General features: G+C 46.5%; 2 protein-coding genes across 2 annotated transcripts; one reads left to right on the top strand and one right to left on the bottom strand.

Annotated features, from left to right (window-relative positions):
• Nucleotides 1-87757: 87757 nt before the first annotated feature.
• THAP12 (THAP domain containing 12) lies at nucleotides 87758-89518 on the bottom strand (the record flags this gene model as incomplete). The annotated part of the gene is made up of 1 exon (XM_080689299.1): nucleotides 87758-89518. One exon carries the CDS (start codon nucleotides 89516-89518, stop codon nucleotides 87758-87760), a length of 1761 nt encoding a protein of 586 aa, XP_080545425.1.
• Nucleotides 89519-107095: 17577 nt separating this feature from the next.
• Nucleotides 107096-143407, top strand: GVQW3 (GVQW motif containing 3; the record flags this gene model as incomplete). Its single annotated transcript, XM_080689289.1, has 4 exons — nucleotides 107096-107560; nucleotides 130647-130895; nucleotides 132415-132743; nucleotides 143074-143407. 4 exons carry the CDS (start codon nucleotides 107096-107098, stop codon nucleotides 143405-143407), a joined length of 1377 nt encoding a protein of 458 aa, XP_080545415.1.
• Between the last annotated feature and the right edge of the window lie 772 nt (nucleotides 143408-144179).

Below are 144179 nucleotides of genomic sequence, written 5' to 3'. Positions count from 1 at the left end.
CTGTACTGGCCTTCCAGCAGCCTCTGAGCAGACACTGAGGAAGGCAGCAGCTTAATGCTCCTGTTCTGGCCGCCTCGCTCAAGGGTCCCACCCTTCCAGACACCTGCTGCCCCTGGTGACCTCATCTGTCCTGTGAGGCTCCTCCCACCCAGCCTGACTACCTACTGGGCATGTGGAAATGGAGGCTGTGTTAGACCTGGGCTTGAGACCCTCCATACTCAGCTACCCAATGTGCTTCAGTTAGATGGCATGGAATCAACCCTGGGCCCTCTGGCATCTTCTACTTAGAGGAAAAGGTAGTTTCCCCAGGCCTCAGTCCCTTACCAAGTGCCACGGTGCTGGAGGAAGTTCCGCCTTTCCCTGGAATTAACAGCACACAGCAATGGAAGTTCACAGAGCAAGCAAATCGCGCTGCTTCTCACCGCAGTGATGGAGCGTCCTGGGATGCTGCCGCACTCCTCCCCTTAGCCAGCATGTCCCTGGTAAAGGCCAGGACCCAAGAAACACTACACTCAGCCAAACTCCAGACCGTCATCTTAGCACTGGATGTCCTGGCCAACAGATGTTCCCATCTTCAAATTTAAAATAAATGACTGGGCCATTACCTAAAAATTATCTCCTTTAAGATAAAAAAAAAAAGCCCTTGCCTCACAGGCACTCAAAATATAAATAAAAATCAACACATCTCTACATCTTCTAAGGTAACAATACAAATGCTAAAGTGTCCCTTATTGGCTTTGCAGTTATAGACATTATTGATAGCAAACAACACACACATTTGCATGTCTCCAAATATGTAATGCTGGGCTTTGGGAAAGGTATTCAATAGAGCTTTCATGTCCCTAATAGGTCCCAGATAACCAGCTTAATTGAGAACCATGATGGTCCCCTCAAAGAATTCCTTCTACCATTCTGATCCAGCAAATAAACCCCTAAGAGGAATTCCTCTATCTTGCCCCAGGCCTTAACCTTTCTTTACAATTTGTCTATCTTCTCCCAATTCCATAAAGGCTGGAGGCTGGTAGCTGGCACACACGCTCCTTGGACCCACAGACTGTCCTACAGGTCAGGCAGCTGCTCATCTGCTAGGGGGCTCATTTGAATCTAAACTCCCACCCAAACCCTGTCAAATGCAGCTGCACACCCCTCTGGGGACTGTGGTCTTACTACCATGGGTCTGGGTACTTCCACTAAGTTCCAGTCCAGAGTTCCCAAAACCCTCCAAGCAAGCCGTTGTTCATGGAAACATGACAACTGCTGAAGCCCGCATGAACCTGAGTGGGCATGCGCTTGGAAAGGATATCTGGTCTCATATCCCAGACAGCACTGCCCTGGCCCAGGGGCTCACCCCTGGAGATGACATCACTGCAGGTCACATCACCCTAACCCAACCTCTCACCCTTTGAAATTACCCCTCCTCCGTGTACCGGAGACAACTTCACCACAGAGACTCAGTCACTTCTATAAATTAAAATCCCTGGGGTCATAGGTGAGACATCCTGACACCCATATCCTGCTTCCAGCTCCACTCTGCTTGTCCATTCTGGGTTGACCAGCATTGGTTTCTGAGCTCAGCACTGGCCACACCCACTCGGCACAGCTCTAAGCCCCGCCGCCCGGGGACTCTCTGGCTTCTGCGAATGCCTCCTGCCTGTGTATCCACACAGCTGGTCTCCCAGGGCCCACTGCTCTGACTCCCAGACAGAGTCCACCAGACCTGATGGGTTCCAAAGCAGTTGTGGCTGCAGGGTCTTTTGCCCTGCCTTCCCGCTGTGCCTCATGAGAAGATGAGACTGAGCTTAGCAGATAGGACTTCCCCAGAAGGGGATGCTCCTGTCCCAAACCATCTGCCTTCCTGAAAATGACCGACCTTGACCTAGCATATGACCACGTTGGAAAGGCGCTAGGATCTGAGGGCATGGATAATCCTGCCCTAATCAGGTCACTCCTCTAGAGGGTTTTTACTGGGGACGAAGCTCTAACAGTGGAATGTGCGGCACAGGGCGGGTCAGAGGAGCTGAAACTTTTAGGATAATGAGTCAGAATCATCAGTAGCCCCTGAAATTCCTTAATAGCAAAATGTCAGCCAAACTTCAAAACACGTCTTGGTCCATGAGCTCACTGAAATCTTCCAATACTTTTTAATAAAGGCAGGAATGAATTTCCTCATTTCGCAGAGCCCAAGGTCCAGGGCAGCAGTGATGCATGTGTTACCCCGTGGCAGGTATGGACTGGTGCTGGGGACAGTGTAAAACCCTGGGCTGTGTGCAGAGATCCGGGCCAAAATACTGATCCTGGGTCTTTTGAACTGGCCACGTGTCTCTTGATCTCAGTCTCCTGACCTGTATAACAAGGCTAACAGTCCCCACTTCATGGGCCTGTGTGGAGAACCAAATCTACAACCCTCTGGGAAGCACCTGGCTCCTTTCTTGCCATTCTGTGAACCCAGATCTCACATGCACCCACTCGGCTCCTCAAGAAGCTGGTCAGAGTGGGAAAACCCTGAGACTTCCAGCTCCACAGTGCGACTTCTGGCAACCTGATGGCCTGTGACACCATGGCAGAGGTGGCCAAGCACCCTTCTCTCAGACTCAGAGTGGCCGGGCCCCAAAACTTTGCTCTGTACTCAGGACACAGCATCCTCCAGGGGTGCCCTGATCTCTCCAAGGACTTAATATTGCTGCTCCAGCAGATGCCCCCCTCCTGCCGAACACCTTCAGCATGTGACTCATCCTGGATCTGTTGTGGGGTCCTGGCCAAGAGGTTAAAACTTTCAGAGCCTCAGCTGCCTTCTCACTAAAATATGAACTATAAAACCTAGCTTCAAGGTGGTTGTGAGGTTTAAAGGAGAGAATGCATGAAGAGTGACTTAGCTCAGTACCTGGAACATGGTGAGCCCAGAAGTAGTAACATTGATGACTGGGCCCTCAGCACATTTTTGCTGAATGTCTGAGCATCCCTCTACCCATTTTATTTTATTTTATTTTGGTGGTACTGGGGTTCCTGGAAGCCCCTCTACCTCGGGGCTACACTCCCAGACCTATTTTTGCATTTTTTATTTATTTGGAAACAGGGTCTCTTAAGCCAGCACGGCTGGCTTCGAACCTACGCAATCCTCCTGTCTCCGCCTCCCAAGCACGGGGATTACAAGCGTGCGCCACCACTCCCGGCTCTCTACCCATTTTATAGAAGAGAAAAACCAAGGTCCAAGCAAGAGAAATGAGTGGCTCATACTAGCGGCTAAGATCTTGAGTGCTCAGAAGTCAAAGCTCTGTCATATCTTCCCCAGTCCTTATTCCTTCCAAAGAGGCCCTCTCTGGTTGGGTTTTGGAGGAATCTTTGGGGTCTCTGCCCATTTGGCAAATCCCAGATATTGTCTGGATCCACCCACACAGCTGCGAATGGACAGCCTGGGGAAGAGGAGGAGACAAAAGTCCTGGTCTCTCTCCAGTCTGTCCCCAATTCTGGACATTCCAGAACCCACACCCTGTCCCCAAGCCTCTCTGGAAACCTTGGCAGCCCTATCCACAAAGGGGAGGGGAAGGGGACTGGGACATCAGAGGGGGGAGGAGGGCAGGTCAGAGAGGGATGGAGAACACCCGTGGGACCCCCGCCGTGGTCTGCAAGCACTTGCTGTCCTCATAAGCTGCAGCCGGCCAGTAAGAACTGGCTTCCAGCCTGGGAACTCTGTGGAGAACATACTGGGTGACCTCGGGTAAACCATCTCTCCTTCTGGGCCTCAGTTTCCCTGTCCCTGAAAGAGGAAGCTGAATGAGAGCCAGAGTCCTCAGTCCATAGGTAGGAATCAGGGTTCCCAACACAAGGCCGTGACCTCCCTACCCGACAAGCTCCACACCCACCTGCAGGTATCCAAGAACCTGACTATGGTATTTCATTTATCATCCTTGTGGGCCACAGGTACCAAGGCCGGCAGGCTGATTACTCAACAGGCTTATTACACTCCTTAGTGACTAATAGATTCTTTTTCTGTTTGTGTTTTAAAGCCATAGCAATAACATTGGCTCTCAGCTGCTCTGAAATCACCATTATTCAGCTTGACCCTACCTACACGGTGCACAGGCTGGCAGAAACATCCTCCTTAGAAAAAGAGGGCCCTCTGCTTCTCCTGTGCTGGGACCAGTTGTGCTGATATTGAAGCTGGTGTGTATTGGGGGCGTGGGGTGAATTTATGAACTGTTGAGAATACTAGGATTAGGTCATTTCTCCAGTTCTTTCCAGCTCTGACCTACATGTTGGACCTTCTCAATGGGAGGAGCTGAACAGATACCATCTTCCCTTTGAAAGTTCCAGTGTGGGGTGAGGAGCCGCTGGGAGTCAGACAGCCTGGCTCTGGGACGTGGCTCCACCACTAACTGGCTAGGCGACCATGGGCAAGTCACATCCTCTCTTGGAACTTGTCTTCTTATGGGGATAATAAGATGAGCTCCCAGGGGAGATGGGGAGGGGACAGAAGGAAGTGATACATGAGACTTGCCCGGCACGGTGGGCACTCAGAAGCTGGGAGTTCATAACAGATCCATGTTGAGCCCTGGAGCAATGGGCTCTGGAGCTGGGCGGGATGGGAAGCGTTACAACTGACATCTGGGGGGCTTGATGGAGGGACTGGCGCTCAGGGGAACCAGACAAGGGCTGGTCACCATCAAAGCTGCATGGCTTCTCGGTTTCTGTCAAGTTTTATCTGTCAAAACTGCAAGGAACAAGATAACCCAGAACCACAAGGCATCCCCATGGGACCCAAGCATAGTGCAAAACTGCTAACTCTTCAGAGGAAGGGACAGGGGCTGCCCCCTGGGTCGCGGAGAGGGCAGAGTAGGCCCTTCCATGGTTGTATGACCCCCCCCCTCTCACCGGTCTCAAGGGTTCAAAGCTTCTTGGTGTCTACAGGAGCCAGCTTCTCACCTTCACAGGCAGAAGGTTCCTCTCCCGGCCACCCACAGGCTGTTTCTGTCCACCTACCACTTCCAGCCCCTTTGCCATGCAGAAGGCCTCCAAAGAGGACAGAGCCCACTCCATACCAGGGAAATGCCAGGTAGTCAGTGGTGAGCTGGAAAGGTTAAGCACTTCTCTCTCTGAAAAAAGAAGAACCCTTGCTTTATGTCTCTTGCCAATTTCCATGGTGTAAAGACTTTCTTCTTGGAGCCCGGTGTGGTGGCACACATCTGTAATCCCAGGACTTGGGAGGCTGAGACAGGAGGATCGCAGGTGTGCAGCCAGCCCCAGCTCCTTAGTGAGGCCCTCTGCAACTTAGCAAGACCCTGTTTCAAAATAAAAAAAAAATAAAAAATAGGGCTGGGGGTGTAGCTTGGAGGTAGAATGCCCCTAGAGTGCTGGAAAAAAAAAAAAAAAGACTTCCTTCTTGGTTGATTTCAAACTACCACCATGACAACACTGAATGCAGAACTGGGAAGAGAAGTGTTCTACTCTCATGCAAATCAGCCCCAGCACACCACTGAATAAAGCCAAAATGAAACAAATGGAAAGCAATGTAATAAAAACACATTTCGCTCTTTTCATGCCCAGAGCTCACTACTCTAGGAGACATAATAGCGAGCACACAAGCAGCTGACAGTGGATGCAACTGCTGTGCGTCCAGATGCAGCCAGGTGTGTCGGGCTGGTCCTCAAACATCCAGTGGCATCATTTTTGTAAAATGGTGCATCCATCTCAATCATGTTCTGAACAAAGGACAATCTTTGCACAATTTACAAAATAGTTGTGTGCCTAGAAAGCTCAGTGTTATTAAAATCATGTAAAAATGATTTGTGTCGAACTGTAAAACACAAGCCACAGGCAATTATAAAATGGCTTTTCATTCACCCACAAGTCTCTCAAATATCCCCACTCACAAATACCAGTAGAGACCCTCAATCACTGTGACATCCAAAACCAATCCCATCAAGTTCTAGTATAAAAATTCTACTAAAGCCTCTCAGTTTGGTACTTGGCACCTGTTGGGATCCACTCCTCCACACACACACTGCTTCACCCCAGGAAGCCACTCTCCAAGCCCTCTAACCGTATTGGACCCACCCTTGTTAATTTACTCATGAAGTTCCTTCCAATTTCTGATCTAGAGTTTAGCCATCCATCCATCCATCCATCCATCCATCCATCCATCCATCCATCCGTCCATCTCCTCTATGCCAGGCCCAGTACTGGGACCTAAGGACCCAGGATGAAGCCAACCTGAGCCCCATCCTCAGTGAGCTCCAGGTAAACGAGAGTCAGGGAGTCAGACATACCGGTAGACATCACAGACCATGGCCATGCAGTGAGCCAGGCGAGATGACAGGCGTGTCCTCAGCCAGCGCAGCTTACAGTGCAAGTGCCAGCTGAGATCTAGGTCTTGAGTCTGATTCCTCCCTGGGCAGGTGGTTCTTACTGTGTGGCCTATCTAATCTCTGGCCTTCAGTTCTCTGATTATAAAATCAGGGAGGGAAAAACACGACCTGCCAGGGCCATGTGCTCAGACATTGGGACAGAGATCCTGGCAGCCTGCATGCCCCAGAAAGGGTCTCAGAGAGTCTAGATAGTCAGCCCCTGGCACCCTCCTAGTGGACCTATGGAGCCAACTGCTGGACTTGAAGTGAGGAGGCTGTATGCGACGGCCAAGTGGGACAGATTTTTAACAATGGAAAGATTTGTAGATTGTCCTGAGCTTCCTGGACCAAAATTCACAGTTAACTGCCAGGGCTGGCCCCATGCCCTCACTGTGCCCCGCTGGCCAGAGTGAGCTCACCTGGGGAACCTGGGGAAGGCAGGTAAGCAGATGTCCAGGGGCCCTTCCAGGGCCACTTGCCAAGCTGGGCCCTGCTCTGGCCAGTGCTGAGTGACCACTGAGGCAAGGGACATATAGATGAGCAGACAGCCCCTGACCCCAGGGAGCTCCTGTCTGGTGGAGGAGGACAACCCATTACTGACCCCTCCACATCCCCTTGGCTTGCCTGCATCCTCACCAGGGACTTCCACGTTACTTCATGGCTAATGGCCTCACTCCAGTCCCCATCATCCCTGCCTCTGTCCCTGCTCACTGCCCTCATCCTGGGCTCCTGTGGCAGACCCCTCGCCCCCTCGGAGGGAGACTCCGGACACTGGGCTGCATGACGCCCCCTTGGGGAGGAGGAAATTATCCCACTTCCCCATCTTCCCCCAGCCCAGGTTCAGTCTCAGCCCCACAGCCTCCAAAATAGCAAACAGCTGCTGTGACCATGGGCTGCCCAGACCCCAGGGGTCTGGGGGAAGCGGGCCAAGGGAACTTGGAGAAAGAGCTCTTAATAACATACCTTCCCCAAGCTGCTTCCAAAGAAACTTCTCCTCACAAATCATTCCATAAACACTTAGAGGCTCTCAGGAAAGCGTGCACAGCTCTCACCCGGCTATTAGGAGGCTCCTCACGAGTAAATTGAGACCAGGCAGCTGAGGCCTGTGCCAAACCCCCCTTCCTGCCCTCTTCCCGTGAGGCCTCCTCCTCCCCTACCCTGGGCCCTTCAGCTCTGAGGGCCGGGGTCTCCTCTGGTGCTTCAGGCCTCTCCCCAAGCTCCAGCCCCTCTCTCTGCTGGGCAGAGGGCGAGCCCCATTTCCCTGAAAACCAGCCTCCCTCCAGCTCAGCGGCTGGGTTCCCAGGGGCCCTCCTGCCTGCTGCCTAGGCCTCAATCCTACTGAGACTTGTGAGGGCCACACCACCAGGCCAGGCGTGGACAGACCAGGCCGGCCCACACCCCTGCTTTGTCCCAGCCACCCCTCCGTCGAGGCTGCTGGTGCCTCTCAGGCTGGGGCTGCTCAGTAGGGAAATAACTTTAGGTTCATCCAAGTCACGAGCTGGAAAATCCCTCCCATCCAACGATCCCCCTCTAGGGAGACCGTTGTGCAACTCACTCAGCTGGCTGATATCCAGCGTTTGGCTAATATCCAACGAGGATCAGGGAATGACTGGATTGTCCAGAAGTTGACACGTTTGCTTACAGGTCAGTGGCTTGCTCCTGTAATGACTTCCCTTAGGGTCTTTGAGAACGATGGCATGGGCTGGCACCCCGAAATAGTTCTCCATTGTAATTGGCTTTGGAAAACACTTCAAGAATGACTGCCCCCTTTTCTAGTTTTATCCAACATCGTTTTGAGGAACAAAAAAGCTCTATTGCAAACAGAAATCATTGGCAAAAGAAATAAAGCGTCCAGATGAAAGTAAACGCAAATGTGTGGGCACTGAAATCAGCAGTAGATGGGCTTTGAGAGAAGAGCAGGCCCCTGGACACAGACCTGGCATCAATTCCAGCCCGCTGCCTGGAAGGCTGATGTGAGCCAGCCTCTGTGAACTTCAGTTCTTCCACTGTAGCATGGGGACGCGTCCTACTTGTCTCAGGGAGCTGCCGAGATAAGCCCCCCACACACCTGCAGCCAATGAGAGCCTTGCCTGGCACCAGGTGCTACTGTCTGTCCACTCCAGGAGGTCAATCACTGGTCACTCATTCAGTCTCTCTTTCAGCAAATATTTAGAGAGCCTCTTCTATGCACCAGGTGCTAAGCAAGATGCCGACCAAGACAGACCCCGGCCTCCCCATGAGGAGTGAACAGAGAAAAGGGACACACATGAAGTACTAGCAATGAATTGCAGTTGTGGCCGAAGTTGCAAAGTCTTGGAGTCAAAGGACTGAATATTTCCTTTCACAGGACAGAGGTGTGACTCGAGGCCCTAAGCTTCACCAAAACAGAAATGCAGGCCAAAGGCACCAGTGGGAGGAATCAAGGAATAGACGGCGGGGTGGGTCCAGGGTGGCCCGCCATGGGGAGGAGGCGGTGGAGGAGGACGACAGCTGCCAGTCACAGACTCCTACTCAGCACCCAACACTGAGTGTTTTGCTTTCATTACTGCGAATCCCCAACAGGACTCTGTAACATATGAGACACCAAGGTTCAGAAAGGTAAAGTGAGTCGCCCACGTCACACATTGTGGGGGCAAGAAGGGCCAATGTGGAAGCCCAGGGTATCAGCTCATGGACACATGTCCGACTTCAAGATAAGATGAGAGCAGAGGGGCCATCCCCCAAAACCAAGCACGGTGGGCCTCATTTTATAGCAGAGCACATGTTCTGGGGATCTCAGGAGAGACCCAGTGGCCTCATCCAAAGCCTGTTTTCTCAAAGGTTGGGGACCTGAATGTCTGTCATTGATACCCTGCCCTCTGTGCTGAATGTGGTCCTCACCAGATACCTCAGCCCCTGCATCTACATCCTTGGGGGGCAGGGGACTTTTAAATAGAATTTTCTTAACTTGGCAAGTAAGGCGTGTGCACTGACGAGTCTGTCCCACATCGCAGCATTCAGCAGGCCTCAGCCCACCCCGCCCTGGGCACCACAGCCCTCGGCGCCTGCGCACACTGCTCCCTTCCCCCAGTGCCCTTCTCGCCGTCCTTCACTGGAATCCTGCCCGTTCTCCAAGGCCTAGCTCAGATGCCACTTCTTCCCAGGACGTGTCCTGATTCCTCGCCCTCCAGGAAGGTGACACGAGGGGGGGAGCACAAGTTCCTATCTCAGAGAGCCTGGCCCTCGCACTTAACTCGTGTGCAACCAACCAGGAACCAGTTACATTTCCTCTCCCAAGCTTAGTCTTCTTATCTATAAAATAAGGCTAATAATCCCTACTCCATGAATTTAGTGTGATGATTAAATGAGGTATAGATATAAAAGTTCTTTGTAAATAACAGAATGTTGTTAGGATATTATTTATGATCAGTGATACTATTTCCACATAGTGACAGAAATCGGCTTAAGCAAAAATATAAATAAATAAATGTAAGAAAGAAAAGTATTGACTCATGTAACTGAAAAGTGTCAGGGCATGAGAATTCAGACAAAGCTTTATCCAAGAGCTCAGGTCCTGTCCTCAGGACCTAAATTTCTCTTCTCTAGGTCCACCTGCTTTCCATGTTGGTTTCATTCTTAGGCTCCATGGGGTAGAAAGATTAACTGTGAAGTTAACATAGGTTCAGGTTCATCTGAAAAAAAAAAAAAAGGAAAGGAAAAAGGAGAGACAGAGAGAGAAAAAGGGAGAATCTAGGTGTGGTGCTGAGACAGGAGGATTACAGGTTTGAGACCAGTCACAACAACTTAGCGTGACTCTTAGCAACCTAGTGAGGCCCTGTCTCAAAATTTTAAAAAGTTTTTAAGAAAAGGCAGGGGGAGAGCCAGGCATGGTGGCATAAGCTTGTAATCCCCGTGCTTGGGAGGCTCAGACAGGAGGATTGTACAGGTTCAAAGCCAGCCTCAGCTACTTGGTGAGGCTCTCAGCAACTTAGTGAGACCCTGTTTCCAAATAAATTATAAAATAGGTCTGAGAGTATAGCCCAGAGGTAGAAAAGCCCCCGGGTTCCACACGAGTACCACAAAGAGAGAGAGAGAGAGAGAGAGAGAGAGAGAGAGAGAGAGAGAAGAGAAGAGAAGAGAAGAGGAGGAGAGGAGAGGAGAGGAGAGGAGAGGAGAGGAGAGGAGAGGAGAGGAGAGGAGAGGAGAGGCAGGGGGGGGTGTATCTCACAGGTAAATTTTCCCTGGGTTCAATTCCCCGTGAAAGAAAGAAAGAAAGAGGAAAGGAAAGAAAGGAAGGGAGGGAAGAAGAAGGGAGAGAGAGAGGGAAAAAAGGAGAGAAGGGAGAAAAAAGAATTACCATCTTCTCAGTAGTGCCAGTACATATTCAAAGATTGAATCATATTGCTTCTGATGGGTCACGTGTCCCTTCCTAAATAAGTCCCTGTGGCCTCGATGATGTGATGATACTGATTGGTCAGGCCTGGGTCTCACTGCTAGCTCTGAAGGGGAGTAGGGATCACATTATCTAAAATACACAAACCAATGTGTGGAGAAGAGCAAGTGAGAGAAATGATCACCCTGGGGCAAAATCAGTGCTGTTACCAGAATAAAAGAGGAAAGGATGTTGGCAAAAATAGCCGCCCCATACAGTCCAGCCCTTTGATGGATTAACATCCACATGTGCCTTTATCTACATATGAAATATTATCTTCCCATCTCCTTTCCTCCCCCAAATAGAAGACAGACCAAAGACTCATAATGCCTGAGTTCAGATTTTCAGGGTGACTTATATTCTTTTCCTTGAGAATTAGATGTGTTCTTAGTTCCTGCTATCTGCAGCTGAATAGCCACGCTTACTCCACAAAGGCAAAGAGAGAATCGGGTAAGAGTGACAACAATTTCTTTCAACAAATTGAAAGAGGGAGGAAAGGAAAACCACAAGTGTGGCTCCTGGTCCATAGCATTAGCCAGTTCTTGAGGAGCAGGGACAGCAGAGCCCCGGTACTGGTAGAGGAATAAGTTACTTGGATGGAGTGGGACCCCTCCACCCACGCCAAAGATGTTTACATCCTAATGCTGGAACCTGTGACTGTGTTATATGAAATGGCAAAGGGGAATTAAGATTACAGGTGGAATTAGGGTTGTGTAGAAGTCCTTTTTTCTTTTCTTTCTTTCTTTCTTTTTTCCTTTTCTTTTCTTTCTTTCTTTCTTTCTTTCTTTCTTTTTTTTTTTTTTCTTCAGTACTGGAGATTCAGCCCAAGGACATTCTACTTTCAAGCTACCCTCCCAGCCTTATTTTTTAAATTCTACTTTGGAATAGTGTCTCACTAAGTTGTGGGGGGCCTCACTAAGTAGCTGAGATTGACCATGAACCTGTGATCCCCCCTCTCAGCCTCCAAGTACTGGAGTTACAAGTATATGCCACCATGCCCTGCTAGTAGTCCACTTTTGGACTAGTAGTCTATAGCTGAATCGCCTGAGGAAAGGAGGTTTATTTAGCACACAGCTTTGAAGGGTGAAGTCCAAACTGCATGTTTGAGACTCAGTGAGGGTCCTCTGGCCGCACCAGCTCATGGTAGATGGCATCCTGTGGGAAGCACTTGTAAGAGAACACTTGCCCAATGGGAAGACAGAGAGAGGGAGGGGCCAGTAGTGACCTCCTCCTAAGCCCCACCTCTTAAAGGTCCCACCACCTCTCAACATGACCACACTAGAAACTAAGTTCCCAATACAGGAAGCCATGGGGGAAACACTCAAACCATATCCAGGGCCCAGTGCTGGGCCAGGGCAGTGTTGTCTGGGTTGTGGGACTGGGCATCCTTTCCGAACGTGTGCCCGCTCAGGTTGATGTGGGCCTCAGGAGCTACAGTGTTTTCATGAACAATGGCTTGCTTGGAGAGTTTTGGAGTCTCTGGATTAGAAATCAGTGAAAGTGCCCAGACCCATGGTAATAAAACCAGTCACCAGAGAGGTGTGCAGCTGTGATGGACAGGTTTGGGGTGAGACTTTAGGTTTAAACGAGCCGCCTAGCAGATGAGCAGCCCCTTGGCCCATGGAACAACCTGTGGGTGACAGATCCAAGAAGCACGTGTGCCTGCCATCTAGCCTCCAGCCCTTATGAGCTAGGGAGAAAATGGACAAGTTATCAAGAGAAGTTAAGGCCTGGATCAAGACAGAGACTCATTTTAGGGGTTTATTTGCTGGATTAGAATGCGAAAAGAAATTCTTTGAGGGGATCATTATGCCTCTCAAGCTGGTTGTCTGGGACCTATCAGGGACATGACAGCTCTATTGAAAGCCTATCCCAGAGCCCAGCATTGTGTATTTTTAGAAATGGAAATGTGTGTGTGTGTGTGTGTGTGTGTGTGTGTGTGTGTGTGTGTGTTACAGAGGAAGAAACCAAGATTCATGTAACTGCCAACGTGTAACTGCCAAAGTCCATAGGAAAAAATAAAAAAGTCAAAGTCAACAGGCTAGCAGAAGATGGGGAGCTGGGCGTGCAGCATTCGGGAGGTTGAGACCAGAGGATCACAGTTCACGGACAGCCTCAGCTACTTAGTGAGGCCCTCTGCGACTTAGTGAGACCCTGTTTCAAAATAAAGAATAAAAAACAGGGCAGGGGTTGTAGCTTGGAGGTCAAATGCCCCTGGGTTCCATCCCCAGACCCACAAGAAGAAGAAGAAGAAGAAGAAGAAGAAGAAGAAGAAGAAGAAGAAGAAGGAGGAGGAGGAGGAGGAGGAGGAGGAGGAGGAGGAGGAGGGAGGGGAGGGGGTGGGGGAAGGGGGGGAGGAGAAGGAGGAGAAGGAGAAGAAGGAGAAGAGGAGAGGGCCCAAATGCAAACCTTCACCCATCTGACCTGGAGCCAGGCTGGGGTCTTCACAAAACATCATTGCCCAACAGGCTCTGCCGCTGCCCAAACCCTCTGGCAACAGAGGACTCCAGCCCTGAAGGTTCCAGGTCTTCCTGCAGGGTTCCCATACACAGGATGGCCCACAGGATGATAGCGCCTAGAATGTCAGCCTGGCTAGCCAGAGGGCAATGAATCTAGGATGCACGGCCTTGAGGGGGCTGAGGCAGGGCTTTCCCATTCTCAGCCTAGATTTCTGCTCTCCTTCCTGCTCCAGTGAAACTGAGGCGGCATCGGAATGCATCACTTTGTATTAAGTGGAGGAAATGTGGGGCTTTGTTTTTCAGGATCTATTCTTCGTCCTGTTGTCACCTCCACTCTCTCGTGATCCAGGAATGTCCCGGGGTGGCCCAGGGAGCAAGGGCAGCTTGGGCTCCTCTGATTTCTTCCTGACAAATGTGAAATGGTCGTGGGCCACAGGGGAGGTAAACAGAGCCCTAAAAATGGCTTGTGTGCAAGCTGGGGTTGAGAGTGAGTTCACAGAGAGATAGGGCTCTGCGGGTGCACCTCGGGGGCTGGCCCCTCCAGCCGACAGCCAAAAACAGCTGCCTCCCTCATCCCCAGTGCATATAACCACACAGAGGCCTAAGCCCACACCCCTGACATACGGGAACTGTCAAGTGCCCCAGCATCCAGACCACAGAACATAAACACAACTTGGAGATCAGCTGACCTGGGGAACATCTAATCTGACTTCTGCATTGGCCCAGAGAAGAGAAGTAACTTTCCTAAGGTCACATAGCAAAGCCAGAACTGCCGCTTCATCAAGCCTCAGTTTCTCAGGGGTAAAATACAGGCTTGCTTGAGCTGCTCAGATGAAGCAGAAATTGCTAAGTGAATGGGGGAGGAAAATAATAACAGCCCGCCAGGGACTGGGCACACGCTGTTGTGCCAGGCACTGAGCTAAACGCTTGACAAGCCTCCTCTTGCTCTGTGAAGCTCATTGCCCCCATTTTACAGATAAGGAAATTGAGGCTCAACAATGGGGTTGAAGATCTGCATGTTAAGTGAGTGGTGGCCACATTGGTGCATATGGATGGAAAAAGGAATTTAGCTGCTCATGTAGGGCTGGTGTACTTTCCGCTCTATCAATTGTCTCTTGGTTTGTTTAAATACTGTGAAACTGAGGCTCAGAAAGGCTAGGCAACCTTTTCAAGCAGTGTGCAGGCTAGTGCAGAAGATGCTGAGAGTGGCAAATTCAGGGAGCTGGCACAATCCTTACGGACAGTCACAAGCAGGGCGCCTCTAGTGTGACGCAGGGCTGCACCGCTGCGTGGGCCTCCTGTGCCCAGGTCTCCAGGGCACCACCTAAGCTCAGGTCTCTCTGACTCCAAAGCCGTGCCTTCCTGCAGCTCTGCACAAGCCCGGGTTCCTCTCTTGAGCTTGCTGTGCCCCTACCTGGGCGGGCTCCTTGCCTGGGGGGCACAGGCAAAGGCAGAAGCTGTCCCCAAGCCCCCCCACCCCCACCCAGGACAGCCTGAGTTCTCTGTGTGTGGGGTCCAAACCCCGCCCGTGAGCCAGGGCAATGGTCCTTGAAGGCTAGAGAGCATTCCTTGTCAATGCGACGTGACTGCAGGGGTCACTTGGAAAGGGCGGCAGAAATGGGTCTTGGTGGGGGGAGAGGACGAAGCCGGATCCCTCCCATCTATACAGCGTCTGTTCCACACCTTGGTTCCATGAAAGCAGGGAGAAGCAAGGAGGCTCAAAGAACCCCAATAACTTGCCCAGGGTCACAGAGCCGCACGGCAGCCCCCAAGCCCGAGCACCAGCTGCTTCCACGCCGGGGCCCCTTTGCTGCCACTGGCGCCCTCTGTGCTCACGGGTGGCGGGGTGGGGGCTGGGTCCCAAGTGCACTCAGACTGGGCGTCCGTGATGACTGAGCTGCCATGCCCCGGGAGGGGTCACGGTCTGCAGCCACCATGGTCTGCTGGCATTACCATAGGGTGAGTGGGGAGCCCACCTGCCCCTGGTATGTTCGGGAAACCCTCAGCAGAGCTTGGAAGACACTACCCGGGCCCTCCTGCATTCCCTCCTGCTGGAGTGTGGAGCCTCCTTTGAGGGGTGGGTAGTGGGCTGGAGGGGACTGGGGGGACGTCAGGCCAAGGGCAGCACCTCCATCCCCCTTGGAAGGTTAGCAATTAGCAAAGCAGAGTAGCTACTCACGGTCACTCTGGAGCCGCATCCTTTGGTTCCCATCGCAGCCACCTGTGTGTGACTTGGGCCAGCCATCACCTCTCTGTGTATCAGCTGTGCCATTAGCAGGAAGGGGTGATGCGAACATTTTCCTCATGGGGTCCTACAGTGACCCAACGCCAGCCCTCAGCAGCGGCAACCTTCCAGGGACAGCTGGGGAGCAGGCCTTCCAATCCAGGCCTTGCAGTTGCATGAGAAGGCCACCTTGGAGGTGCTGCCCACACCCCTTCCTCTCTCAGCCTCAGTCTTTCCATCTGCAGTGAATGGGTTGGCTTACAAAGTCGCCAAGTGTTTGGGGGGGTCAACCACATCAGGCCATGGCACCCCCTCAAGCAGAGGAGGAAGGGCGTGCAGGGTTACACGGCGGCGCAACTCTTCCCCAGATGGAAGCAAGGAAAATGGTCTCCCAAAGGACGTTGGGTGGAGGCAGGGGTGGGTAGATGGATGGGGACTATCTTCCCTTGTCACCCACCCAGCTGACTGTGGCCAGGCCCCTCCAGTAGTGGGAAAAGGACAAGGCCGGGAGCACCTAGATGAGCCCCAAGCAAAAAATAAAAATGACGGAAGTGTTTCTCTTCGGTGTAGACTGACGGATTGCAGTATGATTGTGTGATTTGGAACCAAACAGATAAAGGTTCCCGACCCACCTTTCCACCTAGCACTGTGTGGCCGTAGGTAACACACTCAGTCTCTCTGGGCTTCTATTTCTTCCTGTGTAAACTGAGGCTCATACACCCTCCCTCCCAGGGGAGAGCTGCCTACCCAGAGCTGGTGCAGAAGACGCTGCTCCCTTTCTTCCTTTGGGGACTCAGTCCTACTACCTTGAGGCTGCATCAAGTGGCGTAGACTCTGGTGTGGGCCGGGGAGCCACGTGGAGCAGCCTCGGGGTCCCTTTCAGTGAGTTGCCGAGAAGCTGATGCTGTGGCTGAAAATACTGGGCTCCATGAAGGCTTTGTGTTGGAGGTGAAAGGGCCCATGTGTTTTCATAATTGTTGACGCTGGGTGATCCGTATGTGAGGCTTATTATACCATGATGCATACTTTTGCCTATGTTTTAAATTTTCCACAGTTAACTCTGTGTGTGTGTGTGTGTGTGTGTGTGTGTGTGTGTGTGTGGTACTTGGGCTTGAACCCAGGAGCATTCTACCTCTGAGCTACACTTCCAGCTGCATTTTGTTTTTCATCTTGAAACAGGGTCTCACTAAGGTGCAGAGGGCCTTGCTATGTTGCTGAGGTTGGTCTTGAACCTGAGTTCTTCTGTCTCAGGCTCCCAAGCACTGGGATTACAAACGTGCGCCACCATGCCCAGCACAATTAACTTGTGTGTGTGTGTGTGTATGTGGTACTGAGGGTGGAACCCAGGGGCTTTTCTACCTCCAGGCTATACTCCCAAACCTATTTAATATTTTTGTTTGGAAACAGGGTCTCACTAAGTTGCTGAGAGACTCACTAAGTAGCCGAGGCTGGCTTCGAACCTGTGCGATCCTCCTGTTTCAGCCTCCCAAGCGCTGGGATTACAAGTGTGCACCACAACACCCGCTCACAATTAATGTTTTTTAAAACTTTCACGAGTCGTCTATAATCACTTGGAACATTCCCATATATACGCAGTTGTCCACTGGACTTCACAGGATGCATTTGAGCCTCTAACTTTCTCTCTTGTGGACAAGCTCGTCACTTCACGGAGTCTGGGGCTGGCAGTTCTCCCTAGCACATACACTCCAGGGTTCTGGCCCCTGAGCCATTAGCAATACAACCAGAGGCGATACTGGCCTGTCTGCAGCCTCCCTCTGCTGAGGTCCCACCACTCTCCCCTCTGCCCTTTCCTGGGTGGCCTGCAAGCTAAGGGGCTGACAAATATTTGCTGACCTGGGGAGTGCAGTGTCACTGAAGGCCACTCAGCAGGTGAGCCAGAAGGAATTGCCTCAGGCTCCGGCTGTGGGTGCAGCCCAAACCGAATCAAGGTCAAAGGCTCAGGGAGCCGACTAGGGCCAGATCAGACACCAGACACGGGACAGCAGGCACTGGTGCAAATGTCATCAAAGGCTGGGAAGACAGCTCCTGGGCTGCATCTGAGCTGACCTGACAGCACAGAACAGGTGTCCACAGCAGGGGTGAGGGACAGGCACCTCAGTTGGGAGAGATCCTGAGGTGTGTGTGGAGTGGGCAGGGCTGGTCGGAGGCAGAATTGCACAGCAGGGCCAGGCCACTTGGGAAGGGGTTTGGCTACGAATGTGCCTGACAGAGCACACAGGTGCCACCCCGGAATCTGTGCAGCCTCAGCCAGGACACTTTCTCTCCCTAGATCCTCCCCATACTCCTTCAAGGAGAGGCAACAATACCAACCTCACCCCCTCCCAAGGGTGTAAGGGCAGGGTGGGGTTGGCCACCACTGTGGGCGCCCAGGAGAGAGGCGCTGGGCCCAGCCTGCAGCCCTGGGCTGCTGCGCCTATGTGAAGCCGGCCCGGCCACCACGCATCCACCACTTGTCATAACACCCTGCATGTCATCAGGCATTTGCTGAGAGCCATGCCCTGCTAGGTGCTTCACAAACCCCAGTGTGGACCCTCCAGGCAACTTCATGAAGTGGGTGCTACCACGTGTCCCTTGTGAGATGAGGATTTGAGGCTGGGAGCTGGGAGACCTCCCAGTTGCAGGCCCACAAGTGACAGAGGACACGGGCTTGCCAGCCAGGTTGGAGGGCACCACCAGGCCTGGGGCCATCTCCTCCTACAGCTTGCCACCTGGCTACACATCTGGATAGAACAGCCTCCTGCCTCCTGATGACCTTACCTGCTGGCTAGTCCTGGGCTTCTACACAGAGCAGGGAGAGCCTGGGCACCCTGGCACCCTGAATGGAGATGTCATCCCGGGTGAGGGGAGAGAGAATTTTGCCATTGCTGGGGCGGGAGCCCTGCTTCCAAGTGACCTTGGCAGCCCCTGTCCCTCTCTGGGTGTGAAGAACTGTCAAGAGTGCAAATCCAGAAGGGAATCCACATGGCTTGCCCCAGGCTCAGGACCAGTGAAGGCCCAGACCCTGCCCCCAGCTGGGAGGAGGTGGAGGCAGGAGAAGAATAGCCGGCTATGCAGGGTGGGCCCAGGCTTTGCAACCTGCCCTGCTCACCATCCAGGGTGAGGGCAGAGGAAAGGGTGCTAGGGCCTGCACCCTAGAATCTGCAGGTGCTCTGGAGCAAGCTCTTACCCTGGAGATGCTGTGTCTGCCCAGTGGGCCTCTGGTTAGCAGAAGTGTCCAGTGAGATGCTGTGTGTAAAGTCCCCCTGTGTGTACAAGCTCTGGGCATCTGGTGGTGGTCCTGGCAGTGCTCCTGGTGCAGGCAGAGGTGTGTGCTCTGCTCAGATAAGAAGCCTGTCACTCCCAAACAGGGTGGAAACATCCCTGCTGTGTGATTGTAGAAGTCACCCCATAGGAGAACCGATGCTGCCTGCACCTTCCTGCTGCCACAGGTCACGGGCGGGGATGGCTGATGACCCCTGGGCCTGCTGCTCTGGGGCTCCACAGCATTGGCTGGGAAGGCCCAGGCCAGGGGCTGGTCTCAGGAAGGTGTGCCCACTCCCCTCCTCGGTGAGCCCCGGGTTGGGGTAGACATCTGTGCACAGAGGGGCTTTGTTGGGCTGGACTGAGAAGGCCCCTGTCCCTGCCTCCAAGTGACCAAAGCAGTCCTGGCCCTCTCTGGATGCTAGGACTCCCATCATTTGATTCTATACATCATTTGATTCTGGGTTAGGAGCTGGAGTTTAATGTCTGCTGGGCCCTGTGGCTGAGGCGGCCCAGGGGAGGGGGCCTCTCGTTTTGGCAGCTCATCCTGCTCCTCCTCCTCCTGACTGCTCCTCCATGGCCCTCACTGGACGATGCCTGTCCTCCACAGGCTCCCTACCTCCCTGCATCTGTTCACTCCTTCCAGAGGGGTGCAGCCATCACCCCTACACCAATGAACAGGGCTTCTCTAGGTTCCTGGTGGGGGCTGGCACAGAAGAGACCCCAGGAACAGTCACTTCAGGGAAGGACTCCAGTCAGAGAGGATAGCACGACGTGCAGAGGCCGAGGAGACCGAGCCTGTCTGGACACGGGGATATCCTGGTGTGGCTCAAGAACCAAGGTGCAGTGGGGACACGGCGGGAGATGGGCTGAGAGGGCACTGCAGCGCTGAGGGGGACACATGCACTGGGGAGGAGCTCCTCCTCCTCAGCATGGAGGGCTCAGCACAGGACAGAGAAAGGAGGAGAGAGAACTGGGGCAGCAGCCCAGCAGGGCGGGTGACAGGGAGATTCTAGAGCCTCCACCTAAGTGTCAGGTGGCCCAGGGAGCCGGTACCCACCCTCTGAGGAGCCCTGCTGGCTGGAGTTTCCTACCACAGGGCTGAGGCGGGGAGTGTACCATACTGGGTACTGCTTGAGGTGTGGACAGGGCTTTCCTGAGAGGATCTGGGTCCACAGGCTAACAGCCCACCCAGACAGGACCTCAGGCACGAGCAGTCACGGCCACCTAGAGACAAGCACACTAGGCAAAGGTGGGGAGCCCTCCCTCTCCCCCAGTCAGCCATCCCCCTGCCCACCCTGGGCCCATCGCCTCTGCCTCAGGCCAAGGCTGTTGCACAGTCCTGCCCAGTCTCCTTCAGATGCCCAGCAAATGATGCCCCCTCCCCAAAGGCCACTGTGTCCCTGGGATTCCTGCTCAAGTTTCAGGAATCAGACCAAGGGCATCTCTTCTGGGTGTCCTGGGACTCCTGAGGGTGATTCCTCTTTATATCCAGGGAAAGCTCTGATTATTAATATATTTCAAAAGAAGATGATTGATATTTCAAAAATAGTTGTATCAAAATGGCGGCAGACATGGGTGAGGCACAGGTCTGTGCAAGGACTTGACCTCTGCCTAAGACTGGCAGTTATTCCAATGTAAATTAACCTAGCTTAAAATAATTACCAAGTCAATAGAGGAGAGCTAGGACTTCTGCTTTCTAAAGAGATCTACATGATCTAGGGAGGATAGGGCAGGGTTTGACCTTGTCCTTCAGGTAAGGAGACTCCTTGCCACACCTGGTTGGGGGAGGTACCTTTCAGGGTTAAGGGGAGGTACCTTACAGGGGCGTTTACTACGTCAGAGTCACGCAAACAAGTTGGAGGTCATGGGTATAAAAGGCCTAGTCCACGTGTATGCCCTTTGGTGTACTCATTCGAGTCATCCCCTCATGCCATCTTGGCATGGGGCTGTATTTCTATTTTCTGTATTTCTTTCTAATAAACTTCTTTAAATCTTCAGCAATGATCCAAGCGATGAATACTTATTCTTAGCTTAGGACAAGAATCCATGGTTTTTCTGTTTGTCTGTTTGTGTGGTGGTGGTGGTGGGGGGGATTACTTCTACACACACACACACACACACACACACACACACACACACACACCAAACCCATTTCAACCGCAACAGTCACCACCAAGCCCACCCCAGGCTGCTGGGCCTGTGGAGCATTTCTGGGCGAGCTAGGCTCCTGCATGGGAGCCTGTCACCACCGGCCTCCACCTGGGAGCAGGGAGGCCTCTCCCTGTCTGCTGTGGTTTCCCGGAGACTCCCGCACCCCAGGGCTGTGCCCAGCCCTGCGTGTTTCAGCCCTGCCCTGTCTGTCCCAGAAGCTGGGCCCCCAGCCCCTATTGTTCTTGGAGCCTTTCTCCTTGTTCTCCCAGGCCCAGCCCTGGAGACAATGCACATTCCATTCCCAGGACTCTGCAGCCCCCACCCCTGCCTCAGCCTCCCTGGAGAAGGCCCCTGAGGCTTGGGGTCTATCCCAGCAGAGGTGCCAGGCCCCTGGCCCCTCCCGGCTCTCCCACCTTAATGCCTCTGAAGTTCTTCCAGTGGTGACAAGGAGGGACCCTGTGGTGGAGGGAACTGCCAGGCGGGGCCCACCCGGGGCGGCTGAGCTCAGCTCGCCTGGGCTGAGGGCCAGGTTTTTCTTTGACAGGCTGAGCAGCTCCAGTTAACCCACTGCCCTCTTGGGACCTCAGTTTCCCCCTCTGTAGAGAGGCAGAGACAGCAGGGTGTGGCCACACACTTGGGCTGTGCAGCTCCTGGCCCTGACCCATGCAGGTCGTAGGTCCCCTTTGCGCCTCTATTTTCCGTCAGTGGGGTGAGGCCAGCACCTGTCCCACAGGTGGTCGTGGGTTGGGTGAGCTTTGTTACAGAACTCATGTTCACGTCCCCCCAAAATCGCTTGCTCAGCCTCTGGCCCCTGATGTGATTAGGAGATGGGCCTTTGGGAGGTAATTAGGTCATGACGGTGGAACCCTCAGGATGGGATGGCTGCCCCTGTGAGAGGAGACAGGAGAGAGCTTGCTTCCTCTCTGTTCTCTGCCAGGTGAGGACCCTTAGTCCAGGAAGCAGACCCTCAGCAGATGCTGGGGCAGCCAGGGCCTCCACCTGGGACTCCAGCCTCCAGGTCTATGAGCAAAAATCATCCACTCATTAAGCCTCTTGGCCCGTGGTATTGGTTATGGGGGTCTAAACTGACAAAGATATGCACCACAGGCAGGGCCTGGTCAGGGAAAGATTCAAAGAGGCCTTTGACTCACCCTCCACTCTCTGGGCCATCCTGCCTACCCCTTGCCCTTCTTGTCCCTGTGCAGCGTGTGTGTGTGTGTGTGGGGGGGGGGAGTACTGGGGATGAAACCGATTGGCATTCTGCCTCCAAGCTATACCCCCAGACCTATTTTTTATTCTTTATTTTGAAACGGGTCTCACTAAGTTGTGGAGGGCCTCACTAAGTAGCCGAGGCTGTCCATGAACCGCGATCCTCTCGTCTCAGCCTCCCAAATACTGGGATTACAAGTGTGCGCATACCACTCCTGGCACACGCAGCTTCTTTTCTCAGCCAGTCCTCACCAGTGTTTAAACTCCAAGGGAAAGGGTGCCTGTCTTCCCCAGGAACTTGCTGCTCTCTCCCACCACCACCTCTCCGTCTCCTCATCCTCTGTGCTGAGCACCCATGTGAGCCTGACAGTGCCCACACCCCCCAGGAAGGGGCCCTCCAGCATGTCTGACCAGATGCCTGGGTCCAAAGGGGCTTTGTGCCTCGCAGTTTGGCTCCTATTCTGATCTCCTGTCCTGCAGGCCGCCCTCAGCTCAGCCCCAGTCTGTTGGGGACGTTGGGCATGTGGCACTCTCTGAAAGAGTGATCAGAAATGGAGGAGGTCAGGGACTGCCCAGAGGAGAGGACTTACCCCACTCATAAAAGGGGCTGACCCAGAAAGGCTCCTCAGAGAAGGTGGTGTGAAGCTGAATTTGGAATGGGTACCTGGGGCACACAGAGGAGTCAGCAGGCAGCTCACTGGGATCACAGGAGGAGGTGGAGGGCACTGGGGCTCTTGGTCACAGAAGGCGGTGGGCCCCGGGCAGCACTGGAGTGGCTGGATACTGGTGGGCTTGTGGAAGGGCCCTCCCGCTGCTGGCAGGTGGGGAGGGCTTGGAAGGAGTGCCTCCTGGGAGCCCAGGGTGGGGCAGGGATCTGGCCAAACTGGACAACAGAGGTAATAAGGGTGCAAATATGCAGGTGTTTCTTGGGCTCTGACTGAGCCGCTTCCAAACTCTCCCAGCATCCCCTCCCTGACCCCCGCAAATCCATCCCCACCTCCACGCTGACCTCGCCCATCTCAAGCGCGTGCACGGCCCTCTGTCCAGCACCACAGGGCCCACCTGCCATTTCACACTTGGCACATCTCACAGGTTTGGTGCCCTCCCCACCCAGCTCATCGCCTGTGGCACCCTCCCCACAATCTCCTTGGCAATATTCTTCACAGACTGGCCACCTGTCTGGACACTTGGGAATCTCCTTCAGCACCAAGCCACTCCTTGCCCTCACAGGGACTCGCCAGTTTCCTCGTTGGTCTCTGGCACCCAGAAGCCATGGGAAATTGCTTCAAGATTCTTTCCCCTAGCTAGCCAGGCACAGTGGCACACACACACCTATAACCCCAGTGCTTGGAGGCAGAGATAGGAGGATTACAGGTTGGAAGCCAGCCTCTACAATTTAGGAGACTCTGTTGCCAAAGAAATAGGGCTGTGGGTATAACTTGGAGGTAGAATGCCCCTGGGTTCTATCCCCAAAATCAAAACCAAAACCAAACTAAAACAAAACAAAATATTTCCCCTGAACCTCAGTGAGCCATCCGGCCTTAGCACAGACCAATGCCCTTCTCACCCAGCCTCTATGGGCTCTCCTGCCTGGGACCCTCCTCTGGCCAGCTCAGCTCCCCCTGCAGGCCCCTGCTGGAGAGACCATCCCTGCCCCAGAACAGCCCTTTCTGACCCTCAGCTGAGTCAGCTGCCTTCTATCTCTGTGGAAGAGCCATCTCCACAGTGGCCATTCCTGAGCTTTCTCACTGTTCCCCATGAAGCAGGGAACTGACCCTACACTCCTCAGCCCCGCCCAGGGCTGTTTGTGGGGATCTCCTGGGGCTGGACTGGCCAGAGCCCACCCGTGGGATCACACCAAAGCAGAACTAGGTGTTAGCTGCTCCTGCCCCTCATTTTCTCAAGGTGACCCCAGACCCAGGAGGGAGCCATCCCTACCTTCTCTCCGGTCGTCTTGCTCCCATCAAGAGGCTCTCGGTCACCCACCTCAGGGCACCTGTGTCTCAGCCACCTAAGTGCCAGCCCTTCCCACCACACACACACTGCAGGTAGAACCCTTGGAGCCAGGGCCTGGGGCTGCTCATGTGCCCACCGTGCACCCCCCATTCCCTGCTTGTGGACTCTGGTTGGTTTTGAGGAGGGTGGGAGGAAGGACAAGTGAATGGCAGAAATGAAGGACCTCTCCCATCTAACAGCGCAGTGCGGCCTGTTCTCTTGGCCCCTGGCACCCCCTGCTCCAGCCCCCCAGGTGGGACCACAGCAGGCCTTTCCCTACCCTGGCCAGCTCAGCTCCGTGGGGCCCTCGAGGTGGTGAAAGAAGTGTGGGCCCCTTTCCCCTTTCTGCTTGGCCCACATGCACCTCTTGGAGACTTTTACACCAGAGATGCCCCCTGGGAAGTGGCATCTGTCCACAGCATCAGGGGAGGGACATGGTCAGTTCACTTGTCAGCCCTGCTGGTCAACACCTGCTGCCTTGCAGGAGAGGCTGGCTCTGCCTTCCCTCTGTGGCCTGTCTCCCTTGGAGCCCGTTCCCAGAGCTGTCTGCTCCCCACCAGCAAAACCCGCTCATTTCCTTCTGAAAATACAAACCGCTTCCTGGCTTCGTAGAAAACCACGCAGGTGAAATGGGCCATGGTCTGAGAGAAGTCTGTGTGCCCCAGCACCCAGCTGGCCAGGGATGGGCCCCTCCCCAACACACACACACACACACACACACACACACACACACACACACACACACCTGGCCTGTGCACGGCCTCTGCAGAGGAGAGGGCAGGCACAGAGTTCAACAGACTTCCATGATGCCTCCTCTGTGCCAGGGCCTGGGCTGGCCACAGGCATGGGGGGAGAGCATGCCCCACCGGTGCCCCAAGATCTGGAGAAAAGAAGCCAGATGCTGCTGTCACCCAAAGTTGGGTTTGTGTCCTGACTGCCACTGTCAGGGCTGAGTGGTCCTGGGCAGATTCTGGGCCTCGGGAGTGGGTTCAAGTCACACCGGGCTGAGGGGAGCCGAGGTGGGAAGCTTCTCACTGTAGAGCCCCTGCAAGCCTCGCCTAAGGAGCAGGTGGCCGGCCACTGTGCCCAGGGTAAGAACAGAGCCCCTGAGGCAGAGCCCGGGGGTGTGCCCTCACTGCCTCCCTGAGGATGCTGGGCCTCTGTACACAGGGGAGCCAGAGAGGGGCAGCCCTTGTCTGGAGCCCCCTCCTGAGTGATGGCAGTGGCTGGCGTGAGAGGGGCCATGGGACCCAGGGTCTCCTCAGGTGTCCTCACAACCCTAGACAGATCCATGGAGGTCAAGGCAGGAGGGAGAAGACGTGGAAGACTGAGGTGCGGAGGAGGCACGGGGAAGTCTGGGTGGGGATGACGGAGGAGCAGGTGAATAGCTTTGTCTACCCTGGGCAGCCCAGGCCCTGCTGACAACCCCGGACGTCCCACAGGCTCTGCAGTCTCAACACGCCCACCCACCAGACTCATTCTTCTCACCATCTTTTATTTTTTTGTACTGGGGGTGGAACCCAGGGGCTTTTCTACCTCCAGGCTATATTCCCCAACCTATTTTATACTTTATTTGGAAACAGGGTCTCACCAAGTTGCTGAGGGCCTCACTAAGTAGCTGAGGCTGGCTTTGAACCTGTGCGATCCTCCTGGCTCAGCCTCCCAAGCGCAGGGATTACAAGAGTGCTACGCCACACCTGGCTCTTCTCTCCTTCTGAGATGGCACCCTGCCCTCCAGAAGTACAGGGAGTAGGCATGCCTGACCCTCCTGCTCCCTGCTCCCCGTTCCCCACAGGGAACCTGCCCACACTGCCCTGCAGATGTGGAGCACACGCCAGGGGAGCACTAGTAGATACAGATGCTTCCAGAAACCGTGTTACGGTTAAGGCTGAATAGAAACTGTGAGCCCACCGGTGTGCTGGTTTATGTTTAACAACTGGCTCAAAAAATATTTTTAAAGCCCCGATTTGTAGCATTTGCCAATTTCTGTGGTGTAAATCACCCCACCCTGGTCCATTTCAGCAATGTCTCTGAGGCAGAGTTGGGAAGTGGGTTTGGATATAAAATATTCACATGTCCATATAAAATAATATCCGTAAGGTCTGGATATAAAAGATTCCCCAGAGAAGCCCAAATGTTAGACAGTGCACTGAGGTTAAGAGATGGGACATCACTGTATCTGTCCCTGGTTCCCTGTGTCTGTCTGCCTGCCTGCCTGCCTGTCTGTCTGTCTGTCTTTCCTTCCTGACTGCAGTGAGTGGATCCTGCCAACCATGGAAGCTTTGACACCTCTAAGCCTGTGAGCCAATAAACCTTTCTTCCTCTAACTAATGCTTGTCAGGTATTGTGGTCACAGTGACGAAAACACTAACACACACAGGGAGAGCTGCACCTAACGGGCCCCTGCAAGTGAGCCCAGCGTGCTGCTGAGCATGCCCTAAACACACATGTTCACCAGGAGACATGTTCTAGAGTGTTCACAACAGCAATGCTCCAACGGGACACAATACCAAATGCCCACCAGTAGTGGAAAGGGAATAAACTGTGGGCTCTTCACATAAGGGACCACCATACAGCGATAAGAGGGAGACCACCATCGGATGGTCTGACCCGCTGACGTAGCTCACAGACACAGTGGGGGAGAGAAGCCCGCAGAACTAACAACTGAACCGAAAGGCCAGAAACACAACGGTAGGGTGGATGGGCGCATCTCTGTCTCTAGGACTCCTTATGATTAGTAGAGGCATTCACTTGATAATTTACTAAAAGGGAGAGATTTATAACTTGTGCACTTTCCGGTATGTATTCTATACTCAAAATACAAGTTTTAATTACAAAAAGAAAAAACTCAATCAATCCTGTCCTCTTGTCTCCTCCCAAGGCTCTTTCCTACCCAGGCCACGATAACCTCCCCTGGACCATGGCCCTGGCCGCGTCCTTACAGGTCTGCTCCAAATCAGAGTTGCCAGGGTTAGCCATAAATGCTCATCGATACCAAAAAAAGCATTCACTATTTATCTGAATGTGAATTTGCCTGGGTGTCCTGTATTTGACCTGACAACTCTATCTCCAGCTTTCTGAGAGTCTTAAAGACAAATTTTCCATGTATCTCCCTGCTTAAACCCCTGCCCTAGATGCCCCCCAGCCATGGAACCCACCCAAACTCCTTATCATGGTCTTCAGGACTTAATTTCTACCCCCAACCTCTTCCAATCCCCAAACATCTCACAGCCCAGTCACAGCCAACTTCTCTTTGTTGTTACTAGGGACTGAACCCAGGGGTGTTCTACCTCTAAGCCACACCCCCAGACCTTTCTTTCTACCTTCCTTCCTTCCTTCCTTCCTTCCTTCCTTCCTTCCTTCCTTCCTTCCTTCCTTTCTCTCTTTCTTTCTTTTTATTTATTTATTTGCAGTATTGAGGATGAAACCCAGGGGCATTCTACCTTCGAGCTACACCGCCAGATCTATTTTTTATTCTTTATTTTGAAACAGGGTCTCACTGAGTTGCAAAGGGCTTAAGTATCTGAGGCTCTCTGTGAACCATGATCCTTCTGTCTCAGCCTCCTAAATGTTAGGATTGCAAGTGTGCACCACCATGCCCAGCTATTTTTTTATTTTGAAACAGGGGCTCACTAAGTTGCTGAGGCTGGCCTTAAACGTGTGATTTTCCTATCTCAGCTTCCCAAGTACTAGGATTACAGGTGTGGACCACCATGCCTGGCTACAGCCAACTTCTTTTTTTTTTCTTTCTTTCTTTTTTCATTTCTGGATATTTAACCCAGGGCATGCTACCTTCAAGCTACATCCTAGCCCTATTTTATTTTTATTCTTTATTTTGTTTTTGTTTTTTTTTTATATTTTATCTGGAAACAGGGTCTCACTAAGTTTCTGAGAGCCTCACTAAGTAGCTGAGGCTGGCTTTGAACCTGTGCGATCCTCCTGTCTCAGCCTCCCAAGTGCTGGGATTAACAAGCATGCGCCACCACGCCTTGCTCTATTCTTTATTTGGAAACAGAGTGTCACTAAATTGTGGAGGGTCTCGCTAAGTAGCTGAGTCTGGCTGCAAACCTGTGATCTTCCTATCTCAGCCTCTCCCAAGTGCTGGGATTACAAGTGTGCGCCACCATGCCTGGCCCACAGCCAACTCAACATCATTCATCCTTTCAATCCAAGGGTAACAGCTGAGCGCTGACTGTCAGGGTCCCTCCAAAGGACTATTTTGCAGGTGATGTTCCCTGTGCCTAGGTGGCTCCCCACGGTTTAGCTGACCTCAACCTGCAGGCCAGCCCCAGCTCCACCCTCCCAGGAGACACCGCACCCCTGGCCCGGGGCTGTGCTAGGGGCCATCCTCGGGGCTTCCCTTTGTCCCAGTGCCCAGCCTGTGTCCACACCTGTCTCCCCAGCAGTCTGTGATCTCATTCTGGACAAAGGCCAGGTCTGACTCATCTTGGGGTCCCCAACCCCAGCTCAGGTCCTGAGGCCTCAGTGGCACCAGGAAAGGTGTGTGGGGCAGGTGGAAAAAGGGGTGATAAATGAGCACGGGAGAGCAGCCTGGAGTCCCCGTGGCTCGGGTTTCAGCTTCTTTGTAGTTCTCCCATAAGAACCAGCTGTTGTCAGACCCACAGCTGCCTTAGAGAGCATGGTCCATCCATAGGAGAGGCTGGCTTGGGGTGGTGCGTGCACTGTGGGCCGGTGGCCAGGTCAGGGGTTCCAGCCCTGACTTTGCCTCAGTGAGTCCATGCTCCCTCCCCTCCCCAGGCCTCAGTCCCAAATCCATGAGCAAGGCTGGGAGACTGGATGGTGTATGAGTCCTTGCCAAGCAGCCCTTTCAGCCCTCATCTGTCTATTCCCCGCTGCCCCTGGGCCTCACGCTCCAGCGCCTGTGGCTCTGGGAGGTGAGACTGGCTGCAGAGAGGTAAAGCCCCGGTGCATTAATGGGGCCCGTGTTTACCCAGGCTGGGCCCATAAAATGCCTCAAGCGGAACTGAGCTCAGCTTAGAGCTCTGGGGCATTGTCCGTTCCGCTGCTGAACCCTGGAATGGACCACCCGGCTGGACATTGCACTCCATGGACACCTTGGAAAACTCCAGAGGGAAGCCTGGGAATACCTTGGAGCTGGAGAGTGGACAGGATGGGTCCTGGGGCTAGGGGACCTGAGAGGTCAATTTAGAGATGGAGGGGTCATCAGAGTGAACAGAAACAGTGGTACCAACCCTCTGTAGCTAACACAGGTTATGCTTTATGAAATTTCACAAATTTTACAATTTGTCCAGCATGCAAGGATCTTCTGCAAACTGCATTGCAGCCCAAGAGAAGTACTTGGACTTTTCCTACATGCTGTTCCTAAGCAGAACCCTGAGCTGGTGCTCGGTGAATGTGGTGCTGTGGCTGTCACCTCTGTCTGGCCTATGTCTTCTTTTCCCACACTTATAGAGTTTTGAGAGGAGAGCCCTGGGTCTCTTCATCCCTCTCTTTTCCAGCCATATCTTTCTCTGAGTTCCTCTTCTGTGCCATGCCTTTCCCTGTGCTGAGCTTTTGGGACCACGGAAATAGCACTCAGTTTTGCCCTTGGGAGTTTATATCTAGATGGGAAAACGCCAGGTCCCCAGTGAATTAGAAGATATGGCAATAACCCATCCATCCATCCATCCATCCATCAGTCCATCCACCCATCCATCCATCTGTCTATCTGTCCATCCATCTTTCCATCCATCCATCCATCCATCCATCCATCCATCCATCCATCCATCTGCCCATCCATCCATCTATCCGTCCATCCATCTGCCCATCCATCTATCCATCCATCCATCCCCTCCCTCCCTTAAGAACAGTCCCATCAGCTTCTAGGGAACAAAGTAACCAGTTAAGGTGCTGAGGTGACAGTTCTGACTTTAAACCTGTCCTCTGTCTTGTGAATTTTGCTCCCCCCCCCTCCCTCTCTTCCTCTCTCCCTTCCTGTCATAGAGCTTATGCATGTAAACGGATTATCACAGCAGTGTCTGGCTGAGGCTGATGTCCCAGGGAGCTGATGAAGTCTAAGCTCAGGGTCCCTTCCTTGGGCTTGTCCTTTCTCTGGAGGACCCCTGACAGCGTGTTCCCCAGGTCATATGTTTTTGTAAAATGTTGTAAGAAGCAAGCTATGTTAGTCATAAAGCATTGGTGCCACTGTTTCTTTCCCCTCTGACTTCCCGTCCATCTTTCTTTGCTGTCAAGGGGTGTTGAGTGGCTGAGGAATTTGGGGGATTTAGCTAAGGGGAGCTGAGTAGAGGATCTTTTTACAGTAACTTGGGATTAGTGGTATATCTTTATATGGTTTGTGGTCACTTATGGGTATAGTTATTACTAAATGTCCTGGTGTAGGAAGAGTTTCCAGAATGAAAACCCCCAGTGCCCACCACGCCGCCTCATTCAGCCTCAGAACTGTGACTGGCCCTGGACGTCTGGATAGTGAGTCATGGTTTGAAATGTACAGAACCAGGAGCTAGTCTGTAGCATATTCTTTCAGCCATTAGATGTGCCATATCATAGGCAAAGAATAGGGGCCCTATCAAAAACAAATTCTCTTCTGTGAAGAATATAACTGATGACAGGCGTGGTGGTGCAAGCCTATAATCCCAGTACTGGGGAGACTGAAACAGAAGGAATACAGGTTCAAGGCCAGACTGAGCAATTTAGTGATACTGTCAGCAACTTAGACCCTATTTCAAAACAAAAAGTAAAATAGGACTGGTAGTGTAACTCAGAGGTAGAATACCCTGGGTTCAATCCCCAGTACCACACACACACACACACACACACACACACATACACACACACACCACACACAGACACAAACAGCATAACCAGTAATGCAGCCCATATAGTTAGAAATTATAAATTCATCTTTTTTTCCTTGATGGGAGTAATGTAAAATAGAATTTACCAGAAGTTCTCTCTCTGTAGAAGAAAAACCTAGATGAGTACCACCAACAATAGTGTATTTGTCTCTGAAGTTGCTTCTTTTAGGCATTTCAGTATCAATAATAATAAACTAGTTTCAATGAGTCATATAAGCTGAATGGCTGGATTATCCTTTCTATAGAAAATTTGCAAAATGTATTATAATATGAGGAGTCAAATAAAGAATATATGGTTCAAAATTGTAAAAATAGTATAATAGAGATATTTCTGGCACTTAAGCAATAATGTATTGTTTCCTACATTTGAAGATATTTACAGTATTCTTTGGCTTTTAAAAATTTGTAGAGACTTCCAGGAAGATGGCGACCGAGAAAAGCGGGGCTTAAGAGCCCTGCTAACAACCAATCTCCATTACCACAAAACCAGCGCCTTTCATAGCCAGAAAACACCATCACCAGAAAAACAAAAAAACCACCAGGCTCCAGAGAGAAAGCGGACTGAGAACAGAGCTCAGGGCCACAGAGGAGACACACGCGCCCGAGGACGCGGCAGCAGCGCCATACTGCCGGCGGCAGCGGCGAACTCATCGGACGGCTACAGCAAGCCGAGGTGAGCCGATGCGGAACAGCCAGGCGGGATCTTTCGACGCAGACAGCATTTAAAGCTCCCAGTGGCTGAGCTCAGCACACGCTGCAGGGATTCAGAGTGGAAATCAAAACCAGAGAAGAAAAAATACGCCAGCCTCATGGCCGAGGGCGTGGCTGCGGTGCCATATTGCCACCGGCGGCGGCAGCAGCAGTGAATTCGCCGAATCCAGTACAGCTACATCTGCGTACTCAAGAACAGTGAGTCAAATTGCGGGCCACAGAGGAGAAATCCCAGTACTGTACCTCACTGTACCCAGTGAGGGAGTGGTGGTGGCAGAGATATCACACCATAGGAGAACGTGCAACCTGGCACCCCCCATAGTTTAAAGCAGCCTCTATCGACTCCCTGGGTCGGAGACTCTGTGATAAAACCCAGTAAAGGAGTAGTGGGGTCTGAGATACTACTGACTCGAGATCCAGAGCACCTTAAGTGAAGTCATAGTGACTCAAGGGAAGAACCCAGAGAAGGCACAAGCATCCGAAATCATGGGAAAGAGGAATAATACTGGAGCAATGAATACCGCCCACAACCCCACAACATCAGAACCCGATAAAACAGAAAATCAGAGATTTCTAGAAGATCAAATCAGGAAAATAACTGTAGAAATAATAGAGGTGCTTCGAAAAGAACTCAGAGAGAGCCAAAAAGAGATAAAGGATGCAATTAATGAAGTAAAGGCCTCAATTCAAAGCACAAACAACCGATTAGAACACATGGAGAACAGAATCTCGCTCTTAGAAGATGAGCAATCCAAAAATGAACGCATAGTTTCTAATCTAGAAAAAAATATCCGACAGCAGGAATCTGACATTGAAGAAATATGGGCCCATCTTAAGAGAGCTAACCTAAGAATAATTGGAATAGAGGAGGGAAAAGAAAGTGAAACCAAAGGGATCAACAATCTCTTCAAGGAAGTAATAGCAGAAAATTTTCCAAACATAGAGCAAGAGGTTGATACACAGGTCCAGGAAACTTATAGAACTCCCTTTAGACAGGATCGGAGAAGAGGATCCCCACGCCACATAATTGTCAAAATGACCAATGTGGAAGCCAAGCAGAGAATCTTAAAGGCAACAAAAACAAAGGGCCAACTGACATTCAGAGGCAAACCAATTAGAATCACTCCAGACTTCCCAAACCAAGTCATGAGAGCCAGAAGGGCTTGGAGTAACATATTCCAAACTCTGAAAGAAAACAACTTCCAGCCAAAAATTTCCTATCCAGCAAAACTTTCTATCAAATTAGATGGAGAAATAAGAAGCTTCCATGACAAACAGAAACTGAAGGAATTTATGTCTTCAAAACCAGCGCTAGAGAAAATACTCAAAGAGATTAACTACAAAGAAGAAATAGGTAACACTCACCAGAACCAGAGAAACAAGATTTTCCATCCAACAGACAACTAAGATTGGTTATCTGTGGAGATTCATTATTTATGTTAGTCTTTTACCTATCTCTAAATTGTATTGTTTGCCTTTATTGTTGTTAATTTTTAGGATTTCTAGTTGGGATATTAATATACCTTCAGATATAGCATTTGGAAATATTTTATCCCATTCTATTAGTAACTTTTAACTCTGTTTACATTGTCTTTGGATATACAATATTTTTTTTTTTTTTTAGGGAGTTTGTATATTCTTCTGTTGCCTGTGCCATTGAAATCATATCCAAGAAATCACTGCCAATTTCAATGTTGTGAGGTTTTATGACCCGGATTTTCTCCTAAAAGTTTATAGTCTTAAGATTTATATTTAGGTCTTTTATCTATTTTGAGTTAATACATGTATGTGGGATTAGGTAAGGGTCCAATTTTATTCTTTTCCATGTAATTATTATTTTTAAACAATATTTAGTTAAAAGAATATTATTTCCACCACCAAATGTTCGTGGAAACCTTGTCAAAAATAACTTGACAATATAGGGAAGAATTTAGCTCTAGGCTTGTATTTAACTCCAATGGTTTATATATCTGCCTTTAGAACAGTACTACACTGTTTCAATTATTGTAGCTTTATATGGTTTGAAATCAGAAAATATATATCTGCTAGCTTTGTTCTTCTTCAAGATCGTTTTGGGTATCTAGAATTCATATTCCATATTAGGATAGATTTTTTTCTGAAAAATAAATATATAAATATATGATAGTTTCACCAAAAAAAAAAAACAGAAAAAAATATGCTCTGGTAAGAAAGAAAGCAAAAAGAAATATTGAAATGTTATCTTTAAATCATCAAAAGCTTGGCATCAGACAAATGAAACTGTTATGTGAGATTATCATTTTTAATTTTGGATATTGCTATAATACTAGATGTCAACCACTAAGCCAAGCATGGGAGGGAGGGATGGGGAGAGAATGGGGTGGGGATCGGGTGGGGACTGACTGGGCAATGTGTGCATGTATGTCTACAAAAGTTTGTATCCCACTATGATGTATGAATACAGTGCACCAATAAAATAAAATTAAAAAAATAAAAATAAAAAAATAAAAATAAAAATTTGTAATTGATTGTATGTGACTTTTCTCATACTAAGTAAATCTTTTGTGCTTGATTTTGTAATTTTTATTTTTTATTTTTCTTCTTGCACAAAGCCCCCCCAAATTATAAGTTTTAGGACCCCCTACCACCACCAAACATGATCCCACCCTGCCTGCTAAGTCTGAGCACTAGAAATTTCTGATTTGGTTCTCTCATCCTGGCCAGGATGCCGGTCAAGTTCTCCCTCCTCCCTCAAAGCCTCCTTGCCATTCTGTAATGACAAATGCTCCTCGCCTTATGATAGGGTTGCATCCCGATAAAGCCATCATGAGCCAAGAATGCATTTAATCCACCTAACCTAGTGAACTTGGCAACACAGTGTTAGCCTAGCAACACAGTACACTGGGAGCAGCGGTGTCTCACCCTTGTGATCCATGGCTTACTGGAGCCATGACTTGCTGCATGCCCAGCATCATGAGAGACGATCATATGGTGTACCACCAGCCCAGGAAAAGATCAACATTCAAAATTCACAGAGCCGGTGGTACCTAGCTATAGGCTCAGGTGTTTGGGGGAGGGGCTGGGATGGGAGTATTATTTAAGCCCACAAACTTGAGAACAGCCTGGGCAACATAGTAAGAACACATGCACGCATGCACGGGCGCGCGCACACACACACACACACACACACACACACACACACACACACACGTGCATGTGCACACACACACATGCCAATAAAATTCAGAGTACAGTTTCTACTGGGTGTGTATCACTGTCAAACACCACCACAAAGTTAAAAAATCCTAGGTTAAGAATAATTAGACATGACGGACCATCCAGGGGCAAACACAGGGTCAACACTGTCTGCTTTGGAACCTAACTCAACTGACCGATGCTCCTGCCTCTCCCACCAGCGAGGGAACTCCCAGGCAAGGATGTATGTGACTCATCAGAGTGTGGCAAGACCCAGCTTGGAGGAGGCATTCAGACCCATACAAGGCATCAGGCTTGGTGACGGCAACTCCTGGTTTGGCCCAGCTTTCTTTTTATCTCATGGACAAAGAAGAACGCAGCTTGTTGGTCTTAACTTGAGCCCTGGGGGAAGCTGGACATGGTGGCACACACCTGTAACCCCAGTGCTTGGGAAGCTATGATAGGAGGATTGCGGGTTTGAGGACAGCTTTGAACCTCACGAGACCCTGTTTCCAAATAAAAAATAAAATAGGGTTGGAGACATAGTCTGGAGGTAGAAGGCCTCTGGGTTTCACCTCTAGTACCACAAAAATAAATAAATAATAAATAAATAAATAAATAAGTAAATTTGAGCCCTGGGGATCCACAGGGGACCCAGAAGGAGGCAAGATGGTCAAAGGCGGGCTGAGCAGTTGGGACTCCAAGCCCTCCTCTCCTCCCTTCAACCACAGCACATTTCCTTGTATCCAATGTATGGATCGATGTTCTTCATAAGAGTTCAGGTGGAAAATGTGATAGTGACCCTAAAAACTGGATGGAAGAATCACTGTGTGCTTCTTGAACAGGTTCTAGAAAGCTCGAAGCTGTGCTCAAGGCTCACGTTTGGGGAGCAGAGAACTTCCCAGCAGGTGTATGAGCTGACCGCACCCCTGCAGGCTTATATATTTTTTTCTGCTCTGATTTCCCCTTCTCCCTTTACAAACTGATTGTGTTTTATGTAGGTCTTTAGGCCTCCTCCCTTTTGGAAGAAGGTGAGCTAGAAAGAAATCAAGGGCCTAAAAATGTTAAAGGTTTTTATTTTTTAATTTTTTTTCAGAACTGGGGATGGAACCCAGGGGTATTCGACATCCGAGCTACACCTCCTGTCCTATTTTTTATTCTTTATTTTGAAACCAGGTCTCACTGAGTTGCAGAGGGCCTCACTAAGTAGCTGAGGCTGTCCGTGAACTGCGGTTCTCAGGTCTCAGCCTCCTGAGTGCTGGGATTACAAGCGTGCACCACCACGCCCGGCTCCGTTAAAGGTTTTTAAATGACAGATCCTCCAAACAAACGTGCTCCCCCTGAGCCCCACCCTTCCCACGATGCCCACACTCTCTCATAGCACAGGGACCAGCATCCAGTCTTCCTCACTGCACCAGCACTTCTGCAGATGGCTCCAGTTCTCCCTCCACGTTTACAGAAAGAGAAAGCGCTGAGGGAGTGTCCTCGGTGGTAACCCATTACTGGAGGCAAAGCTGCAGGAACATCCTAGGGCCCTGGAAACACACACACACGCACATGTGCGCGCGCGTGCACACACACACACACACAACCTTGGCTCTAATGCCTGCCAGCTCTGTGATCTTAGGCAAGTTGGTTCTAGGTTGCAGATCAGTGAAGAGTAAGTAAGATAACATGTGTAAAGCCCGCAGCCAGGTCTGTCTTGCCATCGGTGCTCAGGAAAAGGCCAGAGAATAAACTGAACTGGACAGGAAACAGAACCTCTGTGTGCAGAGCTTATCCCAAGTGTGGGCCTCCGGTCTCCCATGAGCTCCTCGGCCCTCAGACTCCAAGTTTAGTGGGGCAGAACCTTTTAATTGGGCCAGGCCAGGAGGGTACAGAGAGGCGATCAAGCCTGTCCTACCTTGGCAGGCAGCCTGGCCCCCAGCCTGCCCACATCGGCTGCCAGGCCCCAGTCACAGGGTGTTCAAGGCCTGCACCCGAGCATGCCACTGACCACACAGCCTGCTCGGCTCCCCACCCTGTGGAGTCCCTGCAGCCTGGTGTGCACGGCTGGGGGCCCAAGGTGAAAGGCTGGGTAGGCAGGTGCATCAGATGCAATGGCAACCTGTGGGCATATTCCCATAGAATGCACAGATACCTCTGTGAAATGCAGAAGCCCCTGGCCTTGTATGGGTGAGACAAAATAATAGATATCATCCATTTATTAAGTGTCAATAATTCATGAACACATTTATATAATTTAACTCCCTCTTATCCCTCACTTTCAAGTGGGGAAACTGAGAGAGGTTAAAAGCTCCGGGATGCTTAGAAACGTGCTCAAGGTCACAGAGAAGCATATGCTGTGGTCAGGGTTCAAGCGGCATCCTGGAGCATGTGCACTCAGGAGCCCTGGGTTCAGGCTCATGTTAACCAAGTCCTGCCCGATGCCAGCCTGGCGTTGGAACTAGGGTATAGGATAGACCTGCAGGGACTGTGGGGCCCTGTGGGGCAGGTTACATTCACACGGACAATGCTAGGAAGAGGATGCCATTCCCTGAGAAGGGGCTGGGAGAATGCCAGCTGGAGTTGAAGGGCCAGAGTGGCCTCTGCACAGAGCCTTGAGCAGAGGGATGTTCCTGCAGCCATTGTTTCAAGTCCTCCATGACAGGAAGGAGACAGAGAGGGACATAGGGAGCAGGGACAGCTGGGACCAGCTGTGGCTCTGGCCTTGAACTCTACCTGTGGCCAAATGGTAAAGGGGTAGGGACAGAGAGAGAAAGAACTGACCACTAAGCCGAGAGTAGCCTCAAGAGACACAGAGGAACCTCACACCCCAGAGGGGCTGTCTGGGCTGAGGGAATGTGTCTAGGCAGACACTGGTGCTACACACTGGGCTCGCATAACTTTGCTGAATGAATGAATGAATGAATGAGACTTAATTAATTAATGAGTAGGCTCCCTGTAAGGACAACAGAAGGAGCCACAAGAAGCCAAACATTTGAACCAGCCTCTGGAAGGATCATTTCCCAGGCTGCCCTGAGAGGGGTGAGTGCCCTGTGGAGGAAGGGTGGCAAGTCACTTCCAGGAGGACCAGGATCACCCTGTGAGGATCTGGCATCTCCCAGATTCTTTCCGTAGAGCCACCAGGGATGGAGCTGGTTCACGCTAGGAAGAGGGAAGTGCTTAAGTGCTTGCAGCCCAGTGACCCAGCCAGCTAAAAGATGACCCCTCTGATGGTCTGGAAGAGGTGGAGGCCAGCCTCTGGTCTCCATACCAAATGCCATCTCTGGCTGCCTCCTGGTCCTGACTGGCCCAGGCCTGCCTGCCACCACCATAATTACCATGTGGCTCATGTGGGCAGGTCCCCTTGGCGCCCCTGCCCAGCCTGTCTGCAATCAGGCTGTCCCAACAGAAAAAGAATTCCCTCTCCCCAACTCTGCAGCCTAAAGCCACATCTACACTACTGCTTTCATACAGGTGGGGTGGGGACCTCAGGCTCAGATATGGTCTCATAGGCGCAAGAGCCTGCTGCTGTGGTTGGGGCGGGGTGGTCCCCAGAACAGTTTGTTCCTACAGGTCATTTATTCTTCCTCCTCTTCATCTTCCTCATGGACCCCTGGGTCCTTCAGGCCTTTCACATCGCCCCATTTCCGTTTCATCTTCTGTAAACTGAGAACGTAAGCTTCCTGTGAAAAATCAAAACTAACTCCAAAAAGTTGTTAAGAAAGGAATGACCTCCCTAATCACGGCTGCAGGACCTGAGAAGAAGCCACGATGGCCTCCGGGCCGTGCCGGGTCGGGGTGGGGGGTCACCTGCCCCCAAGTGCTGCTTTCCGCCAGTCTCTGCTCCTCTTCCTTTGGCCCCCAGCCTGGGACACACGGAAACTCTGAGGGCTCTGAACTCCATGCGTGTTATAGGCCCTGGGAATCCAGAAGCCCCATAAAGTTGTTTGAGATGGTTTACAGGCTCAGAGACCGCCCAGGATCCCCTGACCAAGGGAACCCTGAACCCCAAAGCCAGACGATTGGGAAGCCCAGATAAATCCCTCTTCCGGCCCGGCTGCCCCTGTAGTCTGAGAGGGAGGAGCCTAGGAGGCCCCTCTCCCCTTGGACAGAGGCCACTGAGGGATTTTCTACCTGTGATGATTTCAGTGGTCTCTGAGTTTGGGAGGAAGTAATGTGTCAGCCCAGCCAGGGCCCAACTCCAGCCCGGAACGTGCTGCAGACTGCTCAGCAGTGCGCTGGGTAAAGGAAGGGCCGCGCGGATCTGCGCTGACCCGTGAGGAGTGATGGGGAGCTACTCCTCTGAAGGGAACCACGGTTGAAGGCACAGAGTTAGAGTCAGTCCCACTTTGAACCCTGCTTCTGCCACGAGGCCTGGGACCTTAAACAAGCTAAGTCCCAATTTTCTCCTGTTTACTATGAGAATGATAAAAGCAGCTCTTTCTCCCTCATCTGACTGTGGTGTTTGGGTAAGATAAAGGTGCCAACAGGTGCTCTTGGTTTGTCTCTGCTTTGTCCTCCAGGCAAATGGCACCAACTACAGACCCACGGGATGGGCACATCCTGTGGTCCCCAAGGCCTGGTGCCCTCTCAGGCTTACCCCACCTAGCTGTGTTCTTTCCTGTCCTGGATCACAAAGGACTTTCAATGGAAACCTCAGCTCCAGGACCCCCTATCCGTGCCCAGCACCCCCCACAAACTCCATAACCTTTTGTTTTTATTTTTTTATTTATTTATTTTTGGTACTAGAGTCCTAACCTGATTTTTTTTTTTTTTTTTTTTTTTTTTGCGATACTAGGGGTGGAACCCAGGGGCATTCTACCTCTGAGCTATATCCCCAGCCCTATTTTTTATTCTTTATTTTGAAACAGGGTCTTACTGAGTTGCAAAGAGCCCCACTAAGTAGTTGAGGCTGTCCCGAACCACGATCCTCCAGTCTCAGCCTCCCAAATGCTGGGATTACAAGTGTGCGCCACCATACCAGGCCCTAACCTGATTTTTTATCCTGTCCGTGTAGACTTATCATTTCCCTCTAGGTCCTCCAGCCCTGAGGGACCCGATGTGCTCTTGTCTCATGGCAATACTACTACAAACCTTTATAATAATAACTAGCATGCATGGGCTGTTCACTCTCCATATATTACATGTTTCATAGAACTGAGTTATGTTTACTAACTTAAGCCTCACAATCACCTTATGAAGGTAGGTACCACAATCACCCATGTTACAGATGAGGACACTGAGGCACAGAGAGAAGTAACTTGTCCCAAGCTCATACAACGAAGAAATAGCAGAGCTGAGACTGAAACTTGTGAAATCTGGTTCCAGACCCCCCATGACTAACTCTGGCACATGCCATGTGTTCATTCATGAGATGCCTTGGGGACTGGAGGGCACAGGGAGTACGGACAAGGTGGGGGGACGTATCCTCTGGTTGGGCAGCCATCCAGCTCAAATGCAGACGTGCTACTCAACACAGAGTGACCCGATTATCCCCATTCCCAGCTGTGGTGGCCAGGGCTCAGAGAAGGGAAGGAAAGGACCACAGGGGCCCCACATTCCGAAGGCCCAGAGCACCCTGGTGACCTGGTGCCCCAAGAGCCGGCATGCAGGAGCCCCTGTCTCTGATTGCTTACAATGATGTTCATGGAGGCATCAGGGCACGATGGTGCCTCCCAGGATGAGCTCCAGGACCCGGACCTGTACTGGAGTCTCCAGGGCACATATGGAATGAGCACTCTTGGTCCCGCTCCTTAATTAGCATCTCAGGGCTAGGAAGCAATGCTGGGCTTGAAGGACCTTTACACAGACAGACAGACAGACAGACAGACAGACAGACAGACAGACATTGGAATCCCTTCAAATGTTGCCTCAAGGTATTTTGGGCAAGTCATGGGATTTCTTGGAGCCTCTATTTTTCCACCTGTAATTTGGGGATGAAAATATGGGAAGCCAGGAATCAATGAAGTAACATTCATTTACCTGGCTCTGGAACAGCCTGAACTTGGTAGCATACAAAAAAACCAAGATGTTGTTGTTGTTTACCACCGTCTTTCAAAGTTGCCCCCATTGGATCTCCCTCCTACCCTTAAAGGGACCCAGGATGGACCCCAGCCTCCCTGCTATGTGTTTTGTATTAAGAGAGCCTCATTTTCAGGTGGTGACAGGTGCACTCGGCTCCCCCTCTCCTGGCCCAGACCCATTCCAGAGCCCCGGGGCAGGCAGGGCCGGGTTGGCTTCCTGTTTCCTGGCTCCTCCTCCCACTCCCCAAAGTGGGCCAGGTCTAGGGTGGGGAGCAGAGGGTCTTACCTTGGGTTTACCTGGGCTGTTGAGTCTAGCACAGGGCTCCTCCCAGAACAACAGCTTTCTCTCTTTGGGGTGTGCCATGAGCTTTTCAATGCCCCCTTTGCTGAGACCCTCTGACCTGCAACTCATTGACAGGAGTGAGGCCCCCCCCCCTGTCTTCAACTCCCCTCTCACCCCCAGCCCATGTCTTCAATTTTCCCTTCAACCCCACAGGAACACCTTAGGCTGGGGGCAGCTGACCCTGCCACCAGCAGACTCCCTGGACTGGTCCTTGCTAAATGGTTCCAGAGTATCTACTTTGATTCTTGGAAAACTTGTTTCTTTGCCTGACACCCCTGGGCCAGGCAAGGGTGTACCCCACACCCCCCTCTCCTCTTCTTCCAGCCCTAAACCTTCAAGGTGTGCGTCAGGCGTGCATCCTTGCATCCCCAAGCCCCAGGACTCTCATGTGGAGGAGACAGTCCTTGCCTACTAGGCCTCTCCTTCCGGTGTTTGCTTCCCTTCATACCTGGCTAGACGGGGGTGCCAGAAACATAATTGGTGTCCATCCCCTCTTCCTACTCTGCCCAGATGCCTTAAAATGTAGGGTGCTGAGCATCTGTGGTATGCAGTTTGGGGCCTCAGTGCCTAACACACAAAACACAAAGAAGTGTCCACAAAGAATCTCAGACCCTTCTTTTTCTAAAACAGGGGAGATGAGGATTCAAGGGTGGAAGCAACAGTGCAGAGAGCAGGGCTCCACTAAGCATCAGGCAGGCTCCCGGAGATGGACATAAAACCAGGGATTGGGAGGGATTCACTTTTAATTAAAAAGCAATCAAGGCCCAGGTATAAAGTATCATGACACGAATGGTCCAGGAAATCTGGAACCTTAAATCATAACAATTTCTCCCTGGAGGGCAGGCCTGGGGCCCCGGGGTTAGACAAGGGGCTTGCTGTGTGCCCAGGCAGGAAGTGCTGAAGGTGAGCACAGGCTCTTCCCGGCTGCCACATTTGGACAGTATGGGGAGCACTGGGGGAGGGGCAGTCCAGTTGGGCACTATCAGTTCTACAATGGGGAAACTGGGGCTCTGAGAGGGGTGGCGCCTGCATGGGGCTTCCCAGTGGAAACACGGCCCTCTTCTCAAACCAGCTTTGTGATCACACCCCAGATTGGGGGGGGGCTTTCCCTCAGCCCCTCCAGGGTGCCAGAGGGCCTGGGGGAGAAGAACTCTGCCAGTGTTGCTAAGCCCAGTGATCAGAGCTTCTGCAGGACTCCTGGGTGGTGGTAGTGGCATGGTGTCCGGGCTGACATAGAGACCTTGCAAATAGAGCAAGTCAGCTGTTCCCCCTGAAGTGGAAGCCACCAGTACCCACCCCATCCAACATGGCCCTCATTCTGTACCACCTTCCAATGGGGATATCCTGGGGGGCTCTAGAAACCTTGCCAGCCTCCCTCTCTCTGGCCTCAGTTTTGCTCTACTTGGTGAGGAGATTGGGCTGGACCCTCAATACAAGCCCTTGCAGCACTGACAACCTGTGATTCTATGAGTCTATTAGCCTGCTCTTCTATTCCCCAAAGAGAAGGATTTTGAAGACAGAAGGCAACCAGCAAAGTGGGGGTGGAGGGATGATGAATGGAGAGACAGGAAGTATTTTAAGCTTCCAGGGAAAAAACTGTAACATCACCCCCAACCTGGAGAATCCCTCTGTGCCCCCTAATTCTCCAGATTTCCCTCCTCAGGGCTGGACTGAGCCCAAAGCTAGACACTTCATTCATTCATCCCACAAGGATTTATTGCTTCCCTGGAATGCTCTGTGCTTTTTCTGTAAATCTTAAGATGTCTGAGAGCATCTAACCAAAGCAAGTGGGTCTCCCTGCTGCAGCCCAGAGAAAGATAAGCTGCCAAGCAGTCGGTGCTCTCTCTGGCCACATCAGCAGCGAGATTGTACCCAAATCCAGGAAGGTGATTTTCTCAATCTACCCCATACTAACTAGATTCCTAGAGAGTGGTGACCTTGAGTATAGCCAGGGAGGTGGCCAGGGAGGTGGGAGTTCTGGAACCTGGAGAATGCTGAGGTTGCTGGACTAGGCCAGCTGCAAAGGAGCAAACTCAAGGGCCAAGGGTACTAGTTTCAAGCTTCTAAGGACATCTTGGGACAGAGGCCATATGTATTTAAGAGAATGATAGACCTGAGGGCTTATAGACTTCAGAGAATTCTGATTCAAGTTCTCTCCCCATGATCTCCATGACTGACAAACCCCAGTTCAGGACGCACACCTCCTATGACTGGGAGTTTACTCCTACCTGGCAGAGGCTTCCACAGAAGGAAGATGTTGGCTGATAAGAAGTCCTGCTTAGCCGGGCATGGTGGCGCATGCTTATAATCCCCGCGCTTGGGAGGCAGAGCCAGGAGGATCGCGCAGGCTTAAGAGACCCTGTTTCCAAATAAAAAAGTATAAAATAGGTCTGGGAGTGTAGCCCAGAGGTAGAAGGGTTTCCAGGAACCCCAGTACCACCCAAAAAAAAAAAAAAGTTCTGCTTATCAGTGATTCCTCCACTGGTTACATCCCCACTGACTGACAGATGCTGGGCTGGTGCTTTACCAACCACCCTTCAACCTTCCTGAGACATAAAGTCTCATTTCAATAAAGCCTGAAGCTCAGACAAGTCAAATCACTTCCTCAAAGTCCCACAAAAGAAGAGCTGGGAAAAAAAAAAAAAAAAAGCCAGGCATGGTGGTGCACATTTGTAATCCCAGCACTTGGGAGGCTGAGACCGGTGGACAGCTTCAGCAACTTAGAGAGGCCCTTCGCAACTCAGTGAGATTCTGTTTCAGAAACAAAAAAAGATTAGAAAAATAGAGCTGAGGTGTACGTTGGAGGTACAATGCTCCTGGGTTCCATCCCCAATAACACACACACACACACACACACACACACACACACAGAGCTGGGATTCGGCTTTGTGTCTCTCCTCTCTGGCTCCAAAGATGTTTATACCACAAAGGTTCTCCTCTTTCCTTCTTCTTCCATGCAGAGCTTCTCTCTAAGCCTACTAGAATTTCTCATGAGCCACTATCCTTCTTTGTCTTTTTTGTTTTGTTTTGTTGGGTTTTTTGTTTGTTTGTTTTATGTCCCCCCCTCTTTGGTACTGGGGATTGAGCCCAGGGGCATTCTATCTCTGAGCTATACCCCTGGTCCTATTTTATTTTGAAACAGGGTCTCACTACATTGCAGAGAGTCTTACTAAGTTGCTGAGGCTGACCAGAAACCTGTGATCCTCCTGTCTCAGCCTCCCAAGTACTGGAATTACAAGTGTGCGCCAACACACCTGGCTCACCACCGTTCCCTGTGGCCTCTTTATGTCTGGAATTTCCTTCCTCCAAGGCTAGGAGGAGAAAACTCCCATTCCCAGGTAAAGTCTTCATCACTGGCCCCCACACACCCAGGATGGTGCCTGCTCCATTTTCCCGAGTGCAGTAGGTGCTCTGTGTTTGTCTAACCGAGACATGAATGCATCAGTAATTTCAGACCTCAACTCCACTCTCACCCACTGGGCAGCCTTCCTGCCTATGGCCTCCAGGGTGACCAGCCTCGTACTGGGCTCCTCTCCCCCATGCCCAGCCTCTATGCACTTCCCTGGTAGACACAGCACCTCTCCTGAAACCTAAGGACAGCTTTCTCTAACCCCCTGTTGTTAATGAAGAGAAAACCGAGGCCTGGAAAAGGAAGTGCTGGAGGACAGGAGTTCAAGTGCTAAGTCACCATTCCTCTCCAGGTCCTGACCAAAGAAAGAAGACCAACTGGACACAGAGGAGGTCTGTGGAGGTCCAAGGACCTAAGTCAGCCATCCTGTGGTAGAGCCCGCACACCCAGCCTCCGGAGCCCTGGAGGGGTGAGCAGGGGGTCAGGGGGCGTCACTGAGGCCTCTGTTCCCCACAGAGGCCTCTCCTGTTCCAGGCCCCTGGCCTGCTCCTGCACTGGCTAGAGGAAAGGCCCCCGGTGTGTGGTGTGCCTGATATAAGCCTGAGGTTCAAAGGCTGCCTGCAGCAGGCGCCGGCCTGTGGCTTCCGCCATAAATTTACAGCCCACAAAAGCCCTGCCTGCTGGGGGTGGGGTGGGGGGCCCACTGCCCTCCAGAGTCAACAAGCTGTTGGAAAGTCTGAGTGAGACAACGCGGTTTATCCGCATGGAGAAAAGCTGGCCAGGCCTGGGGAAGCAGGGCCTGCCCAGGGGGCCTCGCAAGGGGGCACTGCCGGCACCGCAATCTGTCTAGGCTGTTTCCTGCTTAGCACTGGCTCCCAAGCCCTTTAGGGAGTTCAAGCCCTGGGACCGGGAGGACTTCTCATCCTCTGAGCCTGGTGGGGGCTCTCTGGGACCAGAGCCAAGCAAGCTGGCAGAAACCCCCAGGCCTGCAGTTGCAGCCAGGATCCCAATGTGAATGCCATGCGTGGAGGCTGGTCAGGACACAGTGAACAGGTGATCAGTAATAAGGGACGGGCAAGAGGCACGCGGTCCCTGGGGAAACGGGCACTGCCATAGCAGCAGGGAGAGGCCCCTCCCTTCATGACTCTCAGAAGCTGATGTCAACGCCGCCGGCCTGTTTGGTGGGGCAACACTTACACCAGAAACTGCTGGAATCCCTGCGCGCCCAGTGCAGGAGGGGCGATGGGGTTCCTGACATCAAAGACCACCTTCTGCAGAACAGGAAACTGAAACTGAGGGGAAGGAAGTAACGCTCCCAGGCCTGGAGCCGAGCTGGGAGGTGAGCGGGCACCTGGCTTTCTACCCCCGGGCAGCGAGTGATGCCCTGGGTGGTCAAGGACAGGCTCAGGAGGAGAGCTACAGCCAGCACTTACCTCCCGCCTCCCCTGGAGCCACCTCTGTGCCAGGCCCTGATCTGGCTCCGAGGCCCTAGAGACTATTAGAGCTGTCTGTGGCCGCCTGCTTGCTTTCTGGCAAGAAAGACCCAGGGACAGACCCCACATTCAGAGTGTTAAATGCAGGGATGGGGACAGGATCTGGTGTTCTCAAGGGAAAGCGAAGAAAGGAGACTTGGGCAGGGGATTGGCGCATGCAGAGTCCCAGGAGGCATGCCCAGCCAGGGAACTGGAAGTTGTTTGGCCTAGGATCTAGGGTGAGGTGAGGGTGCGGAGGAAGAGGAGAGGCAGGTGAGGCTGGGCCGTGTGGACGAGCTGGGCTTTCCCCAGGCCAGGGTGCAAGCACATCCCTCACTCACACAGATGCCCAGGTGCCCGGCCCTCTCTCCCCACAAAGAGCCATGTGTCCCAGGCTGGGACAGCAGAGTACATAGGTCTGGCTGTGCACCAGCCAAGGCCACCCCCCGTGATCTCCTCAAGGCCCCTCCTCAGGACCTCGGGAATCTTGTCCTTGGTTGAATCTGCCAATTTTCCCTTCCTATAATCAAGAGTTTGCTTCCTGAAGTCTTTGTTTAATTAGGCTCATTTTTCTGCACATCAAGCTGAAAACGAAAACAAAACGACAGTCCTGACCTGTCTCTGCTCTTGGGACCGATTTTCCCACCAGAGAGGGGGCAGCCCGCACATCACCGCCTTACATCTCTTCAGAACTCCAGCCCGGAAGGTGCAGAGGGTGCTCCACCATGGTCTGGGGAGGGGCTGGAGTGCAGAGTCTATATAAATTAATTTAATTGAGTCCTATTATCACTTTGCTCCAAGCCTGCAAGTCTAATCTAGCGTTGAAGTAATTCATTGGGTGTGAAGTGTCTTGGAGCCAAGACTTCCCTCTGCTCACGGAATAAACCTCTCTACACTTGGCCCAGGCCCTGGGCCGCTGCAGCCTGGCGGGCGGAGGGGCTGCGTGGGGAACAGGGTGGGCAGGGGAGGCCTTAAAATAGCTCTTTGCCTTGGCTGCATCCCCTGACTTTCCCAGAATGAAGCCCCAGCCCACGACCCAGCCCACAAAGTATACACACTCAGCCACACAGGCTCACGTCAAGGGTGATGCCCAGGCCCTCACAGGCCCAGACGGTGGCCAAAAAGTCCCAGGTGACATAGGTGAGCCCTGAACTTTTTTGGGAGGGATACTAAGAATTGAACCCAGAAATATTCTACCTCTGAGCTATACCCTCAGCTCGATTTTATTATTTATTTATTTATTTATTTATTTATTTATTTATTTATTTATCGGCAGGTCTGGGGATGGAACCCAGGGATATTCGACCTCTGAGATACACCCCCTTCCCCATTTTTTATTCTTTATTTTGAAACAGGGTCTCACTAAGTTGCAGAGGGTCTCACTGAGTAGCTGAGGCTGTTCGAGAACTGCAATTCCTCCGGTCTCAGCCTCCCGAATACTGGCATTACAAGCGTGCGCCACCATGCCCAGGTCTTATTTATTTATTTATTGTTCGTTTGTTTGTGGTACTGGGGATGGAACCCAGGGGCATTCTACTTCTAAGCTACATCCCCAGCCCTATTTTTTTTAATTCTTTATTATGACACAGGGTCTTACTGAATTGCAAAGGGACTTATTAAGTATCTGAGGCTGTCCGAGAACCGCAATCCTCCTGTCTCAGCCTCCCAAATGCTGGAATTAGAAGGGTGCGCCACCATACCCAGCTGATTTTATTTTATTTTTTTGTTTGTTTTTTTTTTTTTTGGTGGTACTGGGGGTGGAACCCAGAGGCTTTCTACCTCTGGGCTATACTCCCAGCCCTATTTTATATTTTATTTGAAAACAGGGTATCACTAAGTTGCTGAGAGCCTCACTAAGTAGCTGAGGCTGGCTTCAAACCTGTGATCCTCCTGTCTCAACCTCCCAAACAAGGGGATTACAAGTGTGCGCCACCACGCCCGGCTTATTTTTTATTTTGAAAGAGGATCTTGCTAAGTTGCTGAGGCTGGTCTCAAACCTGCAATCCTCCTGTCTCAGCCTCTCAAGTACTGGGATTATAGGCATGTATCACCATGCTGGGCTCTGAATTATTACTATTAGATTTTGGACAAGTATTCTCATTTCTTTTCTGTGCCTCAGATTGCCTTCCTGCAAAATCCCCTGGCTTCTCACTTTAGTAACTACCTGACCTTAGACAAATCATTAAACTCTCTAAGACTCAGTTTCCTCCCCTCTGAAGCAGTAACTCTAATAATGCCTGATAGTGTTGTCGGAAGGACTAAATGAGTTCATCTCTGTACAATGATTAGAACCGTGCCTGTAGTCAGCACTCCATAAATGTTCACCTGTTAGTACCGTGAGACTCCAACGGGATGGGGGCAGGGAGCCCTCTGCGCAACTATAATTGCTGAGGCCAAGGTACACATTACAGTTATAATTTCAGAAATGTAGGAGGCAGCAGGATGGTGTGGTTCCCACGGAAGTTTTGTCCCAGGATTAGGGCACCTGAGAGCTGAGAGAATGCAAGTTGCCCAGCTCAGTGTTGTTATGATTAGATTTGCATAATTCATGGTGCAATTATTCGTACCCTGATGCCAAGCTCATTAAGAAATCAGGCACCATGAACATACTGGTTGAGCCCAAATCTGAAGGGAGACACAGCCGTGGGGCCCTCAGGGGGCGCCAGCCTCAGGGCAGAAGCAGCCCACTTATGCATGAACACACCACACACTCAAGGGGCCCAGGCACCACCGAGGAGGACTCCGAGAGAGGCCGGGGAGGCTGAGGATTCGCCATATGCCTGCCCCCCTCCCCTTGTCAGCCAGCCTTTGTAAGGCTCCAGGGCCAGCACTGCTGCCACCGACTGAGCCAGCCCCCCCACAAAAACAGGGTTTGTTAACATTAGTCCTTTCTTTTACTTTTGGCAGTATAGGGTATTAACCCCAAGGATGCTGTACCACTGAGCTACATTTCTGACCTTCTTTTTTTTTTTATAATACTTTTACGCCGGGCGTGGTGGCGCACGCTTGTAATCCCCGCGCTTGGGAGGCGGAGACAGGAGGATCGCGCAGGTTCGAAGCCAGCCATGCGCTGGCTTAGGAGACCCTGTTTCCAAAATGAAAATGTAAAAATAGGTCTGGGAGTGTAGCCCCGAGGTAGAAGGGCTTCCAGGAACCCCAGTACCACCAAAAATAAAAAATAAAAAAAAAATAAATAAATAAAATAAAAATATAATACTTTTATTGGTGCATTTTAGCCTCACATCATATTGAGGCTTATAGTGATAGTGACATACATATGCACCCTCTTTATTTTTTATTTTGAGAAAGGATCTCTCTAAATTGCTGAGGCGGACCTCACACTTGTGATCCCCCTGTCTCAGCCTCTTGAGTGGCTGGGGTTACAAGCATTCACCGCCATAATTCTAATTCCCATTAACAGATGGGGAAATGAGAGGTTGGCAAGTCCAACCAAAATCTCTTTTTAATAAGGATGGGAGTAAAATCAAAAGCCTCTGCCTGCTGATATCTGCTCCCTAGTTCAGGGATTATAGGATATAGGTCTTATCTTTTGGAAAGTACCTTGAAAAATGGAGAGAACTCTGAGCTAATACTTAAGATGTCTAAGTGAGTCCCTTCGCCTCTCAGGGCCTCAACCTCTCCCTCAGAGGAATGGGAGCGGTAATCTTTCCCACTGGGCTGTTGTGCAAATCAGATGGGTCCAGCAGCTTCCAAACCCATGTAGTGCTTGGCACACAGTAGGTGTGCACAGGATGAAATCACATCTGAACTTAGCCCAGAGATACTAAGTGGCTCCTCACGAGGCCCAGCCTCTGCAAGAAGAGGTTCATGGTACTGAAGCCTGATTCCCCTGCCTGGAGCCTAGAAGGAGACTCTCCTGGGGACCAAGTGATGGGAAAATCAGAATCCCAACCTCTCTATCCAAGATGGAACCCTCTTTGTTCTATAGCTGGATGGCTGAGGGGTGGGAGATGGCCCTGCTCCCTCTTTCTTCTCTTCTCTCAGCACCCAGGGCTCAGCAGAATTCAGGATGAAAGGGTCACACAATATACACACAGAGCTCTGCGGAGGAGGAACCTTTAGCCGGTCCTACCTCCAATGTACCTCCAACTACAGGCCTGAGAGGCCATGACGAGGCCTGGGCTGGGGGCTTTCTCTTCACCACCCCCAAGGTTTCCAGGGCTCTGGAAAGGTGGAAGCTCACCCCTCAAGTCAGGGAGTCTCCCCCTCCTGCCACCCCTGCCTCCCATCTTGAGTCCTCTCCCTCCTAAGTTGCTACCACCAGCCATATCTTTGCTGAATATTATTGTGCAATTCACTGTAGCTCTGTAAATCTCGATGTCCTCATCTTTAAAATGGGCTAACAAATGGCACCTCCTCCCAGAGTTGTGAGAAATGCCTGCAATGTACATAAAGCCCACAGTAAAGCCCTTGGTAAACAGTGACAGATGGCTGGGGAGTTGGGTGTTTGTTTTGCTTTGTTGTTTGGCCTGTCTGATCTAGGATCCTGGGAACGGCAGGGCCTGGCTCTGGCTCACCTTTCTTCCCCCTAAAACATGGTACTTACCTCACCTGGCGGCTCTCAGCCAGGTCCCAGGGGGCTGGGGCCCCAGATGCCACCAGGGCCAAGTGAGTGCCCTCCCGTTGCCATGAAGCTCCAGCAGGAGGCCCAAGAGTTCCCCCTCTTCTGTGGTGTTCCGCAGAGGCAGCTTCAGCAATGCCCTCCAAGCGCCCAGGAGCCCCTGGCAGAGGGGGCAGGTCCATCCCTCGCCCTCCAGTCCTCCTCCACAGCACCGGACTGTGGAAGTCTTGGGAGTACCCATCAAAGTCTGGAGCTTTGCCCCCAGAAGCAGAGCAGGTGCCAAGGAAGGAAAAGGAGTTTGGGAGCAGACAGGTCTGCCGAGGCTGACAGATGTCACAGGCAAAGCTCATAATTTCTGTGAGCCTCTGTTTCCCCAGACACTCTGTGCTATGGTTTGAATATGACTCCCAGATTTCATGTGTGATAAACTTGATCTCCACTGCACAGAGTTGAGAAGGGGCCTGTAAGAAGTGACAAGACCTTGAGGCCTCTGCCCTCTTGAAGAGATTCATGCCCAAATCATAGGAGATATATATGATAGAAAGATAGATGATAGATAGATAGATAGATAGATAGATAGATAGATAGATAGATAGGTCTCCCCACCCCACTCACGTGATGCTTTCTGCTGTCATGACACAGCAAGAAGGCCCTCATAGGATATGCCCCCTGCAATCTTGGACTTCTCAGATGATGAACCAAATAAGTTTCTGTTCATTATAAATTACCTAGTCTAGAATGGATAGCAAAAATGTGGTGTATACATGCAATAGAATTTTGCTCAACCAGAAGGAAGAACAATACTATGTCATTTGCAGGAAAATGGATGGAACTAGAAAATCTATGCTGAGTGAGTTCAGTCTCAGAAAGTCAAGGGTCATGTGTTTTCTCTCATAAGTGGATGCTAGAATAAAACTAGTCAGTCCTTTGGGGGATTTAGCTCTGCTAAAGAAAACTGCCTTACCCAAAATCACTCCCCTTCTAGGGACAGCCTTAATCCAAGGACCGATGGAGTTGTGGGCAGGGAAGACCCACCCCCCCTCACCCCAAACTGGGACAACTCAGAGCCTGATCCCAGGCTGGGAGTTCCCCAGGGGCCGTGGAGGCCTCTACAGAGTAGAACTCTGAGCGTCTCCCTCCCCTTCCCTTTTAGAGGGGAGGACTCCAGGCACACTCTGGACACACAGCATACATGCCGGTCTTCATCATGGGGAAGGCTTCCTAGACAAACGCTGTGTGAGAGGTGGTAGATGCCGGTCCTGATCTAGAGTTATTCACTTGGTGTGTCTTTGCTTAATATCAGTCTCTCTGATTAGACTCTGGGCTCCATGAGAGCAAGAACCAAGTTTAATTTTGTTCATCATGAATCTCTAGGCCTGTTATATAGTAGGTGCTTCATAAATGTGGACAGAAAAAGAAAGGCAGTAAGTGCAGAAGTCCAGATGGACTTAGGGAAGGAGGAGGAAACTAGGGGGGGTGGGGATAGAGCTAGATCCAGAGTCTGGAGAGACAGATCCAGGAATGTGAGGTTTGGACTGAGCAGATGGGAGGGTAGAGACAGGCCAGCAGTGGACGCCCTGCAGTGGAGAGGGGACACCTAGGCAAAGGCTCAGAGGTAGGGAACTGAAGGGCTCAAAGAAGGCGAGGTATAAAGCCCAGTGGTGTACAAGAGGAGACAGAGAGGTGGACACAACTTAAACTCTCACCCATAGAACACGTTTTAGCCCAAGGGCAATAGGGATCCTGGCAGTTTTGAGCAGAGAGAGGCACAGTCAGGTCTGTGTTTTAGACAGATATTCCTCTGCCACATTGAGATTAGAAAATGCTTCAATAAAAGGAGTGCCAGTCAGTGCAATGGAGAGAGCTGGGCAGGGCAGTCGCTTACTGGAGGGAGTAACCTCAGACTTCACTGCTTGCTGCTTGGTGTTAAGGTTACAAGAGGAGGGAGGAGTCTGGGAAGATGCCTAGATTTTAGGCCAGGCCCTTGGACAAATGGCAGGATCACTCACTGACCTGGGGAAACCCTAAAGAGAAGCAGATGGGTGTGGTCAGGGGTGCAGGTAAAGTGTTCAGGTTTGAGGAGCAAAGGGTTACAAGAAATAAAGTCCAGGCATCCTGAAATATAAAAATTGTTCAGGCTGGGACAGAGATGAGGGGGCAGCTTAGAGATGGATTGAGTCTTTGAAGGAAGGACCCTATGGGGTCAGCTCTGCAATTCCACACAGCCTAGGCTTTGGATGGAGATCATGCTGGGTAGATGTTTTCAGTCTGGATTGGTGGGTGGGTGGGTGATTAGATAGAGAGATGGACAAGTAGGTGGATGAATGCATGAATTCATGGATGGATGATTGGATAGACAGGTGAATGGCTGTTTGGGTAGATGGATTGATGCATGGATGGATGGATGGATGGATGGATGATGGATGGATGGATGGATGGATGATCTGACAAATAAATCTGTTTTCCCTGTAGAACCTCAGAGTAGTTATTACACCCTTTCTTCATGTTCACTGCCTGGTCTGGGCCTCAAAAGTAGCCAGTACACAAGATACCACTGTAGCCATCACTCTCACTGTGAGGCAGAAGATGGATAGTGAGGGAGAAAGGGGAAAGAAGAGGTACTAGCCACTGCCCTTCACTTGTAGACAGGGAGCTGAGGCCAGGAGTGGCAAAGCAGAGCCTGGCTCCCAGCCTATCATGCTGAGAGCCCCTTCAACTCTACAGGTATCTCCAAAGAATGCTGGATAGCCATTATGTCCCTGAAGCAGAAAAAGACTGAGACCCAGGAGATTGCCCACTTTCCCAAATTCACACATTCAGGCAGCACTGGGGATTAAAATAAACTGGAGTTTAAGATATGATTTCAGGTTCCCAGCTGGGGCACCAGTTATTCAAGGCCAGTCTGACCTCTCCCTCTGTGAGCCCTGCTTTCCTCAGTGACCAAATGAAGGTGGAAAGCCTCATCCTCGGGGCTCAGGGCAACCATGGAGGTGTGGCACAGGCCTGGTAACCACTGGAGCACTGCAGTCCTCTCCAGCCTGGTGGGTGGAGTGCTGGGCCTGACCCCCACCTGGCCTGAAGCAAGCCTGGCTGATGTCAGCGGGTCCGCTGGCGAGGCAGGCTTGCTTGGGGCAAGAGGTCAGAGTTGGATGGAGGTTCTAAGATGAGGCCATGTGGAGCTGCGTGGGGCTAATGCAACCCCATGGGCTTTTCCTTCTCTTCCCTAGGGCAAGGGACAGGGAGGCAGCTTCAGGCTGAGCATCTGCCTGTGTGCATCCATCCCTGCCACATTCCCTATTCAGAGGGGTATGGAGAACCCATTACCTAGAGTTCAGAGAGACCATGAAATGAGCATGGAACAGGACTTCACCCAGTGTCACCCAGCCATCTGGTGGCAGAACTAAGGGCAAAGTTTGCATACTAGAGATATTTGATACAGCTCTTTCTTTTCCTTTCTCCTCCTCCTCTTCTTACTCCTCCTCCTCCTCTTACTCCATTTCCTCCTCCTTCCTATCTCTGTGTCTGTCTCTCTTCAACCTTCCTTCCTGACCCTATCATGTGAGCTGTAGACTCAGAGAAGAATCAGGTAAGCCCCTGCCCTCAGAAACTCCTGGTCCGATGGGGAAAACAACCACATAACTAGTCAATGACAATACGGAACTTGTGTGATAACAGTCCACAGGACTAGGGGAGCCCAGAGTGAGGCCCAGTCCAGGCTCAGATGCAGAGAAACCCCCTGGAGGAGGCTGAGTCTGCAGAAGAGGGCTCCAGGACTGTGCTCCGGCCTGCAGAGAGCCCAGATGTTTGGGAGCAGCAGCAGGGAAGATACAGGAACCCTCAGAGGGGACGCCCTGCAGCTGGTTCAGCCTCCCCACCCGAATCCCAAGTCCTCTCCCCCTTCAGACTTGCCTTGCCTGCCACTAGATAATGGGGACAATAGAGAGGAAAAGACATTCCTCAGGTTGTGAAGAAGAGCACACTGCCTCAGGCCCAGGGCATCTCTTCTAGCCATCTGCACAAACATGGTGCCCAGGAGGGCCAGCACAGAGCTCCAAGCCAGGCAGGTCACCTCATGCAGCACCCAGCCCCTGAGCACCAGCTTTCCATTTACTCACTGATTAAATAAAAATGCAACCCCATGGGCTTTTCCTTCTCTTCCCTAGGGCAAGGGACAGGGAGGCAGCTTCAGGCTGAGCATCTGCCTGTGTGCATCCATCCCTGCCACATTCCCTATTCAGTTATTATATATAGTTATTTATAGTTATTCTCAAGCTGGGCATGATGTTTGTAACCTCAGCATTTGGGAGGCTGAGACAGGAGGATCATGGTTCTCAGCCAGTCTCTGCTACTTAGTGAGGTCCTTTGCAACTCAGTGAGACCCTGTTTCAAAATAAAGAATAAAAAGTAGGACTGGGGGTGTAGCTTGGAGGTAGAATGCACCTGGGTTCCATCCCCAGTACTGCAATCAATCAATCAAGCAATCAATCGATAAAAAAGAAATAAAAAAGTTATTCACATCATCACAATGATGGTAAGAAAAAATAATGAACAGTCTTTTCCTGTACACTCCCGGGGACAGCTCAGGAAAGGAGTGGATGTGGGTTCCAGAAGCTACACTCAAAGACTGGCTACCCTACTGAGTGGCTTGATAAATTTGGGGGTCTCAGCTGGTCAGTGGGGATGGTGACACCCTAACCCCATAGAGTAGCTGGGAAGGCTGGCAGAAGAGCCCCTTACCCCCAGCAGAGGCTCAATAAATCCATATCCCAGCCACCCTCTGCATCTTCCTGGGGCCAGGAGTGGATTCTTTGGGGTGAGGCAGGGCCAGGCAGAGTGGCTCTGGGGCATGCTAAGGTTCACCTGCTTTCCCACCCAGGGTGGGGTAATGCTCTCCCCCTCAGGTTCCCGGAGGCAAGCTGGTGGCACCAGCCCAGGGGCTAGTCTGACTTTTCTCACCAGGAAACCAATGGAGACTTCTCTCTGTAGCCCACAGCTGGGTGGCAGTGACCAAGGCCCCACTGTTCAGGACTAGATGGTGGCAGGAAGAGGCACCCCACCATGAGACTGCCCACCCTGGGAAGAGCTGCCTTCTAGAAGTGGTTGCACTCCTGGCTGCATCAAAGAGAAGCCCTGCCCAGGAGCCCATGGGAGCCCAGCAAGAGGATGACCTCACAAGCTGTGGGTGGGTGGTCTCTATGCTGGGCGGTGCTGCCACCAAGCAGACACCCCTGGCCTCTCCAGCTACTCCCTCGGAGCCCTACTCAGACAGCCCCCCAGCAGAGGGTGCAGCTAAAGGAGCATGGGTAGACTCCAGGAAGTCCCCTGACCCTACTGGGAGCAGATTTGGAGCAGGGGGCATCTGCACAGCCCCTGGGTTGAGTCTGGAGATGCTGCTGCTGCCCAGCCCCAGGGCTGCACCAGGACTGACCACAGGCACCTGAGCACAGCCATGGAAGGACAGGAGGCAGTCAGACTGGGGATCAGGAGACCTAAGTTCAGGGCCTGGCTCATGGTGGGGCCTGGCCTGTACAGTCCCTCTCTGGGCCTGTTTTTCCTTCAGGTCATGAAGAACTGTGTTTAGACACTGAGCTGACTTTTGTGTGGCTTCAGGCTGGTGACACAGAAGCTCTGGGGGGCTCCAGGCTAAAGTGCTCCTTATTGGTACCCAGAGGGTCAGAGCTATGCAGTAAGCAGAGGGTCCTCCTGGCATTTACACCGTGACCCAGAAGCCTGAGACCACACTGGCAGCCCCTCCCTTAACCCTTTGCCGCCCCGCAAGTTTCTCCGTAGCAAATATTTGCAGCGGGTTCCACATCTGACCTGTCTTCTGTGGGTAGCCCTGCTGTCTGGGTGGGGTGGCATTTACCTCTCCCTTTGCGGCTGACCACAGGGCTCCTTGGAAAGTCTTGGTATTTGGATCCGGCCTGACCCCAGACCATGAGCTGCCCACCTGGCTGGGCCTTGCCTCTCCCTGGGCCATGCGCTCAGCTTCTTCACTGGCCTTTAGCCACTGGACTCTGCCTTATAACTGCCATATAAATACCACTGGTGCTCAGTCGGCCCCGCTGCCTGCCAGGTTCTGAACAGCTAGGCTCCCCCATGTTACCAGGAAGAGAGGAACTCAATCTCTCTCTCTCTCTCTCTCTCTCTCTTTCCGTTCTCTCTCTCTCTCTCTCTCTCTCTCTCTCTCTCTCTCTCTCTCTCTCTTTCCTCTCTCTCTCTCTCTCTCTCTCTCTCTCTCTCTCTCTCTCTCTCCCTCCCTCCCTCCCTCCCTCTCCCTCTCCCTCTCCCTCTCCCTCCCTCCAGGACCTAGCTAAGTTGCTGAAACTGGTCTCGACCTTGTGATCCTCCTATCTCAGTGACCCAAGTAGTTGGGACCACAGTGTATGCCACATGCCTAGTGGTACCTCATTCTCAAGGGCCTCTGTTCTGGGCACCCCAGCAGCCATCTCAAAGCCCTGTGCTGTCTCCCTGAGAGATTTGGCCCCTGTCGCCCTGTGGCCTCCTGAGCCACGCCAATCCCTTCCATCACGGCCTGAGCCAAGCTGCGCCAGGCAGCCTGCTGAGCCAGTCCACCAGTCTCTCCGGTGTGACCTCAGGGGAGCCACCCCTCCTCCCAGGCTTCGCTCCTCTTCTGTAAACGAAGGACAATCATTCCAGTCAGCTCTCGCCAGGTCCTCGAGATGCTGCAGGAAAGCATTTGGCGCCCAGCACGGAGCCTGGCCCGCTGCAGGGAATGGTGATCTGGTAGCCATCCTCCCAGAGTGTGCCTGTCATTCAGTCACTGGTGGAAACAGGCCGTCACTGAGCTCCAATGTCCGCCAAGCCCTGTGGGGGGGGGCAGCAGTTCATCGGGTGCCAGGGCCCCTGTGCCAGAGGCACTCTGGAGGATCCAGCAAGGAGAGCAGCACAGGCTGCTCAGGCACACAGTGCGGTCACAGCTGAGGGGGCCCACATCTCGGAAGCCCCACTGCCTCAGAGAGGATTAGTAGGAGTCTGACAGAGGGGCCACACAGGGGACAGCAGCTGGGGACAGGCCGAGGGCCCAAGGTAGGGAAGAGCACGCAGCATGGGACCCAGGGCAGAACCTCCTAGTGGGGCACTGCAACTGGGTGAGGGGTGGGGGAAGAGGTTCCACAGGGAGGATGATCCTTGGATCTGTGTGTTAAAAAATAAATAAATCCTAGGCTGGGGAGGTGGGTAGAGGGGAGGGGCAGGCAGGCCTGGGAAAGAGCCAGAGTGCAGGGACCATGGGGAGGCTGGAACAATGGTCTAGGCCAGGCAGATCCTAAAGATGAGCCTGAGAAGGGGGTTGGCAGGGCAGAGGCGAGCCACTGAGGGGTTTAGAAGGATGGTAACCTCTCACATCTGGCACCCTGGAAACCACTAACCCTGGAAAGCTACGAACTCACTCAGTGACCCAACAGCCGCTCCCTGTCTGGACTTGGTTTCTCCACCTGTGTAATAGGAGCACAGGCCAGCCGGGCCCTGGAGGCCCTCCCTGCTCACAGGACACCACACCCTGTGGCTCTGTAAGTGAGCGGCCTTCCCTGCTTCTGGAGGAGAGGGAACAAGCTCACCCCACCACAGCCCATCCCTTCTCTCAGCCTCAGCACCGGAGATAGGGCCCAAGGGCCAGGGCCCCTCAGGACAAGGGGCTTGCCTGCCAGGTGAGGACAGGTAGTCCTGCCCAGCAGGCTGGATGCACAGAGCTGCAGCGCCACCTACTGTCCACCTGGAAGAGGCCGGGTCCCAGGAGCCTGCTCTGATTTAAGTCCCAGTGGACTGAAACGGCAAGGGGTTCCTAACTGGGCACGCTGCCTCCCTTCCCCTTCTCCAGGCCTCTCAAGGTGGCTCACTGGACTCAGTTCACTCGTGTGTGTGGTACTGGGGATAGAACCCAGGGGCCTTCTACCTCTGCGTTACACCCTGGATCTATTTTATTTTTTATTTGGAAACAAAAGTCTCACTAAGTTGTGGAGAGCCTCACTAAATGGCTGAGGCTTGTCTTGAACCTGTGATCCTCATTCTTCAGCTTCTCAAATACTGGGACTGCAGGTGTGCACCACCACGCCCAGCCAAGCATGGGAGTCTTTACCACTTTGCCCCTGCCATGAGCCTGCGGCATGGGTGGCTGGACGGTGTGATGACACCGCCCTTGTCTTCTTCAGCTAGAACCTACCCAAATCCCAAGGCTCAGCTCATAATGCCTCGTCCTGTTATCTCCCGGACCCTGAGACAGCTGCACCCTTGCCATCTTAGATCTGCAGCTGGCACTAGTTATCCAGGCACCTCTGCCTCCCACAGAAACCCAGATTCTGCCTCTTTGGAAAATGAGATTCTAATCCTTGTTGGAGGACAGGCCCCAGTTCTTCTCTAGAGGCCTATAGAAAGGTGATCTTCCCATGTCCCTGTCCCAGTGGCCCAAGAGGAGTCTGGTTAGATCACAGGCTGGAAATGGGCACTGCTATCCTACAGTGCTCAGTGCTAACCCCAAACCAGAATGACCAAGGGCAGCAGAGGGGCCTTCAGGGCCCAGCCCTGTTGTCCAGGGTGCACAGAGAAGTCTTGCCTTGCCTGAAATCACACAGGGAGTCCACAGCAGGAGCCCAGGTCTCCCAATTTTTCCATTACTCCACTTTGTTACTTCTATTAGAAAACCCTAGAGATGTTTCAGGAAACACTTGAGGGGTCTTTGTTTGGTTTCCAGACTGAGTAACTCTGGTGGAGGAAAAACTCAGTCACTGGGCACACACCATACACGTGGAACACAGGAACCTTCAAGGGAGGGATCACTCCTCCCCTCCCCATTTTCTAGGGAAAGAAAGTGAGGCCCCGAGGATGAGTGGTTTTCCCAGGTCGCGAGTCTGCTGTAGAACTAGGATTCTCATGTGGTCTTGCCCACCATGCCGGTGCCCTTGAAGGCTGATGAACGCAAAGTAATTCTATAATATCAGAGAGCAAGCAACCAAATGTAAACGCTGGTGTCTGAAATCCATGAGGAAGCAGGAAAGGCTTCCTGGAGGTGGTGGGGTGAGGCCTTGGAAGAAGGATCCAACCTGGGCAGACAGGGAAGAAGGCGCATTTTCCGGGAGTGATGCCTGTGGGGGAAGGCACGATCCACTAACTGGAAAGGCCTCTTTCGGACCCCACCTCTGGTTCTTCACCCCTAAGCCCGACCCACTCTACCTTGGAAATTCCCTTCAGCTCATCACCCCCCTCTCTCCATAACCACGGCTGCTACCTTGGCCTAGGCATCGTGACCTCCATCTTCAGACTCATGTCCAGGTAACCTCCCACGCGGCTCCGAGTCCTTCAGTGCAAGAAGGTGATGCACAATACTTGGAGTTTCCCCAAATACCACTCTCCCTGCCTTTATATATTCTTTCCCCTCTGTCGCTCCTACTCTTTCATCTTTTAGACCTTATGTGAAACGTCCCCAAAAAGCTGTCCCTGAGGCCTGGGTGGAGAAGAGAGCACCCCTCCAGCCGCCCACAGGGCTCTGTTTGGACCCGCCCTCCCCCAAGCGCCCCGCCCCCGCTCCGCCCGGAGCCACGCCCCGGCCACGCCCCCGGCTGCGCACGCCCGGCTGAGCGCTGGTTGGGGTTCTGGGTCCTGACCGCCGTTCCCCTGTTCCCGCTTCTTGCGCTGGGTTCTGCGCCGGGGAAGGTGGGCTGGGGCCAGAAGTTCTTGGAAAGCCAGTTTCCGCCCGCTCTGGGCCCAGGGAATATTTATGGGCTGCTGGCGGGGAGGAGGGGGCCGCGGACACCACCGCGCGGGCGGGAAGCGCCGCGCACTCCGGCCCCCCGCCGTCCCCGGCGGGAGGTTGGCGCGTGCGGGAAGCCGGAGCCCCCAGCCTCGGAGCCGGTCCGCGGCAGACGAGGAGGCTACCGCAGAGCCCCCAGCTGTTTCCTTCCACCGCGCTGGCAGGCAGATGGAGGCGGGAAGGAGGCTGGAAGGAGGCAGGTGTGGTCCTAGCCTGTGCAGCCCGACTGGCAGGGGGTGGGGTGCTCTCCATCCGCACCGGACGGCTCACTTCCGGGGGGGGGGTGCTCAGGTGGCCCCAAGGCCAGAGCTGGGAAGGACGGTGCGGACCTCGGGCCCACCCTGCCCACCGCGCACCTAGGCACCGCTGTAGGACAACTTACCCTTAGATGAGCCCAAGAAATACAGGGCAGTTGTTAAAAAATGCACATTCCATGACCTGTTTTCCCAGGGACCAAGTAGGTCTGGAGTGGGACCCAATGTCTGGGGTTCTAAAGCAAACAGCGCACCACACATTGTGAAGCATTGGTGAAGAGACCCTGGGGGGGGGGGGCTCCCCTCAGCAGATGACCTGGATAAAATACAGGTAGACAGGCTGGACTTGGAAGGGACGGGTTTGAATCCTGAAGCCAGACATTTTGCAACTAGATGGTTACTCTTTGTGCCTTGATTTTCTTTTGCCTAAACCGGAAATAACATTCAGCCCACTACGTTCTGTCATATCAGATCTGTGTAAAAGTGGTTTGCAAGCCGGAAGTGGTGGCACACGCTTGTAATCCCAGTATTGGGAGGCTGAGACAGGAGGTTTGCACAGATTCCAAGCCAGCCTCAGCTGCTTAGTGAGGCTCTGAGCAACTTAGTTAGACTCTGTTTCCAAATAAAATATAAAAATAGGTCTGGGAGTGTAGCCAGGAGGTAGAAGGCCCTCCTGGGTTCCATCCCGAGTAACACACACACACACACACACACACACACACACACACACACACAGTGGTTTGCAAACCCTCCTTCCTCTGAATCATACAGCACTCAACTTATGTCCCTCCAAATATGTACTCCATTCCTGTGCTGGGCGACTTTGCAGGACCTGGGTCATTTTCTCACTAGAATGTGAACTGCCCTTTTGGGGTGCCTCACAATCAGCAATAATGTCAGAGGGGCTGATGGTGGAGACAGGCCCGAGTTCCAATCTCAGTTCTGTCACTTACTAGCTGTGGCATCCTGGTCTGAGTATCAGTTTCTCTGTGTCTCTACAGTTATTAAGTGTAAGGTTGCAATGGAGTCATGTCTGTAAGGTGTGTAATGTCTGTCACTCAGTTGTCCTAACTTGGGTCAAACAAAATATAAATTGGGAGACAGGCAAGGCCATAACAGGTAAAGGACGGGGACCAGGGCTCCTCCAGGCCCTCATCCACATTCTGGTTACACTCTAAGTTGGCAGCAGAGAATTCCTGCTCTGAAATGTGTTGTCACTGTCCATTTAAAAGTCAAAATAAGATAAAGATAGCAAGCGGAACTCACACTGTGGTCTTTCCTGAAACCAACAAAAATAACAATTAGGGTGTGTATCAAAATATTGGAAACTAGACACAGCCAACAACAAATGGTAACTGAGTCCTAAACAGGCCATAAAGGAAGTTGAAAAGCAGCCCAGTTTACACTGAAATCCTCACATGCTTCGGGAATTTGCTGTAACTAGGTACTTTTGGGATTGCATGGGTCCAGGAGGCTGAATACAGGAAGATTGCTTGGAAATCTATTTAAGATTCCTAGGTAATTCCCCACCACCACTACCACCTCCTTGCAGAAAACTAATATTCCATGTAGGATAAATATAGTAGTCCAGGCAGGAAATTGGAGGAGCTTTGCTCTTGGTTAGCTCAAACAAAGAGACATGGAGTGCCCCAACCAGATCCTTACATAGCCCCAGCCATGTTCCTAGGTTATCAGGTCTGTGGTCTAGCACCCCATTCTTAAATGTGAGCAGGCCGCAAATGGTGAGTGAATATTTGAGGAAAACTTCTAAGCAGAAAGACAGAAGTCAAACCAAACAACAGGGGAAACAAACAAAAAAAGCAACTTAGAAAGCAAAATGCAGAAGACTTAAAAGAAGAAAAGCAATTTCCTAAGAAACAAGATATTGCACCCATGAACTAGGAGGGGACGCTATAAAAAAAGAATTCTTGGGAGGTAAACATACAATAACAAAAATGTAAAGTTACAAAGAATGGTCGGAAGATAATTTTCAGAAAATAGAGCAAAACCAGCAAAGAAATGGTAAATAGAAAAGATAAATAGAAGGTAGTCAAGGGGACTCGACATCTGAATGACAGGAATTCTAGAATGAGGGAATGCCGAGAACTGAAATACATGGGCTTCCGATGGAAATGACCCATTAAGGAGGACTGGGCACAATGCATGAAAGCAGATTCACACCAACACATCAGAGTTTCAGAACTCTTAGAACAAAGAGAGGATCCCAAAAGCTCCCAGATAGTAAATAAAAAATAAACTGCCTTCATACAATGGATCAAGAATTAGAATATTAGCTGGGTGTGGTTGCACACGCTTGTAACCCCAGTACTTGAAAAGCTGAGACAGGAGGATCGCAGGTTCTCAGTCAGCCTCAGCTACTTAGGCTCTCTGCAACTTAGTGAGGCTCTTGTTTCAAAATTAAAAAAAAAAAAAATGTTCCTGGGTTCAATTCCCAGCACCACAAAAAATATCAGCATATCACTGGATTTTTAGTAGCAAGATAGGAGCTAGGAGACAATGAGAAAGTGCCTCCAAAATTCTGAGGGAAATAGTTGACATCACAGAATTCTGTACCCTACTGAAGGATTAGCAAGGGTCAAGACACAGTACATTTTTCAGTCATGTAAGGTCTCTTTGTAAGCTTTCTTTTTTATGTACTTCTTTTGGTGCGTTGTAATTATACATCATACTAAGGTATAAAATGATAGGAACATGCATGCACACAAGACTGGGTGCATTTCCCTCCAGATACCGCCCCACTTCCTCCGCTTCCTGGCATATATCATTGAGACTGGTGTTGGTAATTTCTTATATGTACATAGCATTAATTAAGCTGTTACCGCCTTTTTACCCCCCTCCATTGCTCCATTGAAGTCTCTGCTCCTTTGAGTTCTATTTTGTTTCCCAATTTTTATCTAGCTTCCATGTATGAGAGAAAACATACAACTCTTCACTTTTTGAGTCTGGCTAATCTCCCTTAGTGTCACATTCTCAAGTGCCATTCACTTTCCTGAAAATGATATAATTTTGTTTTTCTTGATGGGTGAGTAAAATTCCATTGTGTGGATTTACCAGCTGGATTTACTCCAGCTGATGGAGAAACTGCTGGAGGATGTGCTTCAGCAGAGACGAGCGAGTAAACCAAGAAAGGGGACGACACAGTGTCCAGTGGAGATGCAACAGGAGGGAGCAAAGGACGCCCAGGCCAGAGGTCTTGCAGTACAGAGCGATGGATCCTGACTGGAACAACTGGAAGACTCCATCAGGAAGATGAGGTTGGTGAGAAAGCCAGTGTGTTTAAACACATCGAAAGGAGATTTACATGGCTGTAATAGTTATGCCAGGAAGGAAAGGTAATCAGAATGCTACACGGCTCAGTTGTCAGCAGCATTAACACGGGCTAATGATGTCAACAGTGAGTATTCCTCTAACCAAACTTGTGATGTAAATTATAGTGGGAGGAGGTGGCGAGATACGAATATTCACATGGGTATTGAGAGAGACAGAGACAGACAGACAGAGAGAGAGAGAGAGAGAGAGAGAGAGAGAGAGAGAGAGAGAGAGAGAGAAGAGAAGAGAAGAGAGAGAGAGATTAAGAAATCAAGGAATAGCATTATAAGCAAATAATTCAGAGTCAAAAGCAGATGCCTCTACAGAGAGAAAAATGGTGTTATGTGTTGGGGAATGCTACTTTCCATCACAAATCTTAGAGATTTCCTGAATTATTTGCATGTAAAACATTTATTTATTTTATTTATTTTATTTAATTTTTGGTACCAGGGATTTATTTATTTATTTAATTTTTTTTTTTTTTTTTTTTTTTTGCGGTACTGGAGATGGAACCCAGGGGCAATCTACCTCCAAGCTACACCCCCAGCCCTCCCTATTTTTTATTCTTTATTTTGAATCAGGGTCTCGCTGAGTTGCAAAGGGCCTCACTAAATAGCAGTTGTCCATGGACCTCAAACCTCCTGTCTCAGCCTCCCAAATGCTGGGATTACAAGCATGCACCACCAAGACAGGCTCCAAATTTTTAAAAAATTGAGTGGCAGCAAGCTCCTAAGCCAGCACCACTGTGGCATGAGGACAGTCATTTTCAACAGAAGGCCTACCTAGCCCGACACTAACTCCACGGTGGCAGCAGGAAAGGAGAAATGGACGGACTCTGGTGGCTAAACTGAGCAGATGGAATGTAATTCATCTGTCCAGGACATATTTGGAGGCCGCCTTTGCGAGGCTCCCGTGGCCCTGATGCCCCATGTGCTGCTTCTTTCCCTTTTCCCTTCTCCCTTCATTACTGTGATAACTGTCTGGCTTCAACTGTGGATATTTCGTCTGGCCTCATCTCTCCCACCAGGCTATGAACTCTCCAAGGACAGTGACCGTAGCCCAGCGACACAGAGAAGCTGTGCATTTGCTGAAAGCTTGAATGATCGGCACCTTCTGAGAGCCAGGCACGTGCTTGTAGAATAGGATAATACTTAATACTTACTGAACAGAAGGCTCCTCTTCCTCAGCATCACCCTAGCCAGCCTATGTTGTTGCTGCAAAGCGAATCCTTGATAAAGAAGCCATGCTCTGTGCAAATGGATGAGGCCTCCTAGACTCCCAGCCCCATTGTGTGATTTGAACAAATTGCATAACCTTTCAGAAGTATACCAGGACTTCCCCATGTATCAAGGGGGAAAAGGGTAAAGAATGACCTCGTGGGTCGGGGAGGCACCCGCTGGGAAGGAAGTGCAGGGAGAGGAGATGTGACGAGGAGACAAAGTCTGCCCTGAGATTCCTGGGTGTCTTGAAGATGGACCCTGTGGCTGGCGGAGGGACGAGAGACAGCTAATGAAAAGCAGATGCAGAGTGGCCTGGATGGGCAGAATGACTCATCCCAGCCCGGCTCACACAGAGCCACTCTTCCTCACTGCCCCTTGGTCCTACCTTCCAGTGTCCAGCTGTGCCGAGCTCCTCATCTGGAAGGATGGCTCAGCCGCATTCTTCCTGTCCCCCAGGATTGGGCGGGGGGTCCCAGGCCCTGGCCTGGTTCCCTCTAGTGCATCGCTGTCAAGAGGGCTCGCGTAGAATTGCTGAGTGCTCCCACTATGTGGGACATTATCAGATCATCTAGCCTGGAAGGTCCCCCAAATTCTAGATTGTATAAACTGGTAAATTTAAATAAAGAAGTATCAATAGCCGGGCATGGTAATACATGCTTATAACACTTGGGAGGCTGAGGCAGGAGGGTCATAGGTTTAAGGCCAGCATGTGGTAACTTAGCAAGACTCTGTTTCAAAATTAAAAAATAGAGCCAGGCATGGTAACACACATCTGTAATCCGGCACTTGGAAGGCTGAGGCAGGAGGCAGGAGGATTTCAGGCTCAAAACCAGCCTCAGAAACTTGGGCCTTGTTTCCAAATAAAAAATAAAATAGGGCTGGGCTGGGTTCTATTTCTATAGCTCTATATAGTTAAACCTTTAGTACCGCATGTACATAAAAGGGTGCTGACCCACATAAAATTACCAATTTCATTTTGCTAAGAATAGGACGTATTAAAAAGACCCATTCTTGGGCTGGGGATGAGACTCCATGGCTGAAAACCTACCTAGTATAAAGCCCTGAGTTCCATCTCACTACTGCCAAAAAAAAGGAACATCATAATCGTCACAGTGTTTTGCTTCTTAATTGGCATAGTGGTTACATAATCTATTCGCTTAGTGGAAATGCATCAGATTGTCCATGGTGAGCAGGACTATTCTGGGTCTGTGTTAGACTTTGTAAAGAGAACCATCATGTATGCTCACACCATTGTTTCATCTAAGAAAAACTCCGATGAATGCCAAAATATGAGAAATGCATAACCTCAATACAGAGTCTCCAGATAGTCCTTCAGGAAGGAAGGCAGGATGGTAGTAAATAGCTTACTTTACATGTATAACAGCAAAACAAATTCCAGGGGAGAAGCAATCAACAGCACAACATTGCTCACACACTGGTTTTGTTTAGAGATCCAGAGTGAAGTCCGATCACAGCCTTATCACAGTTGTTGAGAAAAAAATCCAGTTTCACTTGGCTAACTTGAGGGAAATAGGGGCCACACCCGATGCAGTTACTGAGTTTGCAATACCCTCCGGCTGAGAGAGGCTGAGAACCAAGGCAGTGTTCTCCCTGAGCTCCCAGGGCCAGGCCAGGTGGAGGGGACTCCGGGCCACGGTGCTCCCTGATCACATGGCACAGAGCAGTCAGGCATTTGTCTGAAAGGGATGCTTCTGACCAAGGAGACCCAGCTGTGAGTCCATCTGTAAGCTCTTAGGGGCCACATGTCAGCCTCCTGATGTACAAACTGAGAACAGAGAGAGAGAGAGAGAGAGAGAGAGAGAGAGAGAGAGAGAGAGAGAGAGAGAGAGAAGGAGAGAGAAGAAGGAGAGGTCGATTTGCTCAAAGTCACACAGCAAGTTAGTCAAGAGCTGGAGCTAGAACCCAGGTCCCCAGCCAGTCCACCCTGTGCTGTCCCCACCCACAGACTCTGGGGTCTTGGTATCACCCTCTCCTGACCCTGAAGACTGCTCACAGCTCCTGCCCTGCTGCTAGAAACCCTTTAAAGTGCTACAGGAGCTGGGCTGGGCCTGGGTAGAGCTGCAGGGAATCAAGTTACCTGCTTGGAGAGGCCCCCTCAGGGGCCAGCTGCTCTCCAGTTTGGCAGAAGGAAGACTTGGCCAGGCCAGGCTCATGCAAGATGCCAGAGCTGCTACAATGGAGGGCTTTAGCCACACAACACCTCCTTCAGGGCTGCTGTCACCAAACCCAAGCTGACACCCTGGCTCTGGGCAGAGGTGGCGAGGGTGGGTGGAGGAAAGGAGATCGTTAAGCAGGCTCTGCCAGACAGGATGGGGAGGGGTGCTTGGCTTCTGGCAAAATAGGTCTCTTCGCCTAGAGGGCTTTGCTCAGCCGGCCTCCTCCCAGCTTCTCTCTCCTCATGGACTTGCCCAGTCTCCACCAATTACACAATGCCTCTTTAATGAATGGAGCCTTGAAGAGGCTGCTTTAGGGAACCCAGAGGGCCTGGTCCACTCTTTGGGACTTCGCCACCCGATCTGGCCAGTTGTGAGTATGGGCAAGCCTCTGCGGCTCCTGTAAGAGCCCACACTGAGCCGCTGTGGCGGGGACTTCCAGGCGTGGGCCCCGGCCCTGCAGCCCCGGGGGCTCATCCTACCCTAAGTGGATGGGCAGGGACCTTAATTTCTCTAATGCATGTCAAAGAGACCCGAAATAGGAGGAAAGTCCTCTTGCTGAAGGTCCGAGGAGTACGTGGGGACTGGACAGGTGTTCTGAGCCCAGCTGTCTGGCCGCTGCTGTTCATCTGGTGGGGAGTTCATCCAAGGCAGAACTGGGCACCCATGGCAGGCCGTCAGCCTCCAGTGATGCTCTCAGGCTTCAATTTCTTAAAAATCTGTCATTCCTTAGCTGAGGCTACTCCACCCAACTTTCTTTGAATGTCTTCCAACTGCCCTGACCCCCATGGCCAGCTGAGTGGCCTTAGGCAAGTTGCTAAGCTCCAGTCTCCCCAGTGAAAAAGTGAGAGGAACATTATTGACCCCAGCAGTTGTCTGTGCCACTCCCAGCTCCAGCCAAGAAAGAGCAGGATGAAGTCAACATCCATGGGACCCCGCCCTGTACCAGACTGCAGTGTGGGGGTGAAGTAGAGATTAGATTCACAGGTGGGGTGAACCTGAATTAAGTAGACTCCTTGTGCACTAGTTACTTAGCCTTTCTAGAATTGTCTTTTCATCTGTAAAATGGAGACAATATCTTCTGTGTGATTGCTGGGAAGATAATGAAATGGCCTGCCCAGAGCCTGGCATTTGCAAGCTCTTGGTGAAAGACGGCCTCCACATAGCTCTTCTCTCCTCACAGAGGTGCCTAGGACCTCAGGGAGCACTGGTCCCTGGAGTCCTAGTTGGGTCTAACTGGTAGCACCAACATGAAGAGGATGCAGAGCTCCCTGGGAATGTGGAGTTTGGAGTCGGGGTTCTGTGTGGGGCCAGCAGGCCACAGACCTGGTCCTGAGTCCTCTCCTCCCTCCGAGTACCCAAGCAGGCTCTGGTGGAGCCTGGGTGAGCACAGCAGAACCTTTGATGCTCTTGGCATTCCCAGTGGCTCCTCCTCATCCCCGTCATTACCTACAGCAAGCCCTGGGGTGGAGCTCCAGGTAGGGGAGCAGCTCTCAGGCTGCCTGGCACCCCCAGAACCTCCAGGAACCTCTGACTGCCTTAGGCTGCAGTCTCAGCCCCTCTAAACAGGCCCCTCCCCTCCCAGGCTGAGCCTCTGCTTTGTACCTGTGGTCCTTTCTCCTTTGGATCCTCTCAAGGGGAGGGCCAGGGAGGCACCCTGCTTTCAGAAGAGCTCAGTGATGTCCTCACATCCTTACTGCTCCTGGCGCAATAACTCATCCGTGCCCCGGCCAATCCTGGCCCCTTAGACCCCGCTTTAAGTCCCTACTGGCGGGTGACTTCATCCCAGAGTCATTTTCCTCCATTGTGAGGGAGGACATTCTGCCTTGTGCAGGACGCTCATAGGTCAGCTTCCTGTCTAGCTCAGGGACTCAGGGAGACTCTGTGGATGCCTGTCCTTGCCCCTCCACCCAGGCGTGGCTGTGCCAGACTCCTCATCACCACCCCATCCAGCCTGTTCCCCTGCAGTCCCTCTGCATCCTCCGGCCAGCTGGAAGAGTTGCCCCTGTGGCGTCCCCACAGAGCTCTGTCCTGCTTGCTCATGACAGCAGTCTCAGGGCCTGGTCCAGAGCTGGAGCAAGGTAGGGGCTTCTGAAACAAGTCCTGCCTGCCTGGCCCTGGTCTCCACCCGCTTCACTGGCAGCATCTGACCCCACCTTCACGTCACTGAGAATGGAACATTTCTGCTTGAAAATAAAGTCAAAGAACCAATGAAGAAAACATGTGTACCCAAGATATAATGCTCATTTCCTTAACATATTTATAAAGCAATGAGAAATATATCTTTGTTCATATTCTTTAGCCAACTGGAAAAAACTTCACAGGAAGGAAGAAGGAAACATTTTTATGTTTTAAGAAACTGCTTAACCTCACTCAAAAGAAAAATCAACTAAAATAACAGTGAGACAGGTTTTGAGCTGTTCCTCTGATTAGCTTAGATCAAATAAGCTGATATATATATATATGAGAGCCCTACTTGCACATGTTTGCAGTAATGGGTAAGGACATTCAGTGCAGCCTCGTTGAGAGCAGGGATTAGCAAACTCTTCCATACAGGATCGGGTAGGTAGCAGCTCTTTAGGCTGGAGCATCCTGTGGGCCCATCTCAACAAGGCTGCTGAGAGCTCTAGACAAGCCTAAGACAAACCATGTGGCTCTGTCCAAAGCACATGTTTATGAACATTGAAACTTAAGTTTCCATATACTTTTCATGTGATGCCAAATCTTCTGGTTTTTTTTCTTTCTTCCTTTCTTCCATAAACAAAGGCCTGTTTAGGAAAATAAGAAATACACATTCAAGAGAGAATGTGAGCCACCCTACAAGTGAGAGAGAAGTTTTTTATTTTTTAATTTTTTACAGATTTAATCATTCAACAATATAAACATATATGAATATATTACATTGCATTATACAAATGCATACAATTATTATTTATAAATTAAATTATAAACATTTCAAATATAGAAACACTATCAGAGTCAAAGGGTAATAAAAAATATACCTCATAAATCAATTTCTTTCAAATACTTTCTTGAGCCTGCCTATATTTTCCTTCTCAATTTTCCATTTCCTGGATCTGCTAACCAACTATCATTCTCTTTCTCTTCTACATAAGACTGAGAGAGGTTTTGGGGTTTTTTTTAAAATCCTTTTAAAACTTGTGAAAAGTGCTGGGGAAGGCCGGGCGTGGTGGCACACGCTTGTAATCCCCGCGCTTGGGAGGCTGAGACAGGAGGATCGCACGGGTTCGAAGCCAGCCTCAGCTACTTAGTGAGGCTTTCAGCAACTTAGTGAGACCCTGTTTCCAAATAAAATATAAAAAATGTCTGGGAGTGTGGGATTGGTACTTGCAACGCAGCATGCACAGAGAAATATCGCAGAAAATATAAATCAGACGCTTCTCTTAATCAGCAATAACTAGGAGGAAAAGGGCAACAGGAAGAGGTTGAGCTATAGAAAGGGCCCTATAGTGAAGCAACTAATGTGACCAATCAGAGGGTATGTAATACTGGAGGATGGAGCCTCTTTAAAACGCAGGAGGTACATAAACAAATGTATCAAAGTAAATCACCAAAGAAGTGTGGGATGGAGGGAGGGGGAGGGAATGGGATGGGGGCTGGAGGAGGGCTAATTGGATGATGTGTGCTTGTATATCCTCTCAAGTCTTGTACTCCAATGTGATTGATATATGACTACAATGCACCAATTTAAAAAATAAATTAATTAAAAAAATGTCTGGGAGTATAGCCTGGAGGTAGAAAGCCTCTGGGTTCCACCCCCAGTACCACCAAAAAAAAAAAAAAAAAAGTACTGGGGATGTAGTCTAGTGGAAGGGTACTTGCCTAGCATGTGCAAGGCCCTGGGTTTGATCCCCAGGACCACCAAAAATAATAATAAAAACATAAACCTATAGTTTGTGGACCATATAAAAACAGGTGCTACCAGGTGTGGTGGTACATGCTTGTAATCCCAATACTTGGAAGGCTGAGATAGGAGGATCACAGGTTCACAGCCAGAATCAGCTACTTAGACCCTCTGAAACTTAGTGAGACCCTGTTTCAAAATAAAGAATAAAAAATCGGGCTGGGAGTGTAGCTCAGAGGTAGAAGCTCCTGGGCTCAATCCCCAGCACCACCACCAAAAAAACAAAAACAAAAACAAAAAACGGTGCTAAAGCAGGCTTGGTAACACACACCTGGAACCCCAGTACTTGGGAGGCTGAGACAGGAGAATTGTAGGTTCTAAGCTAGCCTCAGCAACTTAGCAAGACCCTGTTTCAAACATAAAATAAAACAGGGCTGGAGGTATAACTCAGGAGTAGAATGCCCCTGGATTCAATCCTTACTACCAAAACAAAAACAAAACACCAAAAACCATAACAGGTACTGGGCTGAATCTGGCCAAAGCATACCTTACTGCTCTGTTTGAAAAAGATGCATACAATAAGCACATGTTAACTTTGTCAAATTTAAAAAAAAAAAATTCTCAATCTCTCAAATAAAGATGTTTCCTTAAACAAGGGGATTTGGCAAACACAGGATTAAGAAACATTAGCAGGGTCTTTGCTGCAGGATTTGGGGTGGATTGGCCTTTGATATGCTGCTGTGTCTTGTAAATCCCCCGCCCCCCAAAGACTAGTGTTTCCCATGCTTATGGCTGGAACCATCTCTCCAGGGAGCATCTCTGGGGACTAGCGTTCTGTGGAGTGGATGGTGGGGTCACAGCTTCTGGGAGCAGGCACAACTGCTCTCACACCCACTACTGTACCACACCCTGGCATGCACACCACCACGGCCCTTCCTGTTCCTCAGCGCACAGAGCCCGGGAGATGCTCAGTGGGCAAATGTGCTTGGGAAACATTCTGCCAAAGTGGATGGCAAATGATGGCTCTCAGGTCTCCCAGATCACATTACTTTCCTGCCCTTGCTCACACCACTCCTTTTTATCTCTATTGCTCTCATTGTAAGCCATTTCTGTCTGCTGAAATTCTATCGCATGAGTCCAGGCTTGGGCCCCAGCCTTTCTGCACCAAGAAGAGGGCTTCCTGGATCCTGGCAAGGCAGTAAGGGCGACTGAAGGTGTCTCCAATAGTCCCTGAAAGCAAGAAATTACTGTGAGCAATGGAGGGATGGCTGGGGAAGGGGAGAAGGGATGGCTGGGGATGGCTGGGTGGAGGGTTAGGTTAATGGGGTAACTGTGGCTAGAATAGAAGTGGAGTGTTCAGAAGCTTTGTGTGTGTGTCTGCAAGTCTTTTTTGTTTTTGTTTTTTAGTACTGGAGATGGAACCCAGGGGCATTCTACCTTCCAAGCTACACTTCCAGCCCTATTTTTTTTTTTATTCTTTATTTTGAAACAGGGTCTCACTGAGTTGCAAAGGGACTCACTAAGTAGTAGCTGAGGCTGTCCTCGAACCACGATCCTCCTGCCTCAGCCTCCCAAATGCGAGGATTACAAGTGTGAGCCACCACGCCCGGCTTTGTGTCTAGTTCTGCTTACTGTGGGTGGTACCAGGCCTGACTGTGGGTCCTGAAGCACTTGTTGGCCAGCTCTTGGGCCACCCCCAGGAATAGCTGAAAGGCCGCTCACTCCTAAACCTCCCCTTGGGCACCCTGCAGGAGGCTCCACCACGATCATTATTCTCCCTTGGACGTGTCTGGGGCGTCTTGCCCTTTAGACTTGCCCCATGGTCACTGCAGGGAGGGACTTGAGCTAGTTTGATCTCAGAACCTGCTGGGGCTCTGTGAAAGCCGAGCAATTCTCACCTTCTACCCAGACTCTGCAGCTCTCTGGACGCACCAAAATTGCCTGTCTTGGTTGAGGGTGAACCCACACAGGGATGCAAAATGGCAAGGAGCCAACTGACCTGCTTAACATTGAAAAGGTTTTCTTGAAAGCAATGTTTGTTTTTCTTTTTTTTTTTTTTTTTCTTTTTTTTATGTGGGTCTGGGGATGGAACCCAGGGGCATTCGACCTCTGAGCTACACTCCCTGTCCTGTTTTATTATTATTATTATTATTATTATTATTATTATTATTATTATTTATTTTGAAACTGGGTCTCACTGAGTGGAAGAGGGCCTCACTAAGTAGCTGAGGCTGCCCGCGAACCATGATCCTCCTGTCTCAGCCTCCTGAATGCTGGGATTACAAGCGTGCGCCACCACACCTGGCTTGAAAGCAATTTCTTCTAGAACTGTTAGCAAATTGCCTGACCTCTTTGAACTCACTTTCCCTAACTTTACAATGAGTTTTTCTATCTCATAGGCTACTTAGCAAGTATTATGTTAAAGGAGAAAGTGCCTGGCACATAGTAGGTACCCAGCAGCAGTTACTTTTCTTTCCGCCCATTCTGAGCTGCTAGAGAGAACAGTGTCTTAATTTTCCATTGCTTGTTGTTGGGACATTGAATGAAGACTATGTTGGGATGAACAGGAGAGGATAGCTGTGGCCAGTCCATGCCAAGGACAGGTCTGACCACTTCAAAGCACTCACCCACCGGGGATGGCTTTCCTAAGCCCTCCCCCTCTAAGGACTGTTTTTATCTTGCTGTCATGCAACTAGCCAGTTTTCCTATCACTCTGCCCCTCCCTCTCCCCTGCCTCCCAAAGATGTGGACCCCCTCCCCGCCCTTCAGATCAAGTGCCAGGGAGAACGACTCCAGGGCTTGGCCCAGAACAGGCTCACTAGATAGAACTTCGGGCAGGCTGTGATCTGCAGTTGTCTATGAAGAACGCTAAAGAACAGCTTCATGTGAAACCTTCAGCACTGGGATCCCAGGCAGAGAGGGGCGGTAGAGGCGAGGCAGGACGGGCAGAGCTCAGAGGAGAAGGAGCTACTTTGTGATTTGCCCTCAGGCTTTCATTCATTAAAATCAGTGAACAGGTATTAAGTACTCGCCTTCACCAGGATCTTTGTACATTCTGGCTAGGGGTTGCTGCCGACTATTGGCTGAGAGGGATGTGGATCTGGCACTATGCATTCTTGGGCAAGTTTTTTAACGTCTCTGAGCCCTGGTGACATCATCAGCAATATGGTCATAACACCCAAGGTTTTGCACAGTTGATCCAAGGATTATATGCGTTGATTTATGTAAATTGCTTGGCACAGTCCCTGCTAGATAACTGTTTGCTCACACAACTGTTAAAGATAATAATCCTCATCCCCTCTTCTGTGGTTAGAGGGAGGTCTCCAGCAGACCTTAGAGCCCAGGCCTGCAATCCAGCTGAGATCTGACAGTTGAGAAAAATGGGGCGGAGAAGACAGAGGTGGAGTGGGGCAGAGCCCCCACCAAGGGCCTTCAGGGCACTATACACATTGTTTTTCTCCAAGTTTCGAGCCTGCAGGGTAGGCGCATGGGCTGGTTCCCGAGTTCTCCTGTGGAGAAAGTGGTCTGGGAAGCTGGGGTGCAGTTTGCACATAACAGTACAATCCAGGCAGCTTCCTGGACGCACAGCTGAAGATGTGCTTAAGGAGCATTGCTGTGAGGCCTGTAGCGCTGGCCCGGCTCCTCCGCTCGGCCCTCCCCACTGCTGAGTTACAGCCTGGCCCATCGGCCAAGGAGAGCTCATTGCTTCTTTCTGGAACATTCTCTCAATGAATGCAGTTTGAGGCAATAGTAGTGATACAAGTTTGTTTCTAAGAGTTTCCACCATATCCATAATGCTACTGTGTCCTCGATTTCATTTGACCCCCACAATGTGTGTGTGTGTGTGTGTGTGTGTGTGTGTGTGTGTGTATGTGTGTGTGGTGCTGGGGGTTGAACCCAGGGGCATTCTACCTCCAAGCTACACCCCTAGCCTGATTTTTTTTTCTTTATTTTTAAACAGGGTCTCACTAAGTTGTGGAGGGCCTCACTAAGTAGATGAGGCTGTCCATGAATCTGCGATCCTCCTGTCTCAGCCTCCCAAGTACTGAGATTATAAGTGTGCACCACTATGTCAGGGTTCAAACGCAAGCAGCCAGGCTTTGCAATCACCCTCCTCACCTCTGTATCAAGGCTTCGGAGCCTGAAGGAGCATCTTGCTCCACATTATCTGAGTTGTGGGGCTCCTGCCTTATGGGATTTTGCAGGGGTCGGGGAGTTCTTGGGATCAAACCCAGGCCCTTACACATGCCAGGCAAGCACTCTGCCACTGAGCTCCACTCCCAGCCCCTCGCAGGATGTCCAGCAGCAGCCGCATTCCTGGTGACTCTGACTCCTGACTCCCGAGGTGCAGGTAGTTCTTCCCCCTCCCCCCCTGTGGTTTTGACAACACAGATATCCCCAGACATTGCCAGATATTGTGAGGGGCAAAATGACTCCCAGTTGAGACCACCACTCTGTGTTATACTATCCCAAATGATAGCATATAGCTATTTTTTAAACATGGCAACAACCCCTAATTTTAGACAAAATATGTTTCTATTGACCTCCTTCCAAGATGAATCGACATACAGACTCAATCAGCCATAACTGCTCACCCCCTGTGCCCAGGCAATTTATAGGCCATTTTATGAATGAATTGATGCTTAGAGAAATCAAGCAACTTGCCCAGAATAACAAAGCTAGTAAGCGGCAGAGCAGGAACTTGATCGTTGGTCTCAAAGTCCACACCACTTTTTTTGGGTAGTATTCATTCCAAAGCAACAGAACTATATTTTCTTAATTCTAACATATACTTTCTCCCCACAATTTAATGGTTTTGGAATTAGGATGCAACTTAAAACCAGTGTATGTTTATATAGAAATATTTTTAATTCTCATAAAAGGCATTATTTAATTATGAGCCTGTCTCAACAAATAGTTTCTTAAAATTGAGAATTGAGGGCTTGGGTTAGGATGTAGCTCAGTGGTAAAGCACTTGCATTGCATGTGTGAGGCCCTAGGTTCAATTCCCTGCCCCTTGGGAGGGAAAAAAAATCTCTGGAGGGAAGAAGGGAGACACCTATAGAGGAAAATGGGAGGGAAAGTCAAAGTGCTCCTTGCTTGAGAGAAGCCTGATCCTCCGCCCCACTGTCCACACCACCTGCGGCTTTACCTACTGCTTATTGACTTCTCTCCCCAGTTAATACTGCATTCCTCCAGGAAGCCTTTCTGGGTTCATGTGAATCTCACCTTTTGAATTCCAACTAGATTTTTTTTCCTAACTGAGCATTTCATTTCCATGATGGAGTGTACAAGTGACTAACACGTCCTCCCTCGTCATGGGCAAGCATCCTTTCCTTACAGCAGGGCAGCAACATGCTCAGCATCTCTCTTCAGGTCAGTGGCGGGGCAGGGAAGAGTAAGTCTCTAGGTTCTTCACATCAGTACTCCATGCTTGTTCTGGGGTAAGTTAACCACAACCAGCTGACTAGCAGTCAGGTTAGCCTCATCTTTTCTTAGAGAAAGTGGCATTCCAGGATTATTTCATGGTAAAAACTGTGACATCTGGGTTGAGAGAGATGCAGAAGTTCACCCAAAGCCCCTTAGCTCCCCAGCAGCCATGCAAGACGCCTCACCTCTGGTCTGACTCTCCCTCAATGGAGCCTCCAGAGCTGGCCAGGCCTGTCTCCACTCTCACCAGCGGGAAAGGGACCGCAGCATCTTCCAGGCTTCCCCGGGAGATGAGAACTCTCCTCTCTGCTCCCACTGAGGTCACGGGGGTTGTGGTCTGTCCCTCTAGTGTACCCCAGCAGTCATCAGCACTCTTGTTCTTTAAGAGCTGGACTCAGGTCCCTCCACTAGCCCAGTGACACAAACAGGACCCTGAGACAAAGCCACAGAGCTGGAGGAAGGGAGACGGGAAATCAAGTCTCCATCATACCAGTCTCTTGGGGATAACATTGCCATCTCACAGCTGTTAGGAGGACCGAGATGACACAACGGCTTTGTGTCGAGGTGGTGTCGAGGCCGCTGCACAATAATGCAAAGGGCGTAGCCTCTGGCTTTGCACAGATGTGGACTGTGTGACTCGGGGAAAATCATCTCTTTGAAATTCAGTTCTCTGATGGGTAATAGTACATCCTGTCTCATCAAATTGAGTCTAAGTGAGATGATACACATAACTATCTCACACAGTGTCCGGCAAACACAGGCACTCATTAGCATATGCCTTCCTAAGTGTAAATGTCATTACATGAAGCAGAGCTCAGTGCACCACTGCCCTCCATCCTAGCCCAAGCCCTTAATTCTATTATTTAAGCACATGATAAACATTGTGCTATGGGCAGGGAATCCAACCTCAGATGAGCACTGAGATCACTCATGATTCTGAAGCACCAGCAGCCATCTCTGCATGTAGTCATTTATCTTCCAAGGAGGCTGTAAAGCTGGAAAAGGAGCCGTAGTCCAGAGGAAGATGCCACTGTGTAGTGGGGTAATTTAGAGGTGCATATCTCTTCATCCATCCTGTTTCAGGCCTGTCCCCCTTTTTTTTATAAAAAGGCAGGAGCCCAGACATAAGCGGGCTCTAAAGAGGGCCATGAAAATTATATGGGCTGTGGTTTGAGAAGGGAAGGAAGAGAAGAAAAAAGAAAAAACAACGGTGGAATTACTTGACTTGGAAAGAAAAGGGTGATAAATAGGAGGGTATTATATAGCAGGGGAGGGGGCGAGACACATGCCAAGGTCGTTTTTGTGACAGGAGCCTGGGGAGACCAAAGGGATCATGTCTCAAGCTTTAGAACATTTTGGGAGAAGAACTATACAAATCACAGGTATTATTAGTTATGATTAGCAAAGATCAAGGTGGGGTTTGCCTTTGACTGTCTCTCACTTTCTAAACATGCCCAGAAACTGTAGGCTGGACTCTGCCATATGTATCCTGCATCTGAAAGACACTCTACCTCTACCAGTTCACATAGTTAGGAGCTCTAGGCTCAGTATCTCTAGGATGCCCTTGACAAGGGAGTGATGGCCAGTTCCTGAGCATGACTTCCAACGTTTTTATGGACTGACCCCTAAATCCCTTTCTCTCCCTCATTTCAGGTTGCTTTCTTCTCTTGCAATGCTCAAGACACTGAATTCCCCACTGGTCCTAGAACACATCGTTTGCTCATTCACCTGACAAATATGGAGCGATTATTACTTGGCTCACACTATTTTACACATTGGGGATGCAAGCACAGTGAACAAGACAAGGTTCTAGTCTTTGTAGAAATTGTATTCTAGTATGAGAGGCCAAGTGATTTCGAGGAAAGGTAGGGCAGTTTTTGAAAGAGTAGGCAGAAAGTGCTTCTCTGCGGAGATAAAATGAGAATGCAAAGACATTTGAATGATGCAAAAAGTTAGCTAAGAACTAACGAGGCCAACAGCTTTCAAGATCCATCTTGAACAAGCCTTTCTGAATGAGCCTGGGGAGTGGGAGAGGTGGAGAAGACCATTAAGTGCTGGGCAGAGTGAACAAGAATCAAAGACTAGGAGACAAGGCTAGAGATTGGCATCGACCAGCTCAATAGGGCCTTAGAATCAAAATCAGGTGTTTGGATCCTGGTCTAAGTGTGGGGAGCACCATGGCAGGGGTCTGAAGAGGTCCACATGATCACTCTGCATGTTGGGTGGAAAATAAATTCTGAGGGAAAGATGACGGTGGTTTGAGCTAGGGTGCCAGCAGTTGGGGAGGTAACTGGGGACAGGACACAGGGGTTCCCTGGTAAGACATGAACTGGATCTTGAAGAATTAGCAACCTAACAACAGTTTGCAACCAGGGCCAATGTCTTCCCTTTGTGGCTGACATAATGGTTGGCATGATGTATGTTAAGTGGCACTGGAAAAGTACTAACAAATATTCTGGAAGAGAAATATCATGTAAGTAACCTTGATTTTTCTATTTCAGACTGGTATTTAATCTATTCCAAGATGGGGAAAACATACATTACTACAGTAGAAAATGTGGAAAACAGAAATGTCCAGGAAGGAAAACTTACAATTCTTCATACTCCACCACCTGGAAACAAACATTAGTATTTTGGTATATTTTCTCCCAATCTTTTCATATTCATTTTTTAAATTAAAAAGATGGGTATTTTCACTCTGAAGACTAGCTGGTCTACCAGAATCAGTTGATTTAGATTTGAATCTCACTCCAACACTCAGTGGTTTGGGACAAATTGCTTGCTGTCTGATCCATAAGATGGGGACAGCAACACCTACTGCGTCACTATTGTAAACTTACATGAAATGATTCATACAAAGCACCTAGTAAGTACTCAACATATGGTAGTTGTTATTAATAAAAAGAACTCCGAATACCACAAGTCACAATTATAATGAAAGCTTTCAACATCTCATTTCATAGGAAAAGGGCTTTGCATATCTACAATCTAATCACATGCACTCTTCTAAGGAAAAATAATCATACCAAGAGTAGGAACTTGCCAAATAAGATGTAAGCAATACCAAATATTTTTAAAACCAAAATTTTATGGTAACGAAAACCAGAAACGTGCCAAGCACTAACCCCAAACCCTGGCCTGTTTAATAAATCTTTCTCCTATAAAGCTGACATATGTATGGGATTACCGTTTACATTAATAACAGTTTAAAGGGCAGACAGTGCTCACTGGCCAAGAAATGATTCTTTCAGGTTTTCCATCTTTAGTTACATCTGTGTGGTATGGCAGAGCATAGCACTGTCAGGACACTTCTGGTCACCCCTATCAAAGAGAGGATCCAGTTCTCAAACTCTACTACGATGCAGATTATTCTTATTATTAATATTAATAACATTTTTGTAGTGCTGGGGATGGAACTCAGAAGCATTCTACCTCTGAGCTATACCCCCAGCCCTATTTTTTATTCTTTATTTTGAAACAGGGTCTCACTGAGTTTCAAAGAGCCTCACTAAATAGCTGAGGCTGTCTGGGAACCGCAATCCTTCTGTCTCGGCCTCCCAAATGAGGAGATTACAAGCATGTGCCACCACGCCTGGCTCCATGCAGAATTTACAACTTAATGTGCCTAACACTGGTGTGAGAAAGTTATTGTGTTAATCAGGTACCTCGAAAACCTGAAATAGTATGCTGAATATCATACCTATCACCTACTGCTTTTGGGGGTGAAATGAATCACATAAGGGTAGATTTCTAATGCCAAGGTAACAACAGCCACATTTTCACTGAGCAGAAAACGAGAGTAACTTAAAAACATTTGGGGTCATGAAGTCCCACAGTATACGCCATTTTCAAAGGTCCATCGACTCTTAGCAAATGCTAATTTCTCAGTGGTTTTAAACCTATTCCAACTGAACTTATATTGACAAGAGTGGTAGTGAATTTGGCATCGTTTTATGTATCACCATTAGTCATTAACTTAAGAGCATATAAGGAAACAACTATTGCTGTTTTTATAGGTTTCTGTAAAAGCTATTGCCCTTCCCTTTGACCTCCTATATGCAATGCGGTCTACTACCCAGTTTCAAACTGGGAGCCACATCAGAATCACACAGGACTTACATATCCAGTGAAAGACCTGGCAAACCTGGAAGCACAGATAAGGGTCACGACCCAGATTACAGGGATGGGGAAGCTTCCAGAGGAAGTGACATCAAAGCCAGGTGGTGAAGGGTGAGCAGTGAGGGTATGAGGGTGATCACGTGCCAGGTGCTCTGCATCCTGGGATACCTAGGGCACTACTTCCTCTAGTGGGTTAGGGCCCTCTCCATCCACTCTGGGGGTTCCTCTAGCTATGGTGACTCTAAGTCCTGGCATAAGCATCAACAGTGCCTCCTTGCACTCAAAATATACCCTGGCTAGGACAATCAATTATACCGCTCCCTGCCTTTAGCCCTGCTTCTGGCAGCCGCTGACTTGCATGCCTGGCTCCCTGTGTGACTGAGCTAAAGACTCAGGTCCAGCTTACTCACCTTTGCATTCGTGGCATGTGCTCTTTCAGTTACCATTGTATCTGTGACACTTAGCCTGGTGCCTGATGCAAAAGAGACTGAACATCAGTCATTCAATACAATGTCAGAAATTAGAATGAAAAGCAAATACAAGAGACAACATGTTAGATTTGTGAAGCTTCACCTCATGTTGGAGTTATAAGTTCCACCTTTTACTAGCTGTGTGACCTTGTGATCTCTTCACCAGACATGGAGTATAAGAGTACCCTTGTTATGGGGCAGAGTTTAAATTAGAGAGAAGTGCTGTGGAACATATTGTGTACACATTGAGCACTGCTAGCAGCAGCTGCTTTACTAGGTGACCTCTCTCTCCCTGCTGTCACAAAAGACACCTCAGCAAGTAAAAAGCATGAAGTGGGGGCTCAGTAAGGGTTCACTAAAGAAATGCTTAGGTTAGTGCCAAGTGCTGGCTTCGGACCAGATTCTTGGATTACAAAATACAATAGTCAAAATTACAAACAAAGCTGGGCGTGGTGGCGCATGCTTGTAATCCCAGCATTTGGGAGGCTGAGACAGGAGGATTGCGGTTCCTGGACAGCGTCATCTACTTAGTGAGGCCCCTTGCAACTCAGTGAGACTCTGTTTCAAAATAGAGTAAAAAATAGGGCGCAGCTCAGAGGTAGAATGCCCTGGATCCCCAGTACCGAAAAAAAAAAAAGTCAAAAGTGTTGACTCCTGAAAGTACAGTTCTAATAGTTCTTTAAAAGCTCCTGCCAAGTGTGGTGGTGAATACTTGTAATCCCAGCCTTTGGGAGGTTGACACAGGAGGATCGCGGTTTGCAGTTAGCCTCAGGTACTTAGTGAGGCCCTCTGCAACTCAGTGAGAACTTGTTTCAAAATTAAAAAAAAAAAAAATAGGGCTGGGGGTGTCACTCGGAGCCTGAATGCCCCTGGGTTCCATCCCCAGTTCCGTAGTGGAGGAACCTCCTTATATCCATAAGCACAGAAAACAGCAGCACTGTTTGGCTACATCCTAGATGTGTTATTTAAGATTTAAACCTTCCCCTTCTTTTAATTATACCCTTATTCATATAAGCATGCCAACTTGGATATTTGGGTCCATCTCTTCTCTTTTGAACTGTCAGCCGCTCCAGTTCTATGTGATTTATGTATATAAGAAAGGCCTCAGAGTGAGTGAAGTTTTCTTGATCCCCCAATTACAATATCCTCCTTTGCAGTATATCCTTGTTGAACATTTGGAATGAATTAAGACCCTAAACTTCCAGATGTTAAAACTACTACTGTAAATCTAAACTCATTAAAAAGGGGCAGATTTACTACCTCTACCTAGTTTTGAAGACTGTTGTTCACTCTGTCCAAATAATTTATGGAACCAAATACAGTGGCAGGTAGTGTATTCTATTTATATAGTATTCATGGTGAGAAATAAGGGACATTTAAAAGGTCTGGAAATTTACTGCCATTTTAGCCAACCTATAGATCACACTTATTGTTGTTTCTAAGCTAGTAATTGTTTCCTGAAACTGATCTAGTAGATATTTTTATGCTAATCTGCACTAAAAACTACTTTGCTTTTTCTGGCCACAAAGAGCTGGCTACAGAGGAACATTTGATTATGGCAAGAAAACGGCTACACCTCCTCTCTCTTCTGAAATAAATGGATCTGGATCTACAGTCCTTTGTGGTAGCGTCTTGGCACTCAAACAAAGGTGGCAGCATTTCTACACCACTTGTGAAGTGTGTGTGTGTGTGTGTGTGTGTGTGTGTGTGTGTGTGTGTGTGTGTGTTTCAAGGAACTCATGTCCACTACAATGAGAACATTTTAGATGTGCTAGAAGCTGGCAGAGGATAAAGCAAGAATATAAAAGCAGCCCATTCCCAAAGCAAGTATTTCTTTTACAAACCTTAAGATTGAAGTGGCTTTCACAATCAATTTTGAGATCGAAGGACTGAAGTCCTGAAGTCCTGGCTCTGGCACTTATTAGCTATATAATTTGAGGTGATTAATTTACCTCTGTGAGCCTAACTTCTCAACTGAAAAGTGTAATAATACTTACTGGGTTTTTCTGTGAGAACTAGAATGAGATAATTAAGGTGCTCTATAAGCTCTGGACTATCATATAAATATTAATAAATACAAGTATAATTTTCCTGTGTTTTATTAATTACTTACTTTAAACGGTACTTAAAATGTGGTTGCTTCTAAAATGAAACAAAAATAAACCTGATCCACCTAAGTTCCTGCAGAGGAGCTGGCCTCTGGAGGACTCTCAACTCCAACAACTACTTACCTCAGTGGAGTTACTCTAAGAATTAAGTAAAAATCACAAAATTATTAATAAAAGATTTGTTCTCATTTATAAGTACTATATCCTATATTTGGCTTCAGCTGTATGACTTTTCCAAAAATGAAAGTAAATGTCAAAAGCAAAAATTTCTAATTAGATATGTTTTGATTATACTTCTAGTGCCTTTTGCAACTGCTTTGATATGATACAGAACTTTTTAAAAACTGCACAAGGCTTTCACAAATACTTCATTTCCTTGGTACTAGGAATTGAACCCAAGGGTATTCTACCTCCAGGCTATACTCCAGCCCTTTTATTTTCAAACAGGGCCTTGTTAAGTTGCTATGGTTGGCCTCAAACCTGCAATCCTCCTGTTTGAGCCTCTCAGGTACTAGCATTATAGGCATGCTCTACCACAACTGGCTTTTTTTTTTTTGCAGTACCAGGGATAGAACCCAGGGGGCACTGTACCTCCAAGATACACCCCCAGCCCTTTTTAAAAAATTCTTTATTTTGCCGGGCATGGTGGCGCACGCTTGTAATCCCGCGCTTGGGAGGCGGAGACAGGAGGATCGCGCAGGTTCGAAGCCAGCCGCGCTGGTGTAAGAGACCCTGTTTCCAAATATAAAAGTATAAAATAGGTCTGGGAGTGTAGCCCTAAGGTAGAAGGGATTCCAGGAACCCCAGTACCACCAAAAAAAAAAAAAAAAAAAATCTTTATTTTGAAACAGGGTCTCACTGAGTTGCAAAGGGCCTTGCCAAGTAGCTGAGGCTGTCCGCGAACTGCGATCCTCCGGTCTATGCCTCTCGAATGTTGGGATTACAAGCGTGCGCCACCACGCCTGGCCTTCCTTTAATTTTTATAAATCTGATTTGCTTAAGATCTAATGAAGTCTCTGTGTGTATGTAGTTATAAAAAGTACAACAGGGACTGGGCAGGGTGGCGCACCCTTGTAATCCCAGTACTTGGGAAGCTGAGACCAGAGGATCAGCCATCCTCAGCTACATAGTGATGCCCTCCACAACTTAATGAGACTGTTTCAAAATAAAGAATAAAAAATAAGGCTGGAGTACGCTCAAAGGTAGAATGCCCCTGGGTTCATTCCCCAGTATTGCAAAAAAAAGGGGAGGGCTGAGGATTTAGCTCAGGGTAAGGTGTCTAAATTGTAATCCTGTGGACCAATTCTAGACTGTAACTCTTTGAGTCAAAAATGCAAACTTGGGTGAGAAGCCTGGCATACAGTAAGCATTCAACTAATATTTGTGGAATAGTCATCACAACTATCACTTTCAAACTATCTAACTTGCAAGAGACATGTTTCATCTGTGAGATTATCAAACTGTCAGCAAGGACCAGTTTATGAAAATGCCTTTTAACAAATGAGGGCTTTTAAGCCTTCATTAGATCCTCTAACTAGAGAATATACATAGATTACAAACACAGGTGAGAGGCACCTTAAAGATTTACCCAATGCTTGTCACATAAATGCTTCTGAATACATGATTATGGTAGACTGAAGCTGGGGCCCTATTTTGCAGTTCCTCTCATCAAAGGGAGTCTCTTTCCTCGCCCCTTGAATGTAGGATGGACATGTGACTTGCTTTGAACAGAAGAGTGTGGTGAAGTGATGGTCTGTGATTTTCTGAGTTCACAAAGGTACTGTATTGCCTTTGCCCTCTTGGTACTCTAGGATCACCATTCCATGAGTCTAAGGTAGAGCCTGGGGATGTAGCTCAGTGGAACCCAGTGGCCTAGCAGGGCTAATGTAACTCTAGGAACACAGTAGCCTAGCAAGTGTGAGACCCTGGGTTCAATCCCCAGCATCCCAGAAAATGGAGGGAGGACAACATAAAGCTAAGGTAAAAGACTACATGGAAGCCAGGTGTGGTGGTGCATGCTTGTAATCCCAGCATTAGGGAGGCTGAGACAGGAGGACTGTGGTTCACAGACAGCCTCAGCTACTTAGTGAAGCACTTTGCAATTCAGTGAGACCCTGTTTCAAAATAAAGAATAAAAAATAGAGATGTAGGTGTAGCTCGGAGATAGAGTGCCCTGAGTTTCATCCCCAGTACCACAAAAAAAAAAAAAAAAAAAAAAAAAAAAGACGACATGGAGGTCAAGCCATAGCCAGACCCCAGAATTGCCAGCCAAATCCAGAAAACTCAGATGAGATTATCAAATGAACTACTCAACCAACCAACCAAACTTGGGAGAAATTATAAATTGTTTCTTTCAGCCATTAAGTTTGGGGAGGTTGGTAGGCAACTATAGGTAACTGATAACAAATTAACCTTATAGCACAAGCTTAAGGTAGGTTTTATAGTTGAAACAGAGCAGGTTAAGTAATCTTGTCACACCATTCGCAAGTGACCTTAGAAACTGGATATAGGCACTGATAGGTCAGCTCTGTGTTTCCTTCACTGTCTGTCATTCTGCCATTATGAATCTGATCAGTTCTATCAAGGACAGAGGCATCTCTTAGAGCTCTGGCTATAATATAAAGTCTTGCTCTTTTTTCTTGATGGTACTGGGGATCAAATCCAGCGGGTATTCTACCTCTGAGCTGTATCTCAACACCTCTTACTTATTATTTATTAAAATAGGATTTTGCTAGGTTTCTGTGAGTCTAAGTTGCTGAAGCTGGCCTTGAACCTGTGATCCTTCTATTTCAGCCTCCCAAATACTAGGATTATAGCGTGTGCCACCATGCCTAGCTGTCTTTTTTATGTTATCTGCATGGGTAATGTGCCCTGATCTGACATATCCATTGAGCTTTCCCACAAGGAAATGTACTGCTGGCTATCACTCAGACTACTCCAGCAAATAACCACATTCTGCTTTCTGAAACTCAAATAACTGCTCTGCAGTTAAATCCATTCATTTACATCTTAGCCAGCAATAACACAAACCGTGGAAATGTATATCAGGAGTCATACTGTATATAATATAAAAAAAATTAGGCTGGGGATGTAGCTCAGTAGTAGAGCACTTGCCTAGCATGGATAAGGCCCTAGGTTCAATCCTCACCATTGTAAACAGTAGCAGCAGCAGTAACAACAACAACAACAACAAAAAACCAAACTAAAACAATCAGGTAAGTCATATATTCAGTCATTTCATAATTAAAATCTTTTCAATCTTTTTTGTACCTCAAGTAGTACAAGACATAAAAAACTCACAAAATAAAACACTATCTGGAATTGAAGCTGATCATTAAATATATTTAAGTGATTTTACTGTAAGAATGTTTTGACCCCATGAAAAATGATACCTAAGCTTTAAACAAAATTCACATTTTATTAAGACTGGAATAAACTATACAAAATTGATATCCTTCACCAAAAATAACAGCAATATCTTCTGTATTATTCCTAGATAAACCACAAAACATTTATTTTGTATATTTTCCAGGTTTTGCTTATAAATCAAGATGAGGCAGTACACATAGTCATGGAAAGAGACAGAAGAAAACAGTTAAGTCAGTTGCCCATATTGATGGCCTATGATTCTGTCTTGACCACGAAGCAGAACTGTTCCACATTTACCTGCTAAAAAGCATATGAAGATGTAGACTCAACAAAGGAATGTAAACAGCAACAACCAGATGCAGAACAGTAGAATGGCTCTTCCATTCAAACTAACTGTAACTCGTTCCTTTAAATTCATTTGATAAAGATAAAATCTATACCGGCATGTTTGATGAGCCCATAAATTTCTCCAGTAATTTCAGATAATGCCTATTAGACTTTTTTTTTTGGCAGTACTGGGAATAGAACCCAAGGGTATTTATTGTACAGCCAAGCTACACTCCCAGTGCTATTTTTTAGTCTTTTCATTTTTGAAACAGGGTCTCACTAAGTTGCAAAGGGCCTTGCTAAGTAGCTGAGGCTATCCACGAACTGCGATCCTCCGGTCTCTGCCTCCCAAATGCTGGGATTACAGACTTTTAACAACACATTTAAAACTTCTACTAATCAAAGGTGGGCTTCATTGTAATATCTTAAAATGATACATTCCTTCCTCCCAAATCATCTGAAAATTTCTTTAAGAACTGATAACTCAATAACTGACAACTGGTTCCACAGTGATAATAAATGTTATATCTAAAATGACTTAACTAAAACAATTCTAGAATGCCACTAGCAGAGGTCACATAGAATTGAGGTGTGTGGTACTTCCTATCTTCTGGAAGAACAGACAAGTCATTGAAGCGTGAGAGTTCAGATAGGAGCCATTTAAAGAGGCAAATTACCAATGGCTAATGTATGCACTGGGAGGCCTGTAGGCAAAGATATCCAGTAAATGGCCAACATATACCTTACAGCTTTTCTTCGAAATATCCAATATAAGAAAAAGCCCATTTTAAGTCTCCTAGGTATTTTCAATGGTTTCTGAATTATCTGTAGGAAGCTCTGACTTAGTTGTATATAGTTTGATATATGTGTCCACCATTAAATCCAGATCATGTTTTATATCAAAATTTATGTTAAGCAAAGCCAAGTTACTTGACCTTTGGTCTGTCAAAGTGTTCCTCAAGTACGCTTTGAGACGCTTTCGTCCATTTTCATAGCGCTCATTCTCAACTTTCATCACAGGAAGAATACATAGAACCTTCAGCAAGGCATACACATTAGGAAAGAACTTGATATCCGGCAGATGGAGGGCTTCATAAATGGTGGATGGAAGCTCTATATCTTTCCCTCTGTGTTTCCATTTGATTCTCCAACAGTGAAGCTCGGCTGAGAGCGTGTCAGGATTGGGTAAGTCGCTTCTGTACATGTCAGCATGGTGCTCCTCTGACGTGTTGAATTTGAGCTGTCCCATGACTGAGGGTACCAGAGATAAGCATTTAAGAGCTTTGAGGTGCTGTTCTGAGAATATATCTTTAAGTTCCTGAATAATGTGCTCCACTGTTGGAACACTTAGGGTTTCTTTATAGTAACTCTCCGAGGTTAGCTGAGATTCTAGGTTACCTTGCTGAGCTCTGCGGAACTTCCCAGGGAGTTTCATTTGAATATCAAGTTTGGTTGCCAAGTTTGTGGCTTCCTCAAACCAAAACTCATGATAAACTTCAATATTTTCCATCACTTCATTGAGTGAATGCAGCACTGCTGTCAAACTACTGGCAGCAAAGAAGACATCAGAGGTTTGTCCCTGGAGATTTTTCCCAAAGGCCCTTGTAAAAGACAAGACATTTTTAAGAACGACGATAGTAACAATGAAATCAAAGTCTGTCACCGCACTACAGAGTACAAATGCTCGGCCAGCTATACAGTTATTCCATCTAATATTTGTGTCACTATTTATACCATCTAAACATAAAACAAGAGCTTGTAGCAGGTCCACTAAAATTTCAAAAGCATCATGCCTTCCTGTCCACTGAGAATGGCAAATTTCCTTCAGTTCTTTACCCCTTTCCTCACTGTTCTGAAAAAGAACAGAAATTACATTGTCAAGTTCTAAAAGCAATTGTGGTGATCGATGGAAAAAAGAACAAACTTCTTCAATCGTTCCTAACGCAACAGATACCCCCACTACCGGCACTGATTTTACTAACCACATGTTTAAGGCACAGGAAGAACAGAGTGTGTAGACAGCTTGGGGATATTTCTCTAAAAGTCTAGAAGCAACAACTTTCATTTTCGAAGAAAATCCACTAGACACAATGTAAGCCTGGCCACGACAATATTCCATATTTAGTCCCCATTTTTCAGTTATGGTAGTGTGAAATTTCACAGCCAAAATTTCTGCATCGGCTTCATAAGGCAGGAAGCCCACAAATTCCTCTCTCAGGTTATGAGACTCATCGACAAATCTCACCAACACAGGCAGGTGCTCTTCCCCTGCTATGTCTACCACATCGTCAGTGATAATGGAAAAGAAGTGTGAGTCTCGCACTTCCCTGAGGGTTTCCTCCCGAATGCAGCTCTCACAGATCTCTAGCATCTGTTTCTGCTGTGTTTTTGAACAGAATAGTGTGTTAACCGCTGTGGTCTCAAAGCGTTTTCTCAAGACCTCTTCACCAGAATTTATCCGGCACTCCAGCAGTGCTTGAAAATTATCAGGAGTAAAGAGACCTTCCGGGATTTCATCAGCCTCGTGCCCATCCAGGGGTATGTTTTGTTTACCCATAAGAATCAAAATTTCAAATAAAGACTTTAAGTATTCTTTGTTTTCCTTCTCTTCAAGAGTTAAAGGCAAAATGTCTTCATCCTGCTCATCACCCCCTTCTTCTGCGCTAGGGTTCTGAGCATTACTATTGTTTGTTTCTTTATGTTTTTGCTCCTGTTCAGAAGTTTCATCAACTGCAAAACAAAGAGCTGATTTTACAAACAGACTCATGAGGACTCATACAAAACAAATTATTTTTGATTAGCTAAATACTTTAAATCCACAAACTCATTCATTCAATATGCACAGAACATCTACTGGACCACACAACAGGACACAGAGATTAAAATAGAACACTAGTGGGAGAGTCAAACATTGCAAGCAGAATTTAATCCTATATGTAAATAAACTAGAACCTAATAATAACCTAAATATTTGTTTGTTTATTGGTACTGGAGATTGAACCTAGAGGCAAATGTACACCCCTAGCCTGATTTTTATTTATTTGGAAACAGGGTCTCACTAGGTTGCTGAGAGTCACACTAAGTTGCCAAGGGTGGCTTTGAACCTGTGATCCTCCTGTCTCAGTTTTCCAAGAACTGGGATTAAAAGGGTGCGTCGCCATGCTTAGCTTTATAAACTTAACAAGGCACTTCACATAGTTTACAGACCAATAACAAATACTTCATGTCTTCAGAAGTAAAAAAAAAAGAAACAAACCAGTATTTACTGAGGACACAGTGCTTAATTAGTATTTTGTACACATCGCATTACTCTTTCTCAGGCAGATGGTATGAACCCCACTGATAAAGACAGAGCAGTAACTTGCCCAAGGTCACAAATGCAGTTAGAAGGATAGAAGTGATATCTAAACCCAAGCTTGTTTGGCTCCAAGGTCCACACAGAAGCTGTTTTTATCAAACCATTAAGCTATACTTTTATGCAAGTGATGAGACAGTTATACAACCAATACAGATTCATGTAATTTTTAGGACTAATACTGGAAATCTTAGCCTAATCTCTTCATATTTGGAGGGGAAGAGTGTGGCACTATAGTTTAAGCATTCTGCCCACAGTCATATAGTTAGCAGTGGCCCCAGGAAAAGAAGAATCTGAATCTAAAGAATCATAGAACCTAGTTCTTAGAACATAAAGACTATGTACGGGCTATCAAAAACTGCAGTGTCATTGCAAGAAGGGAGAAAAAATTCAGAACAGAGAATCTGCATTTGATTATGACATGGATAAGGAAGACACAAGCAGGGAGGGCACTTCATTTGGCAGAAGTATTCTAGAAAAAGCACTACAGTAGAAGAAAGAAGCAAGTTGTCCAAGAACAAAGTGAAGTCTGGTCTGTCTACAGCCTGTGTAAGCTATACTTCCAAGCATCCCAGACCCTTCAGAGCTTCACCGGGGTCCAGCAAGGCCGGGCGGCACTATTCCCTCACCCCTCCTTAGTTCAGATGGCACTTCTACTCTTCATATACTACAATGCAGGTTTGCCCTGGCCAGAAAGGATGAGGTAATCATGACTGCCTGCTTGACTGCCTGTCTTCCTCCCTCCTTCCTATGTTACCCTTTTCCTCTGTTACTTCTCCACTACCAATTAACAAGTATTAATTCAAATGTTGTTACTTTTTTTTTTGGTGGTACTTGGGTTCCTGGAAGCCCTTCTACCTTAGGGCTACACTCCCAGACCTATTTTATGTATTTTTTTTATTTGGAAACAGGGTCTCTTAAGCCAGCGCGGCTGGCTTCGAACCTGCGTGATCTTCCTGTCTCTGCCTCCCAAGCGCTGGGATTACAAGCGTGCACCACCACGCCCGGCAGTTGTTACATTTTTTAAAAAGTTCATCAAAGAACAAAGAATATGAAATAAAAAGTCCTTTCTTTTGCACACCTTTTCATATGTAAGTCATTTGTATACAAGCTCCCTGAGCAGAGGCCTCCCTGCCTATAGCGCTACCCTCCTACTCCAACACAGTCCTCTATGTAACATGGAACTAAAGTTCATGTTATCACTACTTACAAACCCTTACAGGGTTCCGATTGCTAATAGCCCACAACCCTCCAAATTCTGGCTTCTGTGGTCCCCTCCGAGTTCATTTTCTAAGTATTATGGGTTATCAGAAACTCTAACAATACCAAAATGAGTGTAGTTTTCCAAACCTAACACCCTGTTTCATGTCACTCTGCTTTTGCATAGAATATACCCTTCCCTCCTTTCTTTGAGTCTATGTCTCATCTATATAGGAGGAATTAAAATATTACTTATCATAGAGCTCTGTGATAAATGTGAGAATTATAAAATTAAGTATAACACTTAGAATGATGATTTGCCATCAATAAAAGGTTATGTTAATAATCATGATAGTGTTTGAGCCAGGTGTGGTGGCACACATTTGTAATCACAGTACTAGAGAGGCTGAGACAGGAGGATCAAAAATTCACGGCCAGCCATAGCCAGCCTCAGCAACTTAGTGAGGCTCTCAGCAAATTAGTGAGATCTTGTTTCCAAATAAAAAATATAACATGTCTGGGGGTGTAGCCCAGAGGTAGAAGGCCTCTGGGTTCCATCCCCAGTACAAACAAAAAGCAAAAAACAAAAATGAAAAAAACCATAAGAGTGACAAGGCAGAGGAAGAAAAATAACAGTAATAACAAGATCAAAAGCAACTTTTAACTTAAGCATCAGCACCTACAGAAAGGCTTTTGTGACCACTACACCCAAGGTACCAAGCGCACCCTCAGGGCATTTATTCCTTGAACTAGTTTACTATGTACCTAACTTAGCAAACTAAGAACTTAGTACTAGGCACCACAGGTTGGGTGGATAGAGATGCAGTACCTGTCCTTGTTGCTGCCCTTCCCTCTCTATACTGAGACACTGTCTGTGTGCTGGACACCCCTACACACTGAGACTACCTAAGGATTTATCTTTGTGAGGCCTACACATGGCAAATGTGTGGTTCAGCAGCACTCAACAAAGACAAACTGAATTAAGACTTCAGTCTCATAGTTTCAGGCCACAGGACAAAGCTGACCACACACTCACAACCATTCTCAAAGTAGGTTTTGAACATAAAACATATTTATTTGTTCTTACCAGGTCAAGGCCTTTTTATAAAAGGCATTCAGAAGCTGAGTCATTAACACTATCACTTACTTTTTTTCTGTTTCAGTGTCCTGATTTCATCTTCACTCTAAATAACAAGAAAAAAACAACCTTAAGAAAACTGACCTTTAAAAAACTGGTTATCATTTTTTACTAGAAAGAAAACCCCACCCTAATTTGAGTTCAATTTTACTCTTTCAAGAGCATAAATTAATTGTATGAAATACCTTATTTATTTATGTATCCATTTATTTTGGTGGTACTGGGGTTCCTGAAAACCCTTCTACCCCTGGGCCACACTCCCAGACCTATTTTTATATTTTTATTTGGAAACAGGGTCTCTGAAGCCAGCGAGGCTGGCTTTGAACCTGCGCAATCCTCCTGTCTCCACTTCCCAAGCGCAGGGATTACAAGTGTGCCCCACCACGCCTGGCTGAAATACCTTATTTAAACAGAAAAGTGTTAAAAAGGCCAGAATAATGATATGTTAATCATTTTAAGCTTAGAAGAAAGAATATATTATTTAACTTATTTTCTACCTAAGTCATCCTGACTTAGGATTACAAGTGTTTGCTGGATAATGAAAGTACACCATGACATGTTGTGGCAAATTAAGAGGATATAAACCATCCCCCTTTCCAATTAAACCTTGGAGAGGTCACATAAGGGGGAGGTTGCTGAATAGGAGAACTTAACACTAAAGTGATAAGAAATCCCTGGGAAGCAGAAGAGTGACAGCATGAAAGAGAAATGAGTGCACAGAGCAGAGTCTATGCACTGAACATACACACAGACTGAGGCAGAATTTTCCAGCGGTGTCTTTTCCTCTCCCTCTAGTCCTCTATGATGCTTAGATCACAACCTGCCCGTTACTATTCTGTGGCAGGAAAGTAGCAGTGCCAGTGATAGGTGGACAGCAGGGTACCTGCTAGGCAGCCCTGGACATGCTACTGATAATGAAATGTCAGCAGGCAGGTTGGGAAGGAGGGAATCTTTCAGGTTGACCTCAACCTGAAAGATTCCCTCCTTATCTAGTGGGCTCCACATTACAAGGATGGCAGGTCTGGAGGTGTCCCTGCTGTGAAGTTTTTTTTTAAAGTTCCTATTTGAGGTTTTCTAAGGGGCAGAGTACAAAGAAAAGACAGCTACAGAATGGGAAGTGGTTGAGCTCCTTCCCCTGGTACATGTTGCTAAGAAGACCTTTGTCATGTGTTAGAATTCATCTATGAGAAGCCCAAAAAAAAAAAAAAAAACAAATAAAGGGAAGTAAAATAGAGAAAATAAATTCATGAAGAAAATAAACAGGATGTCTCAGAACTTAAAAGGTAAGTCCCAGGGTTTTGGCTTGATCCCTAGCATCACCAAAAATTATAAATTAAGAAATAAATAAAGGCTAGACATGGTGGTAACATGCCTATAATCCAGGACTTGCGAAACTGAAACAGGAGGATCACAGGTTCAAGGCAAGCCTCATAAACTTAGTGGGACCCTGTTTCAAAATAAAAACTAAAATAGGCTGAGGGTGTATCTCAGAGGTAGAATGCCCCTGGGTTCAACTGCCAGTACGGGGGGCGGGGGGGGGGGGCAGCAGTGCAAAGAATAAGATATGTTACAAAGCCACAGTAGTAAAATCAGTGTGGTACAAATATTAACTGGCAAATAATACAGTGAAACAAGATCCATAAAAAGCCTTGCATTAAACTTGGTATATAACAAGAGTTTTATATTAACAGAGAAAGATGATTTAACAGATTATTGATATGATTTGGATTTTTCCCCTGTACTGGAGACTGAACCTAGGTGCACTTTACTGATGAGCTAGATCCCTAATACTTTTTATATTTTGAAACAAGGTCTTGCTGTGGTACTAAGACTGCCCTCAAACTTGCAACATTCCTGCCTTAGCCTCCTGACTAGATGGGATTACAGGTATGTGCCACCACACCTGGCTGGTTTGGATCTTAAAACGTTCCTCCAAGGTGGCCCATATTCTAAAGCGTGGCAGAAGGTTTAGGAGGTGGGGCCTCTACAAGGAGGCTAGGTCACTGTGGGTATGCCCTTGAGCCTGGCTGCTTCCCAGCCACCTTTGCTCCACCACAAGCTCCCCGCCATGATGTCTTGCCTCGTCACAGACCTAAAAGAAACAGAGCCAGCCAACTGCATACTGAAAATTCTGGAACCAGAAGCCAAAATAAACCTTTTCTCCTTTTAAGTTTATCTCAGGAATTTGTCAGAACAATGAAAAGTGGACTAACATAACTGTTGGAAAAACTAATTTTCTCTAAGAACAAAAAAAAGTTACATTCTTCTTGGATACAATACATTTAAAGTCCAAATGGATCAGATCTAATTATGAAAGATAAACAGAACAAATGAGAAAAATTAGATGCTATCTTAAAAAAGCACAGGTGAGTTGATATGACATATATTAAATATATCACCTATAGGTAGGGAAGGAATGGTAATGGTGATAGTGGTTGAAGAAAGAAAAGTAGTAAAACCAAATAAAGGCCTTGCTAAGTGGCAAGGAGAACAGAAAACCATGGACTGCTGGGCATGATGGCATATATTTGTAATCCCAGTACTTGGGAGGCTGAGAAAAGAAGGATCCCAGGTTCTCGGCCAGCCTCAGCTATTTAGTGAGACCATGTTTCAAAATAAAGAGTTAAGAATAGGGCTGAGGGGTGTAGCTCAGAGGCAGAATGCCCCTGGATTTAATACCCTGTACCGCAAAAAAAAAAAAAAAAGAAAAAAAAAAAAAGAAAAAAAGAAAAGTAAACCATGGATTGAGGAGTCTGAGTCTAATTTTGTTCATATAAGGTCAACAACAACAAATAGGAAGCTTTCAATGATCAAAACTGGAAGATTTAAGATGTATAAATGTTATAGTCAAAGATTTCAAAGCTTTTCCTAAACCTTGTCAATGTTTTATTTTTTATTTTTATTTATTTTTTTGTGGTACTGAGGGGTGGAACCCAAGGACTTTTCTACCTCCAGGGTACCTGTGAGCTATTTTACTCTTTATTTTGAACCAGGGTCTCACTAAGTTCCAAGAATGGCCATGAACCTGTGATCCTTCTGTCTCAGCCTCCCAAGCTCCCAAGTACTGGGATTATAAACATATGCCACCAAGCCAAGCTGAATCAATTCCTAACATAAAAATGCTTCTTTATTTGACTTCATAGTATTATGGGAAGAAGAAAAAACTAAAAGTACAAAGACATACCAATTCTTTTATTCGTTTTCTGTGTCTACTATGTGGATTGTTCAAATGACTGGTAAGATCAAATATTGTTGGTATTGCATTATCTCGAAGAACTGTCCTATAAGGACTCTGAAAAAGAAAAATGTTAATTCAGAGACAGTCCTTCAGAAAAAATAAAATTCCACATTAATGATTTCCACAGTACTTCTTCAACTCTGACTCTACAGTATGCAGACTTGCAAAATTCAGTGTCAGTTTAGGTCAGTCTACTATTGCTATTTTTGCATTTGCCCGTCTGGCAATTTTACTATCATAAGTTAAAGAACTGTATTATTAATAGTAGGTATAAAAAACCATTTGTTTTGCATATTTATTTCTAATTCAGCCTCCCAGCAATTTTATGTTTTGTCTTTACATGAACCCACTAAACCTACAGGACATACAGGTCTCCAAATAATCTACCCTTTCATATGTTCTACAACGTTTCCCTCCTTACCTGCTGTCCACTCCGCTTTTGCTAATATTATAGAGAAGCACCAAGGCATAGTGAAAATAATATTAAACTGGGACTCAGGATCTAGTTCAAACTCTACCAGTGACTAAGAGACCCTAACTAAATCAGTTTCCTTTTTGGAACCCAATTTCCTCTTCTGAATAAAATTCAAGTATTCATTAGATTAATATCTACACAAATGAAATTACTCACACATTAATGATGATGGTACTTGTTATTTCAGGTAAACTTTTATATCTGTCTGTTTATCAGATATGTTTTGATACTGGGGATTGAACCTAGGGACTTTCTACCTCTAAGCTACACTCTAGCCCTTTGATTTTTATTTTTTGTCTTGAAATATGGTCTCACTAGTTTGCCAAGAGTCTATGTTACAGAGAATCACCTCAAACCTTTGATCCACCTATCTCAGCCTCCCAGGTACTGGGATTATAAGCATGTGCCACACCTGGCTCACCATATTTCTAGACAACCTATTCACTTATTTAGTTAACACTGTCTTAAGAAATAAAAACTGTAGGACTTTAATGGGCTAGTTAGATTTTAAACACATTAAATTCTTAAAATTGATTCACATGCCACTTGAAATCATCTCTCATTCCACAAGTGATAAATATTTTTGCAAACATTAAACTTTGTTGTTTCTAAATTAACTTCTATTTCCAATGATCTTATTACTGCAATATGATCATTCTCCATCCTACTTTCTTATCCAACCTAGCCAAAAGCTGGATCCATGTCTAGATGGTGACGTAGGAATAGGAGGCTGGGTAGGATAAAATTTATCAAGAGGGTAAAGAGCAGATTAATAACGGTTATTATCACCCTGCCCCACTAGTCAAAAAGTAGTGACTTTAATTTTCCCTGAAGTTGAAAGAAAAAAAAAACTCCATTTCAAGAAGCTTTCTTGGGAGCAGTGATTATTTCAAAGCTGAATCAGCCATGCATGGTGGCACATGCTTGTAATCCCAGCATCCAGGAGGCTGAGACTGGAGGAAAGCAGTTTGCGGACAGCCCCAGCTACTTAGTAAGGTCCTTTGCAACTTAGTGAGACCGTGTTTCAAAATAAATTTTAAAAATAGAGCAGGGTTGTAGCTTGGAGGTCGAATGCCCCTGGGTTCCATCCCCAGACCACATACATTAAAAAAAAAAAGGTGACTCTTAAAGCATGTTCAAAGAAAAATAATGACACTCAGAGAAGGGAGGGTAGGAAGATACAAAGGGAAAAATACATCTAAATGGAACACACTATCTTGGGTTTTATCCAAAGAGTTGCTAATTATACTTGAGAAGACTTTCCACTCACAGACAATGTTTTCCAGTTCAATCTCATGCATAATAGAACAATAAAGAAGGAAATCTGATTTCTTAATAATACTCAGCTTCTAGTTCCTGAGCCTACCAGAAAGTTTAAACAAGGAACACAACATAAATGAAAGGAGAAAAACCTATGATATCCTAAGCATCTCATCATTCCCATTGAGCAAAAACCTCAAAATTAAACATATTTGTATATTGTTAACTCTTAATATTTGAGCAACCATTAAGTGAGGGAGGGATAAAACATTCTAATGAATTTTAAAAATTCAAACTTAATTTGCTATTTTATAGCAAATAAAGCAAAGATCAGAAAACAATATAATTAAAAACATGACATTTTATAAATGCTTATTTATAAGTACATATGCCAAAAAAGGTTATATTCAGTTCATAGAAATAATTTTAACACAGTATCAAGATTTAATCTTTAATTGCTTATTTAAGGTTTGAGCAAACGGTAATGATCTTACTCTACCATCGAAAATAAATATAACACTTGGTTTTGGGTGAACTAGTCATCAATGTTTACTAGTGAGATCTTAAATATCAAAGTAATGAGGCCAAAACATTTGAATATGGGTATCAGATAATCCAGCTCTTAATAGCAGGATCTTCTTTTACATATACAGAAAGAACATTTTCTCATATGTGGGTTAATTTACTCGAAACTGAACAATCAGTTGGAAATTTTAAAAGTAAAACTAGCCCATCTTTCTGTTCTATGCTCTGACTAAATGGGAATACAAGAGTGAACTATATTTTAAAGTTCTCACGTTAATCTGACTGGAATTATCCAGCTGAAAAACGGTATTACTAAATAAAAATGCAAAAATGCATATGGCTTATATATTTAAAATAATAACTTGGGATATTTTTACTTAATGTCAAGAACATAAAAGTAGTTTGCCTTTTAAACATATGAAACTTCTTATTTTGGTTGATCATTATTATGCTCCTAACAAAGCAAGGCAAAAAATATCCCTCAAATATTTGTGATTAAACTGTTGAACCGGAATTGGCTCACCTCCCAATGACTTCACAAGTATCTGCTTCAATTAATTTTGAGAAATAAAATAACCCAATCATTCTTTAGTTTTCTGATGCCTCTGCAAAATGTATCTGAAAAAAATATCAAAATAAATTGCTGCATAACAATATATAGTGTACCTTCAAATCAAGTTTATGTCTATCCCGATATCTGAGATGATAAGTTACTCCTAAACAAGAACACTGCATATTGTTTAACAAAACTTTGTTCCTTACTAGTTATTAAAAAGTGTTTTTACATTTGCTTCATTTCAATCAAATCTGCCCTATTTGTGCCTTTTATAAATCAGCATTAACAGAATCCTAGAGGTTAAAAAAATTTCAGATCTCAGAAAATATCTACCCTAATCTCATTAGAAACTGGGAGCTAGACAAGGTGGCACACACTTGTAATCCCAATACTTGGGAGACAGAGACATGAGATGATCTGGGTTCTCGGCCAGCCTTAGCTACTTAGTGAGGCACTCTGCAACTTAGTGAAACTCTATTTCAAAATAAAAAATAAAAAATCGGGCTGGGGGTACAGCTCAGAGGTAGAATGTCCCTGGGTTCAATCCCCAGAACCACATACACACACACAAAAAACAAACCTGGAGAATTGCAAATTACTGACAAAAAATTTTTTTTTCCAGATTAGGTATACGGTTTATTTCCTGTTATATCTGGTACAAAAGTATATGTTGGTTCTAAGAGTACATTAAAAAACATGAAAACAAAAAGTACCATTCTTAGCTGAAGATACTATTCATAAAAAGCTCTAGAGAAACTGCTCCAAATAAAAACACCAACATTAATTTAAACATACACTTATAGTTATCTACAGTTTTCTACAAGTTTAAAAAGTAGTGAGTGAGAATGGGGCATTAGGAATAGGAGAGTTAAAAGAAAAAAATCAGGATTTTAAGAACAAAATAGATACTGTTCAGCTCCAAATTTATCTTCAACTTAAAAGGTAGAGGGATACCTTCCAGTTAATACACATTTACATTCCCAACAAACTGTGAGAGAGAGAGAAAAACCAAGTCCTTCTATTACTTACAGTTCTACAGATCATTGAAGTTTCAAAGTGTTTGGCACACAATCGATAATGTTTATTTAGTTGATCAGGTGTTTTATCTTCTAAGTCAGCTCTCCTACAATTCTCTACCCACTTCTGGCATCTAAAATAAAACAATAATGCAATCATGAAATATGACCTTGCTATTTAAATTTCAGCAGTTGGTCTTAGGGAAATAACAATGGATTCCTGCTCTCCTCTCTAAAACATAATTTTGAGAGGTGATTAATAACAAAATGAAAATTGAAAGAAACTTTAGAAATCACTTAGTAAAAACCCTTCCATTACAGCTAAGGTTAAAAAGTAACTTGCTTAGCATCGCCAGAAATCAGTAGCAAAATTAGAACCTACACCTGGATAATCCAACCCCCAGGACACCCTAGCATCAGAGAACTCAACCATTAGTAGTACAAGTGAAAATTTGCATTAGGATAACAGTCTAACATTTCCTTCAAGATTCTGATATGATCAAAGAAAACAATGCCACTGCAGAAAATAACAGAAGTTCTATATATAATTTCTTGCATTACAAGCTAGATCTTAAGCTCTAGTAATGCAGTGATTGTACATACACATTCAATATGCAAAAATTGTAGAAGATACTGAACAGGATAAAGTTCATGCCTTCTTGGTGCTTAACCAAGAGGTTATGTGCAGAAAAACAAGTAATATAATAATGTTTACTAAGTACTTATTATGAACCAGATGCTGCTTTAAGTCCTTTCAAAGGTGGGCACTATTATTTTTCCCTCTTCTGCAGACAAAGAAACCTATGCATAAAAATATTAATTTGCTAAAGGTCACAATCAGATCTTTTCCTCACTCTAAGCATCCAAGAATAAAAGTTCTCCCATGCATAAGCAGTCACAAATTTGAAAATATATTCATGTTATAATTACATAATAGTATGTTTTCTTATATCAACACTGTATCCACCCCCTCACAAACACACCCTGACACTTCATTCCCTCTACCCCAAATATACAGAACTATGGTGACATATTGATTTCAAACCTTAACTAAAATCACACATCTATACTGTATTTCAATCAAGAAGTTTATATCACTCAATAATGACACCTAAGATATCCAGATACTAATATTTTTACACAGTTGTACATTTTGATTATAAACATTTCATGTTTCAAAATTCAATGGAAACCAGGCATGGTGGTACATGCTTTAATACCAATACTTGGGAGGCTGAGACAGGATTGCAGCTTCTAGGCCAGCCTCATACTAAGTCATACTAAGTGACACTACTTCAAAATAAAGAAATAAAGCGTTGTGCCACATGCTTGTAATTCCAGCACTCAGGAGGCTGAGACAGGAGGATTGCAGTTCCTGGATAACCTCTGCTACTTTGTGAGGGCCTTTGCAACTCAGTAAGACCTTGTTTCAAAATAACGAATAAAAAATAGGGCTGGGGGTATAGTTCGGAGGTAGAATGTCCCTGGTGTTCCACCCCCAGTACAGCAAAAAAAAAAAAAAAAAAAAAAAAAAAATAGGGGTAGCTTGGAGGTAGAATGACTCTAGGTTCAATCCCCAGTACCAAACACATACAAAAAAAATTCCAATGGGAGGGGGGCTGTATTTGGGATTAAACCCAGGGGAACTTTACCACTGAGCTACATCCCCAGCCCTTTTTGTTTTATTGTGAAAGTAGGCCTCACTAGGTTTTTATTTTGAGAATGACCTTGGATTTATAACTTTCTTACCTCAGCCTCCCATATGCCAGGATATGTGTGAGGGAAAGGTCCAAAGACATTATGTTAAATAAGCCAGACATAAAAACCAAATATGATTCCACTTATTTGAGATACCTACAACAGGTTTATAAAGACTAAAAGAGATAAGAAGTTATCAGAGGCTAGGAGGAAGGGAAATGAAAATTACTGCCTTGGTTACAGAGCTTTTTTGGAATGAAAAAGTTTTAGAAATAGATAGTGGTAATGATTGTACAACTGTATAAATGTTAATTAATGCCACTGAATAATATATTTATGTTACTGGAGATTGAACTCAGGGGTATTCTACCACTGAGCTACATCCCCAGTCTTTTAATATTATTATTTTATAAAATGTCTTTTTATACTCCCAGCCCTATTTAATTTCTTATTTGGAAACAGGGTCGTGCTAAATTGCTGAAAGCCTTGCTAAGTTCCTGAGACTGGCTTTGAATCTATCTCAACCTCCTAAATACTGGGGGATTACAAGCATGCACAACCATGCCTGGGTAGAGTTATACATGTAAAATCGGTCAAAAGGAGGTTGGGGTTGTAGCTCAGTGGTAGAGCCTTGGCCTAGCAAGTGCAAGCCCAGAATTTAATCCCTAACACCATACACAAAATAATAATAAAAACTGTTAAAATACTCATTTGTTATATATACTTTGCCAAAATCTAAATATGCCAAAACCCAATGAACTATAAACAGGTGAATTGCAAGGATCTTTGTCTTGTTAGAGTCTCAAAGGGGACAATGACCCCAAAGAAGGTTAAAAGCTACTAATATTGAGGGAGTTTTGGCATTCCGAGCAAAACTGCATTAAACCTAAAACTTCCAAATCTGAGACTATAAGCCCCAGTAGGCCATATTTCCCTAAGTGTAATGAAAAGAGCATTCAACTACACATGGAAAGAACCTGTATCTATTAGATACAGAACAGTTCTAAAGAACTGTTCCCCATTCCTCCTTCCTTTCAGCCCTTGGAAACCACCAATCTGCTATCTCTATAGACTGACCTACTCTGGATATTTAACATATATGGAACAATATTTGATCCTTATACCTGGTTTCTTTCACTTATCATGTTTGAAGTTTGCCTATACTATAGCATGTATCAGTACTTCATTACTTTTATTTATTTTTTTTTTTGAGGTACTGGGGATGGAACTCTGGGGCATTCTACCTCCAAACTATACCCCCAGTCCTATTTTTTATTCTTTATTTTGAAATAAAGTCTCTAAGTTGCAGAGGGCCTCACTAAATAGCTTTCCACAAACTGTGATCCTCCTATCTCAACCCCCCAAGTACTGGGATCACAAGTGTGTACCACCACACGCGGCTAGCACTTAATTGCTTTTCATGGCAGAATAATATTCTATTGTATGAAGGCAGAATATTCTATTGTTTTGGTACAAATTTTATCCATTATACATTGAAAGATGTAGGTTGTTTCCATCTTTTAACTACTGTAAGCAATGTTGCTGTGAACATGTGTTGTATATTTGGTTTTTTTTTTTGAGTACCAGCTTGTGGTTCTTGCTGACATATACCTATTAATGGAATTACTGGGCAAAATGATAACTATGATTTTGTGGTTTTGATTTGAACTTCCCTAACAACTAATGATGTTGAATATATATATATATTTTTTTTTTTGGGGGGGGGCAGGTCTGAGGATGGAACCCGGGGCATTCGACCTCTGAGCTACACCCCCTGCCCTGTTTCTATTTTTTAATTCTTTATTTTGAAACAGGGTCTCACTAAGTTGCGGAGGGCCTCACTAAGTAGCTGAGGCTGTCCACAAACCGCAATACTCCAGTCTCAGCCTCCCCAGTGCTGGAATTACAAGCATGCACCACTGTGTCATCTGTACCTCTTTGGAGAAGTATCTATTCAAATCCTTTGCTCATTTTCTTTTTTTCCTTTGTGGCTCTAGAGATTGAGCCCAAGGGCATTCTACCTCTGAGCTTAACCCCCAGCCTTATTATTTTTTTTTTTTTTTTAACTTTTCAAACACAGTCTCATTAAGTTGCAGAGGGCCTTGCTAACCTATGGTCCTTTTGTCTCAGCCTCCTAAGTACTGGAATTACAGGTGTGGGCCACCTCCCCCAGGAAACTTTGCCCTTTTTTTTTTGTGTGTGTGTGTGTGTGTGTGTGTGTGTGTGTGTGTGTGTATGCGCTCGCACACACACTACTAGAACCTCTACCTCTGAACTACACCCCCAGCCCAATTATTTTTTGTTTTGAAACAGGATCTTGCTAAGTTTCCATGTGCTGGCTTCAAGCTTGCAATCCTGCCTCAGCCTCCCAAGAATGGGATATACAAACCTGTGCCACTGTGCCTAGTTTGGGTTACCTTTTTGTTTTTTAATTAAAAATTTTTAAATGTATTTTGGAGACTAGACCCTTATCAATTATATTATTCACAAATATCTTCTTTCATTCTGTCCATTTTCTTGGTAATGTCTTTTGATATGTAAAGTTTAATTTTGATGATGTCCAATCCATGTATTTTTTCCTTTTACTGTATATGGTTTTGGTTTCATATATAAGAATGCTGCCAAATCTCTTCATGATTTACTTCTGTGTTTTCTTCTAAGAGTTCAATGGTTTTAGTTCTTTAAGTCATTTATTTAAATACTGGTCATTTGCCAGGTGTGGTGGCGCACGCTTGTAATCCCCGCGCTTGGGAGGCAGAGACAGGAGGATCGCATAGGTTTGAAGCCAACCTTGCTGGCTTAGGAGACCCTGTTTCCAAATAAAAATATAAAAAATAGGTGTCTGGGAGTGTAGCCCGGAGGTAGAAGGGTTTCCAGGAACCCCAGTACCACCAAATAAGTAATAAATAAATAAATACTGGTCATTTTTAGTCCACTTCTGTATATGGTACAAAGACAAACTTTTTGGGGGGCAGTGCTAAGTAAGGATTGAACCCAGGGGTTACCTGGGTATATCTCCAAGTTACACTGCCAGCCTTTTTAATTTTTGTTTTGAAAAGGGTCTTGCTAGGTTTCTAAGGCTGTCTTCAAACCTGTCATTGTCCTGTCTCACCTTCTCAAGTACTGGGATTCCAGGTGTGTGCCACTACGCCTGGCTCAGACATTTTTGTGTGTGGTACTGAAGTTTAAACCCAGGGGCAGTCTACTTCTGAGCTATACTTCTAGCTCTATCTTATTTATTTGGAATAGGGTTTCTTTAAATTGCTCAGAGCCATTCGAAGCCAGCCTCAGTTACTTAGTGAGGCTCTCAGCAACTTAGTGAGATCCTGTTTCCAAATAAAATATAAAAATAGGTTTGGGAGTATAGTCTGGAGGTAGAACGCCTCTGGGTTCCACTCCTAGTACCACAAAAAAACCCAAAACCAAACAAACAAAAAACCATAAACTGCTCAGAGCCTCACTAAGTTGCCAAGGCTAGCCTTGAACCTGGGATCCTCCTATCTCAGCTTCTAAAGTACTGGGATTACACGCATGCACCACCATGCCCAGCCAGACATCTATTCTTGAATCTCTATCGAGTCTCTCAAACTTTAATATCCTAATATCCCTCCATCAATTCTGTTCTCAGAGCTTTTTTATTTTTAAATCTCAGTAAATGTTCATGCTAAAAACTTCAGGAGTCATCCTTATCTTTTTCTATCACAACCCACAACCAAACCATTAGCAAATCCGGTTGGCTTCACTTTCAAACCATATCTCAAAGGCAGCAATTTACAACCTCCTTCTAATCTGGATTACTGCAATAGCCTTTAACTGGTCTTCCCACTTTCAAGTTAACAAGCAGCCAGTGATTTCGTTAAAGTCTCTAAACCCTTCCTATCTCTCAGAATGAATGCCAGTATTTCCTATGGCCTACCACCCCCTATACAATTTGTACCTCCCATACATATCCTTTCTAGTATCAAGAAGCACTTTTTCCAGAATCTGGAATGATCTTTCCCACAGTATCTTCAGAGCTGGCCCTTTCACTTTTGTTCAAATTCACTTTTTTTTTTTTAAATACCTATTGGTGTACCTGTTCCACCCTAATGGACTCTGAGCTTTCTGAAGGCAGTGACACTGTCTCTCGGCTCACCTCTGAATTTCCAACACTTACCACCAGTGCTCGGCATATACCAAGTATTGCTTTTAAATGAATGAACCCAAAAGAGTGGCCTATAAAATATCCTCAGCCTTTCAAAGAGTGTCTATCCTATCGCTCCCTAAATACAAGTCAGTACGTGGGTTACCTCCAAGGGGAGGTTTTCTATACCGATTCCCACGCCCTCACAGCGCATGCCCTGTTAGCCCTACAATAACCAAGGGCGATGATAAATAACGGTCAGAGGCCGAATCTCAACACCGTGCGAGGACTAGCCCTCCGGAGGCAGGACTTGAAACCTGACTTGAGATCGAAGGAGGTGGCGGGACTCCAAACACAACGGCGTCCGGGAGAGGGGCTGCAGGGCGCAGCGCCAGGGCCGCGGCGCGCGCTGACAGCTAAGCAAACTCCGGCGGGAGCCGGCGACCCGCGGTCGGGAGGCCGGGCCCGCACGTGCTCCGCGGCCGGCTCGGCCGCCCTTACCTGGCGGGATCCCGCGGGAACCTGAAGAAGGCCAGGTCGGACTGCGTGCTCTTCCGCGTGCAGTTGGGGGCCGCGCAGAAGTTCGGCATGGCCGCCCGCCCGCCGGCCGGCCCGGGCCTCCCCTCCCCGCCTGCTCAGGGCAGCCCGCGCCGGCGGGCCGGGGAGGGGAGCTAGGCCGGCCGGCCGGCGGGCCCGGCGCGGGGAGGGCGGGCGCGCGGGGCAGGAGGGGCGCGCGGCCGCCGCCGGGCTGGGGACGCGGCTCCACAGTGCTGTGAGCGGCCGGGAGGATTTACCGCCGCCGCCGCCGCCGCCGCTGGTGCACCTCCCGCCCGCCCGGGACGCTGCCGCCTCCTTCCCACAATGCACCCGGGCGCCCGGGGGTGCCCTCTCTTCCCGCAGCCTTCCTGCCCCGCCCTCCTCTGCGCCGACCTCGCCGCCGGCCGGGCGGGGCGGGGCGGGGCGGAGCCTGCGCGGGCGCCGCGGCGCGCATGCGCACAGCGCGGCTGGCCGGGAGGGAGTTGCGCGCGAGGGTTCGTCTCCCGGGACGCCGGAGCGGGTGATCCCCTGGCTCCTCCGGTAGGTTTCGAGTTCGCGGTTTTCTGCGGATCTGGGGCGAGCTTGCGCGTTACATCACCGTCGCATCTTCCCTTGCTTGCTTAGGTTGCCCCCACGTCGGCGTCTGTTGCAGAAATCCTCCTAGACTCGTAAAGGCCGCGGAATCGAGACGACCTTGGTGACTGATTTGCAAACTTCACGCAAAGCTGCCTATTCGGTTTGGACGCAGACTGAGGTCGTAGGGGATTAATCCCCCCTCCCCCGCCCCGCTTTGCAGTGACACTTTGGCCCCGTTAGCGTCTCAGATCGGTTTTCTCCAACCTCAGCCAAACGCAAAGGGGCGAAAATTCAGAACAGCAGTGACTTTCCTGGTGAGGATTTCAAAGGAGCAAGAATAGTGGCATGATTAGGCCTACAGCCCGATAGAGATTGCTCCCTCAGTCTTCCTCTCATAGTTGTGGCCTGTTAACATTCCTGTATTGTTTGGTGCCAGAATGAGCGACCGATATTTAGAACAAAGGATTAGTATCAAATTCTGCGTGAAATTGAACAAGTCAGCAAGTGAGACCCACCATCTTTTAAAAGAAGCTTACCGGGATGAAGTCATGTCAAGGGCCCGAGTTTTTGACTGGCACAAAAGATTTAAAGAAGGGCGGGAAGATGTTCGAGATGATGCACGAAGTGGTCGTCCAGTCACCCACAGGACGGATGAAAATATCCAGAAGGTGAAGGACTTGGTTTGTTCAAACCGGAAGTTAACAGTGAGGATGATGGCCGAAGAGTTAAATTTAGATAAGGAAACGGTTAGACTCATCCTGAAAGAAAACTTGAACATGAAGAAAGTGTCTGCCAGAGTTGTATCAAGTCCTTTGAAGGATGAGCCTAAACCTGGAAAGCTTGACTTTCAGTCTCATCTTTCAGAGGAAACTAGGAAACATAGCTCAGGTGTGAGGAAGACGGTGACTAGTTCTGAAACAGAGATTCTTCTGCAGAGCGAAGCTGATGAGTCAATACCTTCACCGGTATCCCATCCCAGAAGCCCTTCCAGCCAGCAACGGCAGCCTTCATCTTCAGCAAGCATTCCTCCCACAGAGGCTCCAGATTGGTTCACACCCTGATGAAGGGAACCTGAGGTAGCTGAGCCTGAGCTACGAAGTTGCCTCACTGTTGCTGCTAATCTGCTTTTGGTCTTCTCTCTACCACTTCTCCCTGCCTTTCATGGCCCTCCTACTTTGCTGGAAATGGGGCTGTTTTCCTTGCTGTTCACCACCTTGAAGTGCTTTTAATTGTTGATTTCTGTGCTTGCTTGTTCTTGACTTCTTTTGCTTAACAAATTTGGATCTCTTCACTGCCCACACTACCCTGTTGCCACCCTGTTCCTTTGTTCTCAACATTCTGTCTCGGGGAATCACCTGTATCTCTGCCTTGGGAGGAAAGCTCTTCTGCAAGGACTCCAAAAGGCCTCCAGTTAACCTTGCTTTGCAGTCAGGGCCTGAGGTATGGTACAGAAGGCACTGGCTTGTTGACCTGTTGAGCCATGCTGGGCATAATTGTTGTCTGGCCTGAATGACTCCATGGAAGCCCCTGAGAACTCAAGTTGGCCACTAATACTGGTCTTCTCACAGAAGAGCTGGGTTTGTCTCATTCTAGTCCTTTGCTTTGGACATCCACTCATTTGGGTGTCCCTCTGCTAGAAGAAAAGGCTCTGACCCTAGAAAATATAAACCAGGGGGCCAAGGCCATGACTATAATGTGTAAGGAAAAACACTAGTTGATTCTTCGGGTCCTGATTTAAGGGAGTCTGCAAGTCTACCTGTTGATTCCCACACAACACCATGTTTTTCAGAAATAATGCTAATACTGTCGGGTATGTTTTGAGAACCTGTTTTTAAACACTGCTGGGCAGTGATAGTGTAAATTTCTGAAATGAGATCACCAAGGGCAGATGGCTTCATGGAGGAGCCCATTCTTAAAATGGATCCATGACAGAGGGTGAGACAAAAGGCTACGAGATTAGGGAACACTTCCCAGACAGGGGAAACAGCATAAGGCTTGGAACCTGTATGAGTAGAAAGTGATGGCACTGTTGGCTAAAATAGCAAAATATAAAGGGGAAGATGATGGTATTGTTAGAAGATGATCAGTTTGAGATCACTTGCTTTCTTTCCTTTGCCACAACATTGCACCAGCAATTTGCTTCCCCTGAGTTTGTGAATAGGTTTATAATAAACCTACTTATTTGACTATCTGACTTTCCCATTGGACTCCAAAAAGCAGTCTCTACACGTTCAAACTGTCTCTTTTGTATCCTGCCTCTCTGCCAGGATTAATGGAATGGAACTTTTCCCAAGGCAGTTCCAAGTAATACCACATAGACCAGAACTTCTCAGAATGTCTGACAGTGAGCAGGAGAAGTAGGGAGGTAATTGCATATCAGAACCTTGGCTATCATCTGTTTTACCTAAGAAGTTTGACGCATAACAGCTCCTCTATTTAACAAGTAGGAATTAAGGGTGATAATAGAGGTCTAACATTTATTTTACATGGTTAAGTTTTAGTTTTTTGTTTTTTGTTTTGCTGTCTCTACAAAATTTCATCTTCAAAAATTATGTTTCCCCCCTAATAACTGTCAGTTTGAAGTACCTTGAAAGCTAGACCTTGTCTCACAAAGAAAAGATACTATTTAAGAAAACTCAAACCCAGCAGTAGCTTGTAGACTTCTATCTACTTTGGGATTCCTAGACATTCCATTCCAGGACCATTAAGTCTTCTTACATCAGACAAGGTCCTGGGTTCCCTATAGGTACTTCTCACCAGGGACACTGCACTTCAGAAACAAAACCCCTAACACTGGCTGTTGCCTCTCTTTTGCTGAATTTATTAATCCTTGTTCAGGCCCTGTTGTAATGGTTATAGAACTGTATGCTCCTGGGACTAGGCCAGGATCTCACAACACCTCCTACAGGCTTTAATTCCAAGTTCTGTGTCCAAGGACAAAGGGGTCCCAAGAAAACTTATTTCTGGGTTTTACCTGCACTCCTGTGAGCAGGGATGGAGTAACTGCAGCAATGATGCTGGACCAAGACCCATGCTGGAGAATACCAGAAGCAAAGTTGGCCTACATAGAATTTGGATACAGAGAACCTAGCAGCAGGTAATTAGTAGTGCAAATACAATTATTTTCCAGGTGGCTATCATGAAAAGGACTTAATCTAGTTTTTTTCAATCATATCCCAACTAGTAGTTAGGTTGAACTAACACTTGAACTCATTGGCCCTTTGTAAGACTTCCCAGAAAATATTCAGTAATGGCAGCCTGTCAGATTTGGGGGACATAAAATTGTCCTAATGCTCACCTAGAGCAAGCTATTTTCACATGGCTGCTCAGAATCACCAAACCCAAGACTAGAGCATGATCTTTTAGCAGCATCCCTTAATAAGGAGAGTTCTTATTACTCCTTATTGTCCCTACTCACCAAATACACTTTGTTGCTGACCTGAGTTTTGTCTTGGCCTCTACCTCACTGCTCACGCCTCTTGAGTTCCTGCTCCTATAGTCTCAGATCCAGCCATGCATCACATCCCAAGATCTAAGATACTTTTCTATTTATTCTCCACCAGTTTGCTGGGGTGTTTTGTTTTGTTATTTTTTTTGTTTTTTCTGATTTCCTGGTGTTTGGTTTTCCATTTCTGGACCACACCTCCAAGAACAGTGGAGACCACTTTGGTTTGCTGGTCCATGAATTACCCTTTTACTCATGGTTTTCCACTCAACTCACAATGCTTCTGTCCCATGAATTTGGATCCGTCCTCCAGCTCCCCACTTCAGCCTTGGTGCCATTGGAGCAGAAATTGTCTGCTCCAGCTGTGGCCCAAGTTACCTTCCTAGCCTCAAGAAGTAGTGTAGGGCAACTTGGGAGAATGACATGTTTTTGTTTTTGTTTTATAAGGGACATGCATGCCAAGGGAGGTGGGAGGGAGGAACCTTAGCCATCATCACTTGCACTCCACAGACACAACCAGGTTGCCGGTTTCTCAAGGAGGTAATTTGGTTATCTTTGGCTCTGAGAGTTATGAAACCTATTTTATGACCGTAACACCCAAATCCTATCTCTCAGCAACTGTATTTTCCCTGGCAGGAGAAGTGTCATCTAACTGCAGTGATCAAGCCTGGCTGTCTGGGGATGTCAGAAGGAGAGCTGGCCATCTGCAAATCTTGACCATAATTCTCAACACAGTGAATCTCTTTGGTTTTCAGATTGGTCTTCTGCCCCACCCCCCACCCTCACCCCCATTCTGGTTCAAAATATACATGGAATGTTATATGCCACAGCTGAAAGTCCAAGAGGAATAGACTCCACCCAGGACAGATTGTCCCATCATTGATTTTCCCTAACCCTCTCCCTTTCCCCATTTACCATGCCCTACCTTGCGCTATTTGCTCTACTAGAAATTATTAAAAAGAAAAAAAAAAGTATGTTCACCAAATCTTTGACTTAGAAAAACATGAGGATCTTTCTGTAGTCTTCTGAATTTTGCCCCTGTCTCTGAGCCATCGAAATATTATCATTTGGAAAGAATGTATACTTGGGACCTACTTTCTAAAGCCTTCCTTTCAGATCCATTTATTTGTCAAAGTCCATGCTTGTCATCAAAAATACCTGAATAAGTCTGGATGCTAAAAGGCTTAAGACACCTAGTAAAGGGGTGGGACACTACTGGGGAACTGTCGCTGTGTCACATACCTGGTTCAGTTTGCCTGCTCTTTGTGGTCATCCTCACTGGCAAGTCTTACCAGGCTCCCCAAGATTAAGTCTCACCAATCTCACATGGCTCAAAGTGCCTCCCTTTGTTCCTGAAATATATATGTTAACTTTGAGTTCTCCAACTCTGCTGCGGTTGGATCAGTCCTCCCAAATTTTGCCAGACTTTTGTATCCTAACTGAGGCAGCCCTCATGTTATTTATATTCTGTAGTCACTGCCTTATCAGATCCTTGCAAATACTATTAAAGTTGCATCACCCTTCTTTCAGTATTACTATCCAGAAATAATCTAGAGGGGAGCTTCAATACCTCTGGAGACTAATTTGGGTCTAGCAGGGGTCAGCAGACTTCCTTAAAGGAAACGGTGTAGGCTTTGTGGACCATATGGTCTCTGTTGCAGCTACTCAACATTTTAGTGCAAAAGCAGACATAGCTAATACAGAAACAAATTGGTGTGGCTGTGTTCCAGTAAAACTTTATAAATGGATACTGGAAATTAAGTTTTTTTTATCATTTCTCAAAATATCATTTTGACTTATCCCCCTGAACATTTAAACATGTAAAAACAACATGCTTAGCTTATGGACCATAGGAAAACAAGTAGTGGGCCAGATTGGACCCATGGGCAAATAGTTGGCCTACACCTAAAGTGTGTATATGAAAATGAGAGATGATTGTTTTCCATCAGTAACATTGTTAATGCCTAGCTTATCTGTCAGTGCCTGGCAGTTTACTATGTAGGAATTACAGAATCTTTATGAAGCCAGTAGAGTGAACCAGAGCCAAAGATTGGCTCTTTCACCTTGACCATATTCTTGTTCACAAAATGAATTTTGTGCTTTTTTTTACTTAAAATGATACAAACTTCCACCATATTATTCTCATGTACTATCTCAAAACCTATTATAGCAATACCTTAAATGGAGCCAGGTTGCAATCAGCAGTAGTAAAATGAATGAAAGATAGTTCCAAAAATGACTTCACCATGGGCAGCATTCAAATAACTGTATGTGACCATCTATTAAAGTATGTACTATGGAGGTGGCAAAACTCACAAATATTTCTTGCATGCTTGCAAAAAAAATAACATATATTTGTGTCTTATAACTGGTGTCAAGGCAAGTCCCTTTAGGTGAGTATATTTGTTTTTCTCATAATGAGAACTTTATTGTGTCACCTTCATTTAAACTAATTTTCCAAAGTTTAGTAGAGTCTCAGGATTGAGGAGACCTTTATAAGAGTGATCAGCCAGACATGCTTCCCTTGACCCAGGAGTGACTAAAGCCTATGTGGCTAAAACCATGTGAAAGAAGATTCTATGTTAATTCACTCAACATATGTTTATTGAGTGGCTGTATGTGCCAGGTATTGCTGTTTGTGTTGGTATACAGCAGTGGACAAAACAGATGCAGGCCTTAGATTTGACACTCTGAAATCTAATTGTATTATTCTTCACTTGTAAAACTTCTGTTCCATGTGCTCTTACTAACTCATTGTTGACTGTATACCTGGAATCGGTGTGACCGTTGCCACCTTCCTTTGTGCTGTGGTCATTATGCTTCTCCAACTGCATTAACAATTTGAAGACTGTAGGTTCCACTTAAATTTTATTCTTACAGACTATATTGGTAAAAAAAAAAAAAAACAACAACATACTGGCAACATTGAAGTGTAAATTGGCAGCAACTTTTTGAAAATTAATTTGGCAGTATCTTTTAGGAGCTTTAAAAATGTTTATATCCTCTGATCCTCTAATTCCACTTCTGGGAATCTGTCCTAAAGAAATAGTCTAAAATGTAGACAAAATTAATGCTTAATAATCTAAAAGTGCAATTGTAGAAAATTGGTTAAATAAATTACAGTATAACTGTACAATAGACTAGTATACAGTCATAGTAAACATTTATGAAGAGTATTTTAACAGCATGGCAAAAGTGCTTATAATGTTTAGTTGAAAAGTGGTACAAAATTGTATTTGCAAATCCAGATTTTTTTTTAAATGACTAGAAAGGATATGCTGACTCTGAGTGAATTATGGGTGTTTTAAACATTTTGCTGGTTTTTAATGCTTCTAAAGAATATTTTCCCAAACTATTGTTAATTTAATTTTCAGGAAAAACACAGTAGCCTCAAAAGTTGACAGTGGAGGGATTGAGGCTGCATCACTTGTTTGATCAATGAACTGGCTGGGAAACCATGAGGACTGTATAATACTGTGTTGGTTTGAGGCAGAAGGGCAAGTTGTGATCAGAAGACAGCATGAGTGATACACTCCTGTTACGTGGTCCTCAGTAGGTAAAAGAGCACTTATGAATCAAGTCTATCCTGACAAATGAAAACGGATATGAAATTTTCTCCTGGGGAAAATTAACATCTTTCAGATTTCATTTGCACATTCTCTTTAAAAATGAATCTTAAGATGAGTTTTATCGTAGCTTGTTCTCTGAAGAATTCTTGAGCTTTTCATATAATTTCTTAAGTATAGGAATAGCTTTGGATGTGCCAAGTCTACCTCCTTCTATACTGGAACACTCAAGCAACATGGATATCCACTGGAGTATTTACATTCTACATTGAAAATAATCTTAACATGACTTACAAAAGTCTTAAGGTTTGCAATTTTTTTGTTGTTGTTGATGTTCAGAATTACTGTGCTGTTTATGTCTGAAGAATAATCATATTGTGGGATTTTAGAGTGAGAAATTATGTAGCTAATGCCTATTATTATGTTGGAAAAATGCATACTTAATTGCTCTAGTAAAATGATTATTATTAAAGTGTTAAATATAGCCAGGCCTGGTGATGTATGCTTATAATCCTAGTACTTGGGAGACTGAGACAGGAGGTTTGCGTGTTTGAAGACAGCCTTGACAACATAGCAAGACCCTTAGCAACCTAGTGAGACCCTGTTTCAAACTAAAAAATAAAATAGAGCTAGGGTTTTGGCTCAGAGGTAGAACTCCTGTGGTTCAATCCCCTGTACCACACATACACACAAAAAGTTAAATATAGCCTCTTGGTGAAGTTTCAAGCCTTCAAATGATCACACAAAGTAAATACATAGATTACATATTCGTCAGTCTAGATGAGTTCTTCAAGATCTAAGTGAGAGTCCCTTGGTTTGTAGGAAAAAAACAAAAAGTGATGCTTGTACCCTCTGAATGCCTCAGTTTACTCATCTACAAGAGAAAATAATGCCACCTCATGTAGTTGTTCATTTTTTTCATTCATTAAATATTTAGTACTTATATATGTTTTGACACTGTTCAGACATAGGATATAATGATAAGGAAGACAAAATATATTCCTCCACATGAGCATACGTTTAAGTGAGCAAGACAGACAAGCAACAAGATAAATGAGTCAGGACATAGTATATTGAGTAGTAATTATTAGATGTGAGGCTAAATACTGAGGTGCACAGCACAAGACCTGTCATGTAGCAAGTGTTCTATAAATTGTAATTTTCTCTGTTTCTTTAGTCTTCCCGATAGCTCCCAGATTACTCAACAAAATGGTATAGCAACAGCAGAAGGCCTGACCAATTGTTGCCTCTATTTCCTGCTATTTTATAAGACCCGAACCTTTTTTTTCTTGGTGGTACTGGGGGTGGAACCCAGAGGCTTTCTACCTCCAGACTATACTCCCAGACCTATTTTATATTTTATTGGAAACAGGGTCTCACCAAGTTGCTGAAAGCCTCACTAAGTAGCTGAGGCTGGCTTCGAACCCGTGCGATCCTCCTGTCTCAGCCTCCCAAGCGCGGGGATTACAAACATGCGCCACCACGCCTGGCCTGTTTTTTCTTAAGAAGACAGATTTTTACCATTGTATTTTGTACTTTCTGTATGGCAGATTAATCTAGGTGGTGCCTAAATGCTGTTAAAAATGGCCTTTTGGGGAGCCAGTTGGCAAGAGTCATTGAGTGAGGCTGGATAGCAAGTGTTAGGTCCACAAAGACAAACACACAGTATCATTGCTTTTCTTTTTTCATTTTGTCTCTTTTGGAAGTGGGGATCGAACTCAAGAGCACCACACCTGCAAAGCAGGCACTTTGCCACTGAGCTACATCCTGGCCCCTCATTGCTTTTTAAACAAAACAAACTCGAATTTAATGTCTCGTTTCCTTACAATCTGTGTGCCCTATGTCCTGTGCCAGACACTGGAGAACTGAGCAAAGTTTGCAGTATTCGAAAGAGACTGGCTACTGCATTATTTATGGCAGACCAGGGCATTGACAAAAAGCCAGGAAAAGGAAGGTTTAACACTTGTGGTTTGTTGATATTTTTGCTCATACTAGAAAATGTGGAAAGTTCAGAAATGTTTTATAAAGCAGCCAGAAGTTCACCCCTAGTATCCAAGTCTTCCATCAGACCCAGCTCTGTGCTTTCACTTCCTCCTTCAACAATATCCAGTGAGCAGTCATTTGCTGAATTGCTTCTTAAGACCTAGGCCTATAGTAGGCACAGAAGGCACAGCCCTTGCCCTGAGCCAGTGCCCAGCCCTGTGGGATAAGGAAGAAGGGCCAGAAGTAGAAATAAGAACCAAAAATGAGCTCCTACCACAGGCAGTCAGTCTTTCCCAGAGTGCCCCTCTAAGAAACAAGATTTTGTAAAGAATTGGGATAGAAAGAAACACGCTTTTGTAAAGAATTTGGAATGGAACACCCTCGGAGTGACTATGGAAATGAGAAAGTGGGGTATGAGGAAGCAAGGTGCACAGCACAATGGTAACTGGTCTGTTGGGTGTGCTCCCTAGCTCCTCTTACATAGAAGGGCCCCGAGCTGAAGCTGGGTGTGGTGGTGCACACCTGTAATCCCAGTAGTTGGGAGGCTGAAACAAGAGGACTGCGTTTTGAGGCCAGACTCGGCAACTTAGCAAGATCTTCAGCAACTTAGAACCTGTTTCAAAATAAAAAATATAAAAGGGGCCAGGGGTATAGCTCAGAGGTGGAATGCCTCTGGGTTCAAATCCCCAGCACCAAAAAATATAAAAAGATAAAGAAGGGCCTAAACTCTGTTTACCAGGCTTTGGTTTAGAATATTACTCTCAGAAGAAATGGGACATTAGGCTGTATGCCAGTAACTCTATACCTTGCTTTAAGAACCCAGTAAGTGAAAAATCAGAATTAAGATCCTGATTGGATGAGAAAATTGGCTCAGGGAGGTTGAGTGACTTTTCTTGAATCACACGTCTAGTTGGTGGCAGAGCCAGGATAATAATGGAGGACCTAAAATCTCACTCAGTCCAGTGTTGTTTTTTTTTTTTTCTGTTATACCATTGGTAATAATTTCCTTTACTGAAATATTCATTCTTAAGATATCTTTAAAATAGTGCTCATCTTGCACTTAACAAATGATTTACCAATAATTGACTTCCATACAATTTTCAAGGAGCATATTTATAGTATACAACATAGTGCAGAGGGTTTTTCCAAATTTCCCCAAAGTGTCCGGATCTGGTTCTTGGTCCAGAGGTATGTATTCATAAGTAAGTGCTGGCATTCTATCATTCGTTTTTTTCCAGATGTTCTTCCCAAGTAGTGTGTTATGTATGTGTTTCTTAATATTTCTCATACATTAAAAAAAAATCTGGGACCATAAATCTTAATAAAGCTCTCAACTATCTCCTCCGAGTGGTCTCAGATTTCTGAGTGTGTTTTTATTTATGACACAGTGTCTGAAGTCATGAATGCTATCACATAATTAGGGCATTTATCCCTGTACCCTGATCTTGTATTTCTCCATATTCTGAAAATTCTTTACACTTCACTTGTAAATGCCAGAATATTGTGCCATGACATTTCCATAGTTACATATATATCAAACAGGAAAACAGAGGAAGCCCAAGGAAAAGAGTCGGTTTCAAGTGAAAAAAGAAAAGAAAAAGTCGTTAAAAGTACTAGGATACATAAAATGTATAAGTGTGGGAGTAGTGTTAGTGGGTTGTACATTCTATTCTAGTGTGGTGTCTCCCAAGAGCAGACCGTCCCGCCTATTCACCTTGTCAAGTGAGTGCCACCCACCAAGCAGGCCCCTGGAATTATACTTTCTTTGAACCTCACATCCAGGCAGGCCCACATCACTTCTGACATTTCTTACCGTCACCTACTGCAGGTGGACAGGAGTGGTCACCTAATTTTCACCCCACTGTTCTGAAGCCCATCCCTACATTCGCACATGTGCTATTTGGTTTGGGTTTTGCTGGACACCAATTTTTTTCAGTTTGCTCAGCCACGCCCTCTCTCTGGAATGCTTCCCTGCTGCCAAACACCTGGCAAGCTCCTACTCTGCACACAGTTCTCAGCCCTGCCATGGTTCTTCCTTCCTGTCGTACCTACTGGTAGAGCAGTCACCCCAGTGCACAATTGCACACTCTTATGTCAAAGAAACCATAGCACTTAATCGTTTGCAGGATGTGTGTTTCTCCCCTACTAGCCATTGCTTCAAAAGCCAACCACATCGTACTCCTCTCTGCTTTCCTGGCATCTAGGATTAGTCTTGCCTGAAATTGCTCAATAAATTTTTGATAGATGAATAAAAGAAGGACTTATAGTAATTACCTTTTGTATTGTGGTACAATTCACATAATAAAATTTACCATTTTAACAGTTTTTTTGTTTTTTGTTTTCTGTTTTTGCGGGTCTGGGGATGGAACCCAGGGGCATTCCACCTCCGAGCTACACCCCCTGCCCTATTTTTTATTCTTTATTTTGAGTCAGGGTCTCACTAAGTTGCGGAGGGCCTCACTAAGTAGCTGAGGCTGTGAACCGCGATCCTCCAGTCTCAGCCTCCCGAATGCTGGGTTTACAAGCGTGCGCCACCACACCGGGCTCCATTTTAAGTTTTGCAGTGTGCATTTCATTGGCATTTAGTATATTCACAATGTTGCATAGCCACCACTACTATGTAATTCCAGAATGCTTTCATCAGGAAACCTCATACCCCTTAGGCAGTCACTCCATTTCCCCACCTCCCATCCCCCCTCCACAGCTCCTGGCAAACGCTGACCAAATTTTCTATTATTTTGCCACACTCACACCACTGCCCCCTCCTGCCTTCTCACTCACACAGCTCCCAACTGCTTCTTACGGAGGTTGAGAGTCCCCCATACTTATTTTTTTTTCATTTAGATGTAACAAGTCTAGTAGTTTTATGTTCACCAAGAGTATATCTCTATATTTTATCCATGTACTCTTTTGATGTATAGAAGTAGTTTGAAACTCACTTTTTTGTGTGTGTGGTACTGAGAATTAAACCCAGGGGCATTCTCCCTCTGAGCTATACCCCCAGCCCTATTTTTTATTCTTTATTTTTATTTTTTTATTTTTGGTGCTACTGGGAGTGAAACCCAGGGGCTTTCTACCTCCGGGCTATACTCCTAGACCTATTTTATATTTGGAAACAGGGTCTCACTAAGTTGCTGAGAGCCTCACTAAGTAGCTGAGGCTGGCTTCGAACCTGTGGGATCCTCCTGTCTCAGCCTCCCAAGCACTGGGATTACAAGCTGCTTCACCACGCCCGGCGTTTATTCTTTATTCTGAAACAGGATCTCACTAGGTTTTGGAGGGCCTCACTACTAGCTGAGGCTGGCCTCAAACGTGCGATCCTCATGTCTCAGCCTCCCAAGTACTGGGATTAAAAGCGTTTGCCACCACGCCCTAATGAAACTCACTTTTTCCTTTTGGTAAGTACTGAGATGCTGCCACAGGACCCCAGATACTAATGAATGGTGCTATTGTGGATGTGGATGTATGTGTGTGTATGACTGAGGATTGAATCTAGGGGCATTCTACACCCACCCAACCCTAATTCATTTTTGTTTTGAAACAGGGACTTGCTAGGTTAATAAGAGGTTCACAATTTGCTGAGACTGTCCTCAAACTTGCAATCCTCCTATCTTAGCCTCCCAAGTACTGGGATTACAACCGTGCACCACTACACCTGGCTCTATTTTGGACTTTCAACATGCTCCTTTTTGAGATAGCTTTAATGGAGTTTTTGTTTTGGGGGGGTTTTCTTTGGGGGGGGGTCTTGGGATGGAACCCAAGGGCATTCGACCTCCAAGCTATACCCCTGCCCTGTTTTTTATTCTTTATTTCGAAACCGGGTCTCATTGAGTTGCAAAAGGCCTCACTAAGTAGCTGAGGCTGTCCAGGAACCTCTATCCTCCAATCTCAGCTTCCCAAATGCTGGGATTACAAGCGTGTGCCACCACGCCCAGCTGGAGTTATTTTTTATTTGCATTTTCTAAGAAGATGTTAGTATTGTTTCCCCAAAATATTCTTCTCTAGACTGGATTCACTTGGTCTTGAATCGTCAATGTGGCTTTCTTCCTCACTGTTGTAGGCTGAGTGAATGCTACCCGTAGTATGAGAGACTATTGTCTCCTCAGCTAGCACTTCTGGAGCAATCGCGAAATTGTGATTTCCTTACCAGACCTCTTCCTTTCCAAAGCCTCACCTGCCTGACTTAGAAAAGCAATAATTTTACAAGCACTTTGAGGTGTCTCTTTGGATTCTTTTTGTTTGACCAGATATGGGGAGGAAGGGGACCACTTTTTAAAAACAAATGCCCGGGGATGCCAGTATCCCCGAATACTGGCATCCGATAGGAGTATGAAAAAGGATACCTTTTCCAACAATTAAATTGGAAAAGCGTATTTACAAAATAATAATAACGATGCTAAAAGGCAACACACTCATTTTTTAGCAGTTTTGCCAAGCAAGGGGTAGATTTTACATATTTGTCCTTGCTCCCAATGAAATGAATAAAAAATAATGAAATCACATAATACTATCTACTCGTGGAATGCTGTGTCAGGCAGTCTGAAAGGCCACCTTAACTTTTATGTCTCTCATCTCTTCCTTTGGCAGGGCAGGCCTTGTGCTGAGCTATCCCACTTCTGACTTAAACACCGATGATGCACGTGCTGTGCTACATTTTTTTCATTCTCTTCTCCCACCCGGTTGGCCTGAGTTTCTTGTGCTTTCCCTCCACCCACTCCTTTGTTAGAATATGTGTATCAGCTGCACAGAGCAAGAAGACAGTATTCTGCCTCTGTGGCATTTATGTAGAGTTGCTGTTGCAGTACTGCTCAAATTGCAGGCTTTTGTAACAATTTGAGTTTTGCTGATGCTAATATATTTTAGCTGTTTTAGTAGTATTTGTTCAGTAAATATTCAGGCTGTAAAGTGAAAATAATAAAGTCAGCATTCACTGACTTTAAGCAATTTGGCTGTGATATGTCCTGGAATCGTTTTCTTAATATTCCTTGTAGTTGGAATTGTGTTTCTTGGATTTGTAGGCCTAAAGTTTTCATCAAATTGGGAAAATTTCTTGTCGTGCCTTCCTTTCTTCCTTCCTTCCTTCCTTCCTTCCTTCCTTCCTTCCTTCCTTCCTTCCTTTCTCTTTCCTTCCTTCCTTCCTTCTTTCCTTGTTTCTTTCTCTCTCTTTCTCCCATTTGTTCTCTTTCTTTCTTTTGAACCCAGGTGTGTTCTACCTCTAAGTTATCCCAGTCCTATTTTATTTCCTATTTTGAAACAGGGTCTTACCAAGTTTCTGAGTCCTCCTGTCTCAACCTCTTAAATACTGCAGTTACATGTATGTGCCTAGTTCATTATTTCTTCAAAATTATTCCCGCCACCCTCTTCTGAGGGATTCCAATTACACATATTATTGTACCACTTGAAGTCCCACAGCTAACTGATGTTCTGCTCAATTTTGTTTCCCTTTTCTCTCATTTTGTATAGTTTCTATTGCTTTGTTTCTTTTTTATTCTGAAATTTATATTTTTATTCAATTTTGTTTATTTTTCATCTCAAATTTTTTTTTGTGTGTGGTACTGGGGATGGAACCCAGGGGCTTTCTACCTCTGGGCTATACTCCCAGACCTATTTTATACTTTATTTGGAAACAGGGTCTCACTAAGTTGCTGAGAGCCTCACTAAGTAGCTGGGGCTGGCTTCGAACCTGCAGGATCCTCCTGTCTCAGCCTCCCAAATGCTGGGATTGCAAGCTTGCATCACCATGCCCAGCTTTAAAACTATTTTTTTTTTTTTTTTTTTTTTAGTATTCTGTTCAGGTTTCATCTGCTTCAAGAGGAAGGTAAATCTTCCCTATTTCTACATCTTGGCCACAGGTGAGAAAGTATGAGTATAGGGGATTAATAAAGTTAGGGGTTATGGTTGGAACACGGGTATCATTTTGTAAGGTGGAAAGAGGAAATGTATAGTGCATTGAAGATGTGGACTCGAACCAAACTGCTTAGGTGAATTATGGTTCTGCATCTCACAAGCTACATATTAGTCAGCATTCTCACAGCTATAATTTAAAGACTTAACCGTGTAACTTGGGGGAAGGAAGATTTATTAGCTTATGATTTTTCTTGGCAATATAGGGGTTCAATCCATGTGAGGCCTGGGACCGCTGAGTTCAGGGCATAGAGATGGGAAGCAGAGAGAGGAGCGGTGCTCCTCACATCAAGGAAGCTGAAAGCAATAGCAAGAAAAAGGGGAGGAAGAACCATATATAATCCTCAAGGCTGCACTCCCAGGGACCCACTTTCTCAGCCACACCTACCAGCCTAAGCCACTACCCAGATAAATCCATTACAATGGAATTATCTACTCTGGGATTACAACCCTCATGACTCACTTACATCATCATTTATATATTTCCATGTTTTGTCTTTTGCAAATGTATTCTTGTAATCAACATATGGCATATTTTTAAAAAATATAGTCGGAAAATTTTTGTTTTTTCTTAGGCAAGTTTTGTAGCACTGGGGATTGAACCCAGAGGCATTCTACCTCTAAGCTACACCCCAGCCCTATTTTTAAAATTTTTGTTTTGAAACAAAGTCTCACTAGATTGATGAGAGTTTCACTATTTGCTTAAGCTGTACTTGAACCTGCAATCCTCCTGTCTCAGCCTCCCAAGTACTGGGATTACAAGTGTGCATCACCATGCCCAGTTTATAATTCTTCTTATTATGATGTCATGGGGATATTTCTTCCCTCGTTTTGTTTTTGTCTATTTGCCATCTGTTTTCTCTTCTTTTGTTCATACCCTGCCTTCTATTGATTTGGTTGTTTTCTTACTCCCTTTATTCTCAGTAACTTGGAGGTTATTCTAGTATTATTCTTTCAGTGGGCATTCTCCATTATATAATATGCATAGTACCATTGTTAAGTGTTCATTGTGAAGGTTTCAGAAACCTTCAAATTCTTTAATTTTGATCTACATCCCCTTCTATCTCTTAAGCAGTTTGGGTTTTAGTATTTCAGCTCTAACCTACTTTTATTCATTTACCAACCTACCCTCAAATTTGATGTTTGAACAGCCATTATTTATTTAGATTTACAAACCTGTGTATCAGTTTCTTTGCCTATTTTCTTTCTACTTTTTTATTGAAATAAAGTCACCCTTCAAAAATGTACAAGTCAATAGTTTTGTGTATATTCACAAAATTGTGAAAATATAAAAAATATCTAATTTTAGAATATTTTAATCATTAAAAAAAAAAGCAGCCAGACTCAGCGGCACACTCCTGTAATCCCACTATTTGGGATGCTGACAGAAGGATCACATGTTCAAGGCCAGTCTCAGCAACTTAGTGAGATCCTATCTCAAAAAATCACAAGGGCTGGAGTTGTAGCTCAGAGGCAGAATGCTCCTGGGTAAGAGAGATAATTTTGGAAGCTGAGAAGTCACACAATTAACCACCTTTAGGCTGAAGCCCATGAAAGCTGATGTACACCAGTCCAAGACTAAAGGCCTGAGAACCAAGAGTACTAGTGTATGAGGACAGGAGAAGATGGATGTACAGCTCCAGAAAAAAGAACAAATTTACCCTTCCTTCACCATTTTGTCCCATATAGACTCTCAAAGATTTAGACAATGCCCCCATAGTGAGGCCCATCTGCTTTTCTTGGTCTCCTAATTCAAATGCTGATCTCTTCTAGAAACGTCCTTACAGATGCACCTAGAAATAACGTTGTACCAACTCACTGTGTACTCTGTAGCCCAGTTAAGTGGACACATAAAATTAGCCATCATATCTTCATTTTGTAGATAAGAAAACTGAAGCTCAGAAAGTTTGTCTAAATTTCTAAGCCACAAAACGTAAAGAAGTTTTGTGTTCAGTCCATCCAAAATCTCAGGCAACATATCCAGACACTTAAAAGTAACACAAGCCTGCCGGGCGTGGTGGCACATGCTTGTAATCCCCGCGCTTGGGAGGCAGAGACAGGAGGATTGCGCTGGTTCGGAGCCAGCCTCGCTGGCTTAAGAGACCCTGTTTCCAAATAAAAATATAAAAATAGGTCTGGGAGTGTAACCCAGAGGGAGAAGGGTTTCCAGGAACCCCAGTACCAAAAAAAAAAAAAAAAGTAACACAATCCTTTTGGCCTTTTCTATTGTTGGCCTGTATGAATTATTATATATTTGTTTGGTAGTAGAAATTGAACCCAGGGCCATTCTATGTCCTATAGATACCCCCAGTCCTTTTTAAAACTTCGAAACAGGGTCTTGCCAATTTGTTAAGGCTGGCTTTGATCCTGCAATCCTTTTTTCTCAGCCTCTCAAGTACTGGGATTACAACTACATGCCACCATGTCCAGCTCTTTATGGACATTTTTTTTTTTTTTACTAGCATTTTGCTGAAGCAAATATTCTGAAAAATATTTCTCCTCCTGTTTGAGGGAGAAGTGGAAGGAGTATAAAGCAAGCAGATGAAGTTAGGCTCTCCTTAACCAGAGCGACTCTGGTAGGAGCATTAGTTGGGAAGATGTGGAGGTCAACAGGCATTTCCTTTACCATCCAGAAACATCTCCAAGCTCTCTGGTGAAGTGGGCAGTTAAGAGGACATACAATGCACACTGTCTTTGGCCTGCCTCAGGTGGAAGGAGGATGCCTAGGCCACAGTAGGACTTACCTGTTGAGCTCTGCTAGGTTTAGAGAAGTGAAAAGCTCAGAGAGAAGTGAAAGCTCAGAGCTTTTCACTTCTCTCCTTAGATGGGGAGTGCCTCTTGCCTGGTGCATCTTTCATAGAGCCTGGCCCAGGGTAGGTGGCCTGCACAAGTATGATGGCCCAACTGGGATAACTAAGGTCTAACTGAGGAAAAAGAAGGCATTTGAAGCACTTAGAATATAGGGCCTTTAGTGAGATGGACTGGTTTCACAGGTGATGGAATAGGGAATAAGGGATATTCAAGAGGTAAAGTAGGCAGAGGCCCAAGGGCCCAGACGCCATGCCACTGATCAGGAGCTCCAACCTAGCATCCTGTCAGAGAGCCGCCCAAGTCAGATGGGAAGAGAAGAAACATCTGGCTTCTTCCCCTCTCCCTGTCAGACTCCTGTTAGTACCTCCCTTTGGCCAAACTCAGCTGGAAGTTAGATGTTTTGGAGCCTGGATTTGAAGCCTGAATGTATCATGGATAAACCTCCCTCTGTTATAGAACAGAGCAGGAGAAGGCTAAGAGATCGGCTTGAGAAAAACAGGCCAAGAGTTACATGGGAGGAAAAATGGAAGGACAGAAAGAGGAAAGAAGGATAGACGCCTATCAGCAACATATAAACATTCTAAAATGCTTCTTAAACATTCTTTTGTAATGAAAAGGAGTCTTGATTTTTTTTTTCTGGTGGTACTGGGGCTCCTGGAAACCCTTCTATCTCCAGGCTACACTCCCAGATACCTATTTTTATATTTTTATTTGGAAACAGGGTCTCTTAAGCCAGCGAGGCCTGCTTCAAACCTGCGCACTCCTCCTGCCTCAGCCTCCCAAGCACGGGGATTACAAGTGTGCACTACCATGCCTGGCGAGTCTTGATTTTTTTAAGTTAACTTCCTTGCAGGGTTATGTGGGTCAAGAGAGAAAGGGATAGAAAAAAAATTTGAAAATATAAGGGTGATCATCATTAATATCATGAATTCCCTGGATGGCAAAGTTATATGTGATTGTAAATGTAAATAGCTACCCTTTCTGGAGCATCTTTTTTTATTTTTTTTGGTACAGAGTATTGCAGCCAGGACATTTTACCTCTGAGCTATACTTCCATCCTTATTTTATTTTGAAACAGGGTCTCACTAAGTTGCCGAGGACTCACTAAGTTGCTGAAGGTATTCTCAAACCTGCGATACTCCTATCTCAGCCTCCCAAGTACTGGGATTATAGGTATGTACCACCATGGCTGGCCTATTAAACATCTATTATGTGTGGACACTTTTTATGCACATGTATTGGAGAGGTTTTTGTTTTTTGTAGTTTTTTAGTTTTTAGTAATGATAGCCAGGAGTGACTTAAATAGGTAGTTTTTTCTTGCATAAGAATTCCAGAGACATTTCTTTGGCCTTTCCATCTTGTTTACAAGATGGCTGTGATCCCAGCCTTCAACTTCAGGTTTAAAGTGGATGTGAGTGGACAGTTCAGACTCAGTAGTCATGTATTATTAGGAAAGCAAAAACTCAGCAGAATAACTAAAACTCATTGGCTGTGACTGAGTCATGGGTGTGCCATGTATATAGAAAGCATAGCACTTGACATGGAGTCAGTGTTAATGAATGTTAGCTCTTTACTATGCCTGTGTGTCAGTGTACATACACACACATATATGTATATGTGTGTGTGTGTGTGTGTGTGTATATATATATATATATATATATATATATATATATATTCTCCATGTCTTCTAACCATCCCATAAAGTAGCATCCTCCTTCACAAATGAGACTTGACAGAGCTGGTAAAAGCGACAGTCTGAGGGCTCCTTTCATTGCCACACCATGTCCCATCCTCCCTCTAAACCACCCCTCTAAGCTCTTGGTCATGGAGTCACATCAGGTGCCACTGGTCTTGATGAAGAAGGAAGGAAAGAGATCAGTTCTGAAATAAATTGTTACTTGTCCCTGGGCTCTGCTCTACATGGAGTAAAGAGGTCACAAGAAGTTCCCTAACTACATGTGGTAGAATCATACCTCCACCCGAGTGTAGCCACTTTGGAATGGCTGCACTGGGAAGCTCAGCCCTTATTCTGATGATGCCACTATTGCTCAGAACTCCTGTGGGACTCCCCTTTACAAGTAAGAATATGACCTCAATTATTACTGTAAAATTAAATCTCAGTTCTGACCCCAAACCCAGCTGTAGCTCCTCATTTCATTTACCATGAGTTCCAAGGAACTTTTTCACTGTGCCAAATATCAAAAGGCACTCCCCAAAGACAGAGTTGTATTGCAATTTAGAAGTAAAAAAAATATCTTGCCTGCTTTGCAATCAATTTTCAAATAAAAATGATAGAAAATCTTAAAGAAACAGAAGCATTGTCCAAATAAATATACTCTCTTAGGCAAAAGTCTTGGAAGAAGACAACTCTTAAGTTCAGTTGTATCCTTTTTTGGTTTGTTTGAGAAAATTACTCACTTTGAGGAGCACTGTGAAAAGAACTCTGGACTTGGTAAAAATACAAATGGAATGATAATGTTGGTCAGAGTACAGTGAGATGGGCACTCTTTAACTGGGGAAATTATAAATTGCTTTGCTTTCTTGCAGCATTTGGCAGTGAGAATCACAACATTTATTTATTTATTTATTTATTTATTTATTTAGCAGGTCTGGGGATGGAACCCAGGGGCATTTGACCTCTGAGCCACACCCTCTGCCCTATTTTTATTCTTTATTTTGAAACAGGGTCTCACTGAGTTGCAGAGGGCCTCACTAAGTAGCTGAGACTGTCTGCGAATCGCGATCCTCCGGTCTCAGCCTCCCAAATGCTGGGATTACAAGCGTGCGCCACCACGCTGGCTGAATCACAACCTTTAAAGAGTTTAAATCAGTTGGCCTACAGATTGTATTTCTAGGAATCTATCTTAGGAAAATAGAGATATAAACAAAGATACATGTATAACTATTTGTTGTCATATTATTTGTGATACAGCAAAAAAGAAAAACTCCCACAATGGGGAAAATGTTAGGTCAATTTTGGCCAGCCACACACAAGAAGAAAAGAAAAGAAAAGAAAAGAGAAGAGAAAAGAAAAGAAAAGAAACATGTTTCACTGAGATCTGTGCCCAAGGAGCTGATTATTTAATGGAAGAAATCATATGTGTATACAAAGAAATTTATTTTAAGGCAATACAGGCAACAGTGAAGGTTTACCAAGTATAGGGAGAAGGATTAGTTCTTCCTGAGGAGAGGTGAAGTTTGGTGAAAAGAGGAAACATTTGTGCAGTGCCCTGAAGGATGAGTAGGAGTACTCCAGGGCTTGGTAAATTGTTAAGTACTATGTAAGTGGAAGTTTGTCTTTTGCCTTTATTATTTCTGTCAAGGCTTACCTTATATAAAGCTCTCTTTCTTGTCTCTTTCCCATGGTCTCTGAAGCTCAGGATCCCTGGGACAGGAAGCAGGAACAGTTAAACAGTCACACATCAGTGCTCCAGCAAGTGAACTGAGGTGCATCCAGCTAAGGAGGAGAACCAGAACCAGAGGATATGAAGTTATCTGGGAGCAGAGCCAGGAAGGTGCTGGTGGGTAAACAGTTCCCCTCTATTTGCCACCCTGTGGAAAGGTGGGCTCCCCTTGAGGCTTTCACCACAACTTATGGGGCCATCTCCTCCTGCAGGATGGTAAAACCTGAGAACAAGTATCACACATCACACATCAGTCTGTGATTTACGTTGGCAGGAAATGATTGTCAGAGAGTCTTAACATCTATCTTCCAGACAGGATGGAGTGGAAAGAAGGGATGCTAGTGAGGGGACTAGGAAGGGTGGCAATCGATGATCTCTTCTGGAGAAGTTCTTGGAAATTCAAAGTTGAAAGGGATCTAAAAGTTATCTGATTCAATCCTCCCAATCCTTTCTCCAACATTCCCAAAACATTGTCACACTTCTCTGCTATCAGGGTACAGCTCAGAAGCCACATCTGTTACCTCCTTATTTGTTAATTTTATTTAAAAAATTAAACTGGTGTGCTGGCACATGCCTGCAATCCTAGTTTTTGAGAGGCTGAGACAAGAGAATTGGGGCTTCAAGGCCAGCCTCAGCAACTTAGCAAGATCCTCAGCAATTTACTGAGACCCTATTTTAAAACAAATAATTAAAAGACTTGGTGCTTCTGGGCATGGTGGTGCACGCTTGTAATCCCCTGCACTTGGGAGGCAGAGACAGGAGGATCGCACAGGTTCGAAACCAGTCTCAGCTACTTAGTGAGGCTCTCAGCAACTTAGTGAGACCCTGTTTCCAAATAAAATATAAAAAAGGTCTGGGAGTATATCCCGGATGTAGAAAGCCTCTGGGTTCCACCCCCAGTACCACCACCAAAAAAAAAAAAAAAAAAAAAAGACTTGGTGCTGTAGTTCAGAGGTAGAATGTCCCTGGGTTCCATCCCTAGTAAACCTCCCCCCCCAAATTCAGTGTCAACTGTGTACCAGGCACTGTTACTGTGTTTGTGTTAGTTTCTTGATTGCAGTATGCTCTTTTATTTATTCATGTATCAAACACATGGGCTGGGCATGGTGGTGCCTACTTGTATTTGCAGTTCTGGAGAGGCTAAGACCAGAAGATTGCAGGTTCACGGCCAGCATCAGCAACTTAGCAAGTCCCTCTGCAACTTAGTAAAACCCTGTTTAAAAAAAAAAAAATAGAGCTGGGGGTATAGCTCAGAGGTAGAATGTCCCTGAGTTCAATCCCTAGTGAAACACACACACAAACAACCATATATGAAATACCTACAGGTAATGTTCTAGATATTGTAACAGAATGGAGGAAAAGACAAGCTTGGACTTGTCATTCCAATGGAAGAGACATAAAATAAAATATGACAATATTAGGCTACAAATGTCAAGAAAGATCCAGTGACCTAACCATCCATTAGGCTCACCTCTTAAAGGATCTACCACTTCTCACCACTACCACACAAGGGACCAAGCTTCTAACACATGAACTTTTGGGGAACAAACCACAGCAGAAATAAATCATGGCATTATGTGTGAGATACCCTTCTTTATTTATCTACAAATGAAAATCTTCTCATGTGTCTGAACTAGTTCAAGTATTGCCTTTTCCAGCAAATCTATTCTGGTTTTCCCAGGTAGAAGTGACATGGTCTCCCTTCTTTTAATTTACCCTGAATAGAGTCCAGTTAGCACAACTGTAATGCTTTGCCATTGTTACTGTCCTAAATCATTGCTAATCGCCAGTGGATATCAGTCTTATCCAGGGACTAGACTGAGCTTCTTAGGTGAATCTCTAATGCATAGCACAGAGTATAGTACAGGATCTGTGATCAGTAATCATTTGTCTCTGAATAAATGAATGGTCATGTAGCATGCTATCAGAATCTTGCTGATGATACTTACTTAGATATGGCAACATTTATTTGTCAGTGCCAGGCTTTACACTGGGTATTTTACACTCTGATAACTTATAAGCCTCACAGCTGCCATGTGCAGTTAAGTATTATTAACCTATTCTTGTACTTAAAGCTCAGACGATCAAAGTGACTACCAGAGGTGCCTCAGTGATACAAATCAGAGCTCAGATTGAAGCCCAAATCCGTGTGTGTGTGTGTGTGTGTGTGTGTGTGTGTTTTACTGGTCATTGAATCCAGGGGCATTCGACCTCTGAGCTACACCCAAGCCCTATTTTAGTTTTTGTATTTGGAAACAGGGTCTTACTAAGTTGCTGAGAGCCTTGCTAAATTTCTGAGGCTATCCTTGAACCTGAAATTCTCCTGTCTTATCCTCCCAAGTACTGGGATTTCAGGTGTGCACCACCACACCCAGGTCCAAGTCCTCTTTTTGCCAAATTCCAGTGTCTCATCTCCCATGGGATGCCACTGGCCAGGCATCAGTTCATCTGTGGATCTGTCCTGTCTTCTCTCCTATATGACCATTCCCCTAAGGGAAGGCTCTGTAATCGACTCCATTTTGTATTCCTTTTGGCACTAGAACAGAACATAATTGATACATGTGTCTTAAATCTTCAAGGGGGAGAAAAAGAAAGAATGAATGTGTGGATAAATGTTTCAGATATCAGTTCACAGGATGGTGACTGTCCTGAGGGGAGGCGCCTTCCCAGGTACCTCCTGGCGTCTACTCCATAAGATCTGGGGGAAATCTGAGGACATTGTCTGGGTACTAGCTCATTTCTTAGAAATCACACCTTTTGCTCAGCTGCACATCTCTGCAGGAAAGCAGGCAGGGCAGAGAACACATGCATGGCTTCCAATGAGTTGGGGAAATGAGGTTAAGTTTTGATTCAGATAGTTATTTGTGTTTTCTGGGTCTACACGGTCGATAAATTTTCAACGAGCAGTGATTCTGTTCCTCATCTTTCATTGCTTTATAGGACGTCAGGGAATGAAAGCATAACATCCTGCTTTCCCATAAGTTCTCTGGCCGCTATCCTGGCACCAATTAAAGACATGTCTATGCAATTAATCAAAACCAATTTGGAAGCACTCTGGCGCTGCTCCTCTGATGTGCTGCCTGCTCCACATACAGTAGTTTCTCAGCTGCAGGGATGGAGCCAGGCACATAGGGGCTTTTGATGAACTGTCTATGCCGGCCCCGAGTGTTAACTATGTCATCTGACATGACTAATGAGGCTCCGGACTTGATCCGCGTGAGTGGAGCAGCCCTGCCGTCTGGAGGAGGCTCAGTTTCCACAGCCGGCCTGGGAGGAGGCTACCACGTTTAGAGTACACACTCCATCATGTCAGCTGGAGTCCTGGAGGCCTCTAGCGTTGGAGCTGGGAGTCGTCCACAGGGAAGGGGGGTGGTGGAAATTGTGGCTGAGGCTCTGTGCTGGGCGCTGGCATGAATATGACCCAATTTAAATTTCTAGCTCAGCCTCCTCATTTTACAGACAAGAGAACCAGAATCCAGGAAAAGTGTAGGGCTTGCCAAAGACCTGAGCTTTGGAGAGAGAAATAAAGGAAAAGGCCTGGGCTCTGCCCTTGAGTTGCTAAACTACTAGTGGAACAAGCAAACATGCATGTATGACAACTGGGGCCTCATGCAAATAGACCTTACTGAGGTTTAAAACATGGGTTTCCCTCCTTCCATTTGCAAGCCTTTAACAAGGGGCAGGGTTGCCTGTGCCCTTGCCACTTCAGCAACCCCAGGAGCTTGGGATCTGGAGCCAACAGATCTGGGTATGAGTCCCAGCCTTACTTTGAGTTGATGTAATATTGAGCATATCATTTCATTTTTCTAACATTTTATTTCCTTGGCAGCAACACTGTAACAAGCCAAATATTGCCCACCCAGTCTATTTCCTCCAGCCCTTGTGAGACTTGATGGAGTTAAGGAGTGTGAAAGAATAAGAGTTTCTGCGTATGTTAGTTATTATTCATGTTTTTACCCCCTCTAAGGAGCACTGGCTGAAATCTCTGGAATATGGATCCACAGATAGCTTTAACTCTCTTCCTCTTCCTGTCTATTTCAGAATGTACAGGAAAGAAATGGACATAAAATCAATTGGTCATCTGCCTACAATCTCAACAGCTCTCCCAGGGTGTCTATCACATATAAAAAGGAAGAACTCGGCCATTGTAATTTAAAGTCATTCCACACAGTGATTGAGCACCTACCATATGCCAGACGTTGGCCACGCTGTGTAGGGAATCAGAGTTGGCTAAAACATGTTCCTTGGCCACCTTGAGCAGCTCACCATTTAGTGGGAGAAACAGACATGGACATAAATAACTATAATGTACTGCAGCAAAATACAATCGCCATAGGAAAAATACAAATCTAGTGCTTTGTAAGCCAAAGGAGGGAGTGATTCATTTCCCAATAGGAGACTGGAGGCTCATCCAGGAAGTGGCACTAAAGCATGGGCAGGGCTTAGCTCTGTCAGGAAACAGGAGAAAGGCATCTCAGGCTAAGGGAACAGCACGGCCCCAGGTATGGAATCTGGAGATCTAAAGGAGAGAATGAAATCAAGTGCGTGTGGAGTGTGAACATAAACAAGAAAAACCTCTAGGCCCCAGCTGTGAAACCCAGGCATTGACTTTGCTGTTTCACTCTGTTCTTTGCTGGCTCAAGTCACCTTGGCCTCGGTCCCTCAATCAGAGAGAATGTCATCCAGGCCCTTCCTCCAGGCAGCAGACCCAACAACAAATGAACAGGGAACAGCAACCACCATCAGACACAAAGACTACCGGGCTGGGTCGTGTGAGGTCACAGCCATGTCTCCCCCACCCAGGTCAAAGCTTCTTGTCAGATGTGGCAATGACACCAACACTGGAGCAGGACCGCAGACCCAGAGCCTCTGGGCATGGCTCCCATGCTTCCCTCCCTTGTCTGGCTGTCAGAAGGGCTGTGGAAGGCCCAGAGCTACAGCTGGACTCCAGGCATGCCATGGGCCACTCTGGGTACTTATATTTGTCCTAGTCTTTCCATCTTTCATTGTCAAGATCTTTTAGTTTTTGCAGTACTAGGGATGGAATCCAGGGGCATTCTACCCCCAAGCTACAACCCCAGCCTTATTTTTTATTCTTTATTTTGAAACAAGGTCTCACTGAGTTGCAGAGAGCCTCACTAAGTAGCTGAGGCTGTCTGCGAACTGCAATCCTCCTGTCTCAGACTCCCGAATGCTGGGATTACAAGCGTGTGCCACCACGCCTGGCTTATCAAGTGTCTTTTTTATTGCGCAAATAATAGTGTAAGAATGGGAACCCAAGCCGGGCGTGGTGGCGCACGCTTGTAATCCCCGCGCTTGGGAGGCAGAGACAGGAGGATCGCGCAGGTTCGAAGCCAGCCGCGCGCGCTGGCTTAGGAGACCCTGTTTCCAAATATAAAATGTAAAAAAGAGGTCTGGGAGTGTAGCCCGGAGGTAGAAGGGCTTCCAGGAACCCCAGTACCACCAAAAAAAAAAAAAAAAAAGAATGGGAACCCAAAAAATGAGAGAATGAGGAGAGCGAGCACTCAGATTGTCTGTTTCCATTTCTCCCTGCCCTTCCTACTCCTGTGGATGAGTGGAATTGCTTTGGGCTGCTTTTACCACCGATGTAACTACACATTCTGTCTGCAGCTCTGCATTGTAGCATGCAGCTCTTTTCCAACTTGCTACTCAGGGATATCCACACAGGCTTGCCCTTATCCCCCCAATCCTGAATAAAGATGCCAGGGCCCATGTAAAAGAGTCTTCCCAAAGATAGCATGATTGTCCTAGATGACCAGCATCATGTTGCAGAGGAACACTCCTCTGCCACACTGGCTTGGGTTGGAATCTTGGCTCCTCTGTTTTGAAACTAAATGTCCCTGGGCAGATCACTCCATCTCTTTGAGCCTCTAATCCTCATTAGTAAAATGAGAATGGTTTTAGTACAACCTTCCTGAGGTTTCAGTGATTAGGGAATGCTCAGTAACTGGTAGCCCCCCTGTGGCAGCTGACCTAAATCCACCTTGCTTTTCTCTCTCTTGCCCATATTTGACCTTCTCCCTTTCCCTGGGCCAGGCAAGTCTCCTGGATGAACCCATCTAAATTCTGAGAAACAGCCCAGTCTGCATAATTATTGCTCATTGGATAAATGTGCCATTTTAGCCAGGCATGGTGGTGTACACCTATAATTCCAGTACTTAGGGAGGCTGAGATGGGAGGACCACAGGTTCGAGGCCAGTCTCAGCAATTCAATGAGACTAGCAACTTAGTGAGAGCCTGTTTCAAAATAAAACATAAAGTAGGGCTGGGGATTTACCTTGGATTCAACTCCATGGTAACACACACACACACACACACACACACACACACACACACACACACACACACCATCTTTTACTTAAGTTTTCTCCTCTGATGGAAATTTTGGTTATTTTCCAATTTTTCACTATTTTAATAATGATGTAATAAATAACTTATTGTACAGTGATCACCCATCCTTTAAAAATCTATTTCCTTAGAGCTGAGCATGGTGGCACATGCTTGTAATCCTAGTACTTGGGAGTTTGAGACAGGAGGATTGCAAGTTTGTGGCTAGCCTTAGCGACTTGTGAGGCCCTCCATACTTTAGTGAGATCCTGTTTCAAAATAAAGAATAAAAACTAGGGATGGAGGTGTATCTCAGAGGTAGAATGCCCCTGGGTTCCATTCCCAGTACCACACATGCGCGCGCGCACACACACACACACACACACACACACACACACACACACATACACACACACACACAATCTCCTTAGGAACAATCCCCAGAAATAGAATCACTAGGACATAGGTTAGAAAGGTTAGAAACATTTTTTTAAGAAACATTTTAATGGCCTCTGATGTGAATTTCCAAATTGTTTTTCTGAAGGCTTGTACCTGTTATAGGCCATTGCATAGAACCTCCCATTCCTACTTGATTTCCTATCAATTTCTTCTCCCAACATGTCTCCAAACTCCTATACCACATGAGCCAACTGAGTGTCCCGTCCACAAATAACACTCCCATGCAATTGTGCCTTTTTATTTCCTATTATTCTCCACCACCCTTGTCCAAAAATATCCTTCTGTTAAGATACCTGTTCACCCCAGAGCTTGACCTCTGTGGAACTGGGAATGTCTATATTCTCTTCAAGACCCAGCTCAAATTCCCATTTCTCTGTGATCTAGTCCCAAGTCCCAATCAGGGTTAGTCACTCTTGCTATAAGTAATGTCTGCAGGGACCATTAGCATCCAGTGTTCACTAAGAAATAGGCATCCTAACTCTAGCACATGCCCCAATCGTGTCTTCTTTCCCCACTCCCTCACCCTCTTACACCAGACAATCACCAGATTATACCAGTTTGCCTCCTAGATATTCCTGGATCTACTTACTGCTGTCTCAGCAGCGCCATTGGCTATCACTCCTCATCAGGATTCCTGCAGTGATCCCCTAAATATATAAACTAACATGTTCATGGCTCAAAATAAAAATTTTCTTTAAGCTTTATAATAAAAACCAGTAGATTCCTGCCCTATTCTTCTCACCTCAAACTTTATTTCTCAAAGACAAATTACTACTTGCAACTCTTTCTTTTGGTATATACTTCCATTTTCCAAATAAGATGCTGCTGTTTCTCCATTTAAAATGCAAACATTACTGAACAATAGATCTCTGTAATTTCACTTTCCTCCACCATCTTTCAGTATAATTAAACCTATAATTACTTCACAATTTTTGGTTAAATTATTATGCAATACTTACATATTGCAACTAGAACTACTGTTAAAATCCTTTGCCCTCTGAGATGCCAGAATTCACTCTGGGACTGCTGTCCCTCCTGGTGAGCTGTGAGCGGTGAGGTGGGAGCTGGTGGAACCTCAGGGATGGGGGGTGGTGTGGGGAGATGAGGCAGGCAGCCTATTGGCTGATGGCACCAGGACAGTCTCTGGATGGTCTCATGCAGGGTTCCCTGGGCATATAAGTGTAGCTGAGAGAAGCCTTTGGAGGGAGCCTGATGCAGTGCCCAGGAGGAGCTGGAGTTACCAGCTGGTGTACACTCTGACTAATCTAAACAAATGCTGGCCTCTTGGGCAGAGTTCTGGAGCCCTTGAGAGTGCCAGATATTTATTGTTTCTTTAGATGCTGAATCCTGGGACATTCTAGGGAGCTCCAAGATGGTTGACCTACCTCAGAACATGGAGTTCTTAGAAGGCAAGATCAGGAGCAGCCAAGTCAGTGAGAATGTCCTCAGGGAGCCTGGATTAGCTATTTACTAACCAGTAGAAAAGCACTTCAATTGTTTAAGAATTTATATCATCTAATATAACTAACATAGTCCTATTGGCCATGATTATAAGTGTTAGTCACAGTCAAGAGTCCCTCTGTAGGGATCTGTAACTACATTTCCAGTCTTGTTAGGACTTCGGTTTTTTCTAGAGGTAATAACTGCCTCACTGTTTTATTTTGATTAATTTCCATGTAGCCCTCACCAAATCATCTCCCAAACTCTGACAGAACAATACAATGACCACATCTTTCAGGTAATTTATCATTCCCAGCTACAACCCAGATACCATGCTAGGCACTGGGGGCTCAACTAGGAACAAAACAGACATAATACCTGATTTCATTTAGTTTATAGTCCAGCAAGGGATCACGTACAAAGCACACTTATCTCTTAGTCTCTATGGAAGATTGTTTCTAGGACCCTCCACCCCCATACACACAGGTGCCCAAATCCACAGATGCGCAAGTCCTTTATAAAAATGGAATAGTATTTGCATATAACCTACACACATACTTCAATATACTTTGAATCATCTCTAGATTATTTATAAACCTAATACAATATATAAGGGCTATATAAATAGTTACACTGTATTGCTTAGGGACTAATGACAACAGAAAAGTCAGAACATTTTCAGTATGATGCAACTTTCCCTTCTAATTATTTCCAGTTCTCAGCTCTTATATCTGTGAGTGCATGACTTATGGATACCAAGGGCCAACTGTAATTATGATTTTTATAATGAGAAGGGAGAGTTCTCTGGGGACATACAGCAGAAAAACCTCACATGGTTAAGAAGACAGGAAGATTTCACACCTGAAGAATAGTTGGAAACTACTCGTTCAGGTAATATATATTTATTGAGTGCCTCTTATATATCAGGCACCATTCTAAATACTGAGAAGACAGCATTTAACAACACAAGGCAGTAAGCTTCCTGCCTTGCTGGAGCTTACAGTCTAGTTAGGGAAGACTAACCACAGAAGATAATTTTCTTTCTTTTTTTTTTTTTTTTTGGTGGTACTGGGGTTCCTGGAAGCCCTTCTTCCTCCGGGCTACACTCCCAGACCTATTTTATATTTTTGAAACAGGGTCGCATACACCAGCACGGCTGGCTTCGAACCTGCGCGATCCTCCTGTCTCCGCCTCCCAAGCGCGGGGATTACAAGCGTGCGCCACCACGCCCGTCGTAGAAGATAATTTTCAAAAGAAACAAGGACCATAAAATAAACCAAGTGGCATGATGGGGAGTGGCTGGGCACAAAGTGTGTGTGTAGAAGGGGGGGATGAGGTTAATTTAGACAGGTCGACAAGGTCACGGAAGGTCTCTCCAAGGAGGTGACAATGAGCACTATCTAAAGGATGTGGATGGCCATCTGTGTAAAGGAACACCAGCTCTGAGGACGAGCAAGGCCATTAGGTGGCAAGGAGAACTGAAATCAGCTTCATGAAGGACAGGAATCTGTGGCTAAAGGCAAGGGATATAAGCTGTAGGTCACAGGCCTTGGCACCTGTCCCCTGTCCTAATATATTATTGTTGGCAAAGCCCCTATTTTGCAGTTGTTTGCTTATTTGTTGTAAGATACATTCCCACCTCTTTGCCTTGCTAAGTATTACAGGTAGAAACTTGCAAGTTACATTTTTTTCTGTGTGTGTGTGGTGCTGGGGGTGGAACCCAGAGGCTTCCTACCTCCAGGCTATACTCCCAGACCTATTTTATATTTTATTTGGAAACAAGGTCTCAGTAAGTTGCTGAGAGCCTTACTACCTATTTTATATTTTATTTGGAAACAAGGTCTCAGTAAGTTGCTGAGAGCCTCACTAAGTAGCTGAGGCTGGCTTCAAACCTGTGCGATCCTCCTGTCTCTGCCTCCCAAGTGCAGGGATTACAAGCGTGTGCCACCAAATTACATTTTTAAGACCCCTTTTTTAGATAAAAGGTGTGGGCAGGAGTTTGAAAGGGGTGTGTGTGTGGGATAAAAATCCCTTGTTTTGTTCTACTTTTTGGTGGCAACTCTAGCAACAGCAGCAGTAGCTCAGGCTCCACCTGAACCACTGTCCCAGCAGCAGGCCCATGATAGACTAGCATCTATGAGAGCGGGCTTTGCCCGGGGCAGCAGAACCTTCTCCATCTCCCGTTTTCTCCTCTGATCCTCTAAGCCCTTTCTGACTTGGCTACTTCCATGTGCCCAACATCTTCGTAGACCCTGCATTATATCACTCTCTGCAGTAGAATCTAGGTCAGTATAATCCTACAGAACATTCTGTGATGACATAAACAGCCTAATCGTGCTGACTGATACAGTATCTCCTAGCCATATGTGGCCGGTGAACTCTTGATTATGTGGTTAATGTGACCAAAGACCTGAATTTTCAACTTCATTTAATAATTTAAATGTAAATAGCCACATACAGTTCATAGCTGCTATACCAGACAGTGTAGATCTGGAATGATTTGTTTTCCTAATGAGATGTTTGCTGACACAGAACTTGACACAGAAAGTGGTCATGGGAAACTGACCCTTAAAGATGGAAATCCAGGATTGTAATATGACCAGAGCAGGCTTGAATTCAGGGATGACCTCATTGCCAGTGGAAAATGGAATACTGTGTCAGGGAAGAACCCCAACCTCATGGAAGACAGCTAAGAGTAACAAGATAGCAAGGAGTAACAAGCCCCAGGGGGCATGCAGTGGTCCAGATGGCAGTCACACACAAGTAGGGTTGTGCTGTTGCCGAGAAACCCTGGGCCAAGGGCTTAGGACCTTTTATAGCAACACTCAACAAGCCAATCTCTTTCCTCAGGAGTGAATAGTTAGTACAGTGGCCCTGCTATGGTTCCCCTGACCTACCTAATTGCCTTTGTGACTAATTTCAGAGATGACTCAAGGTCAGAGGACAGTTAGTCCTTGTAGTTTGGCACATTCAGCAAAGACATATAAAGACACTTGAATCCTCTGGTGGAATGCAACTCTCAACTAATGGTTCATGGCAAAGCATACAGTAACGAAAGAGTTACTTAACCTATCACCTGTGAATACCAGGGATGAAATGCTTATTGAAAGCAAATATTTGTGATTAAAAGGGGTTTAAGATGGACTTGCTGCTTCTGACAGTGCTGAAGATCTCATCAATGTCAAAGTTCACAGTTCTGGCCATGTTTAAAGAACCAGAGAGTTACTGTTATAGTTCTAAAATATTTTTACCGCTTATGATAGCTTCAGCACTGATATAATTAAAAATAATACCAAGAAGCTGGGTGTGGTGGTGTACGCTTATAATTCCAGCATTTTGGAGGCTGAGAATGGAGGATTGCGGTTCATGGACAGCCTCAGCTGCTTAGTGAGGCCCTCTGCAACTCAGTGAGACCCTGTGTCAAAATAAAGAATAAAAAATAGGGCAGGGGGTGTAGCTCGGAGGTTAAATGCCCCTGGGTTCCATCCCCAGATCCACACAAACAAAAAATAATACCTAGTCAGAATTATAATGTTAGTAGAAATCACAGATTCCTCAGATTTCTACATTAAAGTTAAAGCACCAAATGGGAAAAAAGGACCCTGAAATTTAGAATGGAGACATTTGGTTCAACTCAGACAAATATGAGAATCTGAAATGCCTAAATCCTCCAGAGCTTCAAGAAAATAAGCTAAATGTCTCTTTTCTAATTTGTTGGGGAAACATGGGAGTATGATCATGTTTTTAAAAGAATTAATCCCTGAAAATGGAGGCGGGGACAGAAAATGAGAGCACATGTGTGTATTAAGGTAACTCCATCCCCCTAAGACCATTCAAGACTCCTATGTTTAAAGACAGAATGTAAAAATTCAGAGCTTTTTCCAAGTAAAATGAATCTAAGTGTCTTACCTCCTCCAAATCACTCTGGTGCTATGTCCCACCCTGCTGGTTATTATACTAGAGGCAGACAAGGTCCCTGTGGAAACACAAAATTCCCAATCATAAATCTATCAGCTTTGGATACATTCACAGCCTCTTGCCAGGTCTGATTTCAATCCTCCTCTTGGGGGCCTGTATTTCCTTCTCACATTTGTTCCACACTTTTATTATTTGTTTACTGAAATGTTCCACTTGCTGGGATAGTCTCCTCAGGAAGCTATCATGCTTTTTGTTGTGGTTAAAATTCCAGGGGTGATTAGAGATAGAGGTAAATGATTCTAGGGTGCTATCTGGGGTGCCACACAACACTCATGGCAACTCCACTGCAAACTGTAGAACTCCCTTTCACAGATAAGACTTCATTGTAGTGACAACTCTTCATCACTCTTTACTCACCAGAGGGAAAAGCAATGACTTGGTAGGAGTGGGAGGTGACCTTGCTCTCAACTTATGATCGTAAAATCTAGTGGTGAAGGCAGAGAAGTGAAAGTGAGTTACAGTCCTGGAAGATCACGGCAGTGGTGATCACTTGAGCTTAGGATCACTTGAGCTGTGGGTAGGATGTGGATTAAGGGGCAGTACTTTCCTGAATCTCATCTTGAAGGGTGAGGAGAGGAGAGCCAGGCGAGGATGGGAATGGGGTTGGCACTGACTTTGGCAAAGGAAGCAGCATAGGTAAAGAGTGGAGAGGCAGTGTGGTTGTTCAAGAATAGCAGGTCATTCCAAGTGACTGGAGGCTTGGGTTTGAGTGACAAGAGATGAAGCAGCACTGCCCCATTTTACAGGTATGAGAAATTATATTCAAAAAGAGGTAAAGTACTTTGCCTCAGGTAATGATGCTAGTAAGTGGTAGAGCTGGGACACGGAGTGAGATCTGATACAACTTCAGTCCTGGGATGCTAGTAAGTGGTAGAGCTGGGACACGAAGTGAGATCTGATACAACTTCAGTCCTGGCAAAGGAGAGAAGCTGTTTTCTGTACATCAAGTTCCATCCTGAGTTGTCAACTCAAAGGCCAAGAAATGAGATCTACTCTCGGTAATGGCTGGGGTTGTTGGTCTTGGGTCATTAAGTCCCTCAGTAGGAGAGGCAGAATTGCCTCTGGTTCCTTCTAGGGTCAAGACACCAGGGCAGTGGACCATCTAGTAGAGATCACTTTCTCCTTAGGCCTCCTGATACAATGGGAGACTAGTGGGCTTAGGTAACTGCACCTGCAGGACTGGGGTCTGGAAAATTTGCACACAGAATCACACTCATAGAACATGGAGTATGAACTATCTCTAGCTCTTATTTTGTTGAGTTTTTCAGGCTATAGTCAACCCCCAAACCCAAGTACTCTTGGCAATAATTATATACAACTATAAAAGTGGCGATTTTTTTTACTTAGTACCAGACTATATATGTCATCTGGAGACTCCCCCCTACTTCTGGAGACATCTCTACTTTTTGTTATGTGAAATAACCAATTTTATTTATTGTTTTAGACATTGTGAGTTCTTATTTGTTACTTAGAGCTGAAAGTAAACTGGCTGTTTTCTCCTTTTATTGTTACCCAAAATCAATAAGGATGCCGGGCATGGTGGCGCACGCTTGTAATCTCCGCGCTTGGGAGGCTGAAACCGGAGGATCGCACAGGTTCAAAGCTAGCCTCAGCTACTTATGAGGCTCTCAGAAACTTAGTGAGATCTTGTTTCCAAATAAAATATATTAAAAAAAAATAGGTCTGAGAGTGTAGCCCGGAGGTAGAAAGCTCCTGGGTTCCACCCCCAGTACCACCAAAACAAAACAAAACAAAATTAATAAGGATGGTGGTGTTGACTCTATTTTATATATTAGAAAATGAAGGTGCAGAGAAGTTAGGTAATCTGTCCAAAGTCACAGAGGTAAGAAATGGAAGAATAGCATTTGTACCTAGTTCTGCTCCAGTATTGAACCTACTTCTGTTTAAACAAATCATAGTAAGAAAGACAATGCAATCTAAACCCAGTTTGGCTGGTTTCAAATATCATGCTCTTTCTTTCACATTTCATTGCCTCATAATTCCCAGAAACTTGGATCTATGATGTATGGTACTTAAAATATTCTAACTTCCCCCAGGATGAGAAGGGACAGCCATAGAATGCAGAGTAGGACAGATGCAAGGGACACAAGTTAGCTTGGCCTTGGTCCTCAGCTGCATGGCCGTTTTTGTTAATGGGGATTGATAACATCTGGTGAAAAGAACAGCCTACACCCCATGAGACATAAATAGTCTAACTCTGGTGGCTTTGCACATGAAGTTCCTGTCTCACCCAGGTATTTAGTTCTATCTGGATAGACCTCAATACTTTTCTAACTGTGCTAGTGGGCATCGTCCCCTGGCAGGGATGTCATGAAGAGACTTAAATCAAGTGCAGTATTGGACAAAACAACACTTAAGAGCTAGTCCTTTCCTTAAGAGTCTACGGTGGTACCAGGAGAGGTACTAGGTAAACCTTTCCCCCAACCTACCAGAAAAATGATGGCAAGGAGAAACACAATCCAAATAAATATTTCTGAGCTTCTTGCATTCACCAGGCCCTATCCAGGATATGATGATACAGATAAATAATATCTATTCTCTGTGGTCTAAGCTCAGTCTAGAAAGAGGTCAAGGCCATATAATTAAAATAGAGACCATACCCAAGTTATGTGGCAGGTACCTCTATAACAAATAAGAGACATGTGACTAGAGCTACTAAGGACATTAAGAGATGGCATTGAGATGAGAATTGCAGAATGGGTAGGTTTTGAACAGCTGGAAATGGGCAAGGAGGCAGAGAGCCAGGGCAAGAAAGCACCATGCCTGCAGAGGATGTCAAGTTGTCATTCCGGATGGAGCACTATTACTTATTATTAGTAGATAAGTCTAGGAAAATAATTTTGGGGGTCATCCTGCAAAATTACCAACATGCCAGAGCAGACAACTTGGTTTTAACTTTATAGAAAATGAGGATTTTTATTAGAAACATGACATATGTAGCATATGCTCTAACATATGTTAACCCTGCAGGTATAAACAGAATTGATGTGGGAAAAGATGGGGATCAGGGAGATCAGTTTGAAGGCTTCAGGGGTTCCTTTTTTCTGATCTCCCAGTGAAAGCACTGTTTCTAAGACCAGCAGATCCCAAGTGTCTGGCTTACTGCAGCAAGGCAGCTTCAATGGCCTGGGAGGAAACTCACACTTCACTCTAAGGGTTTCCGCCCAGCTGGGGGCTCACACATGTCACAGTTTACACAGCAGAGGCGCTGACAGAACCAGAGAACTGGGCTCAGTTACACAGGGAGAGGAGGTAAGGCAGCCAGAGCTGAGCTGCAGAGAATCATCACTGAAGACAGGAGGCCCCCAAGGAGCCCAAGGCAGCCTGCTCTCACCAGCTGCTCCAAGCTCAGAGCAGAAGTTCAAGGCTTGGGAGGGCTGGGGAGTTTAGACATTTAGAAGTGAAGTAGAGCCCTAAGATGTGAGGATGGGGTGGTGGCCTGAAGGATCCAGTAACCCCCTTACTGAGAAGCTGGGTCATTCTCAAGCCCCCAATTATAGGGGAGCAGCTTGGTCTTTTGGCCCTAGATGGAGGGGTGGGAGGTATACTGTATTCCCTCTGTGCTGTTGCTGGCTGCAGAGAACTCTGGTCATTAATCGCCTTTGGGTCCAGGACAAGCCCTTTTCTGTGTCCTTTCAGTTTCTTTCTACTTGATTCATCACCTATTTGAGGCTCTGAGAATGTTGGCCTCTCTTCGACAAGCTCTGGCCAGACATGTACATGTCTCCTACACCTTCTTTAAGACTAGCACGCCCAGCACATTCCTTCCTGATGGTCTGTGAGCACTGCAAGATTTTATGAAAGGTGGCCCTGTGAAGTCATCACTCTTCATACAGCAAACCCCACAGATAACATAAACAAGTGAAGGCAATTGGGTTTAAGAGAAAAGTGCAGTCTTGCAAAGATTGTGCTTTGTTTCTTTTCTTCCACACAGAAACATGTGCTCCCCCATTTTTTGAAATGTCTGGTTCTTATGGTATAAAACTCCATTTTCCTGTTTTTTTTTTTTTTAACAGAGACAGTGGTATTAAGAACCATCTCTCTCCTTAAAGAAAAACAAGAGTGTAAGTATGATGACAAAAGGGTGTGGTGGAGACTTAGCAAGTTACAAAACACATATGGCATGTAAAAGGACAAACAACACTTGGTTCATGTGGGAACA

This window comes from Muscardinus avellanarius (assembly GCF_963383645.1).
Source record: "Muscardinus avellanarius genome assembly, chromosome: 1".
Classification (NCBI taxonomy): domain Eukaryota; kingdom Metazoa; phylum Chordata; class Mammalia; order Rodentia; family Gliridae; genus Muscardinus; species Muscardinus avellanarius.
The sequence above is the reverse complement of the archived record's forward strand: the minus strand, read 5'-3'. Positions and strand labels throughout refer to the sequence as shown.